The following is a 144,179-nucleotide window of genomic DNA, read 5'->3' on the forward strand; positions in this document are numbered from 1 at the left end:
GCTGGAAAGCTGGCAGGGTCCTCCAAATATAAAGAGTAAAACAGCATGAAATTGTGTTTTGCTTTATGATCACTTTTATTAATTCTATTTATTCGGGCAAGAAAATGAAGAGAGTTTGTTTATTTAGTTTGTTTAGACATTACAAATTAGCCAACAAAGATCTTCCTCTTCTGATCAGAATTGATTCCCCAAAACTACATAATGCACCTTTAAGTAAGAGTACAACAAAAGTACTTTCCCAAGAGTCAAATAATACTGTATTGGATTTTTATTAGGCTACTGATGCAGTCAATTTTAACTACTTTATGTTGCAGTTGATTATTTGCTCATGAACACAGCATCATGTTTCTAACAGCTCATATGTGTTAAGTATGAAATGTCAAAGAATTGTTAAGTTATGGCTATGAAATACAAGCGTATTCAAATTGCAATATTCATATAATACATGGCAATAACCATGATATCAGGATTTGAAATATTGACATCATGTTAATAATACGTTTATGACAAAATCTTGTGAATAATTCATAGAAGATGTTGGGTCTTGTCCATCTTTTGTTTATCATTTCATCATGTTACCTTTTCACTAGTAATTGAGTATTTGTTCCATCTGTGCACTTTTTTTTTTTTTTAAAAAAAAGGTAATGGTTACAGGCTTTCTCCACCTAACTAACCTCGTATTGTAAGTATAATTTATTTGCAAAAAACATGGATAAAATGCACAGTCAAGAAAGTCAAATATATATTTGACTGACAACTCTTTTTTTCTCTTCAAATTTCTTGACATCAGGATAATATTGTTGTCACGAGTTCATTTGCCAGCAATAATCATGTAGGCCTAGTAAAAATCTGATTTCGTGACAGCCCTGTGTGGGGGAGTCAAAACAGTATTTCCCTACGAAATACATTTGTAAAGCTGTTGTATCTACATATCTATCTTTTCATGCTGCTGTGGTTATCCTGGTTTATTGTCCAAGGGCCTGATGATTAGACAAGAGACTGAATTCACTGAGGATAGTTTTCTTCAAAGGGCACTGAGGAACCACAAACAAAAGAAACCAACTGGTGATACAGTGACAGAGCTTAAATGACAGACGAGAAGATAAAAGCAGGCTCAAGACGTTTTCTTTCACCCTCTTTAATGTGAACATCAGCACATATAATCCGTACTTCATGTAACATAAACAGTCATGAAGTATTCTAGACAGTATGTAGTGGTTTAGCAAACCCCTTTACCTCCCAGCATAGTGGTGCCGCACATACATGCTTTAGTTTCATTTCCTGAATAAGAAGTATCATGTTGTGATCACAATTACAGACTTGGAGGCTTTATTAAATGCCGCAACCACTTGCAGATTCATGTTTATTCAATTAAATTAGTTCAAAGAGCCTGTTAGAGGCCAATCATCTTAATGATTTTTCTCATTACATGTCTTATTATTAATAATTTATCATTTGTTTTTTTTGGCTGTGTCGTCCTGTCTCTTGTTGCAGGCCAGAAGTTTAAATTTCACTTTGTTATCCAACCGGTTGCCAGTTTGTGTTTTAGGGTCTCATCTGATTCAACTGAGCGTCGCTAAAGATTCAGTGGTTCTCTGTCAGTCCCATCTCTTTTTTACACTACACAGGTTGAGTTGAACATTTGTTTCCTCCTTCCTAGTTGAGAAGCCTATCTGACAAAATACTTCATAAGGAAGAGACAGTGAAAATGCGTTGGACTCGATCAATTGGCTGTTCTGTGTCTCTCACCATTGGCTGAAACACAAGCTGTAGACACAAAGTGTTGCTGTGGGTGTGTCAGCGAAGCGGTGTGACATATCAATGACTCAGCACAATAGGAGCCATCTTAAAGAGCCACTTGTTGAAGCATAGTTGCTGCAGCTGACACTCACATGTCCAGCAGGGAAGCCAGCCAGAGCTGACTGACTGTTTCAGCCTTTTCACGGTGGCATATCCACATCAGTTTGTCACTCTTAAGGAGTTAACTGTCTTATATTGTAAGCTACAAGCCGCAATATGTGCAACATGACCTTTAATTGGACCATGTATTCAGTCTGAAGTGAAAAATGTGTATTAGAACTGACTGATCACAATAAAAATGTTGTTATATACTGATTGATAAAGGACTAAATTTCTTTCATTGTGGAAGTTGCAATGAATGTGGACACCTACCGTGGACAGCCCTGGGTGGTCCAGCATGTTCCACATGCAGAGGGCATCAAGTATTAACACTCCCCGCACACGGAGCACTTGAATAGTGACCTCTTTGCAATGTTGAGTGACTCTACTGATTCCTCTCAGCCTACAGTCAGTGTCAAACTAGTCAGTGAAATAATTGGCACGCAGTAGCTTTCTTTGGCAGATATTCACGACAGACAAATTCTGCAGAAGGTAAGGCAAGGTCAATGTTGGCCGGCTCTGGCCGTCCACTCTTGGAGGAAGTTGTTCCTCTCCCATCTGCCCGGAGATACAGGCAGAGAGCAATGGGTTTAAATGTTCCCATGTTGCAAGCGACAAAAAAAAACGCCGTACACTGTAATTGTTGCTATCTCATTTGTCCCATTTTTACTACCACTCTCTTTTATTATACACCTACACCACCACATTTCAGAGAGAAAACATTTCATTTTCACTCCACGCTAATTAAATGACAGCTATAGTTACTGGTTACATTGCGGAATGCAATTTTTGCACGTAAAACAGTGAAGGTCAAACTTCCCATCTCCATGCACCCTGGAAGTAGGTGAAGTTGTGCCAGAAACCTTTACTCTGCACACAAAGCATACATCTACATATCTACTGTGGTGTTTTGCTATAAATTAACTGTCCAAGATAAAAGTCAGTTCATCAATTAATAACTGGCAAGTCTCAAAACATCTCATGGTTCCAGCTTCACAAATGTGAGGACTTGGCTAATTGTGACGGCACATCTCATGATTTGTTTATCATTTTAACAAACCAAACTTTTAATCAATTAATGGAAAAAATATAATCTATAAAGAAATTATTAGACACAGTCTCACAGAACAATGTGTTCTATTTTGACCAACAACAAGTGTACAATCCTGCTGTTGTATTAATCCACTGGTAACCAGGACGTCACTCAGCAGAGTGCACACCACCACCAAGGCCCAACAGGCCCCTTTAACTCAATCAAGTCTAATCCAGTGTCAAATAAAACACTTAAATCTGCTAGATCTGGAGTTGTATTAGGATCTGGCTCAAACTGTTGTCAATGGTAGACACCAGCCACCTTCATATTTATTTAATCAAGAAATTCTTATCTAATTAAGAAATTCACAAAAATGTTGAAAAATGCCCAATCTAATGATGCGGGGAAAAAAAATAATAATAATAAAAATTCTGGATCCGTCCCTTTATTCAGATCCGCAAAATTAATGAGGTTTGTTCTGGGCCCAGTACCGTCATCCATCAAAGTTTTGTGGAAATCCATCCTGTAGTTTTTGTGTAATCCTGCTGACAATCCAACCAACAAACTGACACAGGTTATTTTTGTAGTGTAAAGTCATGGCTTTTACTTAAAGCAACAACATGTAGAAATTGCCATTTAATGTGATTTGGTGCCCCCACAGACTCCAAATGCAACACCACTGTCTTAAATACAAATCCCAGGTGCCAACTACAATCATAACATCTTCACAATGTTATGTCTTGAGAACCTGAAGTAAACATGTATCTAACGTTGTGATCCAACACTCTCATTGAAGTTAGCTAGTGCAGAAACAAGTGATGGGAGGGCGGACTGGCTGCATCACCTTTCGCGCTATTACAAGACACTGTACCATCACAATGATTTCAAAGCTGTTAGTTTAAGATTAGAAAAAGGTTCCATAATGCCGTGTTAGATATTGTTGAGGATGTTTTTGCGCAGCTACAGAAACAGACCATCAAATTATCCACAGCGCTTCGGCTGGTGCTGTCATGCAGCAAATCTTAAGTCAACTGGGATACATTCTTTCCTCTCCAGTGCCAGAGAGGCCGGTGTTTACATTACGCTTTGAGATTAACCACCTATTTCATATTCACTGCAAGGACATGCAGACACCATTTGTTTACGCTGAGCTCCTGCTCAGGAAATAAGCAGCCAGACAAGTTTAGCATAAAACCTTTATTACTGAACTGCAATGTGACAACATTTATTTTTCGCATTCATCTGTGCAAACATTTCACTAGACCACCTTGATATAAATAATGGGGGCATGTGCTTTCATTTACAGTCCCCTCACAGCAGTGACATGACGGCTTCTGAAAATGAAGCCCAACATAAATATATGCAACGGAATCCAACTCACAAGTCAGATGACCCAACATAAGAATTTCAGCAGGGCTTTCAGAGAAATTGATACTCTCAACCAAAGAACTAATGCATTCTGGAGAGTTTCTGCCAACAGTGACCAGACATGTATTGCACTACTACAGCCATCAAAGGCTATTTGTCTTGTTGAGGCAGAAAACACACACACACACACACACACACACACACACACACACACACACACACACACACACACACACACACACACACACACACACACACACAGGACAGGACAGGACCATTCCGGCTGGGCAAAGCATCTTAACTGCATTACAAAGTGCTCCATCCAGTAATTACAAATCGTATTGCATTTGAGGTTTCTTTAGAAATGGAGAGTGATCGTACCAACTATAAATACAGAAATGAAAAGATGTGATCGTACACATACACAAAGGCATAAAGAAAGGCAAAAGTCCGATAAGTTTCCACCGCAGAATACTTCATATTTGGGTATAGATAGGCTAGCAAACCAAGTACCATTGTGTGTCTTTGTCGTCTTAAGAAATAAAACAAAAAGACACCAGGAGGCATTTGCCGTTGACTCTGATAATGGAGCATGTCGCAGGCAAGAACATGAATTCTAAAAAAAAAAAAAAAAAAAAAAAAAAAAAAAGACTTCTCAGAATCAAATAAACAAAAAAATGTCATGGGCTCAGGTAAGGAGGACGACTTACATAAGGTCCTCCTCCTTTATCCAATTCTCAGTACCATTTCTGTTTCAACTCGTCGACGGGAGCAGCCTTGTTTTCAATCCTTGGAGAGAAATGGAGTGAGGACTGACTCTGGACATGCTGTCCAGACTTTATGCTCCGAAAGATTTAGAGGTTGATGGGGAGAGTGGGCGAGCCAAGGCCTTCCTCCAACCACGGCACAGAGGAGGGGGTGCTGCGCTGGGCTGCCCGCCGATGGATGCGGCGGAGTCGCAGCAAGTACAACATGATAGACAGCAACACAATGAAGAAACAGGCCAGGAACAAGTAGTGGTTGTTGAAAAAGGAGAAGCTGTGCCGCCAGTGAGAGTGCGCTCCTTTCAGACTCTCCTGCTGGATGTCTCTGAAAGAGGTGGAAAAAACACACCCACATTAAACTGGCTTTGAACAAAGATATGACGTGTATACAGAAACTGATTTACAGGTGTTATTTGTTGTGTCTATAATCTTTCATATATTGGAGGCTTTGACAGAGATCATTTCACACTCAGGATATGTTTGAGACCAGTGACATTCCTTCACTTTAATTTCCCTGCTGCTGCTGTCTAAGCCCTCGTACTACGTCCATGAACAGCCAATCCTGCGTACTGATCAGTGTTTCAAACTCTCAGCTCATATAACCAATTAAGAGCACTAAGAATTAACGCCTAGATTTAAGATGATTATTTTTGACTAACATTATTTAAGGCTAAGAATGGGGCACGTGTGAGAGAAAATCCATCTTACCTCAAAGGCAGAAACCGTGTTCTGTAAAGAATAGCTCCAAGAGTCCACTGGACCTCCTTATCGTAGACCAACAGGGCGGTCTTCAGATTTTTGTAATTGGCAGGGAAAGAAAATCCTGAGTGCAATACTTCGTACATCCATGCTGATTTGAAACACTGGTACCTGCAGACAAAAACATAAAGCCCTTGATAAACATTTGAGTCCAAACTTAGTTAGCATCCTTTGCGGAATGTGACCAACTGGTTAGTTGAGCTTTAGAGGCAGTTTGATAATCCTGCGTGACTTACTTCAGTCTGTGAAGATCAGCATGAGAGGCGTACAGGCCGGAGTCAAAGCGCTCCCTCAGAGTCCTCCATTGGGTGGAACAGTAACTCTGTAAATGTTAAACTACAGCATTAGGAGTGTTTCTGTCACTTTAGAGTCATGATTTCATCGGCTTTGTGTGGCCTCTCCGTGCTTTTCGCTCTGCCTCTTCACCTGTGCTATTTGCAACTCCCTATCTGATAAAATTCTCGATCAGAAGCGACTTTATAAAACAAGAATGGTGTCAGAAAATGCAATTTAAAAAAACAAAACAAAACAGGGGAATGTGGTTTCCCTTTTTGAATGATGAATACAGACCACTGCTACCTGGTGGTATGAAGAGTTATTTCCTCTCATGCAGGTGCATACAAGCTAGTTAGTGATAGTCTAATAGTCTTTAATGTTGCATGCAGCTTTTAGAGACACAAGCGGAAAAAAAAAAAAGCTAATTAATTACACACTGAGGTTACAGCGGTCATGTGTCATGAGAACAGATGTGAATTCCCTTCATTGTATTTACCTTGGCAGCCCGGGCATACTTTGAAGCGTTATAATCCCCGCCCATGCGCAGCACATCCTCCGTGCAGTAGTAGAACTCAGAGAAGCCGTAGAACTGACTGTTGCTGTAGTCGATGGCCGGCTGGTAGATACCACTGAGGGAGGTTTGGGTCTCGTTGGTGCGGTTGAGGAACGGCTGCAGAATCTGCCTACACAGGTCAAAGTCCCCTGTGCCTCGCAGGTGGAGCCTCTGCGTAGATGGACCGATCTCATCCTGCAGGTCTGTGGGTAGACACGGGTCCAGGAGCGGAGACTCTGCTGTCTCGCCAATATGCTGATCTAAGAGTCTGGAGGAAACAGTAATACATTTTTCAAAAAAGTGGGGAAATTTTTTCTTAAAATCATTTGAAGTACTCGATCTGGCTGTGGATCTCACTTGTTTCGAGTGGCGGTATTTCTGAGGAGGCTCTCTTCATATCTTTGGCGTGCTGCATTTCCTCCAAAACCCAGGAAGGTAGACACATAAACACGATAAACATGCTCTGTGCGATGTGCGTCACACCCCAGGTTGAACTCTGCCAGTAAGTTCTTGGCAACTTCCTCCTAGGGAACAAACAAAAAATGAGCCTTGGAATGATGTCACTGATAATTTACCCATACATTTCCTTATGTGTTTAACATCTATAAGTTGACGGCAGTGCTGACATGCAACACGTTAATATGGATTACTACAGCAGGTTACCTATGTCTCAGAGGCAAAATAAACTAAATATTATGTCTCGGTTACCATATCTCAAAAACACACCAGGAACAGAAGCTACAACTATCTAAAAAGATGACAGTGAAATTTGATTGAGCATCATGTGGTGAAAGGGAAAACAATGAGATCAGGGAGAACAAGCATCGTCAGCCAAACCAACTACTGTACATGAATCACTACAACACAAACAGAAACTCTTGCCATGGACAGCTCTCACTGCTCTTGGCAGTCTCTGCTTAAATGACTTAATGTTCTCAGTGCAAAAGTCCTGCCATGGAGTCATGCAGCAGGCTTACAGTGTGCCCTTCAATAGTGATGAATGGAGAGCAGATCCTCTCCACGGGACAAAAATGGTGCATACAGGTTTAACCAGGGAATGACAGAGGTTGGAAGGAGGGAGAAGAACAAAGGGTGAGTGACAAAAAAACAAAGACAGCACAAAAAACAGAATTGGTTGTGGATAATAACCTGCTGTGGAGAAGCAAAGCTTACAGTTTTGGGCACTTCGTACGCAATCTGCGTGGAGACCCCGCCCATGTCCAGGACACCTGCAGTCCTTTTCCTCACCATCGCCTCCTGCTGATCGTTGCCTGGGACATGCACCTCCACTACAGCTTCCCCATCTGGAAAAAATGCCCAGAGAAAGCAAACACGACAGGAAGGGTGTATCATGTGATTATTGTGTTTTTGCTCATTTGGAGGCATATAAGTGTTTCTTATGTAGATTGGTGAGGATGTACTAAATCAGCTGTTTATCCAAAACGGCACACTGTAGAAATACTTATGGTTTGTGTACTTACCATTGTGCACATGGTTAAACCTTCCGAGGACAAAGTTTATTCCAATCCATGCATAGACACCTAAAGCCAATGACAAGTTGTAATGTTAATACAAACTTTTAACAGCATATTCAGTTTTGCACAAGTCTTAAATTAGGGTCAACAATACAGTGGAGAATCTTAAATCCTATGTAATTTAGGAAATGCGAATTTCTTTCAAGGGTTGAACGATATATATTGATATCAGAAAATGTATCTCTGTATTGCTCTAAATTAGCCTATAAATAGAACACATAATATTTATTCAAAAATGTACTATTTTCTACAATATTGCTGTTCTTTGCTACTAGTCAAGAAAAATCATTCTTAGTTTACACGTTACATCCCTATTATGCTCATCTCTTAATAAAAATCAAAAATTGTAAAGCTCTAAATGTCACATCAATTTTCCCCCATGTTACTGAATATTGATATTTTCCAAGGTATTGTATCAAAGTTTACAGTATAAAATTACAGCATTGCGACAGTATTCAATATAAACTATTATGATGAATTGAGAGACACTCTGCTACATAGTGACATTTACTATTATCTAAATGTAATATATTAAGTATATCATTTTTGATGACATTTGCTGCAGCTACAATACATTTCAGTTGAGTAGACCGAGTTTCATTCCTGTCTATTCTTATAATTCTTCGTTTTATTTACCTTCCTGTTTCCCGGAAATCACTTCCACGTGGGAATCAGAGAAAAGGAAGTTGAAATGGACTGGGATGTCTGTTCGCAGGTCCTCCAGAAGTGCCTGCTGTTGGCTGAGATTAAACCAGAGAGGCTTCATTGTAAAATGCATTCCAGATTACACATCAATGCTTTTCCCTTTCCGGTGCATGTTTACAAGTGTATTTCTTGCTGCTAAATCTAAAGCTGGGGCCTGGGTACACATAAAAAGATGGTGCTCATTTGGCCAACTGTACCTTTCAGGAAGGATTCTCATTCCAGCTGTGCACAAGATGTACAGAGGTGTTTCCTGGTGCTTATTTTTGGGGATATGTTGGGCTGCAAAGCTCAGCAACGGATAGATATAATCACTGGCTTTCTCTGGCGTTTTAGCCAATTCAGAGATACCTACAAGGAAAAGCACGAAGACCGGATAAATGACGAGCTTATATTTTAATCACGGCAGAATCCTTACGCAAACAGCGCTAGTCATCTTCTTACCCGGTTTGATCTTCATGACCACTGGCTTGCGGTGTTGATCTCTCATTTGCTGAATGTCCAGCAGTTCATGAGGGTTACCATTGTGCCGGGGCCAGCAGTACACAAACACCCTGGAGCCACTGCTGCCACAGTCCACCACCAGGCCATAGTTTAGGTTGGGGTTGCTTGTGTCTGTTGCATCCACATCTGTCACCCGCGCCAAGTGCCTTTCAAACAACACAGAATTATTAAGAAACTATTCCCTGTGTTGATCATAATATAAAGGGCCTGGAGAGAGGCCCGAGGTTTACCTGTGAAAGTGATTCTCCTTTCTGAACCAGCTGGCGTGGCCCTTCCCAGTGACGAGCAGCAGGTAGAGCAGTCCGATGAGGCAGAGCACCAGGCCGATGAAGAGCAGCTGTCTCAGGGAGGGTACCAGGAGCCGAGGAAGAGCCTGGGATGGCAGGCTGAAATGCCATGAGGCTGGGAAAAGGCACGAAAAGCTGATCCTGTCAAGAGGTAAAAGAAAGGGGAGCCTCAGCAAAGCACTTCTAAATATGTCACAGATATGAATCAGATGAAGGCAAACAAACCTTCCCATGATGCAGATTGCTGTTTTAATTAAGAATCAGTCTGCTGCAGGAGGGACTGGGCTTGTTCAGTGGCTCCATCCCGTCGTCCTTGCATATCACCATGACCTTTTGGAGGAAAATATCAGAAATACTACCATTATTTAGTTATCATCTTTTAAGTTTTCGTGTGAAAAAGGCCTAACAGACGAATGAAACATAACGGTTTGTCGCATCGTCGGGACGTACTGACGCTGTAATAACAGACGATGTCAACAGATTCGAGCTAAGAAAAGAGATGAGCCACACTGAAAAGACGACGGTGAAAGAATGCTATTACAAATAAAGTAAGAAATGTTAGCTAGCACGATTGTTTCCAGATGTCTGTGAGGGGTGGCGATAGTGTAGCAGCGAGCTAAAAGACCTGGATCTGACATGTTTAAACACGTCGTCATGGTCAACACGGTGAACTTTAATTTCGTGGCCTTTAAGTTATTTCATACTTACGAACAAAACAAGTGTGTGTCCCTCCCTTCCTAGAAAAATCTACATTTCTATGCAGCCAGATGCTAACCGCTGGCTAACATGAAACGAGTATGTGGCAGGTCTCCGGTGAGTGACGTACGTGTCCCGGACATGATGTGTATGATTTTCATCTCCGCGTCGGCCGGAGAGCAGCAACAACATAGGTAAACCCAAACCGCCCAACATCCTTCTATTTCTTTGACATTTACTGGCGCGCTGTAACCACGGTTGAAGCGCATTACCGTCACCTAGTGGCTGAAATGTGTACCATGAGAAATTTTTTAAATTCCAACACTTTCATTGAAAATGGCCAAAATAAAAAACTGCGAAGGAGAAAACGGTATGGTAATAAAATCAGATAAACAGTCACGTTTATATTCAAGTCTCCAATAACTTGATTGTAAAAGGCTTTATTTAAAATATAATACAAAAGATACAGTGTGCAATCTATTCAAGGCACAATAGGAGTATGTCAAATACATTGTGATGTGAGACAAGATTTTAGGAAATACTATACATATTATATACCTCAGTGCAAAATCAATCTGTGTGCAGTATTCTAACAAAAATAACAAGAAAAATAGGATTTAAGTCCTGCAACCTAACATACTACTGCACAGTGTTGGGGAGAAATGAACTACACATAATCAAACACAAAGCTTAACTACATTTTGTAGCATCACTGTTTCCCTCCTCTGTCTGAAACACTCTGTTTTAGCTGCATTCTCTTGAAACCCCCTGATACCAAACACCAAGTGTCCTCTGGTCTAACAACATGAGAGTAACTGTGCTGAATCCATTCTTATGTGCCAAGCAAGCTGTTAAGTATTACATTATGTAAATGTATAATATGGTGACATAGTGTGATGTCACAAAGTCATGGGATTGACCTCTGACAAGATGTTTTCAGTGGGAGAACGGTGCTTCTGTTGGTCTGGACTAGAATATATATATAACACACGTATAGTAATACGTATCCTTTAAGTTAACCAAACTCATTTTCTCCGTCAGCTGTAGTTCTTCTAGTGTGCAATAATTGGTAGTTTGTAAAGCTATATGCTTTCAAATTAACTTGCCCAAAAGTGCACATGTAATTGATACTGTACAAAGAGCTCAGTGCATTTGTATTTTGAATCAGTTAAAGCTGTATTTATCCATGCTCATCAGTGTTGCTCCTGTGTTGGGAGGTTTCCATCTCTTCACTAAGACCAGACAACTTCTACCTTCCTGAAAGCCTTACAGTCCAACCATCCACTGTGACTGATCTGCCAGCAGCAACTCACATCCACAAACCTGAGTCTCTTGCTCCGTAGCATTATACTTTTCACAGTTTCTGTCCTCACATCTGTTCGTGGAACTTCAATGTGTTGTACCCTTCCGAGTGGCAAGTCTGTGACGGAAACATAGAGAGGCTGGACCTCTCTGAGGATCTGTACATCCTGTAAAACCCGGTCCAGAGAGCAGGGCAGGGAGACCAGTGAGAGCTTCTCTAGTCGAGGGGAACCAGCCAGGAGACACCTGAGCGCCCTCTTCAGGGACATCCAGGACATGACAGGCCTCATTTGGCTGTGCTCGTAGGAGAATCTTCACAGACACAAGAAAGATGAATAACAAGAAGAGGATGACTTGATTAGGAAATTTCAACCTTAACATCTTCTTCTATCACATTATGCTTGACTTGGCTGCAGTGATTTGTGGCTAAAGAATATTTAAAATAATGTCACCACTGTAATGTCGGCAGACTGAACTTTGGATTTTGTTAATGCAGCTATGATTTAGAGAAGCTAAAGAGAGAAATGCATCTATCCATTGTATGTAACAAGATTGTTACATGCAATGAAAACACACTCCTTCACTGATAAAAAAAAAAATAGAAATATACAAGCAGATTAGTAGTATGTTTGGTAAAAGACACAAAGACACCTGTGATAAAAGCACGACAACAGGATCCATGAAAATTATTGACCATAACTGGCTTGCAGCGGTTCCTCGGTATAAACCACTCCTGTTTATTCTAGTGAACATCACTGACTCTCATTATTTGAGCACTAACAATAAACATTACTGAGTCCCATTCCAACAGTATCTGTGGGGGTTGTTTAGCTGGGTTGATGTTTGATTTTAGATTTCTCCCAATGGGAGACACTGAAGGTAAATAGAATAATATTTTAACTCATAAATATCTCCATGAAAACTCCCCTGTTGATTACTTATAAGAACACAATTATCTTTTTTGTATCATACGTTCTCTGAAATCTTATAACTAGGAAGAAAACCGGAGAGCTTGGGAAGTATGTGCTACTGAGGAGATTTCTGGCTCAGATTAATAGTTAAAAAAAGAAGAAAGAGAGAGTAATTGAATTTTAAGATATGTTTTGTAAAATTCCACACATTTTAGACAAAAAATAAAATTCTAATAGAGAGCATCATAAACCTTTCCCAGCTGATTACATTAAGACAATTAGTTTTTGTTGTACAACTTTTCTGAAATATTATATTCAAATATGCAACTGAACTAAAATAAACATCTAAATGTGAATTTTGGATGTTTTCTTTCTACCAGTTTGCAACAAACACATGACTACATGTGGGGGAACAAAACAGTAAATCCTTGCAGTTGGTCAGTCTCTGCTGTGGGTTCAATAGTTCCCAGTGTGCCTAAATGGAAAGCTTACTTGAGTGTCAAAGAGCAGAGGTCAGGCAGCCGTGGAAGATCCCGATCATCCTGCTGATCCTCCTCGATCTCCTCTATCTGTGACACGGTGGGAGGCTCGGCAGAGATGTGCAGGTCTCTGAGTCTGGGACAGGCTCTGATGACCTCCAGCAGAGGGGTGTGAGGGCTGGTTTTCACCCCTTCCAGGGTGAGAGAGAGCAAGGACGAGCCTGCAACTTGCAAGGCAGGAAGGAGATCTACCAGAGGGCCAGAGTAGTGAAGTGAGAGGCTCCGCAGCTGATCTGACCACATCTGGAGGCCTGTGGCTAACAGAGAACGCTGGCTTCTTCCTCTGGTACCCTCATAATCATCAACGTTCACAGATAAGGAGTGGATGTGTGGACACAAACGACTTATACTGTCTAGAGAGTCGCATGATACGCTGCTAACGTCCTTTAAGCGCAGGATCGGGTGTTTATTCCCTGATTGAGATACTCTCCCTTTTTCCTCTGGGCCACTGGGTCCCTCATCTCCCTCACTTTCACTACCATATCCCTCCAACAACGTCCCCTCCTCATCTTCCTCATCTGCAGCTTCTGCTCCCTCTCCCGTTCCCCTACAACTATCCATGCCCTGCCTGTGCCTCCACCCCTCCCACACCTCCTCCAGCCTGGGAATCCCTTCTCTGTCAGTGAACTCATCTGTCTCCTTGAACTCTCTGTGCTGGATGAGACGGCAGGCCTGCGCGAGCCCGTCCATGGCCACTCTCTCCAGTCCAGGCAGTGAGAGGAGAAGGTAGGCAGCAACGGCAACAGGGTCTCCCTCTTGTTCCCCAAACCCAGTATCCAGAGCGAGCAGACTGCTGAGGGGGAGAGGAGACAGAGGTGCAGAAGGCTGGGATGTAGTGGTGCAGCCAGGCGACGAAAAGGAAACCCCACCTCCGAGGGGAAGCAGCGCAGCAGGGGAAAGGAAGTGACAGCGGGATACGTCCAGATGGCGCAGAAAACGACAGCGGCTGGTGATCGCCCTGATTACACACCTGTCACAAGGTGTACCAGCCAGGGAGAGCGAGCGCAGGGCAGGCAGACACGAGAGGGTTTCAGACAGGACCTTCGAGGGCAGCTGCTGGGCTCCAGTCAGGTCCAGACTCCGCAAGCTCTGAGACAAAAAGACTTACAGGTTAGTTACAGGCCAGATACAGGATTCAAGATTCTTAAAATTATTTTTTAAAGGGTGTTATTTACACCCTCAACACACTGTCGAGCTCATGCATCCACTTCAGACGGGCTACGCACTAAGGCTTTCAGCTAAGCAGCTACAGTGAAGATTTTCGGCTGAAAAATAAATCAATCTGACACCCCAGGGTTTCTCGAGGCTCTTTTTTCGTTGTTTATTTACATTTTAAAACAAGTCCCGATCTACCTCAGTTTTTTAGAAAGTGCTGCATTGCTGTTTTGCTGTGAGGACTCCAGAAATTCAGGTGAGGGTGAGTAAATTATAGCAAAATAATGAAAAGGCTCAAACTTCTCTCTTAGAATAACTGATCCACCATCTGTGCAGCTGATTTAACTGTTCAGGTTCACCTTCAGGTTTTTTTGGTAAAAGACAAAAATGTACAAAAGCCCTCAGTTGCAATCAATAGCGAATGAGGACACAGAGACCGGATTCCCTCTCACCTGACAACGTGCAGCAATGTGGGGACAGAGGGCCGAGCTGACCAGACTACAACACTTTTCCATAGACAGCACACGGAGTTGAGGGACCAGCAGGAGGTGGAGGGCTGCTCGGGTCATCTGCTTTCTGCTGCACAGCAGCGACATCAGCTCCTGGACCAGATCACCTGCTACAGGACAGTAAATTACAGAAAGAGAGACATACAGGGAGATACTGTAGCAGGATTAGAGGTTTCATGTAAAGCACACATGAGGAAGCGGAACACGAGGAACAGTGTCTACATTCATTTATTCAATTTATGCCTCACTCTGCATGAGAGTAAATGGGATGCATTTCCTGTAGACTTTTATTTGAGTTTTCTGTCATTTCCTGTCATGCTGATCCAGTGAAGGGCATTTGATGTACAGGCCAGAGACAAAACATATGATTATGTCTGTTAAATAAGCTCCCACAGACTCACGCAGCAAGTTGAAAGGCCCCATGATGTATCTGAAGGAATAGTGATCCATGTAGTTGTCAGCATAGTCCTTCACCCACACGTCCTTCATGTTGTCAGCGAGGCTCAGCAGACTCAGCCGTGTCAAGGAATACACAGCGCCGTCTTCATCCGTCTTCTCACACGTGCCCCTGAACTTAAATTTCTTCACCGTCCTCCCCGCAGGCTTAGCATGCGCTGGACCACCACCCGAGGCCTGAAACAGAGGCATTGCTGGACGGCAGCGGCTGGTCTCAGCGTCGAGGTGGATGCTGAGCCTGCGTGATGAGACCAACGACTGAACTGATATCTTATTTATCATACTTATGATACCAAAAATTATGTTTGTTTTTTTTTCCTTGAACTTGATGAAAGAATAATTATAAAGTAAACATAAAAATCACTTTTTGGTTCAATCAGTGCAGCCAGTGAAGAGGGGTCAAGTAAATTACTTGGGCACAAAAGTTCAAACATTCACACGTATTATGTAACTGTTGGAGTCAGCGTTTACATCTAAGTCTCGACATTTATCAGAAAACATCCTGAATTCTTTGACTGCCGATTTTATTGGTTTTAATTTGTTGTTAATTATTTTAGATGTGGTGTATTCTATCATTTTGATATTTCACTTAATTTCATCATCATCATCACTTTACATCACTTTGTACTTTGGTTGGGTAGATAAAGTTTATAGTTGTTATTTTTATTATTATTATTAGCCTATATGCTGTTATCACTGCTCCTCATCTTCACTGACAGAGACAGATAGATATCTTGTTCATGTTCATATCAAAACAAGTTGTAAACTCCTACTTTTACTGTTTTTATTGTTTATGCATTCATTGATTTTTCTCTATTCATGGTTTATTTGAAAGGGACAGTGTATACAAAGAAAGATTGAAACGGTTTACCACATGTATCACATACTGTTTATGGCAGTTGCAAACTTGCAACACCCTTCTCAGGAAGAAGGGCTTGCATGAAAATAATACATATCAATGGCTAAATACAGTAAACTTTGTACAGCAAGATAAAATAAAGCACACATTTTAAAAGATAATTGTGGGGTAATAGACTGTGCAATACAACTCATATGCTAATCATGACTATAACTGTGTGCTTATCAAGTTAACTGAACTGAGAGAGCGACAAACCAAACGTAAGGCTAACACAGCCTGTCCATGAACGTGTAGCATCCAGCCACAAGTATTTCTGTTGCACTGACGCCTACCTGACACGTCAACTCGAAGACGTTGTTCCGTCCACTGAGAAGAAGTCAGGAGGTGAGGAAAAGTAAAGTGTGTCAACCTTTGCGCTCCCCACAGCAACACTTCCTCACTTCCTGGTTTGATACGTCACGCGAGTCGTCAGCAGCATTTCCCTAAGTTTTGTCTCTCAGGCACAATCTATGCACACTGACAATTTGACAGCAGAGGTGGTGATACCAAGCCTCAGGCGTGAGGTCTTCCTCTAAGGTAATACTTAAGGCAAAAATAACCCCTCAAGCTGAGTTAGGCTCTATGTTCAGGGACGGACGAATGGTTTTGCATGCACTTTTCATGCTCAGTAACTAATAAGCACTCTGAAATCTCTTTGAATATCTTTTCTGCAGGATATAAAGTTGTATCCATGTCGAGATAATTCAAAACTGAAAAAAATATCTGTGATGGTTTGATTTTTTTTTTTTTTTTTTTTTTTTTTTTTTTGTCGGAAGAATTAAATAAACCACCTCCCTTCATGTAAATGACTGACTAATTAAAACGACCTTAAAGGCCACACCAATTTCATACTATTTTACTTTGTTTATATGTGGAGGACTCTGCCACCTTTCTAGCTTCAAATAGTGTTATTGGGACCTTGTTTTCCTCAGAGATTTGCTTCACCAAAACGACATAGTGCTTCTTTAAGGCTGCTTAAACAACTCACCCCCAGGCTGCAAGCCATCCTGTGGTTCAATGTTTTCAATGAAAACAAGAATAAAAAAAAATTTACAGACCTGGTTACCTGGGGCAGTATATCATTTCATACATAATGAGGACATAATGGCCTCATTAAAGCCCAATCAACATAAAATGTATAGCTTTAATCGATGAATATATTTGAATCATAACAATAAAAATGGAAAATGTAAATGTGGAGAAAGAAAAAAACATCAGAACTTCACACACAGACTACAGTTTACATTTACAGTTACACAGAGGGGGACAAACACAATACCTATGCATAAAATTGTATTTTTCCAAAATACAAGAGACATTAAAGTCCTCATAAAAAAGAGTTGCTCTTCTTCAGTTTTGTTTGGGACTCCTCAAGGGTTCAGTGTGTAAGATTTGGTGGCATCTAGTGTTGAAATTTATGATTGCAACCAGCGGATTGCTGCTGGCCTCAACCTGCCCCTCAGATAACTGTACACCAGTGAAAACATAACTGTAGATATGATACTCAGTTCATTCATTTAATCATCCCAAATCTTACATTCTAGCCATTTAGCCTTCACATTTCCAAGCTGATATGATTTAACTGGCTGCTGTTCATAGGATATAGGCATTTAATTCTAACCGGTGAAATAATTCTCTATCCTGGGTGACTTTATCTTTGTTACTGCTTTAAACCAATATAGTTGACTGGAGACTGTAATTGAGAGACTTTTCATGCTGTATACTATCATACTCCTGATAAACTGCAACAGTTTATCAGGAGTGGATCAGAGGACAGTGGCTATCTCACATTCACAGCCGTGTGGCCCAGGTGGTGAAGATGATATACTAATAAAGCTGTCAAGTGGCCTGTGAGAGGGCTGGAAGGTTTAATGGGCATTTTGTTGTCCATACTGATCAAGATCAGCAGCTGTTTGTTAAATGACTGCACATGAGCAATAAAGAGGATTGAAAAACAAAGCAGACTTGGAGGTAATCTTTATTTCAAGCTCCCGTAATAAGACAAATCAGTACAAAGAGTGCCTTTTACATAAACAATTTGATGTCTTGTGGTGATAAAAATCAGCTTTATTTCAGTAAAAAAAAAAAGTAAATTTGTCTTAAATATTTATCAAGACAAACACAGACACAGAAATAAATCCATTTAATTTCCCTTGATTTCCAAACATTCACGAGACAGTTCTAATGGTCAGTGGGTTAATATTGAAATCAATCATCTCAGTAGTAAAAGTGGATTTTGATAATAAAGCAGCAGATATAAAGGACAATTCCACATTCCACTCAGTAATACAGACAAAAGGTCTAAAACTGGAATAAGACTTAAAGTTTTTATCATGAGTCCCTGGTTTCATCACATCGAGTGATGAACATGTCAAACTGAAACCAAGTCAAGAGGAAACTATAAAATACTGTAATATAATGATGTACCTTTCTCACTTAAAGCACCTGAGTGGAGTGAACAGCATATCATTCAAGCAAGGTTATTAAACTTCACTAAACCTAAACTTCAAACCAAAACTGTGTGTGAAAAAGAAAGCAACCTTTAAGTTAACTGATAATATATCATATAAATACCCCCAAACATGTTTTTAGTTTCAGTTTTTGGGAATTTGGCCAAATTTGTCATCGTATGTTGATTGAGATTGGAGACGTCTACATGACCCTGAGACAACTGGATTGTGTTGTATCATAATATGTATTCTGACCTTCTTAAAGACGTAATTCACAAGAAATGGACAGAATTCTAAGATGCTCACTGTATTCTTTGCAGTTGCTAACTTATGCTGTAGCGACTTGCAGCTATTATCAAGCAGCAGCTCACTTAGCCGTGGGGACAGGAGTGCCTTGAAGCGGCAGCGGAGTGAAAGAGGGTCAGGCAACAGCACCAGGTGAAAACGACGTGTTTACCACTAGAATATTTTCACATTTAACCTATTGGATTGAGGATTGATTCGACTAAAATCAGAGGTGACTGTGGGAGGACAAACCCGACAGTTTTGGTGTGTTTTTGATGAGTTAACAAGGCAGTCGAGCGCAAAACTTGGATTCAGACAGCTTAGATGTATTTTTCTGTTTAGTAAGAACACAGGTGTCAGAATACATCCTTTTTTGGAATTTTGTGAATTCATTTTGTTTACTTAATAGACTAAGTAGTGAACTCGTCACTTTTTCCATCTGGACTATCGCCTGTGTGGTGGTAGGAGACAGACGGACAGATTCAAACTCTGTGGATAATGTTGTGATAATTGTTATACTAATAAAAATTATGCCTAATGTACTTCTACTTACTTACATTTTGAAACAATAAAAAATAAACTGAATGAAAAACACACACAAAAAAAATACAATACTACAATATCTCTGAACTCAGGTTGATCCCAGTGGTTTGATCCTAGAGCATTTCCTCGCTACGACAGTGAGATTGTCAAGCTGCTGCAGCTACACTGAGCACCGAGCTACAGCGCTACATGAATATGCCACTTGACTTCATGGACGAACGTCCAGTTAGAATTTCTTGAGGTAATATGTGATAACCAATGGAAAATACGCAATATGAAATACAACGTACTTGCATTATATATTTGTTAGTTAAGCAGTTTATGTAAATCAAGTAAAAAAAACAAAAAAAAAACAAGGCTTCAAGAACAGAAAGAACATAAAATCTAGCTCTTTTACCAGCTGGTGCATAATTGTGTTTTAGTATGCAAAACTGCAATGTTCACTGCAAGTTCTGTATATCCTGTTTTCAAGCTCAGTAAGCAGCCTTGAGGAGTTAAGGGACAGGCTGATCGGGCTTCAGATCGAGCTCAGCTGACCACGGTCCTGCATGACACGTAATCTATTCTGTCCTCCGGATTTCACGGTAAAAATCTTTATGGCTATGATTCATCTCATTGGTTTAGGGAACAAAGGAGAGCTGTGCAGCGATAGGGCTTTTTCCAGCTGGTCATTCTTGAGCTATTTCACAGATATGTATTTTAGCTCCTCTTCATCTTGTCCAGCCATCTTGAAGAATCCTCCTCAAGATGGCTTTCCCTGAGGCATTTACTCTGGCTTTGGCTCTGTGAACGGTACCACCTTCCTCCCAGCCACAAACACCTCCACTATGTTCCGATCATCACCTGTCAAAGACGAAGTAACAGAGATGACCGTGAAGTAAATCCGCAGCATGTTAAACTCTGAAAAGTTTGGACAAATGCATTGAAATTCTCACGTACCCAAATTCAGGAACTTCTCCAAAAGAATCTGAAATCAAAGTGTATATAAATTAGCTTTAGACTGGAATGAAATGTTCTGCTTTTAGTCATTTGTGAGGAAAAAAATGCGGTTGAATAGATTAAGGGCAACCTTTGGTCCATCACTCTGGATCAGGTCGATGGGTCCCCCGGGAGCAGTTACATTCACCCTCAGGGCGTCGAAGTCTTTGCCCACCTCAAAGTTCCCTGTTTGGTCATCCAGGGACAAGGCTACAGACAGAAACACATCATAAAAGAAGCTGTTGTGTTCTCTACCCGCTTGTGAAATTGCAATCAGTCATCATTAAAAATAACTTCCTACAGCGACTTCATGGACTGAATCAGTCATTTCTGCTGAAGTGCAACTTTGGCCAGAAAAATGAGTAGACAGCGCGTTTTTTCAATTCTAAACGCCATACAACGACAGATCAGAGCAACAGCTGTGTGTCTTACCTTGGCTGCCTCCCAGTGTGGCGATTCTGAACGCCTCCTCAAAGGTGAGCGTTTTGTGTCCTGGATCCTGAATGGTCAACATTTTGGATGAGTCCAGAGCTCTCCTCAAAGCATCCAGCATAGAGGCCGAGTAGCCGCCCGCCACGTCTGCCACAGGACAGCAAACAAAGACCAGATTGTTCAAATGAATACAAGCAGGGAGACATACGACATGATACGTTACAGTCAGTTTACACTCAAATCCATTTTGCATATTTCTGCTGTAGTGCCGTTCAAGAAATATACGCACAGGTTCAGCATTAAGTCACGCAAATTTAAAACACTATTCGTAGTCGTACAACGCACACCAGACAATCATGACAGTTTCATATGTCAGTTTGTCATGTCAGGCAGGGTTTTTCCACATGCGAAGAGTCAGAAGAAACAGCAAGTACGAGCACGTTTTTTCTGAGTTGCTTGAAAGCTACAGTATGTGACACAGGTTGGCAAACATTCCTTAATCCAAAAGTTTAAAAAAAAACACAAATATCGTCAGGCTGCTGGCTCCAAAAGACAACTTTCTCATAGTGTAACTAAGGGTAGTCATACAGCACGGGGTCTGGCAGCTCTCACCTGTTCCCAGCCCCAGTTTCACTTTGTGATTCAGGACATTGCGGACATTCAGCACTCCACTGCACAACCTGGGCAGAGGGAGAGAGGGATACAGTAAAAGAACTGGAAAAAATAAATATATAGAATTTTTCTGTCAAGTGATAGATTCAAGCCTAATGAATAGCTGGTACAGAGCCAGACCCTCTGAAGCAGTGATCCGTGGAGGTCACAAATGATCCTGACAGCTCAAAGCTATTTAGCACTTGTCACATTCACCCATTCAAACACTTTTACACATTTTTCATTACATTTTATTCACCTTAAATTTGATCTGGTTTGCAGATTTCCCTATCCTGGAATTAATGATGGGCAACCAAATGAAACCTACTGTTACTTTTAGTGAATGTAACAAAGGTCCAGTCATGCTCAGACATTTTAATGCAGAAAATTACATCTTTAAAGCTGCTGCAAGATTGCTTTGCTACAAGAGTGATGAAGTAAGGTATTAGTAGATATGTAGGTCTTGTTCCCTATATAGGTCATGTGGAGGCATCAGTATTAAACTTTAAGAGACAGTTAAGAGTTCATAATGGTACGTTTAAGATCTCTTTCATTGTGAAATCAGTCTTTTTGTCTCTTTATCTTCAAATGATCTTGAGAAACAGAGTCTGATACTTACGAGATGTTGGAATTGGGACAGTGAGACAAAGAGGTCCCTGTCTCTCTGAACAGGGTCAGCTCTTCATCAGTGAGGTGGCAGCCATGGGCCATCACTGTCTGTGAATCATCATCATAGACAATATCAGCATTTCAATGTTTCTACATAATGTCTGCCTGTGTGTGTGACCGTGTCCTCACCTTGTCAGTGAGCAGGTTGTACTTGTGATAGACGTCTGTGTAAGACTTGGATTCAGGAAACAGATCCTTCACAAGTTTAATTTCCTCAGCGTTTTCACTGATGTGACTCTGAAAGCAAACGCACACGTAAGACATTAAACTGAGAATCTGGGGTGTTACCTTTGACAAAAGCTGGAACATGAATATCTCTATAAATCTGGTCCACCCTCCTCCTCCATCTGGCCTGAGACCTGATGTCAAAACTGTAATGTAATCCAGCCAGCAAAATATATTTTTTAAAAGTCATTATTTTTTAAGTTGTTTCACATCAATTTAAATTACCACTTCACATGCAATTGAAATAAAAAAAAAACAAACAAAAGTGGATGATGAACACAGACTATTTCAAGACAGGTGGATAGTACAATATATTTTTGAGGAGTTCAGCTGAAATGCTATCTGCCTGGTAAACAAGGAAAAACTTGCCGTTCTAAAGAAACATAATTTCAAGAGTCATGACTGGACTAAACACGGAGAACAATATGATTACCAGGGAAATGAGAGGAAACCATGAGTCACGCAGCTACATAGAGGACAATCGTCTCAACAAGGTCTTTTCCATAAAGCTAAGAAGGAAGCTGATGCTGCGGTTGAGGCAAGTTACGTGCTGTGTGAATGAATCACCAAAGCGGTTAAGCCATTCAGTGAAGGGCTGTTTCTGCGGAATTGCATGTTGCAAGTCGCTGATGATCTATGTCCAGAAAAACAGAGCTTGTTCAAAAATACATCTCTATCAACCAACACAGTGGCAGAGCGGATTAACGAGTAATCAAGTGGCATTTATGAACAGTTACGGGCCAAAGCCTGACGCTACACAGCCTACTCTGCGGTGCACAAGAAAAGCACAGACAGGAATGTATCCAGCTCATCTGAGTATAGAACCCCTGCTACATACAGAGCCTGAGGTGACGTGTGGTAAACTGGTAACTCGGGATAAATGCTGTTCTGCAGGACCTGTTGTATTCTTCCCTGTCAGACCTTTCGGCCCTTGAAAATTGCATGTTTGTGTAATTATTGCATTGTTCAAAAAACCCCAAAGGGCCGACGCTAAACGGTCTCTATGACAACAGTCCCCTGTGGACATGGCCTGGTTCGGTTGCCACAGTGAGCTCACCTGAATGTGCAGGTTGTTATTCTTGGCGATCGCTCCCAGCTGTCCCAGCAAAGCTCCCGTGCAGGTCGGAGCGAAGCGGGGGGTCACCACTGGCTTCACAAGAGGGTACTGCCAAAACAAACAAAAACAAGCGGAGTCAGTGAGGATCCTGTAATCTATTTTTTTTTTTTTCTCCAGCATTTGATTTTTTTTGTCCCATCTTTGAAGAATTGTTTTCAATATATTAAAGAGTCTTACCTTTTTGTCCAGGAGCTCCGCGATGAACCTTGAGGGAACAAAACAATTGTTGCGATTCATTCGAGGAAGCCACATTCACAAGTTTCAGAAGGTCCAAATGTTCGACAACATCTTATACAGCTATACAAATGACATCTGCAGGGTATTATGGTTGTAAACATGTCTGAGTAAAATTGACATGTTGATAGTTTTATGGACAAAAGGCTAATCCAATAGAAGAGGGGGAAGTTAAGACATGTTGGTCGAGGCAATTCTATAGTATAGTTGATGGTCTTGTCTGGTCTTGTCTGTGCATTCAAATCTGTGGATGCACAGACAAGACTCCCTGAAGATCAAGTGTTACACCCATCATGGAAATACATCTGTTGCTATCTATCTCTATCTGTAAGGTACTAGATGACATATTGTGGTTTTGAGTGCTGAAGAACTGATGCTTTTCTGACGGTGAATAAATCAAGTCTAACTAACTTTTCCCAGCTTTCTTTCCTGAGTTCTTGATCTCACTCAAGCGAAATCAGCAGTAGCCAGAGCCAACTCATGCATAAATGCCAAAACTGTGGAAAAACAGCTGGTACCCACCGACAAGTTTCCTCTTGAGACTCCTGACAGGTCTCTTTGTAATACTTGGCAGGGTTGTTTCTGTCCATACACACCTTCCCCACCAAGGCTCGCTGTCCAAGGTCATCTGCAAGAAAAGAGATGGATTTTTTTGGTTGTGGTTATACTCTCTGGTGTCTTGGTGTCACTTTTCTATTAAGTGGGCTCATTTCACTGATTCTCCTTCAGAAAAGCAGACTGCATGTTCTTGGTCTGGGTATGAAACTGCACCTTCCTGAATCAACTCAATTTGAGCTCACACCAAGGTTGATGCTATTGTCCAGCTCTATTATCCAGCACAGCCCGAGCATGAAATAGAACTCAATGCGATTCACACCATGAAAACATGTAACTAAAATGCAAACAAGGTATCAGAGAAATGTTTGATATACACGAGTAGGTGCAGATATGACTGAGTACATCATAAAAACTTCTCTTGACGGGAAAATGAAAGACAGAAAATATTATTTGAAATTGAGTTAGCAGTATTTGTAACTCGCACCTAACAAACAATCTTCAAAATGTCACTTGTCAAGTGTGTGTCAGAGTGTCACAGCATTTCAAGTTCTACAGGACAGACTCAAATCCCTCTGCCTCTCACAAGCCCTAATCCCAGTCCTATTGTTTGAACACACGTACAGACACACATCACATTACATCACATTAGAAGTCACTAACTAGTCAATATATTACATCTTTGGAGAGACATTAACTGACACTTGAGAGTTCTGGTGCATATGGGAAAAAAGAAGGATCAAAACTTTTGTGACTCTACCTGATCAATCACAGTTGCATTCTAGGTAATGTAGACGCCAGGGAGAAGAATGCGTGAATACAAAAAGGGTGATATCTCTGGTTGTGCTGTATTGATTTGCATTGGTTCTTTTTTAACTACAATGCAGTGCAACCTGCAATGCTACAACAGTCATATGCTCTTTTAAAACTGGTGCCTACATGACTACTTTTCTAGTAATAATACACCTTTAGTCCTGCAGAACACACCTTAATGAGTAAACTAGTGGACCCTTTATAAAGTGCAACAAAACTAACAAGAGATAAACAGAGATCGAAATCAGTACAAAGTTCTAATCAGTTAGTGTGACGGATTTCTATACATGATAGGAAATAATGTCTGATCAGCCCTCCTCAACAAATAACTCAATAATGGTGTAACTACCATTATTGATCTGGTTCTCACCACGCTTCATTGGGGACTAATCTTTAAAATGTTGTTTTAATTCAGTTGTTTTATGGAGCAATTGATCGGCACACACTGAGGCTGGGACCTAGTGGACATCTTTGCTAGACTGGTAATTCATGCTGTAGAGCAGTTTTCTGAAGAAGCTTTGTGTAACTGTGACCAAACATTTCCAGTCAAATCAGGCAGAAAATGTGTGTTCATATCGGATGCCCATGGGACCTTGAACTTTGGACTTTACGAGCCTCTTGGCTGAGAAAATACAGCACACTGACTTATTGAAACTAGTGGGGTATTTTATTCTTTTGCTACATGACAGAAGAAGGCACAGTTTTGTTGTGAATGCTTAAACATGCCTGAGCAAACACACGCACACACACACACACACACACACACACACACACACACACACACACACACACACACACACACACACACACACACACACACACACACACACACAGACACATGTTTTCAATGACTGACAGAAGCTTTGAAACAGCTGTTCAGAACAGGACAAAGGTAAGAGCTCAGTGACCCTGATAACACAAAATGGCTGTGTAAAGCTGCCAGAGCCAGTTCTCAGTTTTGTTATATAACATGCCACCGTGATGATAAAGGCATCATGGTGGCATAAAGGTCAGTGCAACTCTTCTGAAAGTTACACCCTTCCAATCACTGGGCTTAATCTGATGGATTAAGTCTCACATTGTATTCCTCACAATCAAACATGGCCTCTGGATCCATTATCACAGTCTGAGCCACCGCTGTGCTCTTGACAGTGATCGTACAATCTAAATATGTCAGACCAGGTAGTGCTGACTCTTTCTTTATGAGATTTGACTAAAACCTGCTTGCATTAATAGATTGACATTACGAGAATTTTTCACATTCTTTCACAGTAGTGTCTGCATCCACCACAGATTCCCAGATTTCACAAGCAAAGATATAAAGGATGTGTGGAAAGACAACCTCAAAACCACCAATGGGTCACCTGCTCTGGGGTGATCCTTTCAAACACTGGATGACTTATAGTGCCATGTGTTGACTCACAAGAGGACAGACTTAAGCACTAACTTTCCACTCCACTGTCCATATTACAGATAGAAAACACTGAAGAGGGCCAATGCTTAAAAATAAACAAGATTTAGGTCAAAATGTGTATGTGCATGTGTGTGTTTTAGTGCAGCACATCTTACTTGCAATCTGGCCCAACAGGAGAGTGGCATCCGTGTGTATAGTAGCGTGGTAACATGCAGTGGTGGTTCCGTTTCTCAGGGTCCTTTTCTGTAAAGTGCAGGGTTCATATTACAGGATTAAGACAACATTCCTACATTTTTGTTCTCTTTTCTATATGTTGTTCAGCCACTGAAATGGTCACACCCTTCTCAAATCATAGGCCGTGTGACAACAGAAGGGACCTCATGCAACACATCAAACACATCACTCTCATAGCTTTAAATCTCAGGGCACAGCTTGTGACTGATGCACAGTATTTTGATGGCCATTTATTTCATGGTGCCAGGACACTCACCACCACCTTGGTGTAGACCCGTTGGGCAAACTCCAGGTCCTTGAACCGAGACTCCACAGGGAAGGTGTAGGTACAAAGCCACTGCATTAGGGGCATGTCCAAGGCTGTGCCAGCGTAGCTGTACTGGGATGCATGGATGTGGGTGTCCACCATTCCCGGCATGAAAAACTCACTGCAGTAAGGCAAAAAAAAAAAGAAAAAAAAAAGAGCTCAGACATACACATTTTGTTTTCATGGCCCATGCAAGAAATGACCCAATGATGTATGCTCATGTTCAAGGTTCAAGTTCAATGAATATGATATAATTGCTGGCGCAAAGAAGAGCTTTTGTTCATATCTGCCAACCGGTGTCACCAAACACACTGTTACTCTCTGACTATTAAAGTCATTTGATGTTTTCCACTGTATAAACTTAATGCAATAGCCGACCAGTTGGATGTGTGCATAAAGAAACAAAAAAATCTGTGTACATTTGCGAGAGTCTTTCTGCTGGTGGTACGTGATTGAAATTAACAATCCAGTCTGGACGCGTGCGTAATTGCGCATCACCTTGAAAGTGCGCACCTCTTCCTCGGACAAGGCAAGATATACTGGTCCTGAAGAGTGTCATACATCCTAAGGGCAGCTTTGGTGGAGAGAAAACGCTAATCCCTTAATCTATCCCATTACATCATTTAGCATAACATTCGAGAAGCAGAGATTTTGGAGAGACCACTATAACTATCGCCTGCAAATTCGGTTTACCACAAAAATCCCAAACCGTGAAAAGCCCCAAACCTGTTTAGTGACAAACGGAAAAAAAAAAACAATGGTTGAGCATGTGTCTTTTTTCTGTTTATAACAGGATATCTCTCCTTCATGATGATAACTGAAAAATTGCAATAATAGGCCTCATGCACCGAGCGGTAGACTTTGAGGGCAAAATGAGCCTGAAAAACTCATCAGGGTCTATCAGTGCAAGCGGCTGATTTCTAACAATGTAAAACTAAGGCAAGGTGGAATTCACTCAGTGTTTGTTTGTATAGTTGACTTACTGTTGTGCCAGCTGAGTGATTTCAGACGGACTGAATCCAAACTTCTTAGATAGTCCGTCAAGCTCCGAATCTTTTCCAATGAAAGCAATCTGCGGAGAGGGAATGAGTCAAGTTACTGGAGAAACCTTGATTACGAAAAAAAGAAGAAGTTTGTATTATGCAAGAGAGCAGGCTGCTGGGATGGCTGAAAATATCACAGGTGTGTACTTTGAGAGGCGCAGTTGCACCTTTCCAGCTTTATAGATAACCCATTACTTCTTACATGGGTGGTCTTTTTTTCTCTGGGCGATTTAAGGATGCTGTGTGAATTTTAACCCCACTTGTTTTTTGAAGTGGCTACTTGAGACTGTCATCAAGGTCTGCGTATGAGAGCAGAGAGTGGGCTTAATTGTTAAAGTTGCTCAGCAACAGCTCACTGTAAGACGCAACTAACATTATGTAACAGATTCACGTTTGGAAGACGTCTTTTAAAGCAAAGTCTCCCAAATCTAACCCGTTTGCGCCAAATTTAGGAGCAACACAGATTCTACCTACTATAAACATATCAATGGCTGGATGACAGTTAAACGCACATTGCACACGCACACGCATATGTTTCCTAGATCGGAACAAAAACGGCAAAAGATGTAGATATTTTAGAAATCTGACGAACCTTCCCCTTCACATCCACTCCCAGGAGCGCATCTTCCAGGATCTCCACCGCTGTTTGCTGGGTCGAGTGGATAAATGTTCCCCTGTAGACGCGCAGAATGTCTGCGGTGTATCCGTTAGAGTTGGCCATCCCTTCAGTAGAGCCGTCGGATCCGAGCAGTGAGATACCTGTGGCAGCAACGGTGCGGTGGGTTTTTGACCTGTGATCACCAAGACGCGCCGTGACGCACGGCTCCACCTGACTGCAAAATGCGCAGCCAATGAGAAGACTGGGTGTGTGTCTCTGGGACTCATGGGGCATGCTGGCGCGGCGCAGCGACGAACTTGTCACAGACTCACCAGAAGCTGTGTTTGAGTCCACGTGCTGATGGTTATCAATCGGGTACAACGCTCACTGTATACGCGCCTTTGAACTGTATCCTTTAATGATTCATCACACTGACCATATAACAGCGGGGCTGAGGCAAACACTGGCCAATTCCCCTATGTAAATGTATTATGATCAGATTTTTGGCACAACATGCTTTTTAAAATTCTATCTATCTATCTATCTATCTATCTATCTATCTATCTATCTATCTATCTATCTATCTATCTATCTATCTATCTATCTATCTATCTATCTATCTATCTATCTATCTATCTATCTATCTATCTATCTATCTATCTATCTATCTATCTATACTTGTGGGTTCTCACTGCTTCCCTGGCTGTGAAACATCAAACTGCATTTTGGTTAGTGAGCTCCACAGCCTAAATATAGATACCATCAGCGGACACTCTGTACCATCCATCTTTAAAGAGTGACAGCAGCAGGTCTCTCTCCAAACATGCACAAGAGTACAAAAAAAACCCAAAAAAACAACCCACAGTGAACTTGAATTTGAAGTCACAGGGCTACAAATTTGGCCCATGATCATGTGCCAGGCAGCATATAGGCTCGTGAGGGTCGCCAGCTACATGTTCCTTTTTGTCAGTGCTCTTTACCAATGTTTGGCCAGTGTTGTCATGGTGATGGAGATGTTACCTCATCTTAAACATTCACTGACATCACTTTACATTTCAACATCCCTCTAGCCAAGATCATTTTGGCATAGTTGTTGGTGATAACATGGTGCTAGTTGGAGAAGAGAGAGGTAATGTCCAGGTAATATATTGGTTATAACCATGCAAATATATTAGCTCTGTTCAACTTGGAAGATAAATGAGGGAGAGCCCTCTTTACAATGACAATGTCAAGTAACTGTCAAAATGACATGAAAGGTACAAAATATTAGGACATAGGCTGCAATTAAAAAATATAGTATGTACGGTAGATACAAATACCAAAATGAGGCCTAATATAAAGCTCATAGAAGATACAAGAAAAAATCTGTTAAATCTGGTTCAAACAGAGGCTGAATTGATTAATATCATGGATATGAATTCACATAAAATGGTATCAAAGCGTTCATTATAAGGATGCTCTGTAACAAGCTCTAGACAGCAGGAGTAAAGAAGCTGAAGGCGGATTTTCCAAGTTCAGCACAAATCTGAGGGACTATATTTTTGTCAGTGTTTATAATTAGGTGATAATGGAGCCAGGGGTGTCACAATATACAGATATTGACGATAATTGTGATATTCAAAAATGCAAAAATGATATTGTGCCAAAAATCAAGCACCTTTTACATCATTTCTGATTCCATTCCTGCTATAACTACCACAGCGTGTGGCCACTACTGCTGCACAAAATCATGTTGTCAGAGTTGACAGATGAGAGTGACACATGCCACCCACAGTGCAAACAGATATCACGATACTGTCGTTATCATGATAGTCGTGTAGTGAAAATCTGAACTCATGACAGTCCTGAAGAGAGTAGATACATACACCCTGGGCAGAACATGTGAACGAAAGCATTATAAAATCAGTAGGTCAAGTTACAATATGATGGGGTAATAAAAAATGTAACAATCCTGTTTTACAGTCATCTCACATCTGCACATTTCATTTGTTTTACGGCAAAATCTGTGATTTTCCTTCTAATCATCCCATGTGGCCTGTCCTCTTCTAGGTCATGATGGTGGAGAGCATGTTGTGTGACTTGGGCACCACCTGGTGATGCCTCAGCCTGCTCAGTCCTACTCCTGGATTCACATTTCTTCAAATGTCTTTTAGATAATCAACTTGGATCAGATACTTTAGCAATATAATCTGTATACTCTGAATTTACTGCATTTGTGTCCATCCTGGGAGAGGGATACCTCCTCTGTGGCTCTTCCTGAGGTGTCTTCCATTTTTCTATTCCCTGCTACATGGGTTTTGTCTGGGAAGTTTCTCCTTACTCAAAACAAGGGTCTAAGGACAAAAGGTGCTGTTCACTGTACAGATTGTAAAGCCCACTGAGGTAATGCCATTGTGATTTGGGGGTTTATACATACAATTGACATGACTTGACCAACTGAACCTTTCTGGGAATCCCCAGGAATCCCCTCTGGACCTCGCTTTGAGAACCACTGGACTTGACAGTTAGGTTACCCAGGAGACAGCTCAGTAACCCTGTGTCATTAGTCATGAGGCTCTGAGCAGTACGAAGCCATGTGAGAACTACATAAATAAATGGGAATCCTGTGAGCTCAGTGATGCATCCATCTATATGTCGTGATGGCCGAATGAGGAACTGAGATTCGAAATATTGCCACATTCTTTTAAATATATCAGCCCCACATGATGAATGACAACAAGCACTCACTTTAGATGACATCAGTGTGAATGAAAGCGCTCTGTTCCGTGTAACTGCAGGTTAATCAGAGATGGGAAGTGCAGAAGGCTGCAAATAATGCGGGGAAATGAGAACTTTTGTGTGATAATTTTATGGCAGAAATATGAGAATGCCTGCGCTGCCTTGTAACACCCTACAGAACAATCTCTCTGCTGTACAGAAGTGAGCTAAAAAAATGTAAAATCAAAAGCTGTAAACAAGTCTTTCAGAGGAAAAGTTAAGTATATTGATATTTTTATTATATTTGAATATTTTTTATGCTAGAGGTGGAGATAGAAAGTCTAGACGGAGAACAGAGCCTAAACAGTGATATTCTGGACCGCTTTGTATTTCAACACATATAAAACTATGAAATATCTTTCACTTTTATAATGAGATGTATTTCTAATACCTCATCTGCCCTCACTGGCATAAATACAGTGGACTTAACACTGGACAAATCCTTTTGCTCAAGTTATTGTTCGTTTTGCCACAGTCATGCAAAAAGGTTCCTTTCAGGCAGTAGGTCTTATAAACGCTAACTAATACACAGAGGTGGGAAGTAACAAAGTACAAGGACTTCATTGCTGTACTTGCATAGATTCTTCAGGTAACTGTACTTATTTTTCTGACAACTTTTTTCCTCTGACTCCTTGCAGTTTTAACATAAATATCTTTACTTTCTAGTTTGCAGCACGCTGCCTTCCCAACATTGCAAGACTGATTTCAACCCATCAGAGAGAGTCAACATTTAACTATCCTTCTGGTGCTTTTACAAGCAGCTGGGACAAATCCTACTGATATTATACCTTTATTTTGATATCCTATATATATAGAAAAGTCCTTCAGAGCCCGTGCCGTCTAACTTTTACTTGAGTAAAGAAGTTGAGTCAGCGCTTCTGATTTTACCAGTCTTTATTGACAGAAGTACCTGTACTTATCTCTACTTGAGTAAACACTGTACTTTTGCCACCTCTGCTATGACATGTTAAGTACAGCAATGGTGAAGTTAAACTAATTAGCTGCATTGTGAGGGGATGAACCATCAAAAAGCTGAAATGTGTATGCACACCTACACACGCTCAAAGTTCATATTTGTTTTCATGAGGAAACACAAATTTAAAAAAAACTGCAGCAAAACTAAGAAACCTTTTCCTCATGGGCATCCCAGATCTATCAACTAAACCTTAGCACAAAAACAAGGGATGTTGCAATCCTGATAAAGACAAATATATATTTTATTCACCCTCTAATGACTTCTGATCTGAAGGGTAAGGTATGTAATAGTTACTGGAACTTTAAAGCCCACTGACTTAGTAAACGTGAACGGGCTGAAAAGGAGACCCAGACAGGCAGCACTCCCAAGAGAGCTCACTTAAAAAATAGTAGACAATGTATAATCTTATGCAATCCTGTAATTGAGTAGATATTTGGAGGCGTCTCTGTGCCACACAAATATCTGAGCAGACTGCAATTTTATGAAGACAGAGGAGACATGTTTGATAAGATCTGGGATCCTGTACTACAGTTTGCTCAGCATTAAGACTAGTGCACTATGTCTATTGTGAATCATCTGGCTGTGCTGGTCTTTATTTACTTCCGTTCTTCTCTATTCTTTGTTTTCTATTCACTCATGACTGTGGTAATTGTTACCAATACTTTCTGGATGTGCTTTTTTCTCTCTCTCTTTACTTTTCTTTCATGTCTTTGTTTGTTTATTATTCCTGTACACATTCAAAATAACAGCCTTCACAAGGCTAGAATTTATTACAGGCCTATTCAATTATACTGCATTACCTTTAGTTAGGTATGGCTAATAAACTGGTAACTGAGTATAAACACAAGATATGAATGCGCATCACTGTCAGAAGTCAGTTCCTGATTACTTGGCATCGCCTCTACTTCTGCTTTTAGTTGTGCTCATATTCAAGCTTTCGATTACTTCATTTATAGTGAATGGAACTGGGAACTTGGATGAATAAATGTTTGTACAGAATGTACATGTTTTTATTCAAGTACATTCAAAGATATCCAGTTGGCATTGTTTGTGAATGTGCGCTGTACAGTCCATTCATTGTGAATCACAGTATTTATGGTCCAGTAAAAAAAAAAAAAAAAAAGAAACACAGCCATCTGAAAACTTTGTGAATCATCTGGTTGCTTTTGACGAATCGATTGCCAACTGCATTAGTTAGTTAATCTGAATATGGTCACATCTCAAACTCATACTGTATTTTAATTACAAAACTTTGTATATTGTATATATGAAAACTAAAAAGAGTCTATTTGGTACAACAGGATCACTGTTGTTAGTCTTTAACATTGACTCGAGATACATCTGGAAGCACATCAGACTTCTTCTGTGTCTTCTTTGGTTCAGAGTCATTATCGGAACCGTCTCCCTCATCATCATCGCCGTCAAGGTCACTTAGGTCGTCATCATCATCATCATCGCTGTGCGAATCATCCATGTCCTTCTTCCCTCGTCCAGGTCCTTTCTTTCTCTGTTCACCGTCTTCCTCTTGGTCTTTCTCGTCCCCTTCAGCATTTACTCTACACAATGGGAGTAAATCAAAAGGTTGTGTCAACTTCTATTTTGTTGTAGTAAATAAATAAGGAGTAAATGGATGCCATAATGTTTGGATGTAAAGACAGAGGCTAAAATGCTGTCGATGAGAGAATTTGGGATTTTTGTGAATCAGTTGTAATGCATCTTATTGTCCACAAGATGGCACACTTACAGTAGAATTTAAAGCACATGCTTGCTAGTGATGGAAAATACAAATATTGACCTCATAAAACGATCCTGCCTCCAGTTAAAGAGCCACATTTCCTAGAAATCATTTACTTCATATACAGTGTAAGAACACATTATACAAATGGCAAGAAAGTCATAAAATTGGCTTTAAATACCCATGGTAAACAGAAAAATGTATCAATTATGTAACGTATAAGCACAATATGATATCTTAGTCATTAACTGCTTGGATTGCAGACTGTATGGCAGCTGCATTAGCTATGGCAGCTCTCAACAACTAATGCATATATAAACTGATCAGCCACAACATTAAAATCACTAACAGGTGAAGTGAATAACAATGATTATCTCATTAAAATGCAATGAATGCTAGGAGACAATGGGTCCTAGATGCCACTTAACATGCACCACCCACTCTAACAACCTTGAAGACCAAGTACCCCCCATGACAGTGACACACCCTATGGCAGTGGACACCCAGTCAGACAGTGGGCACTGCCACACTGCAAGAACTGCTTAGGAATTGTACGAAGAACCTGACAAAGAGCTTAAAATAGCAACCAGGGTGATTGCTGACTGCTAATTCCCCAGATCTCAGTCCAACTGAGCATACACTGGACATGTTGAAATAAATGTGATCGTTGGAGGCTCCATCTTGGATTGGACATTGCAGAGTACCCAGCATGGATATGGGACCTTTGGGGGTGTCCGACAAAAAAGTGTTTGTGGAGTTCAAGTCTGTGACATTGTCTCCATGGATTGAATTGGACAGGTCAATCGAATTGGAATCTGGTAACTCTGAAGCCGAGTCAATGTCTTGAGCTCTTTGTCACGTTCATTCAGCCATTCCTGAGCAGGTTTTTGTGGTGTGGCAGGGCGCTTTGTAACTGTTTTTAATGTTGAGGCTGATCGATGTCCTGTGTGTACTTTGGACCTGTGTGCGTAAAAAGAGTGTAAAAACTGAACTTCCACAGGAGGGAATAATAAGGCAGTTCTTTTACGTAATCCTGCTTAGGGAATCTGCACACAAAGACAAACACACAAACACATCATGAGAAACAAAAAATACCACTCACGGAATAACGATATCCTCTTTCTTCCCACACTTGCAACAGATTTCTAGCTGAAGAGCGCAGGGCTTACAAATAATGTGATACGCATCCTTCACAGTCTTTTGAGAACACTTGACACTGAAAGAAGAAAACATGCATGAGAAAAGTACAACGAAACATCACCTAATGTTGTAACTCCTGCACATCCATCTACGGTGACCTCATGACGGAGCAGCTGTCTTCCCTCTTCTGTTTATGCATGGATGCTGCACTGTTGAGGGTGCAATTATCTTGGTCACTTTGTAACAATTTGGCATTGTGCAACTGAGACACTGGAGGTCAGAAGTAGCTGTCAACTATGAGGAAATTCCAACCTTTGACGTTGGCTGGAACGCAGCATAACTTGCCATCTGGTTTGCTAATACAGACAAATCCCTCCCACCAGCCTCCTAAGGCTTCTTTCAATTAAAGTCAGCCTCTCAGTGTGAGAGAATTTTGGATCTCAAAGTGATGCCTGATCATTTCTTATGTAGCCTGATCAGAAGCCAAAAATCTCCCTGTGGGATAAAGAACTTATTTGTGAGTCACGTGCTACCTGAAAGTGTTTTGTGTTGTGTATAATAATAATCAATGTTAATTCTCTTGATTTGTACATTACACACTAATCGCTTCCTTGACAATTACTTGCAGATCCGATCAGTTGAGATGTGCGCAGTCATGAGCAGTTGAAGCATGCAGATTTTTTTCTTTTCTGTGATGAAATGTATTCGTGATGTATACATGTTTACTCACCATTTTTTGGGCTGCGTTAGAGTCTTGTATTTGTTATACTTCACTTTCCATTCAAGAATACCCTTACAGTGTTGGCAGAGCCCATCATGGGTCTTTGATTTTGCTTTCTATAAAAACAAACAAGCAGAGATGCTCATCATAAAACATGGCTTAATTTCATTGTTGTACACATTTTCTGGATAATGCTACAACAATAGTGATACAATACTACTGCTACTGCCAGACAAAAGACTGCAACCTTGTTTCTACATTAGAGCTCATCGTTAAGCCTGCAACAATGCAATGCAATATTTCAAAAGTTTTAAGAAGGTTTCCCTTAAGTTGAGCTCATAGCAGTTCAAGCTAGGTAATATTACCTCTGGGTTCACCTACCTTCACTTGGACAGTCGCTCCGTACTTGTCGTTTTTGAAGGCAAAGGCGTTTTGATGCTTCTGGCCTCGCGACCGAGACACATTACCTTTCTGAGAGCTCATTTTATCTTAAATTCTAGTTACACATGTTATGCTGGTGCGCGAATCCAAAAACCACGCCAGAGAGAGCGAGGATACTAACCCGGAAGTAGTCAGTGCAACGTCCTGAAACGTAAACGCGAAAGCTTACCCTTCTCTCAAAACTGGTTAAAATAAATAAAGTAAAATACATCGGGACAAAACATACAAAAATATTAACGCTTTTTAAAATGTAACAAATACACTTAATAAAAAAGAAATCGCTCAATGACGTCACTTGGTCCGGCGTTAGAAACACCTCGATCGGTGCCGATTTGACTGTGCCTCGCAATAGTAACATCCGATTGGTTCTCCTAAACGTCAGTCAAAACATTAGGTCACCACTCTGCGGCGTCTACAGGTACCGCCCATCCTTTGTACGATTGGTGGGCTGGTCAATAAAGCTCTTTTCTATTGGTCCACAGAGCTGTCAATCACGTCCATCCTTCCTTAGAAGCTAACATAACGAGCAGAGCGATATTCCCAACGACAGCGGTGATGTTTCGGAGGCAAGTGGCGCTGCTGTGAACTGTTTGGCAAACCAGCACGGACGTGAGACGCGAATTTAATCAATTCAAGACCTTTGTCAAACTCCCCCATGTCGCCGCCGAGCTGTAAAGACTTGAACGTTTTGAATGAACCGATCTCGTTGTCATTCAGGACCATATGTTGAGAAAACCGAGCGGAGGAAGCAGAAAAGACAGTTTCGGAGGGTGTCTGGACGGCAGGACGAAGCGGCTAGCTAATAGTAACTCACAGCTGTGGTGCCAAGGGGGATATACACACGCAAAGTGACATCGCCAACAAATACGCGGAACAGAGGATAATCTGGCAGAGGATAACCTGTCCAATCTCCTGGTGTCGAGTAGAAGATACATTAGTTGTCTTGGTGCGAAGATAACACCTGACTACGACGGGGTCGGCCAACAGTGTCACCTCAGAAATAGAAAGAAAAACGAAACAAGCGTCAAGCTTCGTCCAGGTAATGTTGTCACCGTTTCTCTTTTCCGTGTTAAGCAGGAACACGTTTGCTTGTTTAGTGTCGCTGGCTAAATGGCCCATTCCACTTGGCAACAAAGTGTGTCCATCCACTGGATATTAAACCTCCACAAACCATCACTGTAATCTGAACACATTGCTGCTGCCTCCACCACCATTTTACAGTAAATCGCTGCTGGGCTCCATTCTGTCTGCGTGGCTGGAGATTAATGGGGACTATTTTGGGGAATATGGATAGCAGATAGCCCCCACTGTGTATTTTGCTGCTGCGTGCTCCTCCAGGATGTCACAGCATCCTGCAAAAGTGGTCATCATTGATTACAAGTGGTTATAAAAAGTATTCACAATCTCTCTAAGTAAGTGGCAAACCGGTAATTAATTTGAATTGGAGTCACCTGTGTTTAATCAAGAAGGGATCTGTGAGCCACCTTTCTTGTAAAACCACTTCTAACGAAGACAAAGGACCTTTCCAAACAACCCCATTACAAGGTTGCTGGAAAAAAACAGTCAGGAGATTTATGCCAAGATAATATTCAAGGCTCTGCATACTTAAATATAGATAACGTAGAAAAACATATTAATCTGCAAAGGGCACTCCAAAAATTAAGTGTGCAAGAAGAGCAGTGTTGAGGATAGCCATCAAGATGCCAACAGTGGATCTGAAGCTTCTTTAGAGTTGTGGAAGTGAGGTGAGAAACATTTGCTGCCTATGTGCTTCATCATTTATAGTTTAGAGGACTAAATCTCATCCCAAAAGCATTGGAATATGCAGGTGGGATGCCTTTTTATACAGCAGGACCTGCAAAGCTCAGATGCACTACATTAACAACATATCCTGGCATAAAAAACATTGCAGAACAATTGCAGACTCTAGCATTAGTATTGGAAATATAATCCATAACAAGACATGTGTGCTGTATCTTATCTGTTTTGCTCTATTCAAAGTGCATGTGTAGATATGCAGAGTCAAAATTCAACCCCCCCATTCTGAGTGCTGGCCACTGCAATTCAAAAGCAGCTGGACTGTCTAAAAGGTAGCCTTAGGTGGGAGTGCAGGTGCATGGTGAAACAAGAAAAGCCTTCAAAGTCAATACTGCTTGAGTGGTTGTGGAGCCAATCAGGGTCAAGGCTATAACTTTTTTTTTTTTTTTAATAATATAATAATTCTGGCTGAAGAGAGCCATGCATTCTGAAAAGAGCAATTCATAGTGCATCTTAAAAAGGAAACCATTCCTGGAATTCCCCTGTTTTTGTCCTTAATGAAGACAAATGTTTATCTTCTTGGGGAGATTATCATTCATCCAAGAATTCTGTGGCATCAAATTGCCCTTTTGGTGTTCTCCTTGTGATCAGCCTGCTGGGGATGCCGCGACAAATTACTACATCAGTTGTCTGAGAGAGCTCAGATGCTCTTGTTTGATGAGGCTTTTATCTGCTTTTCAGTTCTCAAAGGCAATTCTTGCATTTCATCTACCGTTGAATTATACTTGTTTCTGTTTTAACCATCCTCACTGTCCCTGTCACAGTGCTTTGAGAATGAACCACTTATCCCTCGGTGAGCTATGTTGCCTGTTCTGCTGTCCACCGTGCCCCAGCAAGATCGCCTCCAAGCTGGCCTTCCTGCCCCCAGAGCCCACCTACAGCCTCATGAGTGATGATAGTGGCAGCCGATGGACGCTGCACCTCTCCGAGCGCGCCGACTGGCAGTACTCATCCCGAGAGAAGGACGCCATTGAGTGTTTCATGACACGCACATCAAGAGGGAACCGCATTGCCTGCATGTTTGTCCGCTGCTCACCCAGCGCCCGCTACACGCTATTATTCTCCCATGGAAACGCAGTGGACTTGGGCCAGATGAGCAGCTTCTACATCGGCCTGGGTTCCCGGATCAACTGCAACGTCTTCTCCTATGACTACTCAGGCTACGGGGCGAGTTCTGGGAAACCCTCAGAGAAGAACCTGTACGCTGATGTAGACGCTGCCTGGCAGGCACTACGGTCACGGTAAGGAAAGATGATGATGATTGATGGAGGGAAGATGGGGCGATCGATTTGTAATGATCAGTGCCTTGTATACCGTAGAGCAACACAGTAGCACACCAAACTTGATCCCTCACAATTGATGCTCCTTTATCCCAGGGACCCAGAGCTTGTAAACACAAATGGTGTCAGCATTAATACTGGTTGCAAAATTACAAAATCCAAAAATCCCTTGCCTAGGGTTACAAAAATATCACAGCTTGCCTTAAAATACTGGTTTTCGTCACCACAATCACAGATGAACACATACCGACTTCACGGAAAAAATTGTTGGTTTTGGTCACAACAAAAAAGCTGGAAATGTCTGTAGGGCTCCTTTTAAAAAAACACCTATTTTCATGCCAGATATCCCCAGGTGTCCCTTGAAATATCCTTGTTGGCAGTAATAATGGAAAGTACCAATAGTCATCCCTACAATATCGACACAATATTTTAGGCATGACTAGTGGTACTTTTGCAAAATATCAACACAAATAAATTGTTTGATAATCATCAGTAATGAGGATATAATGACTAAGTGGGAAAAGGCAAGTACTAGAACAATTAGAACAGTTAATTTAAAAAAACATCACTTTACTGTAATACAGCCTTTAGAACAAGGAAAAAACAACCTACTCCTTATCGCAATATAACGATATCCAAAATCTAAGAGGATGTAATCTCATATCACAATAATGACATAACATCAATATATATTGCCCAGTCCTTGTCTACAGCTATGAGGAAGTTTGACAAAGTAAACGGGAAGCCCTGAAATAGAATGAGTTTGATGTAGATTGATGGAGAAAAGCACAGACACATGAAGGGATGGAAGAGAGAGAGAGTTGAAGATGTGAGGAGTCTAGAGAAGGAGCTGAGTGGAGGGATGATTAGCTTGGGCCTGATTAAAATCTTGGGCGGAGATGATGAGGAATGGTTTATTATGGGTGGCATGATGTTCTTGTAGGCGATAATAAGGAGTGTGTTTTCTATGATTGTGCTGACCAGCCATACAGTATGTAGGTGTGAGTGGGTGCTGTGCTGCATCTTCTTGCTCTGCGGGCTATGAATAGACAGATATTTACTGGCCGATATTCGACCTGTACTGATATGCAATCTGTGATATGGTTTCACAGCTGATAAAACACGTGCTTCTTCTTGCTGATGTCTGCATTAATGTGTATCGTGTCTTTGTAATGATAACGAAACAGTCTTTCCAACTTTCCCTTTCATTTTTTCAGTCTCCTGTTTGCTTCATTTCATATTTTCTTTTCTTAGCGTACAAAACATAATCAAGTTCTCAATGAAATTACAACAAAAATGGCAAGAACTGGTCTCTCTTTCTTCAGTCCCTTTCCAAAGATGAGTTCTCTGTGTTCATCAGTCTGTCTGTTTAACATCACTTCCTTCCATTCGACCCACTTGTCATCTCCCTCTTTTGTCCTTTTGTAACACCATAGTCACTGTGTTTCATGGCTTAGGGGCTGGTTTGGCAAGAGAGGGGCCCCATTTCTTGCCTTTCTGCATTTGGATCCAACAACCTATAACAAAGGTTTTTATCCTAGGATGTGGTGCTCAGTTGGGAAGCAGTGACACTCATATGAAGAATGTCAGGTGAATGGCATTCCTGGAGTTGAAGCCCATGTTGAGTTAGAAAGTTCTTTCAGCATATTGCTGGTATTTCCAGTCTTACAGAAAATTATGTTTTAGACTTTACAATTTGAACAGTTGTCAACTTTCTTCATGAAATTAAGCCACATTTCAGACTGTTCTTTTCCCCTCCAACATTGCAAAGTTTCCAGCAGCATAGACACAGAGTTTGACATCATTGTTTTGCGACTGTGCAAATTATGCCGGCATCATCATGTATGTATACACAGAATCTGATGTTGGCGTTGTTCCTAGAATATGTGATTTGTATCATCATGGCTTTACAACAAGTGGAAAAGACAAGCAAACGACACACATTACATGGGACAAGTTTTCCTTTATAACACAATGTTGTGAATTTTTTTTTCAACCAAAGCCATGTTTTCACAGACCTACTAATAAAACGTTTTTGTTGCCTAAACTGAACCAAACAGCGTCAGAAAAATAAAAAGAAACAGAAAATAATAAGTGACCTTGTCAGTATAACTATTGGGATATGAACCCCAGTCTGCTGAGTGACCGTTGGACAACATTAATTATAATGTTCCAGGAATGACACCAACATGGGTCATAGGGCAATGACATCACAACAGTGTGATTGGTCAGAATCAATGATTGTCATGGAACAGCAGAACCACGAAGGCACACAGCCACATACCTGTTCCCATAGAAAACAGGATGTGGATGTGGGGTGTATTGTGTTTTGTGTGAGTGAAAATAATGTGTCCATCATATTTGTGCCTTTTTTGTTTATGTAGATGAGGGGGGAAATGGAGGTTCATCCAGTAGGCCGTGTTGTATTTGTATACTTCCTGCTGAAAGACAAACAAATGACTAACAGAGGAGATGGAAAACTAAAAGGGCTGAAAGAGAGGAGCCAAAAAATCAACCACAAAAAGAGAGAAACTAGTGTGGAGTCGTCCTCCTGTGTCAGGACTGATGTGGGTGTATGTTCTTTCTGTGGCAAGGGAGGACGTGGCACTGCAGAGATTTAAAAGTGCTGATGTATAACACCGCCGATAGCGCCACTTAAAGCGAAATGTTTCTCAGCTGCTGACTTCTGCTTTGAATCTATCTGAGCACTTCTTTTACATATTACACTATCTACCAATTGACTTGAGTGATCCTCTGTAAATAAGGGCCTGTAGAATAAGGAAGCTGGCAAGTTAAACAGGAAACTCTTGATCATAAAGGTTCTGACGACAGGAAATAGGCCACTGCTGCAAAGAAGAACCTGCTCTTCTGGTGGCCTGGCACTCTAGACTCTACGTGTTGGATCAAATGCATTCCTTTGCTTTAATGTTAAAACCTTGCTGTGACTTGTGTTTTACATTTTACATTGCTGCAAATGTCACAATGTTGAATGTGACCAAAAGGAGAAGTGAGAAAAGGAGCATCAGAAAGGTTTTGTGAACACCCTTTCTTTGTTTTTTCTTTCGATACACAGCAGCTGACTACTTGGTAAAATGAGTGCTAGCTGCTGTGCTTTCTTTTTTGCTTTTTTATTCGTATTTTCTGGCTTACTCGCATATTTTTATTGATACACAGAGGAATCTCCTGCTCCCACACAGTCGTGACTGGGGCAGAACTTAGTTTTGAAATTTAATGTAATCTGATCGAGGCAGAGCAGATGCTCCAAATAGCATCAACTTTCTGATAGTGTGTGGGGCAGCAATTCTAGACATAAATGCAAAGCCTGTGTGTTGGTTACTCCTTTTCTATGTTAGCCCAGTTACGTAGTTTAGATAAAAAATTTGAATGGTGCTACTTTTACTGCACACTGAATGACCCAGGCTCAGTCTTTACTGTCTATAGAGATACATGAAGCCGAAATGTTTCACCAGTAACTGATCATTTCTATCATTATTTTCACTCTTATCACTGTACAAAAACACTAGTTAAATAATATATAATCTATGTTGAGCTCTAAAGAGCATTGCTTCACTGATAACTACTTTTTATGTGTGATGAATCTTCTGTGTGATCACATTCTGACTCTAGTGGGCAAAATGTTAGCCTGAATAAGCTGATGAATGAACAGCACTGAGATCATGTTCTTGGGAGCATTATCTGGCGTGCAGACTCTTGTGTTTGTATTTTTCACTTTTGCTCCCGTCTAGTGTTCAGCTTATTTGGATTTGCACACCTTGTTGGCACACCTTCATTTGTTTAGGCCAACTTAACTTTTGCACCATGATCAGATTGGGTGGCTATTTGCCTACTAGTGTTAGTAAAGACTACAGACTTGTTCTGTATGTGATGTTAATGACTGTTTAAATGAGGGCAGAGCTGGTGGAAGTGAGGATCTCAGCCACAGTATCACGTTGCTCTGTAGGTTAATCAGGGAAGAAACCTCTCCAACATCAGACGAGGGGCAGCTTACAGGAAGAATGACATAACTTGATAAATTGATTCTCAAGAAGTCTCGGTTGCGTGTCTTGTCGTCCCTCAGCATATTACACTGAGTGCTTTCTATTCTTTCTCAGCAGTGTTTTGTTATGCAATAACACAGTAATTGCACTGTCCACCAGTTTTAATAATGCACAGAGGTACTAATTCCATCTTTGCAACACAGGTTATGAAATACTTAAGCTATGAATGGTTCAGTTTTTGTATGTGGTTCTTATTATGCAAGACAGTTTCTTTGTAGGATGTTGAGTTTGATTCATTGTTGTTTTTCACGTCCATTTTAGACTATATAGATGTTAAACTTAGTTTAACAAAGCAAATACATACTTTTGATTATGTTTTTATCTGTTTATTGTCACTTTTTGTAATACTTGTGATTAGAGCCCGACAATAGTTGATTTTTGGATCCCTAACAATTTGAGGGCGTCAAAAGTTCTGATGAAGAAAAGTTGCTGACGTACAAAGATGTAAATATTCCAGAATATTTTACACTTTAACAATATACCTTAGTGTCTAAAATGTTTACTGGAACTTCACTTAAGTTTTTTATAATTGGAAATGACCACAAGCCTCATATTCTGCATTATAATCTCAGAAAAATGTTTTCATATCATACATATCTGACAACATATTCGCCAATACAGATAAATCTGTGATGGGCTAATATTGGCCAATGAATACATTAGGCTCCTATTTGTGACAATTGAATCCTTGATGTCTTGTCATCTGTGCGGTTCTGTTTTGTCACATCACATTATTTTTACAGTTTTTGCGTGAGGCTAAGTCATTACTCTCCTCATTTGTATGTTTTGGGAAAATGCAGGTGGCACTTATAATGCAAAGATATGAATGATGACTGACATTAGAATTACTTTTTTTTTTTTTTTCCAAACAAGGAATCAGACAGGCTGTCACAGGATTTAAAAAAGGGAAGCAGTGTTAAGTGATGTCATATGGCTTTTCACTTGTCCTGATGGAATTGTGCACAGAGACGTCTTGTAGGATGTCCTTTTTAGAAACAAAAACTGACAGTTAAAACAAGACCAGAGGTTAGTTCCCCAAGTCTATTTTGCATTTTTAGCTTAACCAAATGGCAAGCTTCCATGTAGAATTTGTGGTTTGGATACCTCGGTCACTGGCAGCAATCTCTTCTTCCTTCTCTGCCATCTCAAGTGACACTCTCTGTTTGTGAGTTTTCTTCAGCCTTCTAGTCACAGTATATATTATGTAAATGGGCCTCCTTTCAAGAATTACACTCACTACTCTTCTTGGTTGGTTATACTCTGTTACGGCCTCTAAACCAAGGACGCCACATTAAATATGGACACACAGATGTTAAAAAGTGCACACAAGAGGCTTCAGCTGACCGAAGTTGGCTAACTCGGGTTTAGTGCCCGGCTAATTTGAATGGGGATAAAATGGTTTAATCATGCAGCTCTTCTAGACTTATCAAATGTTATTGGAACGAATAGCTCAAATTATGACAGGGAAGCAAGTCATTTCACAGGAGTTGTGACGCTCAAAAGAAAATTATGCACTGTTTCAAAGACGCTTCTTTCACAATGTAAGCTTTTTGGGCCACAGTGCATCCCGTGATAATGTACTTACACAGTTTGCCCACTACAAAAACTGGCTTCAAAGCTCCTCCTGATGTCTGGCTCCAAACCTGTGGTTTTGTATCAGCTAAGCAGGCACTTCAGTTTCACATGATTCCTTTTCTACAAAGGGATGAAATGATGATATTATTCTTCAAAACCATTGAGACGGTCTTTCAAATTTAATAAAATGGGTTCGGGTTAGAGGAACTTCAAGTCCCATACATAAAACTACAAGTTGAGATAGATTTTTACCAGAAGATGCAGACTGCAAGATGATCGAGGTCTCTTGCATAATTTTAGTGAAGATTTTGTCCTTGCAGACTTTTTTGCTTTTTTATGTAGCTAACCTTTTACTGTGTAGTGCAGATGAGACCCCCAGTTTCATTATTATTATCGCTTTTTGACTCGGCTGTGTCTGATTGTTTGAGGGTTGTGCCAGATTTATAATTGACCGTTTGTCCGATGGAAAAGGGTACAGTCCAGCCTTTTGAACCCTGCTGGGCATAAATCAACTAGATTGTGTTTATCACATCAAAAGGCCTCTCTGCATGGCCTCACATTAGCCGGCTGCATACATCCCTTGTGCATGTCTCCTGTGTTCGATCACAGCCTGAAGAAGAGAGCAGCCCTTGAATCGCTCTCTCTGCTTGTCATACTGTGTTTTTTTCGGAGTATTTGACATTTTGAACTCACGAGATCCTCTCTTTTCATGCTTACGATTCAGCAGTCAGCAGATTTAGCTTGTCTTGAGTGGTGAGTATGCCCTGTTCACTTTACTCCGCAGTCATATGACAGAGAGCACCCACCTGTCACTTCTCTAACCACCAAACTCCTCAGCCGCTCCTGTGTTCCTTTGTTCAGACATGGTGGATGAGGCACTCCCTACACCTGAGCAGGAAGTAGGCCACATGATTCAGTAATTGCATGCGTCACCGAGTGACCGGGGATTACACATACTTACAGAATTATGTGTCATACGCACTGTTTGTTGCTCCAGGTTAGAAGAAATCGAGTGTAAGAAAAATGTTGAGCAAAGAATGACCAGGCTGGTGAAACCCCATCAGCCAACTTCCTCTCTTTGACCGTGTGTGTGTGTGTGTGTGTGTGTGTGTGTGTGCGTGTGCGCGCGTCTACAGAATGGCACTGTATCATTTTCTTTTCCCTCTGAGATGGAGGCGGGCCACCAGTCAATCCTGCTAGTCTAATATTGAGTGGTAGCCTAGCAACCGATTTCCAATGAGCTCTCAGACCGAGGTCTTCCCACACTGCGGCCAATGAAAACAAACAGGAAAGAAACTCCTATTCCTAGTCAATCATCTTTTATTGATCCAAGTCGAAATGTGTCTGTCATCTCAGAGGGTCAATGGCGATGAGAGAGTCTCACAAACAACATGTCTGTGAATTGTTTACTTTTCTTTGCTTGAAATGTCACTGCCGGTTAGGTTGACGGAGCCTTTAAACAAAGGCTGCTGTGTCTGTGGAGTCAGTTGGGTGGAGTGAAATCACTCACCTGACTGTCGTTAGCACATAGCTGTAGGAACAGCACTTACTGATGGTGATTGCTGATTATAGAATCTCATCTTAATACTTAATTTCCCCCTATTGATTTTTTTTAAATGCAGTAAGCCATAAATAGAGATCTGAACATCTAAGTATACGATGGCAGGAAATGAGTAAAAAGGTGCTAACCATAATAACAGATCATCGGAGCGCTTCAGTGAAGATGCCCCCTGCTGAGTGCAGATGGTACGCTAATCTGTTAAAAATGCCTCTGCATATGTTCAGGATATCCTAAAATATCTATTAGTCATAGTGGCTGTTATTGGATGAGAATCTTTTGGTCTTCAGGGAGTAAGAGGTGGGCAGGCAAAAGGCGGCGAGAGACAGAATAGGGGAGCGAGGGAGGATGTGATGCATAATAGATTGGATTTGTGTCAGGAGACTAAATTGACGAAGGTCTGGGGGAGGGGTGTAACCATGGAGCATGGCTGGCTATGGCATGATGAGGTCTATTCAAGCTGAAATGCAATGGAGTAAATTGTACGCTAGTGCTGGGTGATCTAGCGGTCTGGGGGGTGTAGGGTGGGGGGCTGCTTGCGTTTTGGTCAGATGTGGTGATTGTTGTCCTCTTTGCACAGCCTTCCCTAAATTTGTGACCAAAAGCCACAACAGTCTGTCTAGCTGCCAAAATAACAGGGTGGTTCAGTGGTTGAAGTGACCTCGCTGTCAGTGGAAGGTTGTAAGTTCAAGCTTTGCAATATTCATGTGATTTCTGTGTGTGACCGAAAAACTCCCTCTTGCACAGTGTTGGCTTAAAGATGTAAGCAAAGCATGCCTTGCTTTATGTACTTCAGAGTATCCATTCACCTGATGAAGAAGCTGCCAGATGGTTTCAAATTACCCTGTTTATTGACACTGCATAAGCTTTACATTGTTGTGACACCCATGTGGAGAGTGTTATTTTGTCTCAGGATTGGCCAGTCTTCAGTGGCCTGATACGGAAAAAGAACGCTAGACTAGATAAGCATAATCGACAGGAGATAATCTGAAGTGCAAGATGATAACAGATAAAGGTCTGTTCTACAGCTACACTAATAAAACTTAATAGCAGTAAACGGATAACAGACTGTTGTGACAACGTGACACATCCAGCAGCAAATATTGTCGAATTATGAGTTCTAATTAAAAACTCATTCAAAACTTCTTAGATGTTGCCTATAGATAAAGTTATGAGTAAGGAAAGAAAGCAACCAAAAAATTCACTTCCATATCTCCTGGGAGGAATTGATGTTGAATATCTAAATCAGTGTAGTGGCAGTCATCTCACAGATTACTTGACATCTTCAATTACATCTCTGTCAAAGGGCCAATTTGTAAGATATCACCAGAATGTTTGTTTCAGACATTCAAAATAAACTAATTATCAGCAGTGTAAAGAAACGGCAGTGCTGACATATCAAAAAACCTACGTATTGTGTTGCCAGGACACTGAACTTAGCATGCTAACCAGCTAGCCCCGGCCCATCCTGTCTCATAAGTTTCAGCCTGCCATGTCCTCTTGTATCTGGAGTCGTAGTCCTGATTAGAGCTGCTGTAAATCACCTCTGTAATCCCCCGTCTTCAAACTGACCTCTGTCATTCTTGAAAGTTGTGTTCAGACCATGTTGGGTGTCTGGAATTCTTCGTTTTGGGCTGCTAAAGCCAGTTTAGCTGAGCCCTCTTGCCTGTGGTCACTCCCCCCTGTGACCCGAGCTACCTTTTGAATTCTCACCATATATTTTCTAGATTATACCTTTTAAAAACAATGACCTCTTTCTTGAAGGGCAGACGAAAAAGAGTGGCTTTGGTTTTTATCAGAAAATGCCTCTCCCTCAAGTTCCTTGTTATCCATTTGAAATGCTGTTGGCTGATCTTACAGACATGATTCGTAATATTTTTGCAACAAAATCTTAAAAAAAACAAATGGACAATTATATTTTGTTCAGTTGTGTACTTACATTATCCTAAATGTTTTCAAAATGTTCAAACCGACAGAAATCAGAGGAATGTGGGGAATCATCAGATGATATGTCTGAGAATGAGGAGAGAAGTCTTAGAACGTAACTGAACACAATGGGAATAAAATTTGAACAGCTCCTTCTCCATGATAATTTCTACCTGAGTCACATGAGATTTTCACTAACAATGTTCATTAATAATGAAGACAACTCCCATGATTGAATGCTACTTAATGTCAGAAATTGTATACCGAGCATACAAGCATTACAACACCAAAAAAAACCTCACCTAAACTTTTCTATGCCAAAAAGGTTCAGTTATGTTTTTTTCCATAACTGTTTTGTTCAAATTGTCTTTGAAAGAGGTAAGAGTATGATCCTTACTTATGCTATACTTATATGTGTTGATCTCATTGGGACTGTAGGTTTTTGTTGGCGTCCTGCAAACTCTCAGTGATGTTGCTTTTTGTTTTTAAACATCCAACCCTCCTTCTCATTTAATGTGATTATGCTCTCTTTATTTTTCATGACAAATTGAAAGAGATTGTGCTGGACATGAAGATGACATTCACTTGCAAATGGTGAAACAAAGCTCTTAGCCCTAATCTGACAGTTCAGAAAGGTCAGTGTCATAATTGATACAGGCCTCCTCCTCACTATCCTTCACCTTCCCCCTAGCTACTTTATGTTGTATCATGGAAAGAAGCTTCCAGTCCATGAATTAACTTTCATCATCAGCCAGCAGTCTGCAGTCACACTCCCGTGCCGTGATGGTATTTTCACCCCTATTTATACTCTCTGAAGGCCAGCTGACACACCAACAATAAACAGTTCCTATATTCCTGCTAATGACTGTGAACTAGACTGTGTCTGGTTTGAAGTGGATGTGCCTACACTTAACACAAGTCGGTTGGCCCTTTCAGAGCAGTAGTACTACATTCCTATAAGTTCTTTTCTTTTTTAACATGTTAGACTTTTGTCTTCGGAGCTGCTAATTTAAATAATCCACCACAACAGCAGAGAGTTGTGGCAGACTTTGTTGTTCTTGCGTTGCTCATCACTGTGTATTGAAGGAGGGCAGTGCCTGAAATGTTTCCCAATTTTGATTTTGTGAGGTTTACGCTGTAGTATAGTTGTGGCTATGAACTGTGCAGCAGTTGAGACACTGATGCAGTGTTCTCAGACGTGGTTTCAGGTTGTCAGCTGACTGCCTGCCTGCTAGAGTGGGTCACGTTCTCAATAATCAGCTGTGGAATGTCTTCCTTTTTTTTTTTTTTTTCCTCCTTCCAGTTTCTCCCTCATCCTCTATCCAGTATCAGTGTCTCTTTTCCTCTCTTTCTGCTTGTTTTGCTCTTTACCCTCCTCCCCTCTGAATCACGAGACTACAGTGGTGGTCCTCTGTGTTCAGCTGCAGAAAGCCACTGAACCATGGCAGCCTTCCATCTTTGTGTACTTGTTTTAGGACACCGTATAATCACTGACTCACTGTGGTGTGACGTTTCAGCCGATAATAGAGTATGAGTAATTCTCAGTTAGCACACAGGTGTGTGTTTACTTATGGAGCAGCATGTGGGGGAAATGAGAGCTTGATGGGTGTGAGGAAAAGCAGACCATATGTAGAGAATCGTAATGATGAAGTCACTCTTTCACTTTAATGAAGCAGTTTGTCCACTTTAACACCAACAAGAAAAATGTTGCATTTTGGAACCCACTGATTTGCCAGCCAAGCTGCTTTTCATAATTAACAAAAGGCCTAACTGGATGCCTGCCAGTATCTAGTAGAGCACACAAAATGTACCCAAATATGTCTGGCCACTAGCAGTGTAAATATCCTTTTCATGATCAGTGAAAGAGTGATATTTAGATATTCTGTGTCCTTCTCGCAGGTATGGCATCCGGCCAGAGAATGTGATCGTGTATGGCCAGAGCATTGGCACGGTGCCCTCCGTGGACCTGGCTTCTCGTTATGAGAGTGCTGCCGTCATCCTCCACTCCCCGCTCACGTCTGGCATGAGGGTAGCCTTCCCCGACACCAAGAAGACCTACTGCTTCGACGCCTTCCCAAAGTGAGTGCACTGTATGCACAGATGGCATGTGTGAAAGCCAGGCTAAATGCATCACAGACATCCACAGAGAGACCCACCGAGTCCATTCTTTTACAAACAGCACTGTATGAATCAGGAAAACATAAACACAAAAGCTTGCAAACGTAGATACGTTTAGATGTGTCAAATTAATTCAGCATGTGCATGTCATCTTAATGAGTCTTTAGAAATATCCTCAGTAGCCCCATCTGTTGGTCAAATTTCAGAATAGCTGTGCTTCATTTCTCCTTGGTGAATTTTCAGCATCTGTTATGCATCTTTTATAGAGCTTATGATTACATTAACTTAAGGGAGACATATAATGCCCATTTTTAGGTTCTTGATTTAATTTTGTGTTACCACTGGAATAGGTTTAATTTTGTTCAGTTGTTTGAAATGCTCTGTTTTAGCGCCTGTCTCTTTAAGCTCCCCCCCCAATACCCAGTCTCCTCTGATTGGTCAGCTCACACCTGTCTGACTCTGCACAGCTAACAACAGAGCAGCTGTGCTAAATAAATTCTTGCATGCCAAATTAGTTAACAGGCATATATTATGCAAATATTGCAAATATGTGACATGGTAGTGTGGTGTGTGTCACAAAATCACAGAATGAAAGGCAAGACCACTGACAGGGTGTTTCCGGAGCAGAGTTGTCTGTGGGAGGAGGGCTTCTGTAGGTGCTGACTTTGACCTTTTGAACTTTGAACATCTTTTACATGCTCAGGACCTATATAAAACACTGATGGGAAGGAAAAGAAATGACATAACATAACATAAAAAGTCTCCTTTAATGGTCTCATTTTTCTCTTTGCCTTCATGTCTGTATTTTGAATCCCAACCTAACTGTCTGTTTTTCCTATGTTCTTTCGAAGCATTGACAAGATTTCCAAGGTAACGTCACCGGTACTGGTGATCCACGGTACGGAGGACGAGGTCATTGACTTCTCCCATGGCCTGGCGCTGTATGAACGCTGTCAGCGCCCCGTGGAGCCGCTCTGGGTTGAGGGTGCCGGACACAATGACGTGGAGCTCTATGGACAATACCTGGAGAGACTCAAACAGTTTGTTGCACATGAGTTGGTCAACTTGTAGAGGGCCTGGATAAAAGGGTGGAGAGGGAAGAAAAGAAGAAAGAAATGGTTTTCAGGAGAGCTTGGATAATGGAGAAAGGGTACATCTTTTTCTTTTTTTGTGAAGTGATGCAGGTGGAAGTGTTTGTCTGTTCAGTACTGAAGATTCGATGGAAGTCTCCTCTCACTATCGAGCACCTCTCCCTCTTTGCCTGGGCCTTTCAGCTCCGTCCACTCCACATGCTGCAGCTGTGAACTTACAAGTATCCATCGTTTTGTTTTGCTTTTCTTTTCTTTTTTTATCATGTTGAAAATTGCACATCCTGAAAGTGCGTGAATGAAAGAGGTAGTAGAAAACTGCACAGGCAACATACTGTGTGTACGTGCGATATACGAGAGTGTGTGCGTGAGTATGCGAGTGTCACATTTTTGCTGCCTTTTGAAATGGTCCACAGTTCGTAATAGTCAACTCTCGAGGCTTTTGAAGTCCGGGGAAACAATCTTGCTACAAACTGGACTGGACCAGAAGTGGACCAGACTCTCTCTAATCCAACCAAACTATTTCTGACTATGAGGTCAGGTTTGGTCCCACACACTGCAGTCACCATGAATTTCATTTTTTGGATTACTGTTTATTATGTTTTTTTATATTATACATGATATTTGCACGAATCAGCTATCACTGAAGAACTGTACAAGACAAACTGACATATACTCTAGCCAGTGTTGCCAAATGTTTAGTATAATATATTGCAGAGACTTAGACACACAAAGAACGTTATACTTTGTACGATTAAGATCTACTAGAAACATCTCCAAAGCTCTGTTAGCTGTGTTCAGCCTCTACTTTTCTGTTCAGTTTAAAAATGGTACAATTTAAATGTTACAATCTACAATAACATGATGCAAGATTGGTTAAAAGGCCTGGGCTGTTTATCATCAACAAAGCGTGGGTTTCCACAGCTCTTACTTCAGAGTTTACATCGAAGTGTTGTTGCTGTAAGATCAGTATCACTAAGCTGTCGTCAGTGAACTTGATGCTGGACTGTTTTGTGCCGAAAATATCTGACCGATCATTGAAAATAAAAAGTATTCACACTGGTATAACTATTTTCATGCCCAATATTTACAGTGTTTTATCTGTCTTTGGGTCTGAAGGTATTAAGTTAAAATTATATACTTAGATCTCTTAGGAACCTGAATCCAATCTTTCTATATGTGTCTTTTTTTTTTTTTTTTTTTTTTTATATATGACAAAGATTTAACTACTGTGACGGCACCGAACGATCTGCGCTCTGATCAAGACTTATACCACTAATGCCAATCCAGACTGAATAGATAATATTATTAACACAGCTGACGTTGACTCAGTCAAACTGATTTTCAGTTCAGGAAGTTATTGAAAAATATAAAAATGTTTTATTATAAGTTATTGACAAGCATTTATTTTCAGTACATTTGAGCTAAAAAAATGGCTCCAGTAGGTGTATGTCAGCATCAGTGTCTCAGCATTGAAAGGCCTCCATCACAGACAGAATGTTTTGTTTTTGTCTTAAATTTATCTTTTTGTCTGCATGGTATTTTTTGGATCCATTGTTGTCTGTTGATTTGCCCTTTAATTCTGAGTGAGACGAAACAATGCATTAACAACTCTATTGAGGGACCGTCGGAGCCGTGTATGGCAAATGTCAAAGTGCTGCATGCCATGAATGGCTAGTTTCTCTACTTGGCCTGTATATGAAATACAGAAATGCTTAGGAAATCTCAATATTTTTTATGGGTATTTTGAATACCTGTATTACACTTGAGCCTGCTTCCACTGAAGGGGCCGAATACTCTCGGTAAGTGACAAATAACCAATAAGCCAATGGGTGCTACTGTAAACCTTCAGGTCTGAATACTTACAGGTTGAGAGGACACAAAGCATAGCTTGATGTTTGGCGGATTGACCAAAATCCAAAACAGGATTGGATCAGTAACTGTTTGTCAGGTGATGGTCTGTTGTATGAAATGTTTTTGTTTCTTTCATAATTCATTTGTCTTACACACGGTTATGCTTTCTTTAATTTTGACTTTGTAAATAATATTTGTACTGGACATGTTGTCTTTTTTCTTTTACAAGCTTTTGTCCTCAGCTCTTACTTTTCCAAATCTTGATATGACAACTGTTAGACCATGGTAGGCCATCATTTTGGCTTTTCAGATGACCTTTGTACCGGTCTCTTTGACTAATGTCATCTCTGATTTGATTAGATTAATTTTGTAAAGCATATTTCAATACAGAAGGAACATATATGTAATAACAATATTAATATAGTAATTCTAACATGGATAGAGAAAATAAAGTGGTATTTGAGAAGCAACCCAATTTGTGACTGTCTGATTTTTTAAGGGCCAACCTTTTATGCTCTATTTTTGTTCTGTATCGTCTTGCATGACTACAAGTAATCAAATGCCCTTGCTGTTGTTGTGATAGTGCTCATGTTCAGAGGATGAGATAGTGCCTCTATTCTGGAAAGAGATGTGATTTGGCTGCACCACAGTGGATATTTACTGTTAACAACACAATGTGCATACCCTCTGTCAGGGTGATTGCAAGACCAAGACAATTTTAACAAGCAATTTCACAGGAAATGTGTTTCAAGTTAAAATTCTCTGGTCAGGAAATGGAGCCAGTGAGCAGAATGTCATCCTGTTGTTTTCAGCGTTTAAAATTGTCCATAAATTTGAATTGTGAGACTTCAAACGGGGTGGACACATTATCCAACACCTGTTCCATTTAATGGAAACCGGTACAACAGCCTTTTTAGAGTGTGTATTGTATTGTATTGTATTGTATTGGTATTACTGAATATGTATTCATAACACTGCACCAGCCTTGTTTGAGTCATTTAGTAGAGATAATTGTGTTCTGCACAGTGTGCACAGTTTGATACTCTCCCCAGGTCAAATTGAAGAAATGACATTTCACAGGAAGTGGATCCATGTTGTGGATCAAAAAGATAGAACTTATGTTCAGTGACCCTCCCATGTCAGACTCCAACATGGGAGGGTGGTGATAGTCGTTTCTCTTTTATACCAGCAGGCGGCAGTGTGGCCCAGGTTCAAGCCCCTCCCCCCAGTTCATGCTGTCAAAGTGCTCCATGTGCCACATTCAATGACTCCTCGAAAACCCCTCCCATCATAAAATGAAGTCCAAAGAAACGGACATGCCCCACTCTCAGACACCGAATTAGAAGAGCTGTGTGCTTGTGCAGGAATGCACTGTTTCGGTCACACTTGGATTCACAGGTTTTTCCTGTTAATAGGTTCTGTAGAAGCGGAGATAGACTACTATCAAATTGTCTGTTTGTAAATCAAGATGTGATAACATAAAAATTCGCTCAATATTGTGTTAACAACACTCAAACTGCGACTGTGAGCTCTATTAGAACTGTAGTAGTATTGCTGGTGGTGTAGACACTCTCAAAGTGCAACCAAATCCAGCACCAGTCTGCACATTTTGACGATGACTCATGCTTTTCTACCTACATTTATATCAACTCATTTCTTTTATGCAAAATGACAAAGATATAGACAAGATTTATGACTACCTCAACAATGAAAACCTGTACTGCTACCCAAGGCTGACGGTACCAAAACCTACAGATCATGCCCTTAATATTTGTGTTTTAGAGCTGAAACATGATTCAGGTGTTCTTGCATTCAATATACTTGCATCTAAATAATGTAAGGTAATGTAACAATTCAATTATTAGTTAGAACACAGGTACATCTCAAAACATTTGAATATTATGAAAAAGTTCAATACTTTTTGTCACTCATTTCAGAAAGTGAAAACCATACATTACATAGATTCATTACACATAGAGTAAATATTTCAAGCCTTTACTTCCTACGATTTTGATGATTATGGCTTACAGACAATGAAAACCCAACATTCAGTGTTTTAGAAAATTAGAATACTACAAAAGATCAATAAAAAAAGGATATTTTAAACAGAAATGTCAGGCTTTTGAAAAGTATGTTAATTCTATGCACTAAATACTTGGTTTTGCCTCCTTTTGCATGAATTACTACATCAGTGCAACATAGCATGGAGGCGATCAGCCTGTAGCACTGCTCAGGTGTAATGGAAGCCCAGGTTGCTTTGACAGCAGCCTTCAGGTCATCTGCATTGTTGGTTCAGGTGTCTCTCATCTTCGTCTTGATAATACAGGCCATGTGAGTTTGCTGGCCAATCAAGCACAGTAACACTGTGGTCATTGAACCAGCTTTTGGTATCTTTGGCAGTGTGGGCAGGTGCCAAGTCCTGCTGGAAAATGAAAATCAGCATCTCCATAAAGCTTGTCAGCAGAAAGAAGCATGAAGTGCTCTAAGATTTCCCGGAAGATGGTTGCATTGACTGTGGACTTCAGAAAACACACTGGACCAACACCAGCAGACAGCAGCAGATCCAAAATCCTCTTTTCATAACAAAGTAAATTTTGCATGTCATTTGGAAATCAATGTCCCAGAGGCTGGAGGAAGAGTGGAGAGGCACAGAATCAACATTGCTTGAGGTCCAGTGTGAAGATTTCACAGTCAGTGATGAGTTGGACTGCCAAGTCATCTGCTATATATGTACAAAGAATATAATATATTTTTCCTTGTAGTTTAGCAAATCGAATTGTCTTGTGTTAAAGTCGGATTGTTGGCCGTGTTTTCTTTCTTATAAAGCGCTGAACATCTGCCCAAAATGTTGCTCCGTATACACAATGATCCACAGAAATCTGTCTCTCGTTTTTCCGACGGCATCCGTTCGGCATTGAACGCATCGCCACTTCCTCTCTTCCAAGCCGCGCCTGGTTTCTTCTCGGTGGGACGGGGGGGCAGAGCGACGGACGGACGGACGACAGCCCACCAGCAGGAAAAAAGAAAACACCATGTGAAGAAAAAGTATATAAAAAGGGACACGGAAAAGCAAACTTGCGAGGAGGGTGAGAAGTTATTCATTGGTCTCACCGGCACCGGGTCAGCGTGTTCAAAGGCTCGGCAGAGAGCGAATGGACGAGGAGCAGGACAGTCTCACAAACGGTACGAGCTCTCCGTCCGTCCGACCGCTTACTTACATTGTGTCTGTGTGCCAGCCTCTGGGGGTGATAGGGCATTCACCGGGTTACACCTACAGCTGTTGTTTTTTCTTGTGAAGAGGCTTCTCAGGAGTGTTAGCTAACAAGCTAGTCACAGTGACAGTTTCTGTGTCCAAGCTAGCGCTTAAAAGTTGTGTGTAGTGTGTTGCTACGTGTCCCATTCCGTACCTTTAACTGTCAAAGTGGACGAAAAGCCTCTGTTACCTAAACTAAAATCTGATTACATTTTACTAACGGATCCTCCTGTGTTATTCATGACTTAAATCTTCCCTCCATGCCCTTCTTCTGTGGTGATATGTCGGTTCTAAACTACCCAGTACCCCTTTAAAAATGTGGTAACTATAGGTTGTGTTTCTTTATGGTGTTCAGGTTTGCTGTGGCCAAAACAAGTCCATAAATCTTGACAAACTGCTGAATGAAATCCTGCCATTTAACCTCGAATAGCACTCAACCTGATGCAGCTTTCTCACCAGACTTCCTGTAAGTGTGCTTGGTCCAGCAGTGACAGCTCTGTTTCTGCTTATAGTTTGGACTTGATACAGTCAACACGTGGCTCGCTGTTTGTTACACTGCCAGTGTGGATTTCCAAACCAAAGGATGATTATACAGCTGAGGTATGTCTGATGGTCTGTCCCGCGTTGACTCCAGTGTTTCCCACCCACATCTGTTTGATATTCAGTAGCTCTGAAATCAGGAAAATGCGTGTGAGAGAGAGAGAGAGAGAGAGAGGGAGTGAGGGAGGGGATGAGGTTATTAGGAAATGCATGAGGTCCATTAGGAGCAGTGCAGCCTTGTGATGAGTGTGTTTTCCAGAAGTTGAACAGCCCCGAGGTGAGTAAGTCTCCAACTCTTTATGCTCTGACAGGTCAGCTAGTTAGTGTCAGGGGAGCGCCAGCAGCTTGACCCTTTTATGGTGAGGAATGTGAATAAAAACATAGCCTGGCTGAGATAGGGTTATAAAGACTGATGCCTGGGGGATCTTCCCCATCACAGGGCTCCTGCTGAGTTCTGCTAATGCAGGGCACAGACCGTGAGAGTATGAAGATCCAAAAACGGTGTGGTCTGCATGCCTTTTGGTTCAGAGACACTGTAACGGGATCATTCAGGATGGAGTGGGTGAAACAGCTGCACTTGGGTCTCGCTTACATTAATGACTGAGCCCTTGTTGAGCAGTCCTTTGATCGTACATTGCTTTGTGTATGAGTTGAAGAGGTTAGTTGTGCTCTGGGCTAAAATGATGACTAATTGGCTTGGCAAGACAATGTTCAGTTGTGTGTCTCTGGGTTGGTACGGGTGTCTGTGTTGGCCTGTCACGATAATGATGTACAATGATATCAATCACTTGTAATAAATGGTCTAATTGTCAAATTAAGTAGATCCCAACCTATATACTGTTTTGCCAATATGGCCTGTTACAGATATATTGATATCTGCATGTATTATGTCCGTAATGTGCTGATGATGCTTGAGATATTTCATATCAGTACATTCACTGTGAAAACTTCTGTTTCCTTTGATAACCAAATATGTATAGTGTGAATATCTGCAGATATTTGTATTCGATCAATCTTGCTCAAAGATCCAATTCCGATTTTCATTCCTTATTATTTTTGATATTCAAATTATATTCTAATTTCAGTCACATTTCATATCCAGCTTTTGTTTGTCTGACTGCACAAGCGCTTCATCCCAGTGCTCGTCAGCAGACTGACAGCCTTTTTTTTTTTTAGATTTTTTAGACAAATAGACATTTAAATAGGAATTGCAGCGTTCAATTTACAGTATTTTTTTTTTTTTTTGCTTTCTGAATTCTGCTCCAATAATGGAATGTTTGTACTTCCTAATGTCAATCTAGGCAATACCCCAAAAAATTGGTTGCACTCTAATATTATGACCATTTAATGCCACTGATACTGCAATATATTAGGATTGTAATGCAAGTAGTTTATCGTTTTGAGGAGAAATAACTTTTTCTTAAAAAACATCAGACACTGGATTGGAATTTTTCTAAAATCTTAAATTATTCTAACACAAATAATATCTTAAAAATCACACCAAACAATAACTAAAATGCAGGTGCTATGTCAAAGTTTCAACATTGGAGGCAAACACCACTTGTTATTCTGGCATCATCTTGGCTAAAATATGTTGATAAGATATAGTATGCGCAGTGACAAGAAAATAATGAACATGCAAGGACACTGTTTGCGTTCACATATTTGTGTGTGTCTGTGTACGTAAAGATACACACTCGGCTGATTTAAAGGCTGAATGTCAGCACTTGAGTGTGCTTTTGGTTTAAACGAGCCTTTCTTGGACAGTTGTTGTAGTTTCCACTTTTAACTACCTCTTTAAAAAGACTGAGTTGTTCATGCGGCCATAATCAGATGTATGGAAGATTGCCGACGTTCTGTTTATAAAGACCTATAGTAGCAAGCTGTGATGTCATTACTGTAGTACAGAGTGTTTGTGTCAAAGAAAAGTGCTATCTGAGCCTTTTTTCTGCAGTGTCATTTCCTTTACCCCTTTGTGTTTGTGTGTGCAGGTGTGTGTCCATTTGACCTTTCAGCGTGAGTGTGTGTGTGTGTGTGTGTGTGTGTGTGTCCATGGCCCCAGTTCACTTTGTGCTACTTTCTCCATTTGTCTGAAGTAAAGTGTGCACAGACTCGAGCTGAAGCACTCTTCTGCTTCCCTACTGTAATTGGTGCCATCTGTTTTGGCTGTGTTAACATAGTCTCAGGAATGTTGCGATCCATTATTCACGACCTCCTTCGTTAGTGTGGACAAGAGCAGCCAAAGTCGCTCTGTCTGAGCCAAACTAGCCAGGGGATAAGCTGACTGTTTTTGAATTATAGATTATTGGTCCTTTTGAGGCAGACATCCAGGGTCTTTACTGGAGGTCCCGGAGTGGGATGCTCTCAGGGTTATTTCCCAAGAATCAGCCCTTTTTCATCCGTCACCACCTACTGCTTTAACTCTCATTTTATGTGCTCTTTTAGTGTCTTCTTCCTCTTACTTGACCTTTTCTGCCTGACCTCTTAGTCACTTCTTTTTGTCTCATCCCTTAAAACTTCTTTTACCTATTTAATAGAGCTGCAATTATGAGTTGATTGAAACTAATATTTTCCAGCTACTTTGATAATTGATGAATTGTCTGAGTCATTTTTCAAGCTGGTTCCACCATCTCTCTTGATTTAAAAAAAATAAATAAAATTATGAGTGGGTTTTGGACTGTTGGTTCGAAAAAAGAAGCAATTAGAGATATGTAGTTGAGCTTTTAAGAAATTGTAATGAGTATTTTTTTTAAACATTTGATAGCCTAAACTAATTGGCAGATAAACCAATTATTAAAATAATTGTTAGTTTAGGAAGACAGCAGGGAAGTTAATCTGTCTCAAATAATCATCACATCCTTGTCATTTATTCCTTGTCTTAGGTAGCAGACGCGTATACCATGCCTACGAGTGATGGCCCCAGCCGCTTCCCGGTCTTTGCTCCGCCCAACCCCAACCACCAGAGGTCTCCGGGTTATGTCCCGGGGCGGGTGGCACCAGTGCGTTCACCGCCACCTGCCAAAGCCCCGCCGCCACCACCGATAAAACCTCATGGCCCCCCACCAGAGCGGCGAGCCACTTTCAACTTGGCAGAGGAGAACCAGCGTAGGGAGCGCGCTCAGAGCCTCCAGCAAAGAAAGAACACATTTATCTGTTTTGGAGTGTCGATGGGCGCTTTCTTCCTCACCCTTATCCTCATCCTTAGTCTCACAAGTGGAGACGTGTTGGACGGTCAGTATTGGCATCTCAACTTGCTGCATGTGTGTTTCTGGCTGTTATCCAATCTGTTTATATTCCAGATATCCCCGTCTAATGAGAAGTATGGGGTTTACTGATTTGTTACTGGTTCATCGTGTTGGCAGAAAATTGTCCGGACCACAACCCGTCCCTCAGTAGCTGGAACCCAGGCCACCAACCAGAGAAGGCTGTTGTTGTAAGGAGTGGGCATTTGTTTCGATTGGATGCTTCTGCTACCTTCCATTCTCTAACCATCCAGTCAGGAGGTAAGCACACCAAGGCGCATGATTTGTTGAGCAGAATTTTGGGTTGTACCATTGATGGATATTGAATATGATTAGTGCACTCTTTTTTTGTCTGTGTCTTTTTACAGGTCGGGTGGTTTTTGCAGACAATGCTGACGGCTCCAAAAACATAACCCTGAGAACACGTCACATCCTCATAGAAGATGGCGGAGCCCTTCACATAGGCGCATCTAAATGTCGCTACCGTTCACGTGCCACCATCGCCCTTGTGGGCCGCTCTGATGACAAGGCAGTCACTGAAGTGCCCGGCCTGGGTCGCAAGTTCATAGGCGTCATGGGCGGCGGGACTCTGGAGCTACATGGTACTGAGAGAGTTTCCTGGTCTCTGCTGACCCGAAGTGTCCCAGCCTCCGGTCTAGTCACTGGGGGTTATGCCTTCCAACGGAACTTCAGCCGAGGCATCAACTTGCGCGTGGTGGACCAGGACACAGCTGCTGTGCTGTTCTCTGAACGCTATGACACACATGACTCCCGAAATGACAGTCGCAGGCTAACGCAGTTGCTGCGGTCTCTGCCAGAAGGTCGCATTGTCACACTTGCTATCGGAGACTCGGCTGTCAAAAGTCTTCTAGATGAAACTAAGAAGGCCTTGGAAGAGAGGCTAGGCAGCACCTTTGTCAATGATCTCAAATACAGGTAAATGGGGCCAATTTATGAATATGAGACTTGTTAATTATTTGTTTTTCAACTTAAATGGTAATACACTTGGATTGTTTCTTGATGTTGCCCTGGTGAGTGTGTCTGTTTAACTGAATGAAAATATGCGTGAGTGCGTTTGTGTCTCAGCTGGGTTGCAGAATGTGCCAGCTCTTGGAGAGTTTGTGTTGGTTCTCCATGGTGTGTTTCTCTGTGCAAGTCCTCAGGAGTTTTTTGTTGATTCTTGGTCTCCTGGGACTGATAAAGAAGGTTGATGTGTTTTTGCCTGACCATTCAAGTAGGACCCCTCACCTTTGAAGCCTCTATACATGGACTGACAATACCATCGTTTTGTTCCACATCCACCCTCCCTGGAAAGTGTCCTCTTTTATGTGTCTTTCTATTCATTTGGGATGTTTCCTTGGATTCCTTTTCCTGTTGGCCCTGTGTTTCCGCTGTATCATGCTCTGCCAGTAAAGGAAGCAGGTACCGGATAATGGGGTTACGGTCAGAGAGTTTCCAGGATTTGTGCAAAATTTGTCAATTCAGGAGATTTTATGTCCATACTGGAAGTTTGAGTTAAAGTCATGTGGACTAATGCTTTCTTTAAGCTCATTAAGTGAAGGAATTGTTTTTTTTCTCTGTTACTGTCAGTCAAACGTATGTATGCACACACTTTTCTTTGAATGGAAAGTCTAAGTACAGCATTTCATCCTCAGTTATTTGTGGCTCGGCCTAGTTTGGTCCTTGGTTGGCTAAAAAGCCAAGTGCTATGCCAGACTCTCCAGTGTCACATTTCGCCTCTGCGGGTGGGTGCCAAGGCAGCACAGAGTTTTCAAACAACCTCCCTTAAAACCACAGCACAGAGGTTTAAACGGTTCAGACAACAGACCCCTGCATATGATATGTTCAGAGGTGCGTGTGTGTGTGTGTGTGTGTGTTAGGGCAAGTCAATGGTGTGCACTCTCGTCTGCTTTCACCTTTGATTGGTGTGGGGATTTTATCTCAGCTTTCTGTGGATTTGCTTGTGACAGGAGGAAACACATGGTACACGTTTATGAGAGAGCATGCAGTTTAATGTCTCATTAATGTCACACTTTGTTTGGCTGAGTGATTTGAGGCTGGAAGAGTCGGGTGGTAAAGGCATGTGACCCAAAGGATTGAGCAATGATGAAGTATCAGTTTATGAAGTGCAATGACATGTTGCAAGAAACCGCAGGGATTACAGCTGGCTTTGTATCTATAGCTTTGTTTTTTTGCATTCGTGCTGTAGCACCCTACATACCTGAGTGCCCAAAGGCATGGACCTCTTTCCCCAAGTACCAAAAAAATGCCTGTAGATTGATCTCAGTGTCATCAACCTGTCCTCCCTGGCACAGATACATTAACGCATTGGCTCCTGCCTCATTCCTGATGACCCCTTTGTCTTTAATCTTTGGCTCTCAGCACACGTAAGCACACGTTCATATCGCTCTCTAGTGAATTCATCTCTGGCCTCCACGACATTCGCTGCCTCCGGTCAAACAATGAGGTCGTTAAAATACTGATGAAGATCAAATCAAGGATGTGGCGAAAGGAAACAGTGAAACAACCCCTCTCTCGTATTGTCTCATCCCTGTTTGGTTTATGAAGTGCACACTCACACAGCATATAAGCAGCCTCAGGATAGAAAGCTGGCAAGCGGGGAAAAAACACATAAAGCATCACGCTGTGGCTGTAGTGACAGTACACAGTGGATCCCCAGATGTACTCTATAAGTGTATCAGTGGGGTGCACGGTGACATGGCACACAAGCTCTTTCATCTACAGGAAGATGTGTTTACGTTGTTATTATGCCTGTGGGAGCAATTATAAACAGACACAGATATTAACACAGAGGCATTTTGAAGTCGATAGCATCGTAAACTACTGCTAATATTCAGTGAGACTTTGTATGTAAACATTAGCATTTTTGTTTGTTTGTTGTTCATTTAATGAGGGTTAATTCCTCTGAGGAGTTTTTAAAGCATTTTGCTGCTATTTTGTTGTGCAGAGAGTGAAACTGAGCTGGAGAGGCAAGTATGAAAGTGATTGTTTACTGTGTGTGGAACAGGCCAAGCAGTGCCTCAGTGGAAAAGATATGGATAACCTTCCTCTTTGAGAATGTACAACTGCCAGATATGATTCCATAGGTTTAAAAATAGGCTTATGAATGGTTAAATGTGTGAGAAGGTCAAAGTCAGGTTGTGTTTAAGGTCATGCCTCAGTTTAATACAATGGCCTTTCCATATTATTTCCATGAATAGCAGAAAAGATTTAAGCCTGTTTGGACTTGTTTCGGCTAATTCTGGACAACAAAAAAGTCCATTATATTGTCTTGTTTCACTTTAGGTCATACGCCCTTAAAACGCCCAGTCCCTCTTGCTGTCCACACCCTCAAGCTCCTCTGCTCACATGTTTTCAGCCTCTCCTTCTTATTTTATCATTGTAATCTCTTTTAAGAATAATTTCCTTGACATTCGGCAAAGGCAGAACTTGGAGCAAAAGTCAAAAGTTGGATTTGAATGGAACGTTGGATGTAGCAGGTACACCCATTATTCCTCCGAGCCATGTGAACACCCTTCCTGAAATCCTCTGTCCTTATTTTAATAATCTGTTGACCTTTCTGATGCCCTTTCTTCAATTTCATGTGGACTTTAATATTATATGATATTCAGCCAGACACTGACATTCAGGCACTTGTTCTTCTCTCACCTCATATCCTGCCTCAGGCTCATCCCAGGCATTTGCTCTGCCGTCAGGGCGTTGTTATGATCTGTAATATCTATGCCCTCAGTGGAAGAGGTTTGTGAAAGGGATTGACACAACTTGATTCTTGATTCTTGATCCCAATCCCGATCCCGACTTCAGCTCACACCCTTCATCTGAGTCAATGTTGTTGCAAGATATTACGTAAACCCAACTCTGAAGTTCGTGTTGACATTTTCACTGAATATTTCCAACACTGAATTCTGGTTTTACCTGTAGCTCCTCTAGCTACCATTAGCTTTCAGTGGCTTAACTTGTTGGTTAAGGTCATCTCTCACAAGATGTACGTCATGTTTGGTAAAAGTGATTCTTATTAATAGTATTCGACATAAAATTACAGAAAATGATTGAACATGACATACTTACCTGCCAGTACAGGATTAAAGCATTGTTGTTTGTGTGCAGGTATGTCACATGCAAATGTGAGCCAGGTAAAAGACGTAACAATGGACATAATAAAAAGGTCATCTTCATCATTTAAAGAAAGTCTATGGAAACTACATACTAGAACTACTTGATACTCTGATCTCTGAAAAGGACACCTTTCTTTCTCTCCAGACAGGCTTGGGCTTTGGTCTCGGTGGTAGGCGGCGGTAACGCATCATGCTCAGAGGACGTCAGGGAACATGAAAACCATGACACGGGAGGGAGGGCTCTGGCGAGACGGAACTTCACCACTGTGGACGGGGTAGGCTTCTCAGTCACCGCCTACAGCGAGTGGAAGAATGGTGAGAAACAGCTTATGATGGAATCGCTATCAGAAGCATGCTTGGATGCTTGCATTCTCTTGCTTGGATTTGGAGGAAGGTGATAAGGAATGAGGTTTACCACCACCAGCTGCTTTACAGATCAATCATCTGATCATAATAGACATTTCTGTGACTGGGTGGGTGACAGTGTATTTGTGGCCTTGTCATTATGAGAAATACAGGGTCCGAAGGTCGATGTAAGTGTGTGGTTTGGGTGAGGCACTAACGCACCCACTGTCTTTCATTATTGCGTCTATACATGCCCACACCTTGTAAAATCCATTTATTTTGACAGTGACATGTTTTTACTGTTGAGCATAGATTACAGTTTTTTTGAGTTATCTGTCTGTACATTGACATTTTGGTTGATATTGCCCACAAATGATCAGTATTTAACAGTTGTACACAAGCATTAATTCAGAATCCATAGTCTTTGTCTCACATTTTCTCCATGATTTTTTAGCTTTTAGGGAACCATTTTTTTTTCTCATTTTTTGCTTGAAGACAGCTTTGTAAGCTGTATTGTGACTACCTCCCAAAAAAAACACTGCTTTGCAGTATCAAAAAAATTTAGCATCAAATTTGATGGTTATCTTAGAGTGTACTGTCTCTTTTATTGCTTGGCCCTCATGTTTGTTTTTAATTAAGTAATATGTCCTCCTGCAGGTTTCCCAATCTCAGGCTTCCAGGTGGATGCTGTGGACCAGGTGGTGCTGAATCTGCAGGATGAAGTGCAGCAGACCTGGCGACCTGGAGATAAGATTGTAGTTGCCAGCACAGACTACTCCATGCACCAGGCTGAAGAGTTCACCTTGTTGCCCTGCCCTCACTGCACCAGCAGGCAGGTCAAGATACAAGGTGAGATAGAGTGTGTGTGTGTGCGCGCGTGCATGCATGTGTAGGTTAGGTTTGGTTGCCCTGGCTGCAAACTAAAACAAGCTTTGTCTGTGTGGTGTTTGTCTTCTAAGAGACAACTCCTTTTGTAAGTGTGTGGCTCGTTGTCTGGCTCTGGGCTTGTACTGTGAGCTATGCACTTCTTGTAAAATGTGTTGAACGATGAAAGAAAAAGGAGGAAAGAGATATAGGCACTTTAGGACAGACATATTGAATATATTAGAGAGCTTATGATGAGATTCAGGACTAGTAGCTATGATTACTTACACAATATTCCTTCATTCAGATTGAAATTGCTCTAATTGAAGATTTCACTGTTTACATGGGATAGGATTAATAGGGTCTGGGTTTTTCATGCAACAGTGATATTTAATTGAAACAGCTATGTGAAGTGCTCAAAAGCGATGTTACGTCATGCATATGTCTCCCCCTTTTTTTTTTATCTGTTTTGGCGTGTGTTTGATCAGCTCCTTGTCCCAAAGATGGTTGTCTACTATGTTAAGTCGGCTATGTTAAGTTTGTATTAAAAACAAACTTTGCACAGTAGACCCCATAGACGACACCATCTTTGATAAGTGGAAATGTACATCACAATGCATTCAAGACATTTAATCATCTTTTAAATGGAGCTACCCCTCTGCAACTGTTTGGTTGGGCCTGAAGTATTTTTATTCTGTCTGGGCTTTTAAACCCACTGTAATCTGAATGTTAGGCTCCTTGTAAATGCAGCTGGAGTCATGCCAGCAGTAGAAGAAGTTGATAGAGTCAACAAATGTGATCAGTGGATGTAATGCTACTCATCCTGAGGTCCAGAGAGATGTAACTTCCTGTTCAACTGTTCAAATGAAGTAATATTATTGGTGGAGGCTAAAAAGACATTGTCAACTAGGACAATTGTTTTTGACCTAGTGTTTTGATAGTGACGTTTTACCATAACCACTGTGATTGCATGTTTTTAGATACATTGCCTCTGCTTCACATACTCCATCTTATTGCTCTCCAACAATCTGTAACATTTTGTCCATCTCTCTATCAGACATGTTTCCTGATCTCATTCCTCTCTCGTCAACAAACGCCAACTCCCTTCCTGTAGAGAAGGGTGTACTAGTGTGTGTGCCTAGTTTTGTGTTTGCTGCCTTGAGGAAGGGCTGAGCAGCTGGTGTTCTGCTTTGCATTATCACTGACAGCTTCACCCTTAGGGCAAGGGTACTTTCCGCATTGTCGAAGAGCAGATTATTTTGTGTTTTATATGAATCTGAATTCTTTTGCTTTAGTTTTTCCATAATTTCAGTTGGTTGGTTTTCGGGGTGTGGGTAGCAGTTGTTTATGTTTGAGTGTGTGCTGCTCGCTGTGCTTTCTGTGGTTGACAGTTGGAAGCATGCCATTTACGAAAATAAAATACCTATATTTAGTATAAGTGCCACTATCTGTTTGTCTCAACATGTTGTATTAAGCTGGTGTTTTTGTGAAAAGGTTTGAGTCTCAGTATGACTTGTACCACAAGTGAATGGATTTGCAAGAATTTGAATGCAAATTAAAGTATGTTATTCAGTAAAATTCGATTTCCTCCAGTATCCACTTTTCTGATTTATTTAGATTAGATGACATGCAGGGATTGAAGTTTGTAATCATACAAAGCATTTGCTAGCACCTTTTGTCAAGTTTTCAACTTGTTGTAGCATATTACAAAGAATCTACCTGTCTTTTCCATCCAGGGAAGCCTCAATATAACCATTTTGGAGAGATCGTAGATGGAGTCGACATGCGTGCTGAAGTGGCTCTGCTCTCCAGAAACATTCTCATTTATGGAGAAATGGAAAACTCGTGCTATGGAAACAACGCATGCCAGTTCTACAACCACGACACCTACGGAGGCCATGTCAAGGTGTGACTTACGTGTTACGTATTTAATAGCACAGGACCTTGTTTAAACTATTATGTCTGTATTTGTTGATGTTCATGTCTACAGGTTTCAGCATGACTTAACACTCTCATTATGGGTCGCTGTTTCTGCAGTTTCCATACTGCAGAGCAGAAGCCTCCATACCTTCTATATTTATATACTGTACTGAATGATAGAGGTTATTCATGTTCCCAGTTTGTTGCCACTATTGTACCTCTCCCATTTTTCCATTTTACTCGTCTTTGCCTCTACATGTCAAGCTTATATATTTAAGGCTGACAGTTCCTCATCTTGAAATATGCAGTATTTAAATCTAAAAATACATTGAAAACATAAGACAGATTAGGGTCAAACACAGCACTGGCCCATCAAATCCTCCTTGACCTACATTTGTCTCCATATAGGCGAAGAGTTAACTGTACGAACGATTTCATTCACTCTGATTGCAAACACACAGTAGCATTCCGTAGGCTTGGTGTAACCGCCCCCCATCATGCTTAACAAAATAAACACTTTCCATCTTTTTTCTTTTCTTTTCTTTTCTTTTCTTTTCTTTTTTTGTATGCAAAGTAAGCTTTCTCCAACAAAAACGCATTCATGCATCTTACACAAACATTCTCTGAAGTGATTGATCTTTCCACACTCCAAGATAGAAACCCTCTGCAGCAGAGCCATTACCCTCACAGGACTCTACCACATGTTTTCTCAATCCATTTTTCATGCTATTCCCATGTGAACATAGATAATACATTTGCACTATATTGCATGAGTCTGTTAGTATAAATGCATGCAAGAACTCATTCATATGTTTTGTCATTCTTTGCACTGATTTACTATATAAACAGCATATATGTATGTATTGAGGCATATACTGCAGAAACAATTAGTTTGCTGTTACTGAACTGTGCGTGTGTGTGCGTGCATGCACGCGTGTGTGGGTGAGTTACAGTTAGCGGGAGGTATTGGCCAATACCCCCTTAACAGGAACCAGATTTTTTGGATTATGCCATACCCACAAAACAACCTCCTAGTGAGCATTATACAGCATATTTGTGCTTTTTGTTGACGTACATGTTTAACTGTACTTGCTCCACAGTCCATATGTGTTTTGCATGTGTGCATTTCTATGTATGTTTGATTTAAAAAAAAAAAAAAAGTTCTGTGTGTGCTTCTCTAACTCGCATTTCTTATTCATCCAGAGGAACATCAGTGGTTTTGGTGCAGTTTGACTTACTGGAGCGTGATGCCAACACAGAGCTATAGTTCACTTCCCAGTGGGATCATAGACAAACAAGAAAATCATACTGTAGACCTAAACCTTTAAATGGATCAGAGCGGGTAGACGGTAGCCTGCTTTTTTGGCATAATATGATCCTTGTGTTACCCTCCACAAGGCCAGTTTAACTTGTTTAACTTCAGCAGTGTAGAATAGCTCTTTGTTCCTACTTGATTTTAAAATCATCTTCTCTTTTGTGGCTTTCCTTGTTCTCTTCCTCTTTACACTGGCAGATCTTTGGTAACTTCTCATCAGTGCATCTTTCCCACGTGGAGCTGAAGAACATGGGACAGCAGGGCGAGAAGAGCCGCTACCCACTCCATTTCCACATGTGCGGAGATGTTGACCAGAGAGGAGGCTACAGGGAGCCCACCTACGTGGACGGGCTCTCCATACACCACTCCTTCTCCCGCTGCCTCACCATCCACGCCACCAATGGTCTGCTGGTTAGTAAAGTGTGTGTGATGAGTAATTCTATAAAGACACATGAAACCATCTGGATGTTTGGAAGGTGTGTGAGAGAGCTGTTACAATATCTAACATTGTAATGGCTGGTTTCCTCCATGCCCTCTCCTTCTTTTCATTAATCTCTGTCTTCAAACCATCCTGTCCCACATCTTTCTCCAATATAAAATTATCTGTCTGTCAAGAAGTCTCTTTATGAGGAAGTACAATAATTTGTACATGATTAACTAGTGCCTTACCTTGGACTAATGTAAATGAATAAGTGAAATTACATGTTCACACAAGTATTTCTGTTAACTGCACAAATATATTGTCTTTGTATGCGTGTGTTTTTGTTCCCCGTTGACGTCAAATAGTGATGGGTTACCTATTGTCCTTGAGGCCATTTGTCCATTTTCCACAGAGGAAATGGAATTTAAACTGTTTTGGATAACATTGTTTGACTGCTGTTTTTTTCCTGTTTCCCTTCTGACACAATGATAATGTTAATATTGTCTGGCTCTGTATCTTCAACAGCTCCCTCGATGCCATCATCCCCTATATGGCTTTCATAATTTTTTTTTTTTTCAGGAATTTAAAGTACTTAAGGCGGCAAACACATAGAGCAGTTGGAATGAACTCTATTTTCCTGTGGGTTGTTGATGATTCCAAGATGGACTGAAAAATGTTGTCTTAGCCCACTTGTTTACCAGGATTTTCTGCATATTTCCATTAGGTGTAAACCACATCTTTCTTGGAAAGGGAAAGATTGCCATAAAGAATATAATACTTTATTTATTTTCTCCCATGTTGAACTCTGAAAACTATTTTGAAAATGTTTCTTTAATATCCTGTGGTCTTCTTTCTGTGACCCAGGTGAAAAACACTCTAGGCTATGACACCCTGGGTCACTGTTTCTTCCTTGAGGATGGGATTGAGCAGCGTAACACTTTCTACCACAACCTGGGCTTGCTAACTCGACCTGGGACTCTGCTGCCAACCGACCGCAATGAGACGGCCTGCATCAGCATAAAGGACAAAGTCTACAAAGGCTACACTCCCTCACCCAGCACAGAGTGCAAGTAAGAGATTAGATTAACAACTTTCTGTCTCTGGTTATAGGTCAGGGTTAGGGTTATGCGAGTACAGGCGAAAACTAAGAGAAGAAAACACAAGTTTCTGCACCATCATCGAGAGCAGGTTTATGAATACTTACAGTGCATTGCTCAACAGCCACTGTAAGATAAGTACTTCATGACTTTATTTCTTATGTTTTGAACCTGCAGTCAGATCAATTTTTTAACAGTCACACACTCATTTAGATTATATGTAGCTGCTTGGAAAGTTTTTGACTGCCTAATAAAATAATTATTATATCATTATTTCATTATTATCAACACATTACACTTGAAGTGTGGTTTTTGTCTTTGTCAGTTTTCCTTTGGTCGTCATGATATAGGTGGTGTTGACTTTCTCAACCAACATTGTGGACAGGTCTGATTTAATTTATAGCTTAGAAGGGACAGAGGCTGCATCTTATTAATATAAAATGCCTAATCCATCCACGAGCAACAGCTGCAATCAGAGACTCTGGGGTCTTGTTAAGCATAAGACTGAGAATAATTGTAATGACGGATAATAGTAGGGACACTGCAAAGGCACTTGCCAAGCCCTGAGGGCTGTGATTAAGCCATCTTGACTGGCATCTTGATGGCTTAATCACAGCATCTTGACTCTAAAGTAACTTGATATTTAGGGAGGGAAATATAGTAGACACTGTGTTTGACACTGAGTTGTAAGGCCAAATCAACACAAATTATGTGTGCTGCTTGTAAATCTCCACTACTGACAGTGAAGTCTTTGAATGTCAATGTCAGGAAACCTGGTGAGATAGTGCATAGATACCCTGAGAGGAGACAGAAGGTCCATGTCCATGTGAAAGAGAAACTGTAGTTAGTAAGAGTGTGTACAAGAGATATTGGCAGGATGGTTTTATCCATGCAATAACAACCTCCACACTCCACGGGATGTTTTTATGTTGAAGCAAGAACGAGAAAGCCCCTCTTTGAGAAGCAGCGAGGCCTGTTTCCTGGAGTTTTTGTGTGTGTGTGTGTGTATGTGTGTGCGCATGTTGGCAGAGCGTCCCTGTCCAGGGTTTATGTTGGAGACACAGATTATTTGAAGGAATTTTGAGAGATCACAGGATTCTTTGATCTCTGTCTTCTGCTTAAAAGTCAGTCTCTGTTCTGCCAATGTCCTGTTTTTTTTAATAATGTTTTGTTCATGCATGTCTGTGTTTATACCGTACGTCTCTTTCCAGGGCCGTTTCAACATTCTGGATCGCCAACCCCAATAATAATCTCATCAACAATGCAGCTGCTGGTTCTCAGGTAATAACAACAGATTTCCATAAGAAAACAGCTTCAAAATAACATTTTACTGATGATTAATAAAAATGAATGACCAACAAGAGCCCCTTGATATATGAACAGTATAGTTTATTGCATGAAGCTTTAGTGTTTCTTTTAACTACTAAGAAGTAAGATTTTCTTGCTCATAACAAAGTGATCTTCCAATAAAATGGGATTTAACAGGCTTTAGTGTCTGATAGAATTCTGAGATCTCAAATACAAAAACAAATATAAGACTGAGGTCCACAGGGGAGGGCTGTGCAAAGTCATACTTATTGGTAGGGAGTATGTGTATAATATTTAGGTTGTCTGTATATATCTGTTGAACAGCAAAGTTTAATGAGCTTTTGAGCTCATGTGAACTCTTCCACCTGGTTTATTCGTTGTGTTGGGCTTCACCCACTTGTAGCACATGTGCATTATGTGCATATGAGCCCAGATAATGAAATTCCTGCTGTTATACCACAGCCATGATTTGTTTCACCTCATTTCTCTGCTCATCCTTCCTGCTTTAGGATGCTGGCATATGGTTTGTGTTCCATAGCTCATCTACCGGAGACTCTCATGGGCTGGTACCAGAGACCAAGGCAGAGCTCACTCCCCTGGGGATTTTTTACAACAACCGTGTACACTCCAACTTTAAGGTATCATCAGTTTTGCTTATGTTAAAGTTTTGATTGGTCCAGGATCCGGTCCCTGTGCTTTCTCTCCCATATACTGTACAGATAGACCCTTTTAACACTTAGTTTTAAAATATATGGTTTTTTTATACATGTCTTCATCACTTAATCAATGCTGGTACTGGGCAACAAATTTAAATCTCAGTACTTTTGACAAATACCAATATTGATCAATATTGATCTTATCATTGGCATTGTAATGCATCCTTTAAAACCAGCAAAAAAAACAACACTTACGCAATATCTTGGATGATAGCTAGTCTCATATAACAATAAAGAAATAACATATATTGCCCAGCCTTGTGTGACTGGATCACAAATAGGGTTGCAATGGTATGAGATTTTCACAGTATGATGATCATCTCAAAAATATTGCAGTTTCATGGTATGGTATTATACAATTACTGGTATTAATATTTGTTAAAATTACATTTAATAGGATGAAAACAGGGTTTCTTGGTTGCAGAAACCGGCATATTACTGCAATCATAATCACAAGTAGACGGTACTAAAAATGTTGACATATCTTTTGTAAATGCTGATGCATCCTAATGCATCTCCAGCAAGGACTGAAATGGAAAAAGGTCCTTTGACCTTCTAGTAGAAGTGACAAACTCTGAACACAAATCTTTAACACCTCGGGGATGCACGATAGACACAGGTGTGAAAGGCCATGTGTCTCAGCTCAGCTTTAGTCCGGATCACCAAAATGCATTTTAAAACAGGGTCATTGAGACGAGAGAAATAGAGTGTTAATAATTTTCAAAAAAGGATTGCACATGATTCTCTGCTTACCCTCCTTGTTCTTACCAAGAAAAGGCATGAACATACACAGACACACACGCACAGACACACACACACATGCACGAGTTGGCTGTACAATAGTGCTCTGTTGTGTAATGACAGAAGTCGGGCAGGTGAACTGTAAGTTCTTTGTTCAGTCTGACCACAGCAGCCTCTCTCATAGAGGTGGGAGCCCTGAGGTTTAAGACTATACCTCGCTTATACCACAGGACCAACTTGAAGGTTTCCATATACACAAACACACAGACATATTACATATTTTCCTTTAATTTATTATACAATTTATTTTTTAAACATACAAAAATAATCCATATATAATAGAGTATGTAAATAAACATTACAAGCTTTTAGAAATTATAAATTATTCACAGGAATTCTGTTCACCAATTTTCCTACTTTCTGTAGAAGCACATAAGGCATTAACTCTATAACTCTGTTAGCCAAGGATTTAAATTTAGTACATTTATTATTGCCTCAGGTGCCACACTGTAAAAAAACCCAGTAGTCTTGTTTATGTCAGTGAAACAGAAATAGACCTGAGGCCCATCTCGGATCGCTCATGATAATTTTAGAGGAAATTTGGTATTTTACTGTACTCATACTCTCATCTTTCTAGGCAGGACTGTTCATTGATAAAGGAGTGAAGACCACAAATGCCAGTGCTGCAGACCCCCGGGAATACCTATGCCTAGACAACAGCGCCAGGTATGTATGTGCCTGTAAATATGTTGTGCAATAGCATTTTCTATTTGTAAAAAGTTCTGTCTGTCACTTACGCTGTGTTTTTATTATTTTTTATTCATTTATCATTGTTTTGGACAGCTTTAGTAGTTACCTGGGTGTATATAATTGGATAGTGACTTTCAACGAACTAGTAAACTTTTGGTGTTTTTGCGCCTAGCATGTAAGTGTGTACTATAAGAGGGTCTACGGTGATCATATGCATCGTGGTATCCAGTTACACTATGTAAATATTAGGGTATTTGTGGTTTACAAGTTTATATTTTTATGCCACTGTCACTAAATGTTTGTGAATGAAGTTATTTATAGATGTATCTCGTAGGATATCACCATTGATTGGGATGGATGGATGGCCTTATGCACTGTTATTGCCTTTTAGTGGAAGGTCTGTCAGGTTTGTGTTGACAGAGAAAACAAGGCTTCACAGATAGAGTTTCCTCTCTGCAGCTCCCTACCCAAATACAGCCCTCAACTAAATGGAAAAAATCTTACGTGTCCACCGAGACTTCTGGCCAAGCTCAGAGTGTGTGAATGTGTGTGTGTGTGTGTGTAAGTGAGTGTTTGCAGAGGTATGAGGGGGAGCATTTTAAATGTTAAAAAGTATACTAAGTATTAATCTTGCATTAGAAAGAGATGGGTGTTTTAGTTGTGTGATTACAAGAAACTTTACAAAGAGGAGTTTAGACATTAATAGCTACGAGGAAATAATTTATTCCAACCTTTCCTATCAAGGTTAATATTTCTCCATGTCAGGACGCAGATTAGCTTAGTTGGTAGAGCGTCCCATGTACAGAGGCTTTGTCCTCGCTGCAGTGGCCCTGGGTTTGAGTCCCGGCCTCGCCATTTTGCATGGAGGATACACCGAGTTCAACATTGACAGTGTTACATTTAAAAAAAAATAAAATCCACTGTCGGTCGATCTCTAGTGTGTGGGCATTAATAACGCACAATGCTCCATGAACTTTTTGGTTCATTGTTTCGTTACATTGGTCAAAATCTGTGAACCTGACACCACAATGCAGTGAATTAATTCATAAAGTCTGATTTTAGCCTTTAGAGAGGTGTTGTTTTCTTCTTTGTTTACGGACACATCGTGACGTATCGCAGAAGCTTCAAGTATCACAGAATAGCTGTGTCATGATACCATTGTGGGGATTCCCACATCTGTTGTGCACAAGATATTTCCCAATCAAATGTGTAGTTGGACATAAAACTTGGAAGCACATTCAATCTCTCAAGGGGGAAAAGTCTTTTGTGCTGAATGACACTCTTCTCTCTTTTGCAATAGTTCGCATTGTGGGAGGCAATGGGTATTGAAGCCAGCAGAGTTCAACAGTGGGGCTTTAGACTTTTAGTGTTATTTTTACCTGGTGCTTTTGCATGATGATATTATATTTATCATGTCCACTCATAACCCTGCAGAAGTTGACATTTTTAAGTGTATTTTATGTTTTTGTTTGTGCGCATGTTGATCACACACATTAGTAATGACATAGTGGTGAGGTTGAAAGTGTGAGAGGTAATGAACATAGACAGTGGAAAGTCACAAGAATACAATAGATAGAAACAAGAGTGTGTTTGTCTGTGTGCTTTTTCAGATTCCGGCCACACCAGAATGCTGACCCCAGGAGTCCTCGAGTAGCGGCAGTCATTGACACTCTGATCTCCTTCAAGAACAACGACTTAGGAGCATGGATTCGGGGAGGTGACATCGTCATCCAGAGCTCTGGGTGAGATGACTCAGAAGCTGTGATGAGATTAATTTCATGTCTTGAAGAGAACTGTGGATGTTTCTGATGAAAAATGATAGGAGCGTGACGAAAAGAAATGCTGTGATGTTGACAGTTTGTGCTGGGAGTATGTTGTAATCACAACTCCCTGTGATGACATCATCTGCTGTTTCCAACAAAATGCACTCAATTCAATTACTTAAATTTTGGATACATTCCAAATGGTTCCACTATGTTTGATCACTTCTTCTCTTTTATAATCAGTCACTCAATGCTGAGCTGTTGGTGAAATACTCTTGCTTAAGTTTTTTTTTATAGTGGACATTTTGTAAGATTAACAAATATCTCTGTTCTGTCTCCAAACAGCTTTGCAGACAATGGAGTGGGATTATCCTTTGCCAGGTGTGTATTTATCTAGTTAACTCTGCTCATAGAGTTTCTTGATCTTATTCAGCCACATTTGCCTTTCTCCTCTTCATGCCAGATAACTGTGCCAAGAATCTCTCATGTTTGATAAATACTGAGCAAGAAGCAGATGCTTCAAAGCTCCTGTGTGGTCACAGGCTTCTCTTTCTTGCTTAACAGACACAAACACATTTCTACGCTGCTTTGTTCTGTATAAAGGAATACACCTTGAATTACTGTAAACATGCTGTTATTTCCATCCGATTCTGCAGTGATGGCAGCTACCCTAAGGATGAAGGCTCCAGCCAGGAGGTGACGCAGTCTCTGTTTGTGGGTGAAAGCCGAAACAGAGGGACCAATGGAGGACAGAATAAATACTGGGGCATCGGAGGGACTGATGCAAAGATGAGGACACTACCAAGAAACAGGTGCAGGGAGGAAACAGAGGAAGTGATGATAAGTTGATAAAGGGAGGAACTGAGGGGGAAATCCAAATCAAACTGAGTTTTCTCAGGAATTGCAGGGGATGGTCTTGGAGGAGTTGGCAGCAACAAATATGCTGGGAAAAACAAACAAGGAAGAGAGAGCCAGCGAGTCAATCAGGTGGTTGGACAGATGGGCAGACGAGGCTGCTACAGCTGGCTCAAGCAGTAGGTGGGCTTGTGAAAGGAAGTTCTGTTTTTAGAGACTTCCCTCCAGTGATATTTTAGGCAGTTTAAGAAAAAATAGTGTGGTGGCAACACTTGCATGGTTTCGTAGAAAGCTTAAATTAACCATGTCATCACCATGTCCCTCCTTTCTGTCTATGGTTTCTACCATATTGATCTTCTTTGGAAAGAAGTATATGACACAGATGAGTATACTGTATCTTTAATAGTGCTCCTTCTGATGAGTAAACTAAACCGAAAGTGTGTTGGTCTTGCACGACTGGTGCCTCCTTGACACTGCCTTTAAATAGAACCTACATTACGAGGAAGTTTATGGAGTCTCTGCTGGCTGTAATGCCATGTTGGACTAAGTGGACAGTCCTAATGAGAGCAGAGCTTTAAGCTTTATGTCCCCCTCAGGGTCTCCTTACATTCTTCTGTCTGTCTTTCTGTCATGCTTTATTGTTACAGGGATTGTTATACAAGACGAGAGCAACATAAGCAAGAAACTGGCAAATAACTGCTCTCTTTTAGCTTCAACAACTAGCTAACAGTTTGTCAGTGTGTGACCACTGTCACTGCTGTGTATAACTTTATAGCCTTTTTACAGGCTTCCTGACCGCACTGTGACATCTGGCTCTGTCAGTTTGTGTGTTGTCATCATCGTTACTGCCAAACATGCTAACAGTCTTTTTTTCCTCCCGGAGAGAAGATAGTTCCACTAAAATGGGTGGATAAGTTGATACTTAAATTAAAACACCAGTTCAGTAAGGTTTCATTAATCGCAATTATGTAAGATAGTGTGACCTCTACAACCCACTTTAATGGAAACAAATTCTACAGTTAAACCTTAGATCATCTGAGGGAAAGTAATGAAAACCCCAGTAGACATTTTTTTAAAAATGTTCCTTCTTAATTATCACTCAACCAGTCTCATTACATCTATCCAAAAAAAGTTTCCATTTATACTGTACAATTACTACTCTTTATATGACACACTGTGTGAGAAATAAGTATTATCTTAAGCCTAAAATGTACCACTGTCCTACATCATTTCTACATTTATTACCAATGTTAAGCCTTGGAATTGTAACACTGACTCAAGACCCATATGACCATAAATTATGGAGCAAGTCATGTCTGAGGTGTTTGATGTCCTGCTCCCAAGTGACCTCATGGCCTGGCTAAAACTGCATGGAGTTTTTAATAACATGTTCCTCTGACAGTCTTTTAATGTTTTGGGTTTTAGCCAATTAATGACTAAAGCCTGTGGTCGTCCACTGGAATGATAAACCCTTTACTCTGTTTACTTCATCTCCCATGTATTCATTGCTGTCACTTGTCTTGCCCTAATCATGAATCATCCCCTGTTCCTCTCCACTGTAGGACGTTCCCAATCCGAGGCTTCCAGATATATGATGGGCCGGTGCGGCTCACGCAGAGTACATTTCGTGGATTTATGCCAACACCGGAGCGTTATACAAGTGCAGTGGGATTCAACCTGAAGAACACGTGGCAGCTCACCCCACGTAACAACCTGTCAGAGCTCAGCTTCCACTCCACTGTGAGTAAACATTTAGGTTTGATTAGACTTGGATTATCATACTTTCAAAGCAGTCTAAAACTCCCACGTGACCTGTTAGCACCCTGTTTTCAACCTTTTTGTTTTTTGGTCAGGTCTTTTTCATCCTTTCTTCCTTCCTCTTTATCACTCTGTTGTTGCTTTGTCAGCATTGCAGAGTCACCGCTGTAAGTCAAACAGTAACTGTGAACACTCCTTGATTGATTTGTGTCCACCCACTTGGTGCAAAGGGTCAGACTGTTTCATCTTTGGCATCTTGTTTTCCCCTATATCCATCCCCTTACATTGATTAGATCACAACTCAGATCAATGTCACATAACTGACAGTGTAAGCATCAGTTTAACAGAAAATAGGAGGGGAAAGAGGACCTGTTTCAGTCAAGCCTGTTAAAAAACAACAACATTTTAAATCACTAGAGCCCTCTTGTGGTGATATAGTACAGTGCACTGTCTTTAAGAAAATGTGAGACTTATAAACCCAGTTCCTCAATGTCTTCATGTATCGTCAGTTCTCTATTAAACCATAATATTGCTATTTTCACACTTATATGCAGTGAAGTGTTCCAGTCTCATAAATACCATACCAAAAGTTTTGCTTCCCAGCCGTTCAATAAAAAGGTAGTTAGTAGATTGATAGTTGCAATCAGATCTCTGCATGGCAAACAATCTATATTATTCGATGAAATGACTGTTGTAAAGGGAGCCCAAGTCTTTTACAATAGAACTTTCTGTAAACAGCCATCCATCAGAGAGAAGTGCCGTGTTCTTCTGCAGTGGCTGTAAAATCTGAAATGAAAAGGCTGCAGTTTATATCTTCCTCTCCCAGAGAGGCCGAGATTATCACCGTGAGATTCACTGAGAGCAAATAGCTCCATTATGTTGATGAAAAATAACGGCTAAGTAAATAGCAGCAGTGTTGGAGAGAGCACTCCCCAACAGACATTTAACAGAGGTGGCACTTAACCATAATTACAGTGGCCTGAATTGAATTATAGTGCTACAGTATATATGGTGGCATTCACAGCACTCTTTGCAAATGACATCCTCAGGTGGGTCTGCGTACATTCTTCGGTCGCCCTGGGCAGTGGTTTGAAGAGAATGACCTGGATGGGGACAAAAACTCCATCTTTCACGACGTGGACGGGTCAGTAACAGGCTACAGAGACACCTATGTCGGCAGAGCAGACAATTACCTGATCCAGCATCCTGGATGCGTGAACGTGTCCCAGTGGAGTGGAGTGATCTGCAGCGGCCGCTACTCTCAGGTACAGAACGTCACAGGTCTACAGCTCATTCTTGTTGGTCTATCTTTGTCTCTCTTTCAGACCATTTCACTCCACCACATCCTTCTCTCCCTCAGGTGTACATCCAGACCCAGGGAGCCCCCAGCCTCATTTTATCCATCAGCAGAGATGAATATCCATATGCTCCTCTGGTACTGAGAGGGATTAACAGCCAGGGGGCGCCATCCCAGCAGTACCAGCCCATCCTGATGATGAGCAAGAGCTACACTCTGCACTGGAGCGGTCCGGCTCCCAGAGAGGTGGTCCTGTCTCTCATCAACTTTGACAAGTGAGTAACAAGAGTAAGAAGCGTGTGTGTGATGGATGCATGGAACTCTGTCATATCTGGAAAATGAAGAAGGATGTGGAACAACAAGATATTTTAGATTTTTTTTGTCATCAATGTAAGCAGGAATTGTTCAATTCCTTTAAATATTTATGCCATCATTGTATTAAATTGTGTTTTTCAGCATTTTGATGTATTATATTGATCATATTAAAGCTATCATGAGCTGAAAAACCTCATTAACAAATAAGAGTGTCTATTTTGTGTTAGTTCTAAATAGTCTTGAGGGAAGTCATGTGTGACATCATGCCTCTCTTTTTTTCTCCTTTCCCTCAGAGATGACTGGGTGCTGGTGGGACTGTGTTACCCAGCAGACACCACATTTCAGATCATGGCTGACATCAACGATAGGCAAAACAACACCTTTGACGACCTCACAGACTACGGCACTGTTTCATCCTTCGCAGAGCTGCAGAAGAGGCCGATGGAGAGGAAATACTACTTTGACCAAACCGTTGGGTGAGAGAACAATTCCAGCCCTCTTGAATTTCATCATTTAATACTGAAAGTGCATTAAACCCTGGGTCTTTCTCCTGCTCTCCTCCCAAAACACCCAGCTTGTTGTGGCTCTACCTTCGAGCTCGGCATGGTCGTGATGGTCACAGTTACTGTTCAGTAAAAGGCTGTGAAAGAGTGAAAGTAATGGCCACCACATCCTCCAAACAGACCTGTAACTGCTCAGCCAAGGCCTACCCCAAGTACTCCAAGACACCCTCAGCAGTGGTGCCTATGCCAGCTCTGAACACACAGCCCTGTAAAGGCTGCGGTGCCAAACAGGTTTGTGTTGCTACATTTAAGATAACTTGCACTCAGCCGCCTGAATCACAAGCCACCCCAGCTGACGGATTTGTTTCTGTTTCAGCTTGTGTTTTCCAGCGAGCCATGGACCTCCTACCTCCAGACACAAGTCAAGTCTCTGAGCAGCAAAGAGCAGCAGAGAGGAGATAACCGCTCCTTTATCACTGTGAGCATGCCAAGCCTCAAACACATTTTTATCTGTATAACTTGAACATGTCGATCTTGGTTAAATGAATCTATTTTTCCTCTCACCTGCTAGGTGAATGAGGTGAACATGCCCTTCTCTCAGCCTGGGTATTTCCTGGTCTCAGTGGATGCCTGCTCTGGGAAAGTCACCAAGAAAACCTCATTCGCCAAGATGGATGCCAAGATGCAGCAGTACTTAAAAACTGGAATACCAAAGAGGTGAGCCAATAAAATATGATACCACTGCCTGAACCCCACATGTCTAACATCAGCATCATACAACGTCACCATGTCAAACACCTGAAATACAACAGAATGATGCACATTCTTGCTTAAATCTCAAATGTGTTGTGTCAACAGGTCAATGGTGCTCCTGGCAACACGAGGTCAACCTGAAGGCCTGGTTGATGTTGCACCATATCTGGTCTCTTTTGGTTTGGCCAAAGCTGCTGATCTGCATAGTAAAGGTAAGTGACATTTACAAAGAGTAAAAATAGTTTCTATTTTTTTTTTTTTTGTCAGAATCTCTCTCTCTGATACACTCTTACTGCTGCCTCTCACTGTAGAGAGTCTGGCACTTTGGGGCTTCCATGGTGGCTCTTCACCCCCCCCTTGGGTGTCGCTACAAGCTGGGCAGGGGGACGAGCTTCTTGGGCTGCAGGAGCGGTACTTGCCCCTGAATTTGGAGGCTTACGGCTGTACACCTGCAACTCAAACTCGTAGAGACCTGGAGCTCCTCAAAAAAGCCACGGGACTACAATGACCAATGTGAACTACACAAGTGACCTACCCGAAAAACACTCTTGCACACAGATACACAAACACACACAACCAGCTGATGAATGTGAACTGCTGAACCTTTAATTTATTTACAATGGCAAAGATGTTTACCGATTTCAAGTGGAGAGAAGGTATTTTAATTTTGAGCGGGGTGAGTATTTTTGTGATTTTTGTGTGTGTGTATGTGTAAGTATGCCTTTGGGCGGTTGAGTCAATGCACTTTCCTTTTAAAGACACAACTTGCCTTATCAGCCAAAGTGATCAAATGGAGCTTTATAATAACTCAGTTGTAAATCTTTGACGACAGGAAGACACAAACCCGAAGCAACCTTTAACATCTACCGAGCAATGTGATTATTTATTATGTAGTAAATGAAAACAGAATGAATTGAATTAAGACTGAGAGCAGAACACAATGCATTAGATACACACAGGCCAGGAGGAAATTATGAAAATAAATTGCATTGTCCCTGAAATGAGATCCTGTTTGATTAGAACAGATGAATGAGATGGATTAGATGTGCTCAGGTCAAAGGGAAATAATGAACTTACATGCCATTGTACCTGAGGATTAAAGAGCAATATTTAGCCAAAACTTGACATGTAAAAACAGCTAGTGGAATAGACATATTTTTTTTATGATTTGATGTAAATCAATGTCATAACAAGCCATATTGATATTACATATTGAAATGGTTTTATAGTCACAATGTTGTTTGCAGTAAAAAGTCTGGCTAGTTTGCCTTCCGAACACAAAAATGCAGTTAAATATAAAAGTTGCTACTATGTAGACCACCAGACTCTTTTCCACCAATCCTCACTCACATCTTGTAGCTTTTTAGTTGACGTCTGTCACAACTGAATCTTTGACTGGAAAACCTCCTCTGATCATCGTGCAGCTGTACAACTGAAGACTTTAAGCACCTTTTTTATGGATTCCTATATGGACTTACTGGATCTTTTTATCTCATTTTTATTTATTTCTTCGCAGCAATGGTGTCTCAAGTGCTGGCCACATGTGCAGCACAAATATATATACAGTATATATTTTCCTTTTGTTGATTGCTCAAACACAAGTGAATGTTTTTTTACCTTTCATCTGCCTCATTCATGATCTCTTCATGTACATTATTGCCAAATCCATGTTTAGATTCAATACAGAAAAAAGGGTGTTTGGATGTGAGCAGGGCTCCCCCACTGAGCGATGATAAGTATCTTTCTTTGACTGTGTGTGTGTGTGTGTGACTGTGTGACTATATGATGGAGAGATCCTCTGGAGGATAATTACCTTGTTGCCTTTTAACCACTCTACTGTTAAAAAGAGCAAAAGAATGAGAGAGAGATGTTTCCAACCCTTGACTTTTGTTCAATTGATGCTTTGAAGATGCACAACCAGAGAGTTCTTAATGTTTTAATTAGAATTAGAAGTGAGCTGTGTAAATTTGGTGTTGATTGTTATAACTCATACTGTACATGTAATGTCAAACAGGTTGTCAATAATGTGTGTATTTCCTGTCTCTGTTTTTTTTATCATGTGAAAATAAAATTTAGCTGATTTCTTCCATTTGTTATGACATTTCCAATTAAATAAACATGTATGCTTTGTGATAAAATCATATTTTATTATTTGCTTACAGCTGTGACTCAAAGAGTCTGAGTTCTGATGCAAAGGACTGTTCATATTTAAGGAGTAACTCTGCCAATTTACATGGGTCTACAAAGTCTAAATCCTTTTGTGGCCCCAGAGGAAGCTGCATGTAATCTGATAAATTGCTCGCCAGTGATATCACTCAGTGTCTAAGTTTCATTGTGGATAATGTAGACACCAGGTTTTTGGACAGCAGTCCACACCGAGAACGATAACAGTCAGTTTAAATATAACATTATAATATTGATTGTTTAAACAATCATTCTAACTGAAGTGGACAGAGCAGTCCACACCAGAGATATTTCCTCTTTAATTCTTCCTTTTCAAAACCTGGTGCCTACATTAGCCACAATGCAGCTTAGTCACAGAGTGACATTAGTGGCGGGCAATTTATCAGATTACATGCAGCTTCCTCTGGAGTCACAAAAGGCTTTAAAGATCATTAAACTTTTTCCACATACACAGTTGTTTTCCTAAGACCTGTAAACACACTTTGATGTGTAAAGTTGGTGGAGTTACCCTTTAATGTGTTTTGCCTCCACCATACCATTTCACCACTTGGGGGCAGTCTAGTATTTTTGAGGAATAGCTGCCTTTTACTTTGAAAGTCATCTTGGCGCAAATCCACCTTTCTACACCTGAGATGCTGAAATAAAGTCAGTGCAAGAAATACCATCAAAGTGATTGTTAATGAGGAAAAAAACGACACATTTCTGAAGTATTTTTGTCTTTTTCCCAGCAACAACAAACCGTCCAACCTTAGTCTGAAAAAACAGCCATCACTGTTATTTCACTACACCAGTTGCTAACACAGAAGAGGTGGCCAGAGGGATGTCATAAAATTTTAATGAGCCTCTGGAGATCAGGGATAACATCTTCTATCTAACATGTAAAGCCCTTAGATATACATCACACATATATGTGGCATGGCAGAGCGCAGCAGTTCCTTTCACTGCTGTGGATTATTGATGAGGGACCGGTTTCAATAGGAAACAATGAACCTATGATCCGCAACTTGTTCTAAAGTCTGCGGTTAAAGTTAAAAGCAAGTAGCAAGGGATAAATAACGGTGAATAGATTCAGGGACCTGCCTCGTCAAATCAAACACTGCTGCTGCCGATATCGTAGTGAGACTGATTGCTTCTGTGTGTGCTGGTGTGTGAAGATCCTTGACGAGAAAATGATACAAAGACTGTCACTGCCGAATGAAATATGGTGCCGTCCTAACAGGCCACAGCCCACCATATGGCTCTGGTGGTGAATTTACTTCTCCATAAAACAGTCCCCGACCATGAAGACTGAGTGCTCCCACACGCTTCACACCGTTCAGAAAATGAGAGAGGACAGATTGGTGTGACGCACTATGCCGGCAAAATGATACACATGAGGACAATAGCTCCCTCTCACACCCAGGCACCCACCATCAGGAAAGAAGACACTGTGGTGGGATTACACTTCATGGTTCTCATTGTTTCCCACTGATTATCTCTGCACAACCCCGTGTTTTAGGCAGCATTTAAACATTTCAAACTTTCGTACCACAGTATTATCAGTACAGGCAGGGAGAATATTTTCATCAGATCTGCCATCGCACAACATATTTCAAAAGCTTTTTTTTTTCTTTCCCTTTTCATCCTTTGATGATTATGTTTCTGCCGCATGGATGGACTGAGTGTTCTTTACAGCTGGGTTTTAATTATGTAACACTCGGGCGTTTGAACTGTGCAAATACAATTAGAGAAATGCCAAGGATAAAATATGACAGTACAAGACTCCTGTATGTGCTGGAGTGCGGGCGGTTGCCTTGGGCAATATATTGTATATTGCTTTTCATGAGAGTGGCCCAGCTATAGCAACACATGCGCTACATTTTCAGTGGTGATATGCCTTTTCTTTTGTCTGTTTCTGTACTTTTGATTCTTCTCGGCAACTGCATGTACACCCTTCTGCTTCAAGGTTTAGAAAAGTTAAATGAGGAGGCATATAAGAAACTGTGAAAAAAATACAGAAACGAGAGATGCATCTTCCCCACAAAGGCAGAGAGGATGAGCACAGAAGAATGAAGATGAAAATAATCCTTTTTTTTTTCAGGTTAACTAAAAACGTGGAAGATTTTATTTGACAGGAAAAAAAATAAAAACACAAAGACCAACAAAATATGCCCTTAAAACTGTATGATGGAAATCTGTCAGCACTCAAATCATGTCAGCCTCTCATTATTAGCCTTTAAAAATAAGCTTAAAATGTATGAAATGCATTGATTTACAATTTGATACTTTTCAATGTGTGACTTTAATGTAGCTTAAAACCACTCCAGATCTTGAAGAGTCAAAATCTGAGAAATAAAAAACACATGGAGGATAGCAAAAGCAAAAGGGCAGAAAACACAAGGCACAAAGGCAGTGACACCGAGAGCAAAACAGATAGATTTACAAAGAATGAAGGGAAAAGACAGACTTAAATGTACATAAGGCAAAAGAACAAGTGAAACAGATGATGATACACAGAAAAGGATTTAAAAACACAAAGACAGGAAGTGGAAAGACACAATAAGGCATGCGAGGATGAATCCTGTAAAATAAAACATGAAATGACTTACTAAAACCCCAAACCGTGACACGACTGTGTTTCTGTTTTGCATGGCAGAAGGCATATTAGTGAAGGCACACCTTGGCCACATGCATGTAAACCTTTTGTCTCTTTGAATGCCTGAGCAAATGTATATTCCAAGCAATATGCACTTGACATGACATGACTCTTGATAACGGAAAGAATAGTTTCCTGCCTGCATGTGATTAGCGAATTACCGGCGTGAGCTTGTGCATGTTTGCATAGAAATGAACTGTGTGTGAACTGCAGAGCAGCAAATACTCATTAGCTGAGTGGACCCGGGAGCTTCACAGCACCGCAGTTTAGCATGTTCACGGGAAGTTTATCTGGATTCCCCAAATTCGCCTCTTCGTATAATTTTTTAATCACACCATTCAATCGGTTCAGCGGTTCCAGTTGATTCCCCGCTGATGCCCGGTGATGGTGGTCCTGAATAATTAAACAATTCTGACAGCCGTGCAGGGGTCCGTTTCCATGACAACCCCGCTCCCGGTGTCCTGGCTGCCCTGAGGAGAAAACGTAAATCTCCTGTCTGCTTAATGTCACAGTAACAGCAGCAAAGTGGAACTCAAAGACGGCCAGGTTGGGGTCGGTGTGGGCTTTTGATTATGTGTCCGGCCTCGGTTCCCTCAGAGGGATGCTGTTGGGGACTGCCCGCGACCACCCGAGTTAGCGGTTCCTGTGTTGTCACGACTACAAAAGCGGTTTTCAGGTGCCAGGGGAGACGAGATGCAACAGAATCGATAACACAACTGGAGAAAGTCAAATCCAGAATCTTGATCATGGCCGCCTCCAGCAAAAAGGCAGGAGTTTACAAATGGACCACAAACAGCCACAGAATGTGCTGATTAGTCAGTGCAGAGGTGGGTGGGTTCGCTTTAAGGTCACAGAGGGAATATTTTAATGATGTCTGTAATCTTTTCTGACACTATGTCGACACATCTGTGCTTCTGAGCGCGATACTCCCTCCACACACACACACACACACACACACACACACACACACACACACACACACACACACACACACACACACACACACTAGGTCTCCTGATCTCTCCCTCACACACAACATAGTCAATTACCCTTTAACTTCAAATGGTTCATCAGCTCTGCGGCCCATTAGACAGTGAATTAACCTTATCTACCTGTCGATGAAGAGGTATGGGTGGGACGGTTATAGCCATGTCCCAGTCAGAGCTATTACGAGAAAAGACGTCATGTATTTTCCACGCAGCAGGATACCGCCTAATCAGGACCAGGGAAATGCAATAAAAACCGGATTATGATGCAGTTTTTTATCTGAGCAGCGCTTATACCTTGTTTTAATTATTCAGTCAATTAATATGTGGCTACGTGTTGTGTTGGGGGACTCCAAAGGGGCTGTAAATGCTAAAACCCAGCATGGGATTTTGTAAAGCCAAACTCCCAGTTTCAGTGACTCTCGACTGATTTGTGCAGCGCGTTTCATGAGTCACAGTAACTGAAATTGTTCCATGTGGGCAGCAAACATTAAAAGATGCTTCCGTTTGGTTGAACGTAATGTTCATTTTGCTGAACTGTAAAGAGCCTTCACGAAATTGGTTTGCGTTGCTCGCAACAGAATCACAGCGTCATGGATGAGGGCTTTTTGCAGCTCGTGTTTATCGCACTTACGAGGCCAGCAGAATGTTGATGCAAATATGGGACCATTAGTGTTCGGGAATCATGACGGTGATGATGACCATTAAAAAAAAAAACCCGATGATAATGATGGCAGCAATCGCGCCTGATGCTGCCAGCCTCCATCTCCAACTAAACTAATTCTGGCTGTGAAACCAGTTTCCTGTTGAGATAAATCAAGTGTGGTAACCAATCCAAGATGCTCATCGTTCCCTGGAGAGACGGGACCTGATTTGAGTCTGCTGTGACTGACTAAACACCAGGGCTGAGAGCTATATGCTCCAGGCTGTCACTGATGCATTTGATCCTCAGCTGAAAACCAACTTCAGTGAATTTCCAGGAGCCCAGGCTCTTAATGCAGAGGGGATAACAGGGTAAATCCTCTGAGATGCTCGCTCAGTATATAACCTGCTAGCCAGAAGACATACAGTTAGTTAGCAGGAACCTACTTACTCTGACTGACTGGCTCAAAATGTAACGCAGTTGCTCAGTATTTGTGTGTCCCCTTAAAACCTGAAATCACAGTTTTTGTATTTGGGATTATGTGATTTGGAGGGAGAGCTGTGCCATCAGCCGGCCCTGAAAGCATCACCGCACTTTATGATTAGGTATAGATTTTATGGGCCCTTAGGTGGGACTTAAAGGCTTTAATATTTTCTGCTTTTGCACAATTTTGATTGTTTATACCATCATTGCCTTTCAATCATATATGAAACCCTAAACAATATAAACATCCATTAAAGAGGCAATTTGTAAGATATTGACAGAATTTTAGTTTAAATTCATTCAAAAATTGAACTTTTTCTACAGAGCCTGACAAAACAACCGTGCTGATGTTATGTCCAGATGCACACTGCCAAACAGAGGCAAACCAGGCTAATGTTGGGGAAAGGGGCCCCCAATGGCCACTCGAATTGGCACATTTTGCAATGACAACTATAAATCCCCCTTAAACCTCCTGTAAAGGCACCACAGTACACTATGCACAACTGCTGCTGCCTCAAAATAAGTGCTTCATGTGATGATGTTCACTGGCCTTGTACTGTGGGTTTAAATTTACAATGTGACAGTATTAAGTTTTTAATTTAGGTTTTAACTGTTCTGTTTTTAATGTTATTGATATGCTATATCTATATAGTATATTTCAGTATATCTATTTAAAGCAGTGTTGATGAGCACAGGTTGGAGTTGGCCCCCTGGGAATATTTGCCCTCGGCCCCCAACAGAATTGCCACTGGTTATTTCAAAGACCTCATGAGATATGCCTCATCAGACACGCCTGAAGTTCGCATGCTAACCAGCTAGCTCCGGCTAACTCCAGAAGGCTCTGGTTGACTGAGTATTGTTGACCCCCGTCCTCTGAGGTCGTGATGTGGACAGACTCCTCTCAGCTTATGGGGCCACTTAGGTCCACAGCTAACCTAGGTGCTTGCTAACGGCAGCTGGTTGCTTCAGCTAAAGCGTAGAAAGTGCAGAAAAGTGAGCAGGAGTGGTTGTGTTGCTCACAAAACTTCTCTGATGTACTTTTCCTTTCTCTTTTCCGTGTTCTCCTTCATTGTCTGCAAAGGTGAAATTGGCCGAGGATGAAAATGGCCTTCCCTCCTGCTGCGTAGGTTTTAGCGACATTGTCTCCCATTAAAGTTAAAAGCCTTGTCCGCTAGTCAACTAATGTAAAACACTCAATCCTTTGTTTCACAACTTAAGGTCACATTTAATGTTCTTTTAGTCCTTCCCTCAACATCCTCATCGCCCTCCTCCCTCTATCATCCTCCAGCTCCTTTTTTTCCACAATTATTCTCTCTTCTTATTTGTGCCCAACATGAACTATTTGTAATAATGACTGTGTTGAAAAGAACCACCCACTTACCGTTACTCACAGCCAGGTAATTGATAGCTAATTGCTACGCTTTTATGCAGACCTACTGTTTAAGATGCTGTGGCTTGTTTAATCGCTTCATATTGTTCTTAGACCTGTCTCTCCTCTCCGATATGCGAATGTTTGAAGTTTGCTTAAGACTGTAAAGCATGAGGAGGCTCATGTGCGTGTATGTATGAATGTATGTATGCAGCAGGTGTGAGCGGTTTCATGATGGAGCGGTGTGGAAATGAACGAGGCCCTGATCAGTAGCGGTTTGTACCTGATGTGACATGCGACAATTGGATGAGCCATTTTGCAGTCTCGCCCCTGCATTGGCACAGACAGGCCTTGATGGGAGAAGGGGGAAAAAATGAAGGAGGAGGGAAGAAGAGGAGGTGTCAAAGAGCAGGAAAAAAGGAAAGGACTGAAAAGAAATAGACATTTCAAAAACAGGATTTGTTTGATTAGATTTGTTATCGATGGATACCAATCAGCCAAGTGAGACGTTATTTGATGCTCATGTTTCCAGACAACCGAGCGGCATCTCAGGGCCCTAAAAGGATGCGCAGCTCAACGGGGCCCCGTCACCGTCGTCCCACAAGGCGACTCCTCCCCTCTGTTGCTGTGGCATCCGAGTGATCTCTTCATTAATTCATAGGAAAGCGCCGAACTAAATTAGCACTTGTTAGCCACCCGCTGTTTACTTTTCTTTGTTTGCTATCGTTAACCCTCCACCCTTCAAACTGTGCAGTCTGTGTGTGTGGTCATGCATGTGCGTTGGTGTGTGTGTGTGTGTGGGGGGGGGGCATCATGACAGCCTCGCCTAGCAACCTGCCCCCGTGAGATGCTCAAAGGGTCTGGATCGCTGGGGGTGACACACACACTGAGCCTCCCACCCTGAAGCCCCTCACAGTAACTGTGACTCAGGTGGTTTTGTTGATGACGTTCCACCTGCCAGATGCTCATCAGGTCTTCCCTGACACCCCAATTTTCATTCCTTCTCTCTTACATCTGCTGAACCACAAGACCCTACCAGGAAGAGAGGAGAAGACCGTGCAGCCTAGTTAGAGGAAAAGGGATGCCTTTCTCCATCTTCCTCACCTTGGACATTTTTTTTTTTTAACTTTCATGGCTGCCAGATGAGAGATGTTTTGTGTAGAGTTGCCTTTTTGCTTCTTCAGCTTCTTCTTCTTGCTGACTTTGCAGGCTCAATCACCATAAGACTTGAAATACATCAGCAAACCCAATCAAAGAGAGTTTTATGAGTTGCAGATTCCGCTGAGGCTGGAACGAGATGATTCTGGATTTCCTTGATTCTCACCCTCGGCCCAGCGTTTGTCTTGGACCAACAGATGTGTTTTAATAGAGACTGACAGTGTCTCACAAACACACACAAACACACACACACACACACACACATGTTCACAGGCTGCGTCATGCCCTGTCCTCCAACACGCCTCCACTAGCAGAGGGACGACTTGCCCACCTGTGGCTTTTGACTCCTGGAGCCAGCCATCTTCTCTCAGCCACCATTTCTTTCTGCTTCCAGTCACCTGGCCTCTCCCCCCTTTTTTCTCATCTGGCTGCCCAGCTTTACCAGCTTCTGTGTGAAGTACTAATAGGGAAGAGGGACCTTTGCTCGGAAGAGGATTCAGAAGTTCAAGACTCAAGTGAAGGACGACTGAGAGGAAAGCGATTCCCAAAGGAGCCTTGGACAACTTCAGAGTGGTAAGACATCGGCCATTTTGGATTTGAATGCTCTCTTGGTGATGAAGTTTGGGTTGTAAGAAATGTAATAAAAAGGTAAAAGATGATGATTTAACACATTCACTAAAAGTTTGATAGAATCAAAGCTGCAGAAAGGAGGGCAAATTGATATAGGACGTTACAAAAGTGTTACTTTGGAGATCAGTGTTTGGGATCATGCGTTGAACTTTTGTCGGGCGATGATAAAAAATGCATTACGCAAGCCGCGGTAACAGATCAGTGCTGAGAAGTGGTCGGCTGCTGGTGTGCTAAATAAATGATAGTCGTCTCCCCATATTCCCTCTCTTTCTTGCTTTGCGCCTCCATCTGTTGGCCGTTGGACACTGACGCAACCATATGCTCTTTATGTATAAATCATCCACAATAGCCTGCTCCCTGTTAGTCTGATAAAACATGGATTTAACACATTTTACAAGCCCAAGCCTTTGAGGGATTCTCTGTCCTCTAAACAGAGTGATCATCTCCTCTCAATCCTTATAGTGTGCTTTTCTTTGCACTTCAAGGGCAGATTATTGTAATCACCTGTCATGTGTGAGGTTTAGTTTTCTCCTTGACACCTTTAAAGCCTCTGCTTCACCATATAAACACTCCCCAAGGTCTGAGCGTAGTCTCTATTTCCCTGACTTGTATCTCTACGATGCAAAGGTGGCAGAAGACTGTCAGGGTGGCTCTCCCTCCACGATGAATTATCATTAGACGGTGCCCATGCTTTGGTCTCCTCTCCTTGTGATTCAGAGATTAGTGACTTGTCTCTGAGCCGGTCCGCGGCTGTCGCTCAGACACAGATGAGCAGTCCCTCATTAGTGTACGTGTGACTGGGATGGTAAGCCAGCACCAGTGAGTCATGCAAACCCACACACACTCGCACGAAAAGCTACACACGCAACGTTTTCGTGAGCATATTGAGAATATCATCAGTTTGCTGGCCGTCATTTAGACTGTCGTCAAACAGCCTGGGAGATGTGTAGGAGTTTGAGCGGCAGTATGGACAGTTTTCCTGACACTTCTCCACAGGAGGCTGCGTTTGCTGCTGGCTCATCTGCTGTTAGGACTTGACAGCTTGTTGCGTCTTTGAGAGAGCTGCAAAAGAAAAAAAAAAAAAAAAGCTTTAATCTCATCATATGTTTTCTCCCGGTAGGGTTGTTGTAGTTAGGGTTAGCTCACACGGTGCGTATGGTAGTCTCAGAATTGATTTTCCAGATCTTTTCCCCTTTTTGCCCGTAATGCTAATAAAGTTCTGGCAAACAGAAACACACATATTGTATGTGGATGCCGTGTGTGAATTATTGATGCTCTCAGCCTGCTTAAAAATGCATCCCCAACCTTTCTGTCACACAGAGAGGAAGCAGTAATTAGTGTTAGGATATGAGAGGAGACCTAGGCTAATTATCAGTGGGGTAAACACAGCAGCTCTTGTGCTCCTTTTTGATTAAGCTTTCTTTTATTTAGATTTATTTAACAGATTCTGCAGGTTTACAAACTGTGAAAATACTTTATTGTTATTTTTGTCCCTAATTGCCATCCAGCTTGTTTGGTTTGAAGAGGTATGTGAGGGAAGATGAGACGAGCTGGGGAAAGTCTTTTGCTTTGGCATTCTGTAAAGTGAAAGAAAAAAAGAAGCGGCGTCTGATTATGAAAAGAAAAATGCAGCATTGGAGAGGAGCCACTTATCACAGAGCAATTCACGTTCAAGGAAAAGAGCATCCTGAATTCATTACACCAATTTCCTACATTGATTTGCTCATTTGAGTGAGGTGGCCACACGCCAGACAGCACTCAAAGCTGAATGAATAAAACACAGTGAAAGAAGGGGTGGATGGATGGCTGGGGAATGGGAGCCGCTGCAGATGGGAAAAGGCGACGAATTGTTGGAGAAAGTGAAGTAACTCAAGTCAGGCTGGCTGTAATGAAGCTGGAGAAGTTGATGGTCAAAAGTGACAGGTGGGAGTTGAAGCTGTGCTGGAGTCTAGCACACCAATATTAAATCAACTGATTATTTGATATAAGTATGGAGCTCCTGCCTGTATCAAGTTATTTTATTATTTTTGCCTGATTATGTGACCCTGGCACATTCCCCACTGTGCTGCCAGCTTAGATGTGGTCAGAAAGTTGAATTTTAGACTTATAACAGGAATAATTAATCATCGGCAGACCACAGAAATGAATGCCAGTCCCCATGTGATAGGATTGTGAGAAAAAAAAACCTTTTAAATAAGGAGAGAATAAAGCTTTGCATACTAAAATATTTCGTCTCATTTAATTAGATTTTTTTGGTCCACTGGCACTAAAGCATCTGTTCACGACAGAGCTAATTTTCTTTTAGAAAGAGAAATTTTACATCACTTTTTTGCCTACTGCTCAGTAATTGGAAACATTACTTTGGTGTGTCTTGTTAACACTTTCAATTAACTGAGGTCGTAATACTTTTCAAACACCTTTTAATAAAAATGTCCTGGGAGCTGATCTCTACATACATTTCATCTTATTCACTTTATAAAAATTATGGGCAATGTTTGGAAGGAGAATTTGTCTAATATTAAAATACTGCTAACGACCATAAAAACAGCCTTTCATATTGGACTTGAAACCATATGATGCAGCAGTTTTTGACTTCAAATGATCTGGATTGTTGTGAACCGAAGTGATTTTGATTAAAACGTGTACATTAATTTATTTGTATCCCTCATAATACCAGGACATGAGGATTGCCAGGCAGTACACATGCTATTTAGAGCTACTCTAGGTTTATTTGATGCCAATGACAGCCAAGCAAAAATCTAATAATTAATCACACAGTGTAACTGTATGAAGTTATGTACTTAAAGACACGCATGCAAGTAAAAGTCCTGTAATGAAAAGTGTAATCAAGAAAAGTGTTCTTAAAGTATTTAGAGCAGAACATTTCCCATTTTACTTAAGCTATATTAACTTAGTGTACAATATATTTTACTTTTTAACTTTCTACTATATTTAATAGGGCTGCAACATCATCACAGATTGATAATATGCAAGTTGTTCCCTCTTGGAATTGATTGATTGTTTGTGTTTCATAACATTTCTGAAAAGAGCAAGAAATGCTGTGACAATTACCCAAAGCCCATTTTTTGATTTAATATTTTGTATATAAAGTTATTAAATCAAGGTTATTAAAACTGTCAAATTCATACCCAAAACAAATAGGGGGCAGGATATTGGTACTTTACACACTAACTGCTGCTAAATGTAGCTACCTCTAGCTAGTTAGCTCAGTTTGCCATGCAGCATCAGGGGAGTTCTGTTATTTACACCACAAGCACAGGAGCTTTGGACTGGGATATGTAGGGACCAGCTGATTAATGACATCATAACGACAAAAAAATGTTATTTCTTCATGTTCTGTTGATAGTAAATGCTCAGCTAAAATCTTACATATTCCACAGTTAAAGGGAGAGAGAGCAAATTGTCACAATTTTAGAAGCTACAGCCATGAAATGTGAGTGAAAAGTGGAAAATTACTAAAAAAAAAAAAATGATTTAGACATTTGCCAATCAATTATTGTTCTGATAACTCCCGGCAGGACTAAAATTTGTTTTCCCAAATAACACCTCCACCTCTGAAGTTTCATCATCTTCTTCATCTTTGAAAATCTAACCGGTGGACTGAGTTAATGCAATCAATATAAAACCACTGAGATCAGATAGCTGTAATAAATACCAGGAGAGATCGAGAACCAACAGAGAATGATAGAATCTTTTAACTCAGCCTGGATACACTATCAAGACTAGTCTTACGCAACCACATTCAGTGTTGCATGTTTTCTGCACATTGCATCATGCTTACATGTGAAGGCTGTAGAATCAACAGATCTTTGCAAAGGATAATTAATTGCAAGTTTTTCATATCATTGTGAAGTAGAAAAAATGTTGTCTTACTTTCTCTCTCTCTCTCTCTCTCTCTCTCTCTCTCTCTCTCTCACTGACTTTGTCCTACAGAGGAAAATGACGAGGAAATCTCACACGAGAAGAGTTCTGACCCCACTGTGCACAGAGATTAAGGTAGGAAATACACTTCCTGTTCAGGATCTTCAACATAATAGACAAAAAAAAAAAAGATCACACTTCATATTTATATTCATATTTATTCATTTCTACAGTATAAACTGATTAGAATCTGAAATGATTTTAGAATTGAACAGCTGCTTTTTACTGCTGCTAAGGAATGCTGCGTCATATAATTACCAATATTTCAAGGAGAATAAAATGTTATAGAATTGCAATATTTGTCATTTTAAAGATGATGTTACTCTTGGATTAGATTGTAAGTGCATGTTGAGGTCAATGGGTTGTCAAAGCTGAACAACTTTCACCTCCACACTATGGACTGTAGAAACACTTACTGATGAAATACTTGTAAAACTGAAATTTTGCAATCAAACCTTTATTCTGGAAACCTTTAATAATATTCTACATTTTTGTTCAGTCAAAGTTGAGCACTTTCCAAATTTCAGAGAAGGGTGTTTCTTTTGTTGCTGGTAATTACTGTAATTTTATGTGCAGTGATTTCAAAGCTCAGACTTAGAAAAGAACCGTAGCTGTGGATCACTCGGTGTTCAGCCGAGGCTGAATAATTTGTTCCACAAGCTCAATTTGTGTATTTAAATGTGACTGAAACAGTAACAGAATTTCCTTCAATGTGGTTTTCTCTTTGGTGGCAATATAAAACACTTCAGTATTTAAAAAAAAAAAAAAAAAAAATCAAAGAAATTTGCAATTTTTGTACTGCTTTGGAAAAGGGATGCGCTTTGCACATCAATCTCCTTCAAGATAAGAATTAATGTCTTGTTCCTTAAGTTGTAAAACTTTTGTTTCAGAGATTAGAAACTAACTGAGCAATTTCCTCAAGCATTTTGCTATTCCTTTTGCTAATGGAAGCTCATTTGGCAGGGGCATGCTCTGCTCATTTTTTTCCCTTTTTTCTGTATCTTGTTAGAGCTGGAGTTTGACACTGTACACAACCCCAGAAAATGTGTTCCGCTCATCAAACAACCAATTAAAAAGCCTCTCAAAAAAAGTTAGTTGTTTAATGAAATAACCTGGAACTAACGGTTTTATCTTGACCCGGTGAGCATCTCTGTTGGTGTTGTATTTATTATTTTATTTGAGTGCGGGCCATGTGAACTGGCACTGAACTAGATGTTCTTGCATGGCTCTCAGCCAGACTCTGTACACTGTGTCTTCATTTCTGCTTTTTCTTATGAAATTCTATCCATGCTGTGTGTGAGACATTATGCTAATTTGCTAATTGCATCAACATTTCTGGCAATTCAGGAGATCAGTGACCCGGTAGGATACCTGCATGTCTGTGTGTGTGTGTGTGTGTGTGTGTGTGTGTGTGTGTGTGTGTGTGTGTGTGTGTGTGTGTGTGTGTGTGTCTGTGTGTGTGTCTTTGTAACATAAAACATGAATATTCTTGCAGGCTGTGGGGCAATGTGTGTGTTTCATGGATGTAATGATGTGAAATTCTACATGAGTGTGCATTGTGTTACACGGGAGGATTTTAATGAGGCACTGATGATGCAACATCTAAGTTTTCGGGTTAGTAGCCATGGCAACCACACGACCCTGTGTAGGTGGTTCTTTAATGTTAAAGGAAGGGGGTGGCGCTGGGAGACAGGAGGAAGGCAGATGTCAGTGAGTACACACCGAGGGTAGTCCAAACTTTAAACGTACCATGACAAATGTCCTCAAAGCCCTATGGGTGAAATGTGCAACTTTTATATCCCTTCCTGCTTTTCAGAGTGTATGTTTTCTCACTCTTTGTCACAGGGTTTCTCAGGCTTTCTGCACCCAGTAAGTTGTAAGACACTTGATTTACTTTGTTTCAGAGCCAGAGCCATGAGATAACATCCATCCTATTTGTCTTGCTTCTTTCATGAAATCATAATTTAAAAATTATTCCTCCAGTCTCTTGTTTTCCCTTTGCGTGTGTTGAAAACCTGTGTGTAATCTCACTGTCAAATACATTTTCACATTACTGAGTTTGGAAAGGTTGTAAAAGAGGCAGTTGTATGAGTGGGTTTGATGTTATCATGAATCAGGATAAAGTTAAGGAGGTTCTGCGTTTAAATAGCAGTCGCAATATGTACCTGCCCTCCACAAGAAGGAGAATTTGCGGACGAAGTAAAATCGCCGTTACCATGGTGTCTTCCAAGAATATCTGTGTATAGTATTCAGCTTGGTCAAGTTTGTTCTCTATTTCTCCACGATCTCTAGTCTGGCTTTTGTTGCAGCCAATCTTTATTAGAGAGCCAAATTCACGTCCCCTTCAGTGGATCCTATGGGACCTTGTTACGTAAAAACTTTGGATGTTAGTGAGCGGTGAGAAACAAATCCTTTATTTGATTCAGTTTGTGCCGTGAATTACCCATATGTTTCTTAATCAAGACTACATTTTAACCCTAACCCTCAAGTCAATAACGTCACTGTTTGTCCTAAAGATAGAAAAGTATCAGGTTGTTTTGTGGGTATTAACCGCTCAGTCAACCACATCGTCTCACTCAATATACATCATTAACATGGCCGCCAACTCGGCACAGAAAAGGTACTAAAATGGATGAAAATCACAATAAATCTGGTCATGTGAGAAGAGAGTTGGTCAGCTTTTACTATGAAGGACCAGCTGTACAACATTTAACTCATGGGGTTTGAAGAAGACGTCAGTAACTCGCTTACACTGTCACAACTGTTTTATAATTAGTTTGATAATTCGAAGTCTCATGTTTCATAGTTCTATGACAAACTATGACTTGGAAATTGACAAACTCAATCACATCTCTGATTAATGGCACAATTCAAGTGGGACTGCCTCTTTCCATGAGGGGAAACCGGAAGGGGCGTGACTTTGCCTCTCAGTTGAACTGGACTCCTAGTGGTGGCATTCAGTAAAGACACGCAGCTGTAAACGGAGCTAAATGACGGAGGAGGCAGAGCAGCAGGGCGCCCCCAGGTACCACAGGTAAGATGAAGACAGCAGTGATGAAACTTAATTCACCATACACACACTGAAGCTATGGTGATTGTGTATTTATTGTCCTCAGTTGCAATAGTGGTGTTTAGCTGGGAAGTTTTGCTGTCAACAGTCACTAGCATGCAAGTTAGCTATGCTAAAAACGTTAATGACAGTATTGTTGACACCTGTGACAGAGAGCCTCCAAACAAAAGATTCGCTTGGTCATTCTTCCAAAATGAAAAGTCCTCCTCCACATATGGTGTTAAAGGCCGATAAAACACATAACTAGCAATACTACATTGAACTGTGTATAGCAGCTTTTAATTAAGTGGCTAATTTTTAATACAAGCTTATTACCATTGGAGCAGTTTCTGCACGGTGTAGACTAAGACCTACTTTTCCTCCTTTCACTCTTTGTTAAATATATAATTCATTTTGATGTCGAAATTTTGATGTGAGTTTTTACATTATTCACAGTAAATGGAAAGGAAACTGAACAGATGAAATTAGGTCTGCACAATTCATTGAAATGTAATAGAAATCACAATATGACCAAGTAAAATGTCCAACCCGCACATGGTTCTCTTATTTGATAAAGGTAAAGCGTCAGACTAAATACTTATGTCTTTGCCTAGAGATCTTGTGCTCCAGATATTAGAGTCTGTTTGGTACAGACTCTTAACAAATAGTAAATAGTATTTAAAAATAAAATAGAATTGTGATGCAAAAATGATCATTCACATTAATGGTGAATTCATAATATGATGCAGCCCTTGCCAAAAGTCAGTGCTACTGGAGAAAATGTTGAGTTTGCTCTTTACTGTCAGGCAAGCGGAGTAATGTTCTTTTTACAAAATGCTTTAACAATTTACAACACCTACTTTCTGCAACCAGCATTATTTGCATTATTACTTATTGATTCATCTGCTGAACATTTAATGGTTATAATATGATAAGCAGGGCTATCATTTCACAGAGTCCAAGTTGACGTCTACAAATGTCTTGCCTTGTCCAACCTACAGTTCAAAACCCCAAGTTATTCATTTTCATTTGGTATCATATTACGAGTTAAGCTTCAGTGTAACTCTTTGTATTTTGCCATTTCGGTTCAGCTTTGATGAAATATATAATGATTGGCAGAAAGTTAATTATTGTTTCAGTGATTCAATAGTGAGGGCTTACTTTGAACTCCCCATGGTGTCATTCTATGTTTGATCAAAAGTGGTGATTAGTTGTTTTTCCTTCCCTGCCTCTCAGTCTCCCTCCTTCTCAACCTTTAGATAATATCCGTTGGGATTTTTCACTTTCCCTGTCTCTCACTTACTTGAAAATACAATCTCTCTCTCTCTCTTTCTCCCTCTCTCTCTGTCTCTCTGTCTCTCTCTCTCACTCACAGACACATAAATACACGCAGGAGTACCTCCTGCGTGTATTTATGTGTGGTGAGTGGTTGCTCGGAGCGACGACAAGGATGTCCCTGGTGTTCAGACACTGTCAACTCTCGTTTCTTGGTCTCCCTGTCTCTCTCCTGCCATCTCACGTGCCTTCTCTCTCTCTCTGTCTGTCTCTCACTCTGCCTCCCTCATCTTGTTTTGTAATATCTTTTTCTCATCTTATTTTGCCAAAATCGACTCAGTGTTTTCGTTTGTCATAGAATAACAAGTATTTTATTCACACACAATTGCACCTGAAGAAAATACTCACCTGCTGTCAACTCCACAACTCCACAGCACAGCTGAAGACTTTGAAGTGTGATGGCGAAGAGAAGATGATCATTAACGCAACCAAAACACGAAGAGAAGATCTCAACTGCCAAATTATATAGGTATCATCCTATATTCTTCAATGGCAAAACAAAAGTGGTATAATTTATGAACTGTGAACCCACAAAGACAAAGGAGAGAAAGAATAAGAAGGGGAAGTTCCGTACGTCGCACAGAAAAGAAGGAGATGGCGAGATTGTAAATGAAAGCTTGGGGAGGAAGAGGAAGAGGAGAGGGAGGAGATGGAGGTTTAGTGGCTGTGGGTATTCAAAGCACAGTGTACACAGTGAGAGACTGACTTACTGAACAGGGTGTCTGTCTCTCTGCCTCTCAGTCAGCTTAAAGCAGCTCTGCACAATGCTCAACAGGAACCCGACACTCCAGAGACTCTGGCTTGTCACTTCGTTTTTCTTGTCTGGTAACCTTATTTCCCCCCCTCTCTCCACCTATATTGCTGTCATTTGCTCTTTTTTTCTTTTCTTTCTCTGACCACTGAGCTCCTTCTTATTATTTTGTCACTGACTTGAAGCCCCTCTCACCCGGATTTGAAAATCGTACCCTCCAACCACCTCCTCCTCTCCCTCCCTCCCTTCCCTTGCCTTGTTTCCCTGTTTCTCTCTCTCCCTCTCTCTCTCTCTCTCTCTCTCTCTCTCTCTCTCTCTCTCTCTCTCTCTCTCTCTCTCTCTCTCTGTGAGGAGGGAGAACAGCATCAACGGCCGAGCCACAGTAACAGCACATGCAACAGGGTGCAGACAGCACCTTCTGCGTCGCCACCTCTCCTCTTTGACTCTCATCATCCCTCACAGAAGAAGGCTACAGTGAAGAAAGGAAGATCACAGGTGTGCAGCCGAGCAGGTGAAGATCTGTTTTCCCTTCCCTTTGATCGAGAGTTCAGAAGAGGAAAAAGTGGAAAAAAAAAAAAACGGTTGACAAAGGAGTCAGAAATTTCTCTTGCACAATCTTAAGGTGTGAAAAAAGTGAAAAAAGAAGAAAAAGGAGAAGAGACCCAGAAACTGAGAAAATCCTGGTAGTCCTGTAAGCAGCAGAGTTCAGTGTGGAGTGAAGTGAAGATGCCACCTGTGGCACGATTCTGATTAAAGAACAGCCTCCTTGACTCAGTGTGGCTGCCCTGTTTCCCACGTTTCTTTGACCGAATTTTAAACACCAATGGCTTCCAAGAAGAAGTGGGCCGAGAGGAGGGAGTTGCGCAGGGACCGGACATTCTCCACCCGGGACGATTCATCTGTTGCGTCCGGGACATCTGGCCCAGGGCGTCCCACCACCAGGGGGCGTTTCTCAGAGTCGTGGAAGAGGCTAAGCTCCAGAGGGGGGTCCACCAAGAGGGGGGCGCTCAACTCTCAGCAGCCACCGGTAAGATGTTTCGAGGACACACAGGCCCTCTCTACATGTCCCCCCAAAGATTAATCAATGACCTGGGTGCTGGGAGGGAAATGGGACAGGAAAAGCTGCTGTCAAGCTAGCACCTTGCCTGAGAGGGAGTTAAGCAGTAGTGAAGGATTAGGGGGTGAATGGATAAGAGGAATCTGGAAGACTAACTTGTTGGTTGACTTACCAGTTTAGTAGTGACAAGATTATTTATTCTGCAGCACTTCTTGCCAATACTTAAGCATCTTCAGTGATAAAAGGCATAACCATTAGTTAAAGTGAGATGCTTTTCTTTGGCTGTTGTGCAGTTATTTTTAGCTTTACAACTCCCTCCATCACCTGTTACCTTAGAAACCAGGTACTTTAATCAGAACAGAAGAGCTTGCTTAATTTTTGAGATGTTTTGTGTACTCTATATCATAGAATACTAAATTATGTTTTTTTTTTTTACAAGTATTCTCTATACGAAAACAGATTAGCTTCTAATTTTTAACTTAAATATTGCAAGGTATTCAAAGCTTGTCATCTAATGGAAGACCACAAAATGACATCTACTAAAGCCTGTCAGTGATAATGGTGTCTGTGCTCCCTGTACATAATCAGTAAATTGACCCAAGGGCCAGCCTGACACAAACCCTCGGCACCCAGTCGATCTTTCTGTAGCATGCGATAGTGATTAACTCCTTGAAATAACCTGGTGTTTGGTCCAAGGATGAGAGAAGCCCTGAGGAGAACTGAGTTACATTTGCAAGGTAGCCATCTTTTAATAGGCAACTGTTTGTTTTAAATGATAAATAATGATTAAATTATAAATGATAAATTTATAAATGATTGCACAATAATGAACAGTGTTTCAGTGACTTTTGCGTGTGCATCAGTTAAAACTCTGCCATCTCAGACTTGTTCAAACATGCACTTGAAATAAGAGGGCAGGTTTGTTTTGCTTGTGCCAGCTGGTTTTGTTGGCATCAAGTGACATGTGGTGTAACAGTAAAGCAATGATGGCCAGTATCAAGAAGTATTGGATTCTTGAGGATTTTTATAGCCAAACATTACCTGCTGGTGAAGGCTTATTATGGAATATTAATTAAATATCAACAGGACAACTGACAGCTGGTGGGCTTTGAATGACTTATTTCTCCAGTGGAGCGTTTGTTCATGGTGTGAAATCACATTTTTAATAATATTGAAGTATAGTAATTGTTTAAGGACAACTGAAGGATTGTGAGAGAAACACTGCACTTGCAGAACTTGTGATACACCCAAAGACACAATGCAGCTGTTAGTATTTGTGATATTACTATTACTTACTAAAATTTGCTGTTAAACAGCGTTGGGAGAAGAGATGCACAACGTGGAATATTTTGAGCTGATTCCGATAATCAATAATTTCCTGCTTCTCATGGCCGACAGCGATACGATACATTTTCATATTTTAAAAAGAAGTCAGATGTAGTTGATGCACACCTGCGGGTGAGGAAGCCTAAGATGTAGTGAGCAGAGGCAGATGATTTGATAAGATCTGATAAGATTTGTTGTATTAAATCTCATAGATTTTTTCCTCCTCTCTGAACCCTTGTGCAATATGTATTACAAGTTGCTACTATAAAAAACGCCCACACCTGCAGCGGCATATTTTGCTCTCTAATCTACATTGCCCGAATCTACACAGGTACAGATGTTTGATGTTACAAATGCAACAGATTTGCACTCTCTTTCTTCTTCTAAATGATGCACTTGTTAATGAAAGCAATTTGGCTCAATATCATTCACTCTACGCATTATTGGCTAAAATATTAGTAATTTGATTCATGGCCAATTATACATTTCCCATAGTGCATTCCTAGTTGGGAGATATTGAGAGAATGGTGAAAGAGGAATCTCTGACTGTTTTGGAAACTGGTTGCATACATACACTCAGACTCTGTCTTACTCTTCTCTTTTGTTATCTGTTTGTTTGGTCCCTGCACCTGCTTCGCCGTGCTGAGTTGCTTATAGTGCTTGAAAACTGATATGCCCTATGTCTTCTGGCAGGCTGGTTTGAGAAATGTCTCAAGAGCCATTGTGGCGTTGATAAAAGATCTCTGTGATGTGGATCTGATGGATCTGGGGTCCCGTCCACTCTATTTTTGAAATGTAGAGCTTCACTGATGTTTATGGATCAAGGTCAGAATAACTAAAGCTGGCTGCTAGCTTGTGCTCATGGACTTCTGTGGGGTAATATTGGCAGCGATATCTGAGCAGGGAGATGTGTGGGAGACAGAGATATGAACGGTTGGAGATGCAAGGTCCATTTCTGGTTTTCAGTTGTGTCCCAGTAACCAGAGCTATTTTGTATTAAACACATACACAGATATAAAAAATCTGAGGAGAAATGTGTGAAACTTACTGTAAGGTTAGAGGCTGTCTGTCAGCTTTCTCACATATGTGATTAAGGCCTATCTAAATTAATCAGTATATTTTTATAACAGTAGAACATGTGTGTGTGCTGCCATCATTTAAGTTTGTGTGTCACTGTGCACAAAGAGACACTAATCCTGTTCCCTTTGGATTTGTGTTGCCTGGATATGGACCACAGAGCGATACCACCACAACACCACTGCAACTCTCACATCACTTTGAATCAGCAGTCATTTGTAATGGCCAGGTGTGTTTATTACTCAATGGGTGAGCCTTTCTGTGTGTGACTGACAGAATGAGTTAGACAGAGACTGAAGAAAAGAAATTGGAAAAGAAAAGTGAAGGAGAGATGTAGAATTGGTCCTCAGGCACTCATCGATAGTGCTGAATGAAAAAGACAAGGAGAATTGGAGGCAAAGATGGATGGGAGGAGTGAAAGAGAAGAGTTTTATGATAATCAGCAGTCTGGATTCAAGTTGTCATGTCATTGTCCATAGTCACTTATCCCTTTCCAAGGGGTTGCAGGGTGTTGCTGCTGTAGCCAATCCTAGCCTTGTCTCAGGGCGAGGGCAGGGTACTCCCTGGACAAGTCGCCAGCTCATCGCAGGGCCCTCACTGATGAGCAATGTGGGGTTCAGTATCTCGCTCAAGGACACTTCGACATGCAGCTCAGCCCTGCCCAGAGCCGGGATTTGAACCGGTGACCTTCCGATCACTGGTCGACCTGCTCTACCCGCTAGCAAGCATTTTTTTGTTGAAGGGGCGTCCGCCGGATTTTTGTGAACACAGTGTCTCAGGAACACCTTGAGGGAATTTCTTCAAATTTGAAATGAACTTCCACTTGGTCTCAAGTATGAACTGATTAGATTTTGGTGGTCAAAAGTCAAGGTCACACTGACCTCAGCTCTGTCTTGTTCTCATGGATGTGATATCTCAAGAACACCAAGAGGGAATGTCTTTGAATTTAAACCATGAGGTGGTAATTCTAGCTGTTCTTCTGTTGGATTGATTGAAGTAATACTGTAAGCAACTTGATGAAATAGCAAGATATGTGAGTCTCTCTGCTCTTATGCGTAGACAAAAACTTAATACTGACAAAGTTATTTACTAATATTTTGCTATAACCCTGGTTAAGATTTACCCCTAAATTTGGTTTGGATCTGTTGTTTTGAATCAGTTTGTGTCATCCTTCACTCTTTATTAGCATGTGAATGCCCTGCAGTTCATCAAGCCATCTGTGGCTCATGGAGGCCTTCTGCTCAGTACAGTTAGAGAAATCCCCTGTTGCTTTCATAGCAAGACCGGGATGTTTTACAGCATTATATTGACTATGTAATGTCTGTTTGTGTGAGTTTTCTGTGCTTTGTTGTGATTTATTTTTTATGTGTGGAATAGCATGTCATGAAGACTGTCCCTTAGAGAATATGGCAGTGCAGCTCATACCATCATCCTAATGCTTCTTGGCTGTTATGAGCCTCATCTCATGGCACCTCAGTGGGACCACAATAGTCTAGAAAACACTTTGCCCTCTGTAATCACCCATATATTCAGAGTGTGACTTTAAAAACCTACATAACCCATTTGTTTCCTCTCCTCAGTGGTCTTAAGTTGCTCTGATTAGTGTCATTGGTGCTCACTCTGTGTTCCTTGAAATTTCTCTAATGTTAAGAGAGAGAAAAATAACACCAGGTTACACCATACTGCATTCATCGTGTTCACTTTCAGCTCTTTCAGCAGAATAATAGAAGCTCTGAAATAACTCTTAAATGGGGGACTTTCCTTGAGAAGATTTTATAGGAAATTAGTTGTGATGATCTTTTTTTTTTGATGTACCCGAGTCAAATTTTCATGCAAAAGCATAATTACGACGAAAAAGCCATTTTTAAGATTTATCGTATTTTCGTTTTCATCGTTAAATTTGAAATGACTGTAGGAAACACTGCATTGAGAGCAGACTGAGGCCTTAGCTTTTCGCTCACATGGATTACTTTTACATAGTTTACTACATTATTTGAAACTTTGGCCGTATTTTACATCAACACAGGGTCGCTCGTGGTGATAAACCTAGGGAGAAGTGTCAGCCAAATCTGCATCCTCTCTCAGCTTTATGGAGCTTTATGGAGTTTAAGCTCAGCTCAGTCCAAAACATAAATATTGGGTTTCACTTTGCTCTCTGCTGGTTTTTGGCCACAGTGGGCAGCTGTTAAAAGTGAGAAAACACAAAAACTGGCAGACAGACATAGTCAGAAACTAGCTGGAGAAAAGTTAAGTTAAGGATTTAGCAGCTTATGAGCCAGATTTCTCGTGGGATTGGCTAAGACCAAAAGCAAAGCTAGTACTGACCTTACAATTGCCAGGTGGCCAGAAATACCGTTCCAAGTGAATGTTACTCTGTAATGTGTGGATGTGTAATTAAGCAACTGTTTGCTGGCAGGTTTGCCATATTCCCTTGAAAGGTGATGACATGTCAAAGCTTTTCACACTGTCTCCAGGTCCCCAACAAATCACGAATTGCAGATGATCATTATATAGTTTTCTCCAACACCACACACTATATCATTATATATTACAATTAGAGTACAAATATAACAGTGTCTCTATCTGACCTCTGGTCTCTCTTCAGGCACAGCACTCATACATACATACTTGCATAATAAGAGAATTAACAACTACTGATTATTCACTGCTATATTGAAAGGAAAAGGTTTGGTTTCATTATTAAAATTTTAATTTGTTCTTTTTGGATCTGCTGTACCATGGGGAAACAAAGTGAATGTTTGAATGCTCTCATTGGATTCTTTCTGCAAGGAACCCAACTGTAGTAATATTTCATGAGAAAGAGTTTGGAAATAAGTGGCGCATTTGTCGGTTCCTGGAAATGATGCATGGTTCAGTGATTTGTGTTGTCTTTAAAAATGGATGATTTTGGTACAGATCGGTGGCTCATACAATTAAAAGTGTTTTCTGTGGAAATCTGGCATTTGTTCTGTGATCTGCAAAATGACAACTTTTCAACACATCGGAGTTCTGAAAAACAGTAATAGTATGTTTATAGTCTTGTTTGGTGCCTTGAAACCACCTGGAAACTGTTTTCTAAATCAGAAGTGTATCAGTATGCTCACTCAAAGAAGGAGTTCAACCAGTTGTCAGTTATGTTATGTAGCTATGTACTTAACATCTATTATATAACCTCAGATGCAGCAAGTCATCATCGTGTCATCAATATTGACAATGGGATCCATAAAGATGCAGTCAGTGCTTCCTGTCTGTCAAGAAATTGGGGATTTATTGACAGGTGAGATTGATCAGTTGAGGTGTTGTGGAATAATAAAACTCATTCAGTCACATTCATTCAGACGTTTCAGATGAACTTGCAATTCTGTACAGCTTTTTCAATCTACTGACCACTCAAAGCGCTTTAAAACACTCATCACAATCACCCATTCACACACACATTCATACACTGATGGCAGAAGCTACCATGTAAGGTTTTCAGGAGCAATTTGGTTCAGTATCTTGCTCAAGGATACCTCGGGATGCAGCTGGGGGAGCTGCAGATTTGGACCAGCAATCTTCTGATCACTAGAGGACCCACTCTACCTCCTGAGCTACAGCGCCTGTCACCAGCAAAAATCTGAATATGGTTGTGTTGATAGAAATCACAGCGATGTTCAGCCCTCCCGACCGAGACTTCAGCGAACTTTCCCCCAGAAAACAGCCTCCGTCCCCGCAAGTGACAGAGTCACATAGCGACCTGTTTACTGATGGCGATTATGTAATAATGTAATTTAGCGCGAAAAACATAACTCTTTCACTTTCCACGATGTTTAGGGGGCCGGGTTCTCAATCACTACACATTATAAATGGTCCGCGGGTTTAGACTGGGAGGGGGGACACCTGGAAACACACCGACGTCATCATCATGACGTGTACTGTCACGTCTCTTTAGGAGCTGCAGTGCAGCTTTCTGTGTGAATTATACAGCGGTTTGTCTTAACTCAAGCGGTGCTTCGCTCTGTGTGAACGACCAATGGCGCAGAATTGACAAACCGCCGCTGTGGCCATTCTCAGCCTCTGCGGGTACTACCACTTCCTGTTTGGGACGATGCGTCATCCCAGCCCTAATATCAAATGTTGTGTGTTATGTGTCATATAGAAAATTTCCATTTGTAAAAAATGTTGCATATAGAAAAATTAAAAGCATTGGGATTGTTCTTTTTTTTTAAAAGTGTCTTCTATGAACTGTGGGTGATTTCTTAGATAAAGAAATTCAAACTTACGGAGAATGGCCATAACGGGCTCAAAAGAGAGAGAGAGAGAACCATCATGGACTTAATGACTTGACAGCAGGACTGCCCTGGACCCTAGTGGACTTACCGGGAACGCCCCTCAGAGTCTGTGGGTATGGACATTGGGATTGGCCCTTCAGTGAAATCAGCACTACCATCAGTGAACTGGAAAGTGTATTTTGCTGAAAGAAGAGCAAAGCACGACACTGCAGATGTTTTTTGATGGGAAAAATGTTTTTGCTCTTCTCTTGATGAGTATCGATAATAGTTAGATTTACCCATTTCCTGTGCTGCCTTACTGTTGACCTGAGGGGCAGATGGTGGTGTGATGGTATTTCCAAAAGGTTTCTAGTGGCTCCTTTCCAGATGGTTCTAGTGGGGTGCCTGGGCACTCAGTCATGTCAACTTGATGCAAAAGTTTTGTTTTCTCTTCTAAATTGAAGATAAGGGTCTATAGAACAATTTTGGTCCAAGGGCCATGAAACCAGATTGAAGGAAAATAGTTGTTTGGCCCATTTTCTAAAATGACCAAAGTCGGAATTATGTTTTTTTTAAAAAAGGTCTTACATTTTCTTACATTTGCTCTGTAACATTATTTGTATTTCTATTGCAAGTCAGTACTATGTGGGGAATCAACTGTTGCTCAAATATGGAAGTTTTGAAAATTATGGTATGGCAAAAATCTCAGGTGGCTTTCATACCTTTTTTAAATTAATTATATTAATACCTGTAGTAACTTTGGAGAATTTCCTGAGTATTGTTAATAAGGGAAGGTGTTTATTATTTATTCCATTTCACATACAGTAATTTGGTTTAGGCCTAATGTATGTCAAGAACATTTTACAATCTTACATTTCATGCTCTTTAGTTATTTATCTTCTTTTCCTCATTTCCTTATTTTCTCTCTTCTGTTGCTTTGATAGATTAAGTTCATTTGTCTGTGGGCCTCATTTGCAAAGTCCATTCAGTCCACGTAGGAAGAGTGAAGAAATGCCTGAAGAATACAGTAAATCCATTGTGCATTTTTATTGATGCTTACTGGATAAGTTCTCACTGTGTGTGTGTGTGTGTTTATATATATATATATATATATATATATATATATATATATATATATATATATATATATATATATATATATATATATATATATAGTTACTGCTGAACATGCATTGTGTGCCAAAAACAAACAGACATTAAGAAACACATCACATCACATGTTTACGCCTACCCAAGTTGCAGCTTTTTGGAAAAGAAGGAATATTAGACTTCACATTGCAGCCTTTACCTTGCTGCAGATGTGCCAGCTTTTCTATCTAAAAGGGGCTAAAGACTGCCAAGAATCAGCTGTTCCACGACGTATGAAGTATTTGTTCCCTCATCTCCCTGCAGGGAGATACTCTCTGTGAGTCATATGACCATGCTAAATATGACTTCTCTTTCCTCAAACTGGAATTGTGAGCCCCAACTTGAAGTGTTCCTGGCCCTCAAACTGCATTCACAAACAAGAAGCAAGAAGTTGTTCGAACTCTTGCACAAATATAAGCTGAGCCTGTCAGATTGGTGCATACTGGAGAAACGGATGTGATTGTAATCCTTCTGAGTAATTTCCATCACATCAAGGCTGTGAATGCGGCTGCAGAAAGCTGCAAAAACAACCAGAATGATTTCCCTGGACACAATCGTCACAAACTTGGGCATGACTACATGCAAAGCCATGGCTCTCTTCCATGCATTCACTGGACACCACATCTTCTTTTAAGTGTAAGGGCAAGCGATCCTGCTGCAAGTTGATGCACAAAGTGCCATTCCTCATGGTGAAATTTGCAACCATGGTTGACACTCCATTCCAAACTTCACCAAGAATGAAAGAAGTGGTGGCAAAATGTGTCTGTTGGCTGTATTCCAGTGACTCAAATGAAAAGACTGATGTTAATCTTCTCTGAATGAGACTATTGTCAACGAAGTCGAGGGATGTGAAGAGAATTCCCCAAAGGAGTGATGCTTTGGATCAACATCTCAAAAGGTGTGTCCTCTAAGCAAGCAACTGGATGACAGCAGTGACAGTGGTATGTATTGTGTAAATATATTATATGAACATTTCTAATGAATTAGTACATTATTAATTAATCAATTAATTGCATTTTTAATTCAGGTCCATGATTCCTGTCCTGAACCCCACTGATCATGGATAGAAGGAAGAGGATCTTTGCTGCTTCCCATTTGAAGATGGGAAGCAGCAAAGATGTATTGAATCTAGATGTGAAGTGCAGCTGTAAAAGCACTTGTTCAAGTAGGTCTACCAGCTCTGGGTGCAAGTGCATGACAGAAAAGCCAAGCTGTACATGTCTGTGCAAGTGTAAGTGTGTGAAATAGCTCGAACTGTGGAAGTTCCAGGACTCTGTGTGTAACTGTAAAGATTATTAAAAAGAAACACCTGTTTTACATCACCAGGCCTATGATTTTTAATCTATTTTCGAAGTGATACTGGACAAAATATGGGTTGTATTAGTCATATGACAAAGATATCAGTTGCTACTCCTGATCCTGAATCAATACATGCATATTATTTTCGCCTCAGATAATCTAATCAAGAGTTATAACAGCTACCATTTTTTATGAAGGCTGGTGGTGGGTTGGGAGCCATCAACGCCCCCTAGAGGGCAATTTTTTGACAGGCCTGTCTGGCCCGCAGACCAAAATTCTTCTATGGACCCTTACAGAGAACTTAGAAGTGTCAACGAAACTTTTGCATCAATTTGAAATGAAAATGACAAATTGCCTATACGCAAATGCCACTATTCTGTGTGACAAAGCACCTGGTGTGTCTGATTTTTTCAGGAAGCAGGGAAGACTGTGCACAGTTTAACATTCCCTGTTTTTTGCATATGAACAGCCAAAAAAACACCAACCTCAAAATGTCAAATTTACACATGGTCAAGGTGGAAAAAGTATGTATTATTGAAGCAAAATACCACAAAGTGCAAGGGGTAGAGACTTGGCTAATTAATTATTATAGGCATATATACACTGAATTGTTGGACAGCTGTGTGTTGGCATTATTGAAACAACACATTTGGCTGATATACTTCCTGGTTTGGCTGTAATAAAGCAGGTAATTGGGAAGAAAGAGACCACCACCATCTTTGGCGTTACATACATTTCTATTTCTCCTCAAAGTGCTCTCTTCCAAGGACTGCAGTACTTAGTATTCACTGAGATTCACTGCACTCAGTTTACAGTAAGTTATACCCCTCAATGGCTCATGAATACTGTCAGGTATTTGAGTCAGAGACCAAAAGACAAAAAGTAAACACATTCAAGGGCTGTCCAGTAGTTATTACTTATACATTCCATTCATTAAGTTTTGGCTGCACCTGTGCCTTCATTGAGTTTCATGAAATATATGGTCAGCCTTTCACTTGTTTCTATTGAACAGTGGTACTTTACTGTTTTTCTAAGCAGCCTCATCATGCTGAGTTCTCCAGGCTGTGTGTTTGGCAGGATATGACTGTGTGGTTCTTTTGCAAAGACAGAATAATATGAGTATGAAAAACTGTCCCACAAGGCTTTTGCTGCCTCAGTAAAGTTTAGAGACTCTGTAGGTGAGATTATGTGCTGTACTGAAGTTAAACTTGATGCAAAGTAGCTGGATTCATATTGAGAATGTGTGAGTTGCCTAGTGTGCACCTGCACCCTAGCCTTTGTCCTTTTGTCTTAGTATTTGTTTGTTTTTTTGACTCACATCTAATGTTGGGTAAATATAGTCATATAATCTGTTTATCTAGTACCCCCTTGTGGCTCCAACTTTGAAATACTAAGAATTAAGGAGACATTGATCACACAAATATTTTCTAACACTGGCATGAAATTGTGTTAAATTTCAGCAATGTAGAGGCACTAACAATAGTTGGTTTACTGAAAACAGTGATAATGTGGCGAGCCACTGTCAGTAGTGCTACAACCAAGTGTGAAGAAAGATGGACTGTACAGATGGTCTAGAAATGGTATTTGGTTGAATCTTGCTTGCACTATTATTGTTTCAGCAAACCTGCATTGTTTCCATTCAGGTTTTCTAATTTCATTAAAACCTTCTTTGTTGTTTGTTTTGGCTGGACTCACTAACCTTAGCTTCATTGTGGTAAAATTGTTCATGATGAAAATCCCAGTGACAATCAGCATCCATTGATGTTTGACGAATGCAAAAACACACAATTATATACTGTTCAGAGCCAGTTAACATTTCTAACTAGACTGTCAGTGCCATCTAAACGTTTCCCTGTTTGCTCTCCTATGACACAATGCAAGTTTTGTCAGTATGCAGCAAGGTGACAGCTCACTTTCAAAAAAGTCAAACAACTGCAGACCACAGAACCTTCTCTGTATGCAGCATACATGGACATGCATCTGTATATGGACAAAAAGGGTAGTATTGCAGGAAACAGTCAGCTAGTAGCTTTTCTTTTCACTAGTCACAGCAATAAACACCATGCCATGTTAACTGTCTGTCAGTGAAAACATTTATTAACTCGAGGACAGGCCAAAATTAAACTTGGCTAATTTGACATTCCTATGATTACTCTGTCATAAATGTTTCATTGTTATTAAACTGAACGGATCTGAAGCTCCAACATCTCTTGCTTCACCTGTTGTTTTGGCGTGCAAAGATATGCAGTGCTTTTTGCAAAGCTATGCTTTGCAAAAAGCACTGCATATCTTTACTACTATGTAGTATATAGCATCAGATTGGACTTGGTTTCAGCAGATGCCCAATATTAGTAAAGGCCAAAAACCTTTATGAGAGTTGGACGTCCATTATCCCTAACAAGGACTGATCTTAACAGTAATTTAGCAAATTTTTGTTCAGTTGGTTTGTCAACAGGGTTTCACAAAAAACTGCTAAACAGGTGTCAGTGAAATTTGGCTGGAGGACGGGTCTCAGCCCAGAACAGTCCCCAGTTACTGCTGCGGATAAAGGGATGGATCCAGGTTTTTTTTCTCACTGTCTGTAACGTTGTGTTTTTTGTCAGTTTCTCAGGGAATAATGCTTGGATCTTGATGAAAAAAAACAGATGTATTTAAGTGGCTGGTAGCTACGATTAAATGCAAAGTTGTACTGTTCGAACTCTATGGAGGTATGCGCCCCGCCAAGTGTAATTCAATCAATCAATCAATCAATCAATCAATCAATCAATCAATCAATCAATCAATCAATCATTAAGCCTGTAATTATGCTCTGTGTTTTGTTAAGTAATTTCTAAAGACAATTTTTTCCACACATTGGTTTAATTGAGACATCCGTCATAGTAGAGCGCAGTCAACGACATAGGAGAATTCGACTTACAGCCCATTTGTAAGTCATTAGTCTTTGTCAATTGTAACACACCTCAAGCTAATTAAAGATAAATTAAGTAGCAGTAGGAAGGGAAGTGAAAAGATGAGAGAGCCATCTGGAGAAATGATAATGGGTGGCAGAAGGATGGAGACAGATGTGTGGAAATGTCACATCAAACCCCACACCACCCTTCAACTATGAGACCAAAACACACCAGGGATCACTAGCGGCAAAACAAATCACCAGAATGACACACTTTTCTTTCTCTTTCATTTGAGCGTAACAGTAGCAGTTGTAGTAATTAGTCTCTCTCAGTCATGCCACCCATGATACATTCATTTCATTTTGGTGGGGCCGAGTTATAACAAACCTGAAGCTGGTATGCCAACACAGCTAAGTCCTCAGCATTTTAATCAGCTTAACAAGTTTCAGTGGTAGACCGGTAGTGCATATAAGCTGGTTAGTTGATGGCAGTGATGGTGTGAGTTTGTGTGTGTGGAGGGTGTTGACTGACATCCGTAGCAACAGTAGCTTGGAAACAGCCCGAAGTATCATGTAGAGTTTGCTTAAGCAGTGAATATGGTGGGAGGTGTTAGATAGTGGGAGAACGTGCCTAAGAGACAAAAGCATCTTTTGGGAGGACAGAAGAACTTATTTGTTTGTGATTGTGTAGATTTAGAGAGGGTTGTCATGGTAATTTTGTTAGGTGTTAGAAAATAAATGTTCTTTTTATTTTATCTCTCTCTCTCAAACACACACAGTGCCTTTTTGTTGTTGTCAATCCTAACTCAGGAGATCTTCTCTATAGATACTATTCAGAGAGATGGTGTGGATGGTGAACTTTTCAGGCAGGGGAGTAGAAAGAGCTAAATGAACTCTGGCCATGAAAAGGAAAAGGGAGGGGAAAGGAAAGAAAGGGGACTGGATTTGATAAGGTCGCTTGGAGAACTTTTGATGCTGAGGTAACCACAGTTGACCCGTCAGACATGATCTGTTTATGTGCGTGTTTGGCATGAGTATGTGTAAAAACATGGGCTGCCTGATGGATGGTGTATTCTGACCTTAAAAACGTTCATCACTTTTGCTGAATTTTGACTCAAGTTGACTCCACTGCCAAGTTGCACTGAACTATCAGAGAGTTTGCCTACAGTTCTGTCTGCCTTTGTCTGTTAAGATCACTAAAAATAGCAAAAAGGAGCTGACAGATTTTTATACATGAAATACCACATCCTACACCACTAAGAGCTGGTCATCTCTCTTGTGGTTTGAAAATGCCATGCAGACAAAAGCACATGCATAGGTGTCAGAAAACATGTGATCAGGCTTCACTAAATTTGTAGATTTAATCGGGCTTTTATTAAACAACTCTTCTCTCCTTCTGTTTTATCAATCCATTTATCGCCCTCTCTTTTCTCTCCACGTTATTTAAAAAAAGGGAGAGGTATTTTGACAGCTCTATAATCTGTTCTTTCTGCCAGGCTTTTGGGAAATTTGTTGACGTGAACTGTAAGAGAACACTGTGAGAGGCTAATGAATTAAATTGAGAAGCTCTTTTTCATTATGTCACAGTAATTGAAGTGTGCCTTTGTACTAAAGTTGGCTTTGTCTACACTTTGTGCTCCTTGCCCTCCAGGTCAGTGGCAAGGATACAGAAGTCAGCTTACTTGTTCGTGCAGATTTTATTGTTGAAGCGAAAGTGTAATCCACTCTACCTGGAGTCAAGGATTAAAAACTGGTTGCTCACTGGGTTGACGCACGCATGCATGCACGCATGCGCACACATGCCCGCACACACATACACACACACACACACACACACACACATATACTGTAGATGCACACAGAAACATACAGAATACAAAACATACAGCATACAGAATAGTAAATTAGCAAATCATGTTCATACATTTCTGAAATAAATAATTAGAGGCACCGGTGTTCATTATCAACAGGGCAGCATGGAGGGAACACATATTCATAAACACAGGGCCAACACAGTGACTTGCCAAAGCAATATTTAGCCTCTTACAATAGGACATGATTTGAGTTGCTCCCCTTATGGATTTGTCAGATTACTGGCATGGGTCCTGATCAAAGCTTTTTTAAACCCTCCTCTAAGAAGCCTTGCTCTGAATTCCTTCTGCTAAATTATCCTCACTCAGACAGAGGAGGAGAGGAACAGAAGAGGAGAGAGAGACATGGACAGAGACGTTTCAGAGATGCTCAGTCATGCCTCAACCAAAATGTCTTCTATTAGAGAGCTGACATTAAATTACAGCTTTTTTGTATGCAGGAAGAAATCCTAGTCTTGGTTTTCTCATTTCCCTTGTTCCTTTCACTGATATTAGTTCTATGGTTTGATGTTATTAACAAAGGTTCAGTATAGGATCTCTACTGGCCACACCTACTGAACTTCCCTGAGCTTTGGCTGCACAATTAATAGAAATATTAATATTCATATATAAAAATTGTACTATGGGCTGGGGAAATATCTAAGGCAGAGGCTTCAATTTTGTTATCATGGTAAAATGTGTTACAACATTTAAAATGAGATACTGGGGTGCTGCAGACATGCCATTGTCTTGTTCCAGATGTAAGAAATGTCACATCATGATTTTGATTGGTTTGGTCAGTAAAAATGAAAATGGTGATGCTGAATTAATCATTAATCATTAATCATTAATCATTCCCACTAATCATGATTCATATTGCAATTGAAATATCTGTAGGATTTTTTTTTTTTTTACCACATGCAGCCCTAGTTTTCAAATTAGTAAGGCCAAAACAATGATCATTTTCATTTTATATTATTCTGCCAATTGTGCTGATTGATTTTCATTCATTTTACAAGAGCCTAAAATCAATTTTCCTCTACAATTACTGTATGTGTTGAACATTACTATTCAGGATTTCTCCCAGGAATTATTTAGTGGAGATAGAACATGCTACAGTCCCCCCATTTTGCTCTGTATGATCACTGCTAGCCCTCCTCAAACCTGTTGCCGAACCCTAGAATTAGGAAACCCTATAAAAGGGAGGTCTGTCTATTTATGTAAATGCAGATATTCTTATTTATGTAAATTTAGACATCTTTAGAGAATAGGGATCTGTTGATTTGAAACCAGTGTTGCACCCTGTCTTTGAACTGTGCTTTGAAGCTCTTCTATCTAAAGACATGAGCTCTGGGCTTTGAGGCTAAGCGTGTCCTCCTATGTGTTTCCTGGTGTAGCGTTGTGGCAATAATGATTGCCATAAAAGCCATTACCAGGGGCCCCGGGGCCACTGGGCTGCGGGTCCAGCTTTATTACACCGACCCGCGAGACAGTAATTACACTATATCTATGTTGCTACGGCAACATGACGGTTCTCAACAGCTAATGCAGAATTTATGTTAGGGGAGTTTGGCATTTTGTTTTCATACACTGTGTGTGTGTGTGTGTGTGTGTGTGTGTGTGTGTGTGTGTGTGTGTGTGTGTGTGTGCATTTAGCTGTACATTTGCCTTCTCAGGGGGGCTCATTTTAAAGACGGAGGAACAAAATGTGGGAGGATGGCATTAGTGGTAATATCCACTATTTCACCTGACTGGTTCCATCCACACAGCTGAGCACTGAGGCCTGATTTTTAGGACAACCTGGAAATACTCCTACGTCAAACACTGAGTGCCCAAAAGCTTTTAGATACAACTAGTCTGAACCAGACTGATCCAAACTGCCTTCTTTGCCAGAGGGAAATTATCTCATCAAAATCTTAGGACCCATATGGCTTGAGTTTGGCATACATAAGCTAATAGTGGCATGTTCAGTATTAGTTTGGTAAAGTAGGCCTGCTTTAAAGGTACAGTAGAAATGTGTCGTTCGTATGTTTCACTTTGTTCCACTTAGTTTCATGTAAAGTTTCTCAACTTGTTCCTGGTCTGAACTAATTAATGAAAAGTCCAGTAAAGCCACACAAGTGTGCTGAAGAATGAGACTTTAAAGACAGCAGTCTACTCTTCAGTATCGGGGTGAAAAGACTGACTGTTCATTATTGTGGCTTCTGACACTGAGCCATGTCTGCATTGCTCTGTTGACTCAGAAGATTAGATTGGCAAGCACCAAAGCTAATCTGGCATTTATAGATTGGTGTGTGTATGTGAGAGACTGATAGGGACTTGGGGGCTTCAGGTATTGCCAGATGGGCACTGCACTGATCTCGTGTTTCTCTCGAGGGAGATAGTCTCATTCTAAAGGAAAAAGGCCCCACCATCACACCTTTTATATGCAATGTCTCCCCTCCTCTCTTGGTTTTTTGTTTTTTTTCATGTGTATTTGGTAAAAAATTGTCTACACTTTGCTAGTGTGCAAATTAAGACTGGATGGAATCGCACTGATGTATCATAGACTGAAGTGAAGTCATTTTTTTCACTACTACCAAGGAAATTTAACAGATGTGATCAAACAAATGTAAGCAACAAAGAATAGATACATAAATCAAATGTTGTGTTCAGCACAGTATGCAAAGGCACTGTCACTTTGTGTTGTGTGAATTGCAAGAGCAGCTCTTAACACTGTTGACAGAGGTACTCTGACACATCCAGCACAGGCCCAGCATTTTTGACACTGCTTCATAATGGTTTTCTTGAATTTCATCTCCACTGGCAACAGTGACTCTTCCAAAGCCCATATAACATCTGGAGTGCAGCAGGTTCCAATTTTTTGGGCCAATCTTATTTTGCCCTGAGGCACATCATATGTAGACAATGCATTATTTTCCATTTGGCAGAAGCTGACGCTTCCTGCCAAGCCCAGCAGCCTCAATCATCTGTCATCTTTACTTAAATGTCTAGTACTGTAGATGTACTGAATACTGAACATCTACTCATTTTATATAGCATAATTATTATTCATGTGGCATCTTAATCTTTTTTGACTGGCCTTTTCCCCGATTCAAGTGCTAATGGGCTCCAAAGGAAGTAAAAAATGTCTCCTTACTACATGGAGGTTGAAGGTCTTTTTCATTAACTAGATAAATATTTTTCATGGGGCGCTGACCAACTAAAGTCTGCAAATTTAAGTATTTAAGGACTGGATTTGGAAGTGAAATCCATATAATATTGTTGCCAATCTAAGTACTTTATCATGCTACAACTACTGTTACAGTCAGATTAGCAAACTGACATTTACAAGATTGTATAAACTGCCAACTCTCTTTTACTACCCTTGAGATTAGGAACGTTAGTCTAGTTTGAGTGTAAAACCACACCAACTGAGCACAATTTAATCTACAAATGTAACCTTAAATTTCACTTGAAGAATTGTATATTAGAGAAATACAAATATTGCATTAATTATAGTGCATTTATCTTAATACAGCTTGCTTTGTAATATATGTCAACAGTTAGCTGGTGTAGCTAACATAAGTATTTTTTGATAAAGCAAAACTGATGTGACTGTGTTATTTATTTGAATTGAATTGAATTAAATTAAATTGAACTGAATAATGAAAAAAAAAAGTTTAAAGGTGCAATATGTAAAAGTCAGCTACCTGTCATGTTCATACTCCAAAACAATAGGGGCATATCACCAGAGTAACTGCTAACTGCTGCTAATGGCAGCTGCCAATAGCTAGTTACCTCAGTAGCCATGCGGGTCATGGTCTTAATGGTTGCAACAATACATAGACATAACATCAGACTAAGCTGCAGAGCTGTAAAAATATGTAGGCAAAATAAACAGTGGATATATCTGTGTTAGATAAATGGTCAAGACTCCATAATCAATCAATGAAAACCTTAGCACAGGTCTGAAACGTCTTGGCTTAATCTTCAAGCTTCTTAAGAAGTATATTGAGCAAAGAGTTTGTACATTTTTGGTTGTTTTCAACTACAATTCTTACATATTGCACCTTCAACCAACTAGTCATTTGCTTAAGAATAACCCCACAGAGACAGAGTAAAACAGATATTCCAATATGTCTTTGTAAGTAGTCACAAAATTGTTTTTTGCACTCTGGGCTGTGACCAGAAGTGGTCACACTACATAACTCCCTCTCCTAAAATGATAAATTATAGGCACTGGTTATCAAGTTTGATTTTCCTTCGATAAATATCTGGTGGTTTGAACATGATCTAAATTGCTTCGGTGGACAGTTATTATTCTTTCACACAAACAAACACAAACATCTCTTTCTCAGCCTCATTCAAACTTAATGTCAGGATTTGAATTGCTTCAGCTGCTTTAATGCAGCCACATTATGCTAAAGAGCAGTTCAGTGCTGCAGTCCAATGATGATAGAAAAGAGTATAAAACAATGTTTATCTTAAATGGTAATGCCCCTTCATTGTTCTCTGACATGCTCTCTCTGCCTTCCTCTTTTTACTCTATTTTTTTTCTGCAGTCCATTCCCTATCTCCCTCAAACATTGACTTCCTTCTCTTCCCTCTAATTTTGTCCTCTTGGTCAGTATCTGAATGGTCTCTCTCAGAGGAAAAGCAGGGATGTTCCCTGGCCATGGTTCTTAGTCACACTTCTCTGCTTCATCAGACAGAAGATGGAAACACTAAAAACTGTTCCCTCAGTTTACTCCTTGACAAGCTTGAAGCTTAACACAAGACATTTCAGACCTGGGCTAAAGTTAACATGGATGGATTCTGGAGTCTTGACCATTTATTTATTAAAGATCTATCCACTGTTTGTTTTGCCTTTATATTTTTACAGCTTTGCCATTTAGTCTGATCGAATTAACTCCCAAAACCCTCAAACCGCAAAGGCACAAACAAAAACAGTTGGCAGTCAATTAAACTTAACTTTCTGTATTTGACTAATGTGGAATGCAATATATATTATCATATAAAGGTCCATGCTGAAACAGTTTACTCAAAATTGAGATGCTGATAGAAATAGATGGGAAAAGTATCAAAACTTAATGGTGATACCACACAAACACACAAACAATGGACTGATTGCCTCTGTCTCCATCATCAACAGTTATCTACTGTACGCATTTCTTTGTATTACGGTGTTGTGTGTGTGTGTGTGTGTGTGTGTGTGTGTTGAGCCTAAAGCTGCTTCTCTGTCTGCTGCGGCTGCGCTCTGTCTCTCAGAGAGAGATGGAGAAAGGGAGAGCACTGCCTCATCAAGAACTCCACCACGCACAAGATGAGACGTGACAGTGGAGTGACTTGAACCTTTGTGAGTTATGAAGCCATTAATATAACTTCCTTGTGGGGACTAACAAGTTGCCTTCCCACTTATTCAGTGTGCTTAAATATGAGTTATATTTTAAAAATGCTCCCATTTATGCTTGTTAAGCTAACTGCTTGTCAATGAGAGTCAAGAATTATCTAATATGGCCACTGTCTGTGTAGACTGTTTATCTTGCCCCAAATCTTTGCTGTCGTAAACTTTGCTGTTCCTACTAACATTCACAGTAGCAGTCACAGTAGTAATTTCTGGGTTTTGTCACATTTTTAGACATGTAGCCTGTATTTCTAATTTGCACTTGCCCTACAATAAATAGCCTGATGATAAACCATTGTTTTATTGGTTTTTAGAATTACAGCTGAATTGCATGACTTCCAAACCTAAGTATTATGATAATGTGAATAAACTCATGTTGACAGTAAGTTTTGACACAAAAGAAATAGCACTTGCATATCACTCACAGCTACACAGGATACACAGCTAAGTAGTTAGCTTTCTATAAGTATTTTGTTTATTAATTTTACATGAATGTACATATTGTGTTATTAAGCCCTGAAAAAATACATATACATGTGCACATACTGCCCTTTTCTGACTTTGAGCCCCTACCCCTCGATAATCATGTGCACGTTCTTGTGATGCAGACAGATTCACTCACTGATCATTACCATCTGAAGCTGTTGTGCCTGGTTAAAATTATACTGCTATCAAGAATGTAAAGTAACACATTTTGAGAACAGATGCTGAAATTGGTAGCTTTTATATGTACAATACTACACTTTAAAATCAGTGCTTTGTCCTTGTGTGAGATTTCTGTTCGTAGTGGTATTGTTGTGGTATTACACCTCATTTGTGGGAAAAAAATAAGTACAGACTAGCAGCATAATAGTTATGTAATTATAGCCCAGTGGGAGGACAATGTGCTACGAAGTTTGCTCTGAACTTCTTTTTCCTTATTAAGTGATCTTTGACAAAATCTCTGTAATTGCGAATAGTCACCATTAAAAAAATAAAATAAAAATCAGTGACTCGATAAGGACTAGCGGGTATGCGACATTGATAATACATGATGGTTCCACCATGAATAAAACAAAGGAAACTATTTTCAATGACAAAAGTAAACTGTTAATAGATGTTTTTTTCTGAATAGTTTACAGGCTAGGTGGCATTTTACTCTAAAATGATAACTTTTATGATGGTTGCCAGTAGTTCTTGTACATTATTCATTTCCAATTATAGGGACAGAGTTCCCATAATTGCACCATGCTGTGTGCTGTTTTGCCTTCCTCAGTGGTTTGGGAATTTAGAGATGCTTTTGAGTCATGCACACACACACACACACACACACACACACACACACACACACACACACACACACACACACACACACACACACACACACACACACACACACACACACACACACACACACACACACACACACACACAAGCACTCATAAAGGTAAATGCCTACAGACAATGTACATGCACCCACATTCAGACTGTACATACTGTGCAATTTACTGTAATTGCCTTCTGTTTGAACTTATGATCAACATATCTTTGCTAGTTTGACCTTCACACATTTGAGATGGTTGTGTTGCTCAAAGAGATCAGTTTCTACTAAATGCAGAGAAGGCCTTCTTGGAGGATGATATCATCTGTTTCTCATAGTTTACATATATGTGATCATAGTGTATATTTAATGAAGGCTTCATCCATCTGTTCGTCTGATGTTTGTTTGTTTAGTCTCCTCAAGCACCCCCTTATTTCTATCATGCTTGTAGCTTAACACAATCACTGCAAAAGACACAAAAAATACAAACTACTATACAGGCACAGATGTCTTAAAATCAGAGAGATGTAAATTAAGAGATGCAGTACATTAAATGTGTTTATGGTAAGTATAAGATCAAGTCTCTCAACCATAAAGCTAAGGGTGCTTGTTCTACTGCAATTATGTAGTCTGGAGATATTTGTGGTTTTACTACTTTCTATTATGGGGAATGCCAAATGCCACATAAATAATTACTACTGCAGAGAAAAGAGGATTGACTCTCGCTGTTTCTTTGTCAGACATCCTCACAGCATGAAATAATACGTGCTAAACTTAAAGGTTGAATTTACCTTCCATGACTCAGTCTGATTCAGTGTCGCCTTGACGTCATCATATCTCTGTCATACCTGCTGTCCCTGCCTGCATTATAACCACTTCCCTACATACAAATGTTGGTATTTACCTCACCTACTCACCCTCATTTGTGTCTCCTATAAAGCATTTAACTCTTGGCTCTAGCTCTCCAACATGATTGATAGACATTTAAAGGGATAGTTAACTCCAAAATCAAAAATACCTTACCTGTATTGCTCTTTATTGGCTGTAGTCATGTCTGCCTTGTCTTAAATATAATGGATCTGAATGGTACTCTGCTTGTGGTGCTCCAAGTGCTAAAAAATACTTTTGAAAATCTCAGCATTGATGTCTCTTTCCAGAAATGATGACTTGGTTACTCAAGTTAATCCACAAACCTTGTTGTGAGAAGTTTAATGCAGGAACATTTTCTTTCAAACTACAACCACTAACTGTAACATAATCTAAAAGGAAGCGTGCATCTTCTCATAGCTGACAGTGTTGGATGTAAACAGCAGAGCTTTAATGTTAGCTAGCCTTCTGTCCATGAGTATGAAGAAAGTTAGGGTGAACTGTCCCTTTAATACAAACAAGGTAGAAAATACATGCAGGTGTTACATTATGAGTAAAATAATAAGTTGCTTGAGAGTAAAAAAAAATAAATGTGCTGAATGTGCTATGCAGGAATGTTTGCACTAAGGTGGCAGCAAAACCCTCTGGTAAAGCAGTATATGACTATTATGTCATATTCAAATCAAATCAAGTCAATTCTATCTACTGTTCTATCTACCTCCGAGTTTTACCCCTGTCTTGGAGGCACTCGACCAGCTCCCCGTTATAAAGGGTTAGATACCTAAACCTACAAAAGGTTGTTTAAAAAGTGGCAATTTGAATAGGTATTTCTTAAGCTGGTAGTGAGGAGACTTGCCTAGCTTCTAACTGCCTGAATGCGAACGTCTACACTGCTTCCTCTGGTTTGGCACCTGACATGAATAGCCCTTGAGTCAGATACGGCCACCAGCCACGCCAGTGATGGCAGCTCCCCTCTAAATGATCTGTGTACTTGGTATGGTGCTAGGTTGGAGTTTAGGGGCTTTTGGGAAACCCTAAGGGGCTGTTTCAATTTGGTAAGTTTAAAGCTTTCAAGGTTAACCTTTAAGAGCCTTTAAGATATTATGCACACTTAACACCTAACTTTTTACTTGCATCAAAGAGACATAAATCAATGTCCACAACTTTAACTTTTAACTTTAGTATGCTGGTTTTATTGCATAGATTTTAGCAAGGGCAAAGCATACACCTCAATACTTATTTCAGTTACAATCAATCATTATCAAAAATCCTTAAATCACAATACTTTAAATAACAGATTAATCTAAAAGAGCTGAGGCCTGGTTAGAAATACTTAGATTTAGGTGAGCTGGAGAGGGTCAGGTCTTTCCATGGCTTGCCTTTCACTTCCTGCTGAAAGTCCAAGTCCTTGAGGCAAATCACCACCCTGGCCGAGGTCTCTCAATTTCCTCAAAGCCCAAACTTCATGCCAGCAGAGTGAACAAAAGTACTACAATATCCAAATTGTAATCCACAACATGTTGGCAAAAATGGTTAATCCACTGTGCTCTTAATTCGTTGGTCTGTTTCTGCTGAAGATTTCATGAAGTCCTTTCTCTGATGTTTAGGCTGCTCACATACTCCGTCTCAGGTGTTTCTTCAAGGCTAGAGCAAGTGGAAGAACCTACTTTAGTCTGTGCATGTTCTGAGTCTGTTCCTTCTGTCTATACTGATAACGCTGCTGTTTGTCAACTGTTGTTTGCACCTGCTGAACATGTGTCAGTACAGCAAGAGGCCTAAATGCTGAGCTGAAAAATATGGACCTGATTTCTGGGATGTGTATACAGTCACTCTTACATGTTTTTTAGGTTATACCTTGTTGCAGAAGTTGTACGATGGGGGCATTAGCACATTAAAACAAATGACTAGACTCACAACTCAGTGGCTGATAGTGAGAGATGGCGCAGCCCAGTCTCATGTCAGAATGTGTGACTGACTTGCCAATATGCTAGAGAGTACTGTATAGAGATGCATATTAGGGCTGGGACGAAAACAAACAGGAATTGGTAGTACCTGCGGAAGCTGAGAATAGCCCGTCTCACACAGAGACGCTGCATTAACGCCGCAGCGTTTTGTCAATTCTCCGCCATTGGTCATTCACACAGAGCGAAGCAAAGACGAACCGCCGTGTAATTCATTCAGCTGCATTGCGGCTCCTAAAGAGTCATGGGAAACACACCGATGTCATGATGATGACGTCGGTGTGTTTCCCAGGTGTCCCCCCTCTCAATCTAAACCCGCGGACCATTTATAATGTCTAGTGATTCATAACCCGGCCCCCTAAACATCCTGGAAAGTGAACGTTTTTCGTGCTAAATTACATTATTACGTAATCGCCATCAATGAACAGGTCGCTACATGACTCTGTCACTTGCGGGGATGGAGGCCATTCTCTGGGGGAAAGTTCACTTAAGTCTCGGTCGGGATGGCTGAACATCGCAGTGATTTCTATCAACACAAACACTTGAATGAGTTAAAGGTTTTTGCCGGTGACAGACACTGTTTTTTGGGCAGAAATGTGATGAAGAGTCGGTAGGAAAGGCGGGAGGACAGACGCTGCTTCGCCTACAACTGCAGAATTTTACCAACGACAGTTACAGTTACAGTTACTACGTTACTTTTGTTTGGTTATATAATGCTAAATTAATCATTAGATTAGCTGACTAATTGAAAAAATAATCGCTAGATTAATCGTTTGAAAAATAATCGTTTGGGACAGCTGTAATGCATATTGCAACTACTTTCCGAATCGATTTTGCTCCTGATTCACAACCATAATAGTTATGCGTTGGGTTAGGGATATTTCAGTTACACTACCAATTTTAGATTAGTAGATCTGTAGATTGGAAACCTGGCCCTATTATCATGTCAGTGTGAGGTTTTGCCTCTCCAAAGCATGAAATGTTCATGGGTGAATAAAGGTGCCAAACCAGTAGGGAGTGATAATGACAGGAGCAAAGGTCAGTGTGGGTGGATGAGTCAAACACAAGACATTCACACACAAGATTAATTTCCAATGTGACACAAATAGTCAAAGTTTAAGTTGTGATGGAAGTAGTATATAAACCAAACCTTGATCTTTTCCTCAACCTAACCAAAGTTCACCTGTCAGCTGAAATGTTTCTCAACCACCTTTATTTTGCAAGTCTAATCACGAGTTGTATAGTTATTGTTGCTTACTTGACTACCAAATAAGAAATTGTACTTTTCACACCTAGACAAGGTAAAACCTGACACTGAGACGGTGAGCTGGCTGGTCTATTACTCATTATTGGTCTGATAGCGGGTTGGATGGTGAGAAGCAAAACAATGTCGAGCAACAACACATTTTAAGGCTTGGAGTGTGTGTGCTTATGTGTGTGTGTGTGTGTGTGTGTGTGTGTGTGTGTGTGTGTGGCTCTATCCCGCAGGCTGGTAATCATTGCCTCTCTCCAGATGGAAGAGTGTTCCTGACTCAGTAGAGGTCTTCCTGCTTCCTCAGGGCAAGAGACGCAGGGGGTTGATGCGCGTGTGTGTGTGCGTGTGTGTGTGTGTGTGTGTGTGTGTGTGTGTGTGTGTGTGAGCGCGCGCGTGCACACTAGTGTGTCTGAGTGCATATGGAGGTAGGTATTGAACTGTCACTTACCGGGAATCCTCTAAGGGATGAGCATCACACAGAGAAGAGTGTGAGGAAGCCAAATCAGATAGAGACTTTTGGCATCATCAATCTACAGCAGACAACTTTATCACATACCTTCAGTCCCTAGTTTTAAAGAAAAAAAAAAACTGACAGTATTTTTGTCTGCGTGTATGTGTGGTGAATGCCGTTATTTACAATACTTGATGGTACTATATCTACATTTTTTACTATGATTGATTGTGAGAGCTGAGCTCCTAATCAGAGGAAGTTTATACCAGGAAGTCGAAGTGGATACTATCCTTGGAGAAATTTCAGCTTGTGTATATTAACTGTCCAATGGCATAACTAATAGGAATTGCATCTGGAGGATACTGGACCTCAATTGAATCACCGGATCAACTGAGTCACAGGTTTTTAAAAGAGGTAAAATGGTTTTCTTCTGTACATGCAAAAGCTTCATTTGAAACACAACAATATAAAACATTCAGGGACTTAAATCAATCAGAGACTTCCAGCAAAGCTGTCTTGATAGATCCCAGTATGTTAATCAATTTGCAGAAGGCACTTCTTGCTGGCTGTCTTCACATAATACTTTTTTTTTTTAAATCTTCATTGTGTCTTGTTGTAGCATAGTTTAAAATCCAACTGAAATCACATTTAGTCATCCCTTTTTGCTCTCTAAATCAGTGTGTTTTCATATTTATTGTAGATAGTTTGTGTAATTAAACAGAAAACAAAAACATCAGACATGTGCTTTTCATCAAAGCTGGCCGAGAAGGACAGCCAGTTTTTAATGGTATTGAATAGTCAGGACCACCCCAGCATCTAACCAGACCAGACCATACTTTTGCAGGTATTTTCACATTCTATCGAAGGTTCTGCAGCTGAGCAGCTAATTAGCTTTCTAGTCTGCAAACTGAAATTAACAGTGCTCTTATCCTATCCTCATCATATCATATCCTGTTAATATTTGTTTGGTGGCTCCTACAACAAGCTAACATGCAGAACAAGATGTTCTTCATGTCTGTAAATTAGATAGCAACACATTAGCTGGATTTAATTGGCTGAAACAAAATAATGTTTCCATCTGCTTGGACTGACACTCTAACGATAGTCTGTAGAAATAATGCAAAACTAGTGGGGTGACAGCAAGGGAAAAAAAATATATTTCTATGTTATTCTTCCTAAAGGAGAACATAGTTATAGACAAGGAAGATATATATGATGTTGTAACAAAAGACTGTTCAGTTGACTTTGTACAGTTTAATGCAGTACTTGAAAATATTGTCAGAATTCTAATTGATGTATACAATACAACCACAATATGACATATATCTACCTCTTTTACATAGAATTCAAATAATTGATTTGTCTGCTTTCACATGAATACCAGCAGAGATGATTCCCATTTTCAGTTAGGGAGCAGCTTCTCAGGAGCCTCTAGCTTTGATTGACAGGTGGAAATGGGCTTCTTTCCCACTTTTGTCATGGTGCAGATGTCACAGGGTCCAACTGCAGCAGAGATGTCGTTAAGAAGAAATGGGTTATAGTGAACACCCACTTTGTGTTACTACACATAAATGTCCTCACTCACACACTCAATGGATGCTGAAGAGTACTTCCTCACGACAACTTGTGGGTCGTGAGTAAATTATTCAGAGATTCACTGATGCTCTCTCACACACACACGCATTTACACATTCTTACATTTACATAAAACCTCATACATCCACATCTTCAGGCACCAGAGCGGAGTGACTTTAGCTGGCACAATAATGTTGCTTCAAGTGCAGGGCCGTATCTGTTGAGATTGACAGTATATTCTGTTGTGATTCATGTATAAGGAAGCCATTCACCTCGACCTCTACTTGCTCTAATAAAGAGTACAATACAGCACTCCTTTTCCCACCTCATCTGAAAATGTGAGTGAGAAAACGTTTTTAGACATTTATTGTTTTGCCTCACCATCTGATACAAGCTCTCAGCACTGAATCACTTTAGTAATTCACAGTAAATTGCCTCCTGCATCAGCCAAGTTAAGCTCCCATGGGGAGAAACGAATCACTGTGAGAGAATGAAATCTCATCTTGTCTGGTCTTGTTCTTTGTAAGTGCTTTAATACCTTTTAATGTTGTGATAATTAGTGTAGCCAAGAAGAGTGAGAGGATAAAACAAACAAGACACTCTCTTTGTCTTCAGCAGGTGTGTTGAATTGGTGCCCCCTGGTGGTTGAAGTTTGTAAGTATTTTTTTGCACCTGCAGACTCAGTACTCATCAGGCAAACTCGGTAGCCTGATGCACCGATTCATCAAAAGGCAGTCACTCTGGTCCTGTTGTTGTAAAGTTAGCAATTGTTTAATAATAATTCTATATTAATATTATAACATCATTTAGAAGTGAGGTTTGAATGATGGTTTCTAGGCTGAGACTGGTATTGTGCATTAGTAGGTTGCCATCTAGGGTCGGCATGCAGACAGTGCAGAGTGGAGTGATTCATGGGGTTAGATGTGTTTGCTGAACCATTTCATGGGGCGAGATTGAGAAGTGTGAAGCCAGAGGGTCAGGGGGGAAAAGGCACACTCTAATGCTGCTCCCTTCCTACCACCCTTTTCTCCTTCACACACACACACACACACACACAAATCATCTCCACAGTGACTGGCTGTGCAGTTGACAGACACATTTCCCAGAGGTCTTGGAGGTCCCCAGGGGAGTCGGTGGTCAGTGAGGTGGATATTCTGAATGTCAATCTGTGACTGTCAAGGCACCACTTACGTACTGTGTGGTGGTTACTCAAGACAGTAATCAGGATGTTAACAAAATACTCTACACTAGGGTTTGGCAACATGGTTAAAAAAAAAAATCCATATTGTTCAATATAGTTATTTATACAGGCTTGACAGAGTATGGTGATAATGACCTAGAGCCAGAACAAACCAGAGGGTTGATTAGTTAAACATAAGAATATTCTGTAGTTTCTTAATGTAAAGATAGAACAACATAATGTATACATGTAATGATGGCTTGGTTTAATATATATTTTGTGATAAAAGATTTTATCGATTACATAAAATTGTTTTTCTCGGCTTTGAAGGATAACCTGAGTTCAATTTCAGTGTTGCTTTCGTGGCCCTCACTACCACTTATGTTTTTCCTATTCTCCAGAAAAACTCTGTCACATCAGCTTCACTGGGGGCTCAAACGATGCTTTGTGGTATGAAATGGGCTTCATCATGCATGGCAAAAATCATAATCAACGTAATTTTGATCAGGATCTTGTGTCAAGATTGTTTTATCTTCCAGCTCTACTCTTTACTAACATGTATTTAATACATGTATATTAAAAAAAAAAACAGTAACGTGCTATTTAAGAGCAATATATATCATTCATATTTCACTGTATGATGTTGCATTGCTGCAGCTGTTGTTTTGAATTAAATGTAAGTGAACTCTCAGTTAATTACGCATTACTCTTTGTTCTTTATTTTGCTCCCAGGTTAACTCTGACAGCCTGTCTTGCTTCACTGAGGTGAGGTTAACTGAGTCTGAGCTCAATTTTCCTCAAGGTTCCCTCTAATGAAAGCCCAAATATAAGACAAACTGTTCCCTCAGTATTCCGTGTCCATATTTTAAGCTTTGCTTTTATTTGCTCTGATGTAATGTCCCAGCAAAGGCTGAGTATGTGCTGCACAGACATATTCAGGTATTTTGATGCTTAATGTAGCTACAGTCATAGTGACATTAATTTGAACCTTTCCTTTTACTATGACAATGTGCAGTACATGTAACAGGAGGCATCATGTGCTGTCATCAACACCTCTGAACCTTGAGTGTTTTTTATCTCTACACCAGTGAATAATATCACACTGAATCACTCCGCAGCCCGTCCAAGCATGCCAAGTCTATCACAAAGCGAGATGTTAATTTGTGTTTTTCATTGTTTTGTTATGACAGGTCTCTGGGTTTTTGACTATTTTGAAGCAGTAGTTCGCTGGAGACAAGCAGTCTGAGAGACTAGAAATAGAAATAAATACACACCAAATACAGAATAGTAACAAAGATGAAGCAAAAATAGCTGTCTCATTTTCCCTTTTGTTGTATTCAGGTCTTTGAGAGCTGTGCTGCACTGATAAGATTTGTCATTGTTCATATACTCTAAGTTCCTGCTGCTCTGTGGATGATTGTAGCCTGTGAACCAACAACAGTGCAAACTGCAGTTCTCCTTCTGCCCTAAGACAGTGACAGTAATGATTTAGCTTCTAATCAAACCTGATAATCTCAGGCTTGTGTAGAAATAGAAAAATATGATTCATCCTCATGTAGCTTTAAATGAACTTAAAGTGAGATGACTGCAGGCATTTGTTTCTATAGCACTGGAAAGAATTATAGCACAAAACTAAAAATTGATTCTTTGGTATGTTTACGATTTTGATTTTAAATTGAAAATGTATCAAATTCAGTTTTGACGATGCCACATCTGTGCTGCAAATTAATAATTCATAATCATAATTGTTGATGACGTTGAATACCATCTCATTTTCTCCAGCACAGTATCTACGGCTACTGTGACTCAGAAACAGAGTCCGTCGAGTGACGAATGTGGCCATAATTTCTGCTTGGCAAGTAAATTTTGTAAGACCCTCTGCCACTCAGTCACTTTGCACTGAAAAGTCTTTGATGAAGAAGCTATGCTGAGCATTTCTGCTGTGTTTTGGTTTATCTCAGTAGATTTATCTCTGCTTCTCTCCTCTGCTTTCGGTCTGTGCCGGAGTTTGACACACTCAGAGGGACTTTGTGGTGCGTTCAGGTGCACGTCTTCAACTCTAAAACCTACCTGGCTTCATATGGCAAAGGATATGTGTGCCAACAGGGACCTTCAAATGCACCTCAGGAAAAATGTAAATGAAAGTTGTCTATGCATAAAAGTCTAACAATAGCAATAGCCATCAGTGCTGAATTATTTTCTGATATCATTAGTCTATTGTTATCATGATATGAGACTATATATATCTTGCATTTTGGATATTATTATATCATAATATGGCATAAGTGTTGTCTTTTCCTAGTTTTAAGACTCCATTGCAGTAAAGTGATGCATTTTTTCTGAACTACCTATTCTTAATCCTCTTAGTCATTATATCCCCATTACTGTGTTGATACCAATTGTCATCCCTACAACAGATATTGAGGTATTTCATCAAAATAATACTGCGATATTTGATTTTGTGTCCCAGTTGTAGCATTTACAGGGGCTTCTGAGGAGATTTCAGATGTCGAGATATATATTGTGTATCGTGATATGGCCTACAAATACTGCAATATTATTTTAAGCCTTAAAGATGTAACTGTCACTGTAATGTATTCATTTCAAGAGGTGTCTTTAGAAGACATCATAAGAAAGTGATTTATCTTGTCTTTATCTTGTTTATTTGATATTGTCCTCATAGCTAGAGCTGTCATTGCAACATTCATACAAAGACAGCAAACTGAGATGCATAAAATGACAGAGGGGGAGGTAGAGATGCTGAGAGGCATTTAACATGACTTTTTTCGACAGCAACATCAATCGCCTGGTTTTAATTTAACAACTTTATACAATATTTTGTATAACACGCACAAATCAGTAAGTAGGTCGTACTCCTCTCCTCCACTGCCACAGCACCAAGTTGTTTCGTGTGCTTCCATCTTCAAGCTTAGTCTGAATTCACTCTGTAAGACAGAGCATTAACGAAATGTCCCTTTTGAGCACCATACCTAGCCTCAGCACACACCACTCCACCACATCTCTTCCCATTCTCTCCATCTTGCCCCCCTCTTTTTCCTCCTGCGCGCGCTCTCTCTCTCTCTCTCTCTCTCTCTCTCTCTCTCTCTCTCTCTCTCTCTTTCTCTCTCTCTCTCCATCGCTCCTTTTTTTCCCATGCGCAGAAGCAATCTTTTTCTCTTGCATCCCATTCCAATAGTTTCAATTTCAGCTCATCTGTCAATTGATTTGGATCTTATTTTATGTCTCCACATTCTCTCTCTCTCTCTCTCTCTCTCTCTCTCTCCATTTTTCTGTCTCCCTCTCTTACAGTCTCCCCCTCTCTCTCTTTCTCTCATCTTGGAGAGTGTGCATGCAGTCTCAAATCTAAGCCGCTGCCTGTCAGGCTGCTCCGTTTATGCGCTCTGCGCTACTCTGCTTCCCTCTCCTCTCTCCTATGCGCTATACTGCACTGCACTGCACTGCACTGCTCGTCTCTCCTCTCATCTCCATCTCTCCTCCTTCTCTTTCTCCCTTCTTTGTCTTTCTCTACCTGCATCCCTCTTTCACTACACTCTCTTATCTCTGTTGTGCATTGCTGCGCTCTGCTCCATTGTTTGGGAAAATACTGTACACTCTTGGTGTTTTTGCGCCAGAGCTGAGTGCACTCCGGCTACTGGTGGAAGAGGATTCAGATGTTCCTAGTGCTCCAGGTTTGGCTTGCCTTGAACTATTTGGATCTGTGTGGGCCATAGAGGAGAAGAAGGTAGGGAGGAAGAGGAGGGTGGGCAGAGAGCTGCCCAGGTGAGAGCTTCATCTGCTTGGGGAAGTAAAGGCTTCAAGGTGGTGGCGGTAGTGGTTGATTGTTTCTCCGTCGAGGGTCATGCCCTGGGACTTGCGTGCTTTTCGGCAGTTGGAGTTGGAGACCCTCTCCCATTTTTGCCCCCCTAGTGGGGCAGCATTGATCCTGGTGCCGGGAAAAGCAACCGGGCACCAGCGGCACCACCGTGAAGAGTGGGCACCATGAACCAGCTGGATGCACCGCGGCCACTCAACTGGACCATCAGAAAACTGTGCCATGCAGCCTTCCTGCCTTCTGTACGCCTGCTAAAGGTAAAAGAACACAGGGGAAGGGAGTGTGGGAATGAACTAAAAACTAGATGTAGAGGGAGATGTCATCTTGCTACTTTTGCAGAAGAAGACAAGTAGAAAGAGGTGTGAGGATACAAAATGAATGCTGGAGAAGCTGCTATGCCATGTTATACTGTGTTTATTACCAGGCTGTTGTAAGACCGGCATTAGGAAGAAATCTAGGAAAGAATGTAGTTGAATATTAAGCTAAGTGTGTTAACACTGCCAGCGTAACACTAAGAGCGGAGCGCAGAGCTTTGGAAGCGTGGTGATGTGAAAAGAGGATAAAATGGAGATTGAGGAAAAGCAGGAGCCTGATGTTAGAGAGATGCACATAGGAAATGAGATGGAGAAATGGAAGAAACAGTGACAGAAAGTGTGTTAGACAGAAAAACGACGTATAAATGATTTAGAGCATGAAAAATGAAGAACAGAGGACAAGACACTGACAACAAGAGATGTAAAGGAATCACAGGGTGAGAGTGGAATACAGGGGTCCAGTGTTGGAAATAGCAAGAGGGATGCACAAACGGTGAAGGTGAAGAAACCAAGCATAAAAGAAATGAGAAAAGGAAAGGTGGATGCTGAATAAAAGAGACATATAAAGGAAGAGAGGATTTTGTAGGGATGGGTGACCATAAATGCTGAATTGGAAGTGATGACGAGGACGGAAGCAATTTAGAAAAGAGGTGGATGTGCAACATCAAATCCCAGTTGACAGGTGTTAAAATGAATTTCACAGCACACCTTAATGTAAAGCCTCACGGCGGACTTATATTTTGTTAGAGCTGGCCAGGTTGGGTTGGCAGAGCACATCATTTCACAACATCACCTGAGCAGAGGTGTGTAATATAATGTGTGTAAATGAGTGTCTTCTCATCTGTGTATCTGAGCATGTGTGGGTGCACCTGAGTGCCTCTATTTGGCTTATTTACAGACATTTCTGCTCTAAAATCAAATCTTTATTCATTTATGTGCTTGTATAAGCCAGTTACAGGCACTCTTGAAGGTGGGCTATTGTTGGAGGTCTTGAATGCCTGTTCTTCCTTCTCCTTTGATGTGGCTTTATCAAAGTGTCTCACAGAACAGTGTCGCTGTGATGTTGAACCACACAACCACGAGTGCTTCAGCTCACATGTCAGGCATTTGCATTTGTATGGCCTGGTTAAATGACTATCATTGTAATCCTTGATTGCATGCACATAGACACACACACACAAACTAACAGATCCTGAGGACGTTCATGGTCGGGTTGTTAACGTGCTTTACTGTGAAACTGTACATGAGCAGACAGTTTTTCAGAAAGTGGTGTCTCTACGCACGTGTGTGCAGCGTGGGAAGCTTTTTGAAACATGAATATCTACCAGCTACTTACAGAAAAAAATTCAAATTCACAAGCCACTCAGTAGTTCATCATTGCCATCTTATTTTACCAGCATTTGACTGGTGGTTGATACTACTTTTGTACCCTGATGTGTTCTTAGAGTGTTCAGAGCAACCCACAGTGCTGTAAGATTAATGCAATATATTCATTTTAGACAAAACATCTATTTTAATTGCATCAGTGAACATTTCTAAATCCTAGGTGATTCTACTCCCCGAAATGAATATTTTTGTAAGTAAAACCATAATATAAGTCCACTCCAACTCTGACCCTGTAAAAAGTTGAACTGAATTAACACATTTACATTCAATTAAATTTTTTCCCTCCCTAAGCTGGATCTGTGAGCATCAAGACTTGAAAAAGATGATGTCATCAAGTGAGACTTTTTTGGGATTAAGTGATTTCCTCTTAAGTGTCAGTTGAATTTAGGGCTCCCAGCTGTGAAACAGAAAATGTTCCCATCCCATATTCCCTCTTTGTATCCAACAACGATATACAGAGCAACTCTAGATTTAACAACATCATTAGCATGGTGTGGTCTCTGCTGTTTTATTCAGGAGATTCTTGCTCAAAATAATTACCAGTTGTTTAATATTATAAACAAAACAATATGAATTTTAGAGCTGATATTTCATTTTGAGGTTTAAGTCTTATAGTTTAAGTGTCCATAACAGTAGAAGCTACAACAAATTATGATCCCTGACACTGTGTGTGCTGTGTGTGAATCCTTCTGGGGACACATCAGGCTGCCAGTGTAAAATTAACTTAATAGGCCTGTCATTATAGTCAGAAATTTCTGCACGACAAGCATTTTCCTCCCATGTCCCTCTAACTTATTACCTGCCTGCTGCTGCTGCCAACTGTGTACTTCTGCTTGTGTGTGCATGTGAGTGTGACTACAATTTATATGGCTGTCAGAGATGTTTCCCATCTACCTTAGGCAGGAAAATATGTCTGGCAGATTGTCAATGTGTGTTTGTTCATAGGTGTGTGCTTGTGTCTATGAGTATGTGTATTTAAAATGCAGTGCTACAGGCACATTCCGGCAAATATGTACTCTGCAACACCTTTGTGCGTACGTATGATTGAGTTGGAGAAACAGATACAGTAAGTACATTTTAGGTAAACTGATACCTTTGTGTGTAATAGTTGACATTGCAAACAAGGATAACACACCAAGAAATGCTACTGCCTTCATCAAATAAGAACCACCACGTATGCCTCTTCGAAGCGAGCCAGTAATACAATCTTATCTCATCTTATACCACACACATAACCAAGCTAACCTGCTAATATGCCCCCAGCCAGTGTTTCTCTTGATTTCATGCAGTTAATCAAAAACCCATCACCAGTTGTACCGTCTTCACAAACAACCTCCCATTATCCTTAAGCTGACCACGTGACAGTAGAAGTGTGTGTTTGCACACGTGTGTGTACAGAGCACAGAGCTGAAGCATGGTTAGATATTGATCATACAAAGATATCATATCTCCCAGTGGCAAGACCCAAAAGCTCATAGCACTGGTGTGGAATTTGCTCTGTTTGACGTCTGATCCATGAGAGAGTCCCGGCTTATAATGTGTAAAATTGTGTGTGGGTGTGTGTGCATGTCCTTGAGTGCAAACCCGATTATGGTTGGGGGATGTTAACTGAATTGGCATACTACAATGTTCTCAGTGAAACATCAAGTCTCTCTGAATCTGAGGTAGTGTGTCCCCTCAGTGTGCTGTAAGGAGAGTCAGCTCACCACTGTACTCACTGCTGGTTCCCACTGTACTTCTGACCCAGCTGAGAAACCTTCTCCCATCACCACCGACATACATTCCTGTGCTGGGTTTCAAAGGGTTTTCACACCAACTGTCTATAACTCAAAATCTCAAAACAGCTGGCTAGCTATACTAAGGATGCCAGGCAAGAAAAACCCACAAATAGTACAGCAACAGCATGAATGAAAGAAAAATATGGTAAAGGGTGCTGCTGCCATCAGTGAAACTAAGTATCTTAATGAGGGAGCATGTTTGATAAGAAAACAATAAACATGACATGGTACGATTTTTTTTGCATTGAGCAGCAGCAGACCTTTCATTTCATTTCATTTCCTTTCATTATCTCTCCTACATGTCATGAACACCAAAAACTCCTGCCTTATGGCCACTCTGAGGGTAAAGCTACTTTTTTTGTGCTCTCTTGTGAGGCTCCTTTTTAAATTATGATGGTACTGGGCTCAGAAGTCAATGACTGTCAGCCGTTGGCGATGGATGATAGAATCAGCCTAACCGGATGTAAAAGTGTTTTTTTCATTTGGGTGTTTCTGTCTGTGGTGTCCATGTTCCTGTGTGTCTTTCAGTTCAGGATACATGTTCTTGCATCTATGTCAGTGTGAATAGACTTGTAGAGATATCTCCAAAATATATTCTTTTGTCTCCAAGGCCGGTAGTGTTACACTAACTTATTAATGATCCCAAATTGACAATGAATCAACTTTGTACTGACACAAGTGTTCAGCAGGTAATTGAATTCATTACAATTGCTTCCCATTGACCTTTAAAATGGCAAGCAATTGGTCAAGTGCCACTTCACAGAAGAGTAATGCCCCTATGGGGGGGGGGGGGGGGAATCCTGAAGTAGGACACCTCTGGAAAAAAGGAGGAGAAGAAGGGGGGTTCCTCTCTGTCAGAGCTTGTTCCTTGTTCCTAAAACAATTATATGCTGCTGTGATTTTGTGTAGACTTAGTGGGATAACAGAGGAAAATATTGGAATGTCAGAAACAAGAAATCTGTTCCATTCACCCATCTCTGTCTTTTCCTCAGCCTTTTAAGGAGACAGCCTCTCTTATATTACACATTTAGATTTTGTGATTTGTTTTTATCTTTCTTTTGATCATCATACTGCATTAAGTTCTCCAATAAGAATGTCTTTTTTGGCAGTTTCAAGGGAGTTTAGTCTCACATCTCCTCACCTGTTTAGGGAGTCAAACAGTGTTAGTACCTCTGCAGTGCTATGCAGTAATTGTGTAAAAAAATGCTGCATACAGTGAATACAGTAATAATACTTTCTTTGAATGTCTTCATGGAGTCATTTAGTTTCTACTCTCCCGTCTCTACCTTGCATTCTTCTCTGTTGTGCCCCTTGTGTCAGTCTTTCTTGCTGTCATCTTCTTTTTTTCTGCCTCTTTCTTGCTTTGTTACAAACTCTTTTCCCCTTCTCTTTTTGTCTTTGGATTCCCAGAATCATTCTAAGGCATAGATACCACTCTATCTTATGCAAAATACATCAGTGGGCGGGATGCTACTGCTAAAAAAAGAAATACAGCTCTCTAATGCTAAAAATACATTTGTGTTACATAAAAAGACAGTCTGTTTCAGTGCTTTATATCTTCTAGTTTAGCTGCAAGGAGTGAATATGTGTGGGAGTATACAACAATCTCAATTATATTTATCAAATAGTCTACACTTACATTATACAGCATAATGAAGAAGCACAATCTGTCAAAGTACAATCTGTCACCTATAGGTGGAGCCACCTAGATTCTGTAGATCTCAGCACAAAAACTGTTGTGAGCTAATCTTAAAAGCCTGGACATTATAGAGTGTGATACAGATTAAGGTTTCTTGTGGCCCTACATCTGCACTATATTAGTATCTGTCACATATTTTAATACGTAAGCAGTATATGTGTATTACATGAGAAACAAAATGTTTCATAACAACAGTGATCTCTATTTCCTCTTTGTATCTGCTCTATATGAGAGTGGGAGGGGGTTCTTTTTAATGAAACAGATGTTGCACCAATGCAGCACCTCATCATATCTTTTTCCTGACTAAAGAGCGTAACACATTCACTGGGCTGATAACAAGTGTCTGTTTGACTTCAGTATGATATGATGCTGTGCATACAACATCCTATTACAGATTTTAACTGATAATTAGATGTTTTATGATTGTTGGAGCAGCTGAAATGTGTGTTTTCTGTCTTTGCATGAGATTCCAACTATACAACAACAATATTCTGATAAATTGTCAAGATTGGGACTGCAGGGATTGTATAATTAGCGAGCGTTTGGAAACCACTGATTATATAATTCAATTTTCTATGATGCATCACAATGACACTCTTGACATGCTTGTTCCAATAGAATCCTTTTGTGCATCTGTTGCTCTGAAGTCAATGTGTTGCCTTGAATATTGTTGTTCCAGAGAATGATAATAGCTGCTCTCCAATTTTATTTGTAGTCTCTCTGCAGGAAACATAAAAACACAGTTACATAACATGTTGGTTACAACATTACAACAAACAGAAGAGCCACAAAACAATTAAGCACATGTACCATGACAACTAGCATGTGTCGTGTGTGTTTTTAAAGTGCATTTGAGGTCAGTCTTGTGTCTCCAAAATTCTCCACGCTCTTCTTCTCTCTTACTTCCACACTTACTGACAGACCCTAATGTGTTGAAAGCAAATGCTATGTGAGTGTTGAATGAAACCAGAGGAAACAGCATGTTGTCACACACAGGCCTAAGGGAGGGTCCTTTCCCCTTTCTCTCACCCTTACCCTTTCTCTTTTTTTTTGGAGGGGGGGGGTGGTGTGAATGTGAAAAGGCCTCAAAGTCACTCAAAGCTTGCTTGTTTCTATCTCAATTAACCAGTAAATACAGCATTTGTGAAATTTCAATTAAAACTGTATCTCGCTAATGAGCCAAAACGAGAACATAAGCTGCCAATTAACACCTAATTCCTTTATTCTGGCACACAAAGACTTTATATTTCCTATTTGGCATGCTTCCACACAACATCATAGGAAGTAAAACAAGCTGTTATTGCTGTTATGCTTTCTAAAATATCTGGATCTTTAAACAAGAAGCTGGCTTGTGGAAACAATGTGTCATCATACTGTTCATTCTCTTTATTTCTAAATGTATTTGTCTTGAATTAATGCATCAGCTACTACAGAAAGACTGTACCTATCAGTCAGCTGCTGAATAATTTATGAGATTCATTGCTGAAAGGACCTGCAGAGACAGAATAAATGTATAATTTGGCAAACCACTTCGAGTTTTCATTGTGGAATTTCTGACAAGCTAGTGCACAAACACCTTTGACACACACACACACACACACACACACACACACACACACACACACACACACACACACACACACACACACACACACACACACACACACAAATTCTATAACCATCCACCCACAGCTCCCATCTTTTAGTCAGAGCAGCAGCATCCATGACACTAGCAGTAGAGTTATGAACTCTGAATGCTGACCTTTGACCTGTTAACTGTCATGGGGAATTATATAGCGGTGATGTAGGGCTGTTTAATAATGTATAAGGACAGTAAGTCAAGAATCCTCGTCATATGCTTTATGTACACTATATACTGGTGTAGAGAGTATGACACGGGTATCGGGAGAATTTATAGCGTGCATTTATTTTTATGTTGCTGCGTTTGAGCAAAGACTTCCTGCATGTAATCTGTTTCTATGGACTTTTCTGTGCCGCTTCATGCTATATCTTGTTTGTAAATCCATTGGTTACATTTGGTTCGAGTGTATCCTTGTAGAACCTAACCTCCAAAACTTTCACCATTACCATTCCTTAGCATGTGGACATAGTGGATAATAATGTTCGGGAGAAATGTAGTTGAAATCAGATCATCACAGCAATGTTTCTGTTGGTGAGAATTTGTTCTCAGTTGGTAGAGCAGGTGTTCCATGTGCAGAGGCTTTGTCCACGCTGCAGCGGCTCCGGGTTTGAATCCCGGCCTGGAGCCCTTTGCTGCGTGTCACTCCCCCTTTCTCATCCTGTTTCCTGTCTAGTCTTCAGCTGTGCTGTCATTAAAGCCTTACAGCGGCCAAGAAAAATAATTTGAATTGTTGAAGTACGAATAAGCTGACATGTATTAAGATTTATGTGAGATGATTGATGCCACTATCATTTCTGTCAGTTCATAATGAAGCTGGAGCCAGAGGGAAGCAGCGAGTGTAGTATGTATATTGAAATATAATGTTTTATCACATTGGTGGAGCTCACATGTGCCAAAATATCCTGCAATATGTTCCAAGAAATGTAAAAATTTAAAATCATTTCACATATCTGAAAGTTCAGAAATGGAATGGATACAGACGCACCTTAATTTATCACTTCAATTAGTTAAGTGGTATTGCTGTGTATAGTGTGTGATGCTATTACATATAGGAAGTGTGGTCTCGCAACCAGTGCTGGAATTTGAATGAGTGACCTTCAGATCACTAGTCAACCTGCTCTATTCGCTGAGCTATGTGAAGTCATAAATACACAATACAATTACACCACTGATATTTCAGAGCCATGGTCAGGTCCAGAGATTCTAATCTGAAAAAACTTGAGTCTGAAGAAGGATCAGTGATTCAGGGTGGACTTAAATCTTCAACAAATAAACCCCTCTGCTCCTACACTCTCTCTGGATGGACAAAGGGGGTAGTAGGTCAACGAGCATTTCACTAAGGGGGGGTGGAATCCACCCTCAAATTGCCTACTGTGTATTCATATATTCATGAATCCGCGGAAGGTGATTTTTAGTTAATTCATAGGTCACCATTTCATCAATAAATCCGCTAATCAATACATAATCACTCCCATATAGCCATTGTGACATTCAATAAATGCATTCAACCATGTAGATACAACCCAAAAATTGCCGCCATTGCACACAGTCAGGATTTGCAGACTAGCAGCTGAGCCCCTTGCAATGTGGCGCCGATTGCCAGCAGCAGTGTGTAGTGGATGGTCTATGGTCTGTGTTTGACCAGCTGGGCTGTGGAGGTCAGACGTTACATGCAGGCACAACAACCAGGAGTGAGTTGCAGTGCTGTAGGCGTGAGATGACAAGAGTCTGGACCAGAACCAAGACTGTAATTGTCAAGGCTGTTAAGATAATGAAAAGGCAAGCTGAGGTGTGAGAGGAGGATGGGAGAAGTATTGAAATTGCATCCTGAGCTCAGGAGACTAAAATTAGAGGCTGTAATAATCTCATAGCAGAAGCCGTATTGTTACTGAAGCGTGTGCAATCAATCAAACTGTTGTTCATGTTGAATTGAAGCCAGCCAATCAGCACTACTATAACCGAGCGCTGAGATGCAGCCAGATCAGCTGAAGTTCACAATCAGCACCATGGACAGTGGCTGCACAGCATCCCTGACTCAAAGCGCTGATACTGAAGACACACTGATGTCCCAACTGCAGATGTTTTAAAAGGTTTTCATTTAGCACAGCCACTGTTATTCATCAGAACTACAACCAACAATTGCTACTATGGATTAATGTCCAAATAATTTTTTATATGAATCATTTGTCTATAAAATTTTGGAAGATTAAGAAAAAAGCAGTTTACCTGAGCTGTATGTAATGTCTGTCCAACCAGCAATACAGTACTTATGTCATAAGGGAAAGAAAAGATGCAAAGCCTCTTACTTGACTAATCTATTCCTCATTTCGATGTTATTTTTCATAATTGTACTGTACCATTGATGCTGAGATCGCATCAGTAAGACAACTGTAAACTGGTTCCACAGTGTTGTTCCACATGTGTATTAATTTACAATAATGAATGTTTTCCATCATGGTGATGCTGATTGTTATAACATATCACTTGTGTGCTTGAGCGCATCTGACATGAGTTTACATATGCTTCCTTCATAGGAAGTTTTTTTTTTTTTTTTTTTTTTTTACTTCAGACAAACTCATAGGAATGGATGCGAAGGCGTGCCAGTCTGTGGATGTTTGAGCATGTGGTAGCCTGTGAATAATTGATATGGCCTTGGTAATTGTGATGTGTCTATGTGTGTGTGCGTGTGTGTGTGTGTGTGTGTGTGTGTGTGTGTGTGTGTGTGTATGAAATGCTGAGTCATGATAAGTTTTATTCAGTTTCTAAACACTTTGCAGACTTGTGGTGGACGGTGCAGTTCAGTTTATTACCCCGCACTGTTACATGATCCACATTATTGCCCAAAAACTTAAAAGAATCATTTTAAGCTTTATACCCAACCTGATTAAATTGAGGTGTCATCCAACACACAAAGAAGACGGATGAAAGAGACTGAATATTATTGTTTTCAAACTTTGCATATTGCTGATTTAATAATTCTTCTCAGTACTCAAGGAGATCAAATATTTGGAGCTGCACACAGTGGTATCTGTTGCATAAACAGTTAGAGTAGTCTGGCCTTTATCACTTTAAGGCATCAAATAAAAACAAAAAGAAGTGTTTTTTTTATTAGTTTTTATTCCTTCATTTTAAGGATGCCCACACATTACATTGTTTTTGCCTTACAGATTTGTGGAGCATGCATTAATCATTGTGAAGATTTTGCATTGGATTTTAACAGTAATGTGACAAAAACTTCACGTACAAGTTTTCTTTGCATTAAAAGTAAACTTTGCGGTTGGGTGCCAATGAACTCTTTGCCATGAAAAGATAGCATATCTGGCACCTTATCTGTAATGTTGGAGGGCTGATTTTGCAGTGTGACAGCCAAATGAAGAGGAGTGAATCAAAGATTTTTAAAAAATATGAATAGTGTTGAAAGAGAATGGGATTCTTTATGACAGGGAGAGTCTTTTAACAAAACGCTTTGATCTGAGAGAGCAATGGAACACTGCGCTCTCTCTCCGCCTGTCCTGCCTTCATGTAATGTCTCATTTCATCACTCCCTCAATCTGTGCCTTTCTATCTATGCCCTTCAATGTGTCTCTCCCTGTTTCAGCATCCATCACTATCAATGTCACTCTGATAAGTATCCGCTTCAACTCTGTCTCGTTCTCTCTACTGATCAAGAAAACTCTGCCATCAAAATCTACAGCACATTTATACAAAAAAAAAAATAAAAAAATCTCATGCACATTGACATAGCTGAGATTAGCCCAACAAGGTCCGTTGCCCTTTCATTATGAAACTTTTTGGGTGAAAGCAACCCATGATTTGACTGCTGGTAAATGCAAAATCTGTGGTCTTTGCCAATTTCATA

At 40.6% G+C, this 144,179-nt stretch overlaps 7 protein-coding genes across 14 annotated transcripts in view; 3 read left to right on the forward strand and 4 right to left on the reverse strand.

The window, feature by feature from the left end:
* Positions 1–4,114: 4,114 nt before the first annotated feature.
* Positions 4,115–10,560, reverse strand: entpd4 (ectonucleoside triphosphate diphosphohydrolase 4). Of its 2 annotated transcripts, none has more exons than XM_037098565.1 (13): positions 10,389–10,560; positions 9,906–10,010; positions 9,624–9,821; positions 9,334–9,539; positions 9,090–9,240; positions 8,824–8,927; positions 8,134–8,193; positions 7,826–7,956; positions 7,010–7,176; positions 6,596–6,920; positions 6,060–6,145; positions 5,773–5,934; positions 4,115–5,389 (listed from the first exon to the last, which is right to left on the reverse strand). In XM_037098565.1, the coding sequence occupies exons 2-13, from the start codon at positions 9,911–9,913 to the stop codon at positions 5,155–5,157; spliced, it is 1,833 nt and encodes a 610-aa protein (XP_036954460.1). In that variant the 5' UTR covers positions 9,914–10,010; positions 10,389–10,560; the 3' UTR covers positions 4,115–5,154. The 2 variants fall into 2 exon arrangements, with proteins under 2 accessions (XP_036954460.1, XP_036954459.1); XM_037098564.1 differs by having other exon boundaries at positions 7,802–7,956.
* A 240-nt stretch (positions 10,561–10,800) lies between these two features.
* si:ch211-214j8.12 (uncharacterized protein LOC100000539 homolog) lies at positions 10,801–16,593 on the reverse strand. Of its 2 annotated transcripts, none has more exons than XM_037098563.1 (5): positions 16,440–16,593; positions 15,194–15,486; positions 14,736–14,899; positions 13,082–14,217; positions 10,801–11,990 (listed from the first exon to the last, which is right to left on the reverse strand). In XM_037098563.1, the coding sequence occupies exons 2-5, from the start codon at positions 15,438–15,440 to the stop codon at positions 11,609–11,611; spliced, it is 1,929 nt and encodes a 642-aa protein (XP_036954458.1). In that variant the 5' UTR covers positions 15,441–15,486; positions 16,440–16,593; the 3' UTR covers positions 10,801–11,608. The 2 variants fall into 2 exon arrangements, with proteins under 2 accessions (XP_036954458.1, XP_036954457.1); XM_037098562.1 differs by having other exon boundaries at positions 14,736–14,902.
* A 1,513-nt stretch (positions 16,594–18,106) lies between these two features.
* Positions 18,107–28,926, reverse strand: gda (guanine deaminase). Its single transcript, XM_037096875.1, has 14 exons — positions 28,689–28,926; positions 28,037–28,125; positions 27,003–27,174; positions 26,668–26,755; positions 24,253–24,358; positions 23,674–23,701; positions 23,437–23,544; positions 22,284–22,391; positions 22,105–22,202; positions 21,447–21,514; positions 20,835–20,981; positions 20,494–20,612; positions 20,364–20,391; positions 18,107–20,267 (listed from the first exon to the last, which is right to left on the reverse strand). The coding sequence occupies exons 1-14, from the start codon at positions 28,815–28,817 to the stop codon at positions 20,191–20,193; spliced, it is 1,365 nt and encodes a 454-aa protein (XP_036952770.1). The 5' UTR covers positions 28,818–28,926; the 3' UTR covers positions 18,107–20,190.
* A 4,483-nt stretch (positions 28,927–33,409) lies between these two features.
* c5h9orf85 (chromosome 5 C9orf85 homolog) lies at positions 33,410–36,659 on the reverse strand. Its single transcript, XM_037097872.1, has 4 exons — positions 36,405–36,659; positions 36,033–36,139; positions 35,265–35,378; positions 33,410–33,983 (listed from the first exon to the last, which is right to left on the reverse strand). Exons 1-4 carry the CDS (start codon positions 36,504–36,506, stop codon positions 33,740–33,742), a joined length of 567 nt encoding a protein of 188 aa, XP_036953767.1. The 5' UTR covers positions 36,507–36,659; the 3' UTR covers positions 33,410–33,739.
* A 342-nt stretch (positions 36,660–37,001) lies between these two features.
* Positions 37,002–54,209, forward strand: abhd17b (abhydrolase domain containing 17B, depalmitoylase). Of its 2 annotated transcripts, none has more exons than XM_037097870.1 (4): positions 37,002–37,503; positions 39,047–39,523; positions 50,579–50,758; positions 51,649–54,209. In XM_037097870.1, the coding sequence occupies exons 2-4, from the start codon at positions 39,057–39,059 to the stop codon at positions 51,866–51,868; spliced, it is 867 nt and encodes a 288-aa protein (XP_036953765.1). In that variant the 5' UTR covers positions 37,002–37,503; positions 39,047–39,056; the 3' UTR covers positions 51,869–54,209. The 2 variants fall into 2 exon arrangements, with proteins under 2 accessions (XP_036953765.1, XP_036953766.1); XM_037097871.1 differs by lacking the exon at positions 37,002–37,503 and adding an exon at positions 37,934–38,209.
* A 1,725-nt stretch (positions 54,210–55,934) lies between these two features.
* cemip2 (cell migration inducing hyaluronidase 2) lies at positions 55,935–83,769 on the forward strand. 3 transcript variants are annotated; one of them, XM_037098239.1, is made up of 24 exons: positions 55,935–56,922; positions 60,415–60,763; positions 60,895–61,035; positions 61,143–61,710; positions 65,056–65,225; positions 65,913–66,104; positions 67,856–68,025; positions 69,553–69,765; positions 70,640–70,845; positions 72,084–72,153; positions 72,690–72,818; positions 74,275–74,363; positions 75,998–76,129; positions 76,496–76,531; positions 76,807–76,962; positions 78,568–78,745; positions 79,813–80,028; positions 80,124–80,335; positions 80,669–80,851; positions 80,950–81,169; positions 81,255–81,356; positions 81,450–81,595; positions 81,737–81,843; positions 81,943–83,769. In XM_037098239.1, exons 2-24 carry the CDS (start codon positions 60,433–60,435, stop codon positions 82,137–82,139), a joined length of 4,164 nt encoding a protein of 1,387 aa, XP_036954134.1. In that variant the 5' UTR covers positions 55,935–56,922; positions 60,415–60,432; the 3' UTR covers positions 82,140–83,769. The 3 variants fall into 3 exon arrangements, with proteins under 3 accessions (XP_036954134.1, XP_036954133.1, XP_036954136.1); XM_037098238.1 differs by lacking the exon at positions 55,935–56,922 and adding an exon at positions 57,419–57,592; XM_037098241.1 differs by lacking the exon at positions 55,935–56,922 and adding an exon at positions 57,728–57,809.
* A 13,670-nt stretch (positions 83,770–97,439) lies between these two features.
* The window catches only part of trpm3 (transient receptor potential cation channel, subfamily M, member 3), a 162,629-nt gene continuing 115,889 nt past the window's right edge, over positions 97,440–144,179 (forward strand). For 2 of the 3 annotated variants that reach the window (XM_037098195.1, XM_037098197.1), the window contains exon 1: positions 133,000–133,758. In XM_037098195.1, the coding sequence (XP_036954090.1) occupies positions 133,669–133,758 (90 nt within the window). In that variant the 5' untranslated portion in view covers positions 133,000–133,668. Of the gene's footprint in view, positions 97,531–98,536; positions 98,696–100,419; positions 101,824–132,999; positions 133,759–144,179 lie in introns of those variants that run through there. The other variant, XM_037098196.1, reaches the window with a different exon arrangement.

The sequence above is a fragment of the Acanthopagrus latus genome, chromosome 5 (assembly GCF_904848185.1).
Source record: "Acanthopagrus latus isolate v.2019 chromosome 5, fAcaLat1.1, whole genome shotgun sequence".
Lineage (NCBI taxonomy): Eukaryota > Metazoa > Chordata > Actinopteri > Spariformes > Sparidae > Acanthopagrus > Acanthopagrus latus.

Excerpts from the sequence above, each read along its gene's own strand:
- cemip2 (XM_037098238.1), top strand. The coding sequence starts at position 57,434 with ATGCAGCTTTCTCACCAGACTTCCTGTAAGTGTGCTTGGTCCAGCAGT. Across the intron at positions 57,593-60,414 it reads AGGATGATTATACAGCTGAG|GTAGCAGACGCGTATACCAT; the intron begins GTATGTCTGATG and ends TCCTTGTCTTAG. Across the intron at positions 65,226-65,912 it reads CTACAGCGAGTGGAAGAATG|GTTTCCCAATCTCAGGCTTC; the intron begins GTGAGAAACAGC and ends GTCCTCCTGCAG.
- abhd17b (XM_037097870.1), top strand. The coding sequence starts at position 39,057 with ATGAACCACTTATCCCTCGGTGAGCTATGTTGCCTGTTCTGCTGTCCA. Across the intron at positions 39,524-50,578 it reads TGGCAGGCACTACGGTCACG|GTATGGCATCCGGCCAGAGA; the intron begins GTAAGGAAAGAT and ends TCCTTCTCGCAG. Across the intron at positions 50,759-51,648 it reads TGCTTCGACGCCTTCCCAAA|CATTGACAAGATTTCCAAGG; the intron begins GTGAGTGCACTG and ends GTTCTTTCGAAG.
- entpd4 (XM_037098564.1), bottom strand. Across the intron at positions 6,146-6,595 it reads AGTATGCCCGGGCTGCCAAG|AGTTACTGTTCCACCCAATG; the intron begins GTAAATACAATG and ends TAACATTTACAG. Across the intron at positions 5,390-5,772 it reads ACACGGTTTCTGCCTTTGAG|AGACATCCAGCAGGAGAGTC; the intron begins GTAAGATGGATT and ends CACCTCTTTCAG.
- si:ch211-214j8.12 (XM_037098562.1), bottom strand. The coding sequence starts at position 15,440 with ATGCCTCTGTTTCAGGCCTCGGGTGGTGGTCCAGCGCATGCTAAGCCT. Across the intron at positions 14,218-14,735 it reads ACATTGCTGCACGTTGTCAG|AGCTTGCGGAGTCTGGACCT; the intron begins GTGAGAGGGAAT and ends TTTTTGTCTCAG. Across the intron at positions 11,991-13,081 it reads CTCTGCTCTTTGACACTCAA|ATTCTCCTACGAGCACAGCC; the intron begins GTAAGCTTTCCA and ends GTGTCTGTGAAG.
- gda (XM_037096875.1), bottom strand. The coding sequence starts at position 28,817 with ATGGCCAACTCTAACGGATACACCGCAGACATTCTGCGCGTCTACAGG. Across the intron at positions 28,126-28,688 it reads GAGTGGATGTGAAGGGGAAG|ATTGCTTTCATTGGAAAAGA; the intron begins GTTCGTCAGATT and ends CCCTCTCCGCAG. Across the intron at positions 26,756-27,002 it reads GGGTCTACACCAAGGTGGTG|AAAAGGACCCTGAGAAACGG; the intron begins GTGAGTGTCCTG and ends TGCACTTTACAG.
- c5h9orf85 (XM_037097872.1), bottom strand. The coding sequence starts at position 36,506 with ATGAGCTCTCAGAAAGGTAATGTGTCTCGGTCGCGAGGCCAGAAGCAT. Across the intron at positions 36,140-36,404 it reads GAGCGACTGTCCAAGTGAAG|AAAGCAAAATCAAAGACCCA; the intron begins GTAGGTGAACCC and ends TTGTTTTTATAG. Across the intron at positions 33,984-35,264 it reads AAAGAGGATATCGTTATTCC|AGTAAATGCTGAAGGGGACG; the intron begins GTGAGTGGTATT and ends CCCATTGTGTAG.